We start from the raw sequence: 119171 nt of genomic DNA, 5'->3' as shown, positions 1-119171 counted from the left end.
ACAACTTCGGCTGGTCTGAGAATTGCCAACTTGTGCTACAGCTTTAGTGGGGCAACTTCTAAGGGCAAAAAACAGAGAGAAGGCAAACAATTAGTTTTGTTGTTAGTAGTGATATTGGCACTATTATTTTCAAACTCTATATTTCAAGACAAAGCAAATAACAAGGATGTCAGCAACCGAAGTTTTTTTTTTTTTTTTTTTTTAAGAGACACAGTCTCGTTCCATTGCCCTGGCTGGAGTGCCGTGGCGTCATCACAGCTCACTGCAGCCTCAAACTCCTGGGCTCCAGCGATCCTCCTGCCTCAGCCTCCCAAGCAGCTGCGGCTACAGGTGTGTACCACCATGTCTGGCACATTTTTAATGTAAGAAGAGAAAATACAAATATAAAAATCAAAGAAGTTAAGAAAAGTCACCATAGTGTTAATTATGAATTGGAAAATGCAATATGAACTAATTTAAAAAACAGATTGTTTCCTGGCCGTGTGGACGGGACGGTGCAGGAGCAAGGCAGTCGGGCTGCAGGGAGCACCCTGGTGCCCAGACGAAAAGCCACACCTGCCCTGGAGCAGAAGGAGGAGAGCCCAGGCCCTCCTGTGCCCAAAAAGGGAGGCTTCTGACGACGAAGGGAGTGATGTCAGAAGGACACAGGACGTGTAGCGACCTGCTGTGACGACGCAGCCGCTGGTGGGTGTCAAGGGCATTCTGCTGAGTGGAAACGCCACCCTCAAAAGGTCACTTTCTGTGTAATTCCTCGAAGACGACATTCTCAAATTCCAAATTTTAGGGACAGAGAACAGGTGGTCAGTGTCTGGGGTTGGGGGGGCTGGGGTGACTGCACAGGGGCGGCAGGGGGTCTTTGTGGTGGGGGACACTTCTGTGTCCTCACTGCAGTGGTGACCAGCGAGTCACCACACGCACTCCTGCTACACAGGTGCGCCCATTGGGAACCTGGGGGAAGGGCTCACAGAACCTCTCAGTACTGCTTTTGCAACTTCCTGGGAATCTAAATTATTAATATTTTGAAATAAAAAGCCGTTAGGAGCTCCTAGTGGCCAAGTCTGGGGCAATCTGAGCATTGAAAGGAACGATTAATCAAAACCTAGGCATCTATACTATCAGAAACAGAGAGCCAAAAATCATTCATCTGTCACCACTGAGGGCGGCTGTTCCGTCAGCTCCTGTCTCTGCAGGCTTGCTCCTTAGTGACAGACGTGAGCGTTTCTCCTCCTGCCTCAGATCTCTCCGCAGCTGCCCAGCCCCCTCCGGATGCCCCGGGAAGCCGCGGCTTCCTGCCCTGCACCCTCTTGCCCTCAAGCTGCAGCAGTGCAAGATGGGGTGGAAAGTGTTCTTAACTTGTATTTAATACTAATTTGCCAATAAAAAGTGTCTTGTGTGTGCACAAAAGCTCTGTTCAGCTTTAAGAGCCAAATTTAGGTCTTCCTACCAATCTGGTGTTTTACTGTAAAAACATCTCATTTAATATTTAAAGATCACGTAACACAGAAAATTACTAATATAAAAGAGAAGCTGAGAGTCCCCGTGCCCCACCCCGAAGGAGCACCCTGTAAAAGTTGGGGGCACAGTCTCCTCCCTTCTGAGGGTGGGGCTCGGAAATCCGCTCCTGGCCGTGCCCCCCTCTTCTGCAGGGAATGGCTGGACGTTTGCTGACATCCGGGTCCTGTGAGACCCGTCTCACCCCCATCTGAGCCACTGACTGCTGAGGAGGATTTGGGGCGTTTGTGAGGCCCAGTGCTCCGGCTGGGGGCATGTGGAGAGTAGCGACTTGCAGGCAAAGGGCACGGTCCCCTCCAGGGCCAGGAGCCACCTAGCCAGGGGGCTGCGTGGGGTCCTCTGTTTCCTCCCCTGTAGAATGGGGACAGTGATCCCTACCTGCCGCCGCCACCAGGACAAGGTGTTGACATTGTAAATGGCGCCCAGGCAATGGCACAGCTCAGCAAGTGCCAAGCGCATCCCAGGCACTGGCGACGCGCAGGAGAAAGACACAGTATCTATCTGCAGCTGGCTCAGGGAGAGGCAGCCTCCCGAGGGGACCCTGAGCTCCCAGTGGTGGGGGGCGGAGGAGACAGAGGGGCTGTTGACAGGTGCATACAGGTCAGAGGCCAGCAGGACCCTGGGGGATGAATCTCGGAGTGCCGAGCCCAGCAGCCCTCAGCCCAGGTAGCACTGTGGCATCATCTGGGGACTTTTAAACCGGTGCCCACCCGCCTGTCCCCTAGTCTGATTCCCTGGTGGGCAGTGGCGAGTTCCAGAAGGATGCCTGGTAGCAGGGCGGCTGCTCAGAGCTCACGGGCGCGCTGGTGGGCGGAGGGTGGGACCCTGTGGGCAGCAAGACTGCTGTGACGGACAGCTGCGCTCCTGGAGAGCCGGCCTTCCTGCCACAGAGGAGCCCGGCCCACGGCAGCCCCGTGTGCTGGTGCTTCTGCCCGGGCAGCGGGCAGTGGTTAATCAGAAAGGATTCTGGCCGGGCGCGGTGGCTCACGCCTGTAATCCTAGCACTCTGGGAGGCCGAGGCGGGTGGATTGCTCAAGGTCAGGAGTTCGAGACCAGCCTGAGCGAGACCCCGTCTCTACTAAAAATAGAAAGACATTATATGGACACCTAAAAATCTATATAGAAAAAATTAGCCGGGCATAGTGGCGCATGCCTGTAGTCCCAGCTACTCGGGAGGCTGAGGCAGTAGGATCGCTTAAGCCCAGGAGTTTGAGGTTGCTGTGAGCTAAGCTGACGCCACGGCACTCACTCTAGCCTGGGCAACAAAAGTGAGACTCTGTCTCAACAAAAAAAAAAAAAAAAAAAAAAAAAAAAAAAAAAAGAAAGGATTCTGCCCATAGCGTAACAAAGAGACCCGATACAAGGCTTTGGCATCACAAAAGCCTGGGCCCTTGTCCAAGGGGACAGGGACAGTGAGTAGGCCTCTCAGAATTCAAGTGTCTTTAGGGGGGAACTAAAACTTCAGGGAGAAGCTGGCAGCCTGTTCCCGCCTTCCTGCTGGGTTAGCAACGGAAGCCACCCTCGGGGCTTGGTCCAGGGCAGCTCCTTCAGATATGAGGGCCCAAGATGCCGGAACCACCTTTTAAAGCTGAGGTGAGATGGGAGCACACTGTCCCCGAGCGGCCAGAGGGGTGCCACCAGGGTGGGCATCTCGCTCCAGGTCCCTGGGGACTGCACCAGGGCCTGCCAGGGCCCTGAGTGGGAGGTGGGCAGTGGAAGACCTGCCCCAACTCTCGGCCCCAGCACAGCTCCGAGCACCGGTGTGGAGTGTCCAGGGACTCCAGGCCACCTCGAGCAGTTGCCCATTGGAAAGCAGAGGGAGCCCACCCCTCAGGACAGGTGGCTAGCACATTCCAGGGCAGAGGACGTACTGGATTGCATAGCGTCCCCCCAAAGCATGTCCACCTGGGACCTGTGCAGGTGACCTTATTTGGAAATGGGGTCTTTGCAGATGTAGTTAGGTGAACACAAGGTCACCCTGGAGTAAGGTGGTCCCTAAATCCAATATGACTGGCATCTTTACAGGAGGAAGAGAGACACAGAGATCCAGACACACAGGGAAGGCCAGGTGACCATGGAGGCAGAGACTGGGACGATGTGGCCACATGCCAGGGAATGCTGGGGCCCCAGAAGCTGCAGGAGTAAGAAAGAACTCTCCAGAGAGCCCTCGCAGGGAGCATGGCCCCATGCACCCCGCGACTTCTGACTTCTGGCCTCGAGAACTTGAGAGAATGGATTGCTGTAGCTTCCAGCCCCCAGGACACAGAGGCACTGGTTCTCTCGCCTTTGTTCTCTGCAACAGAAAGGCACATTTGGTACAACTTAGTGCTTTATTTAAATAAATTCAGTCAAGGTATAATGGAGAACAGGAAATACAGGCACAGTGCAGGCAAATGAGGAATGTTACTTAATTTCATAACAGACATTTAATTTCACAATCAGACATTTTGCAGGTCTCAAAGGGCCACTCCGCAGGAGGCCAACTACACAGGGTTCTTACTCCCATTTCTGCTGGAGAATTCCAGACCCAGCAAGCCCAGGATCCGAGGCAGGGCCAGGTCCGGATAGAGAATGCTTGGGACAGTGTGGGCCCCCCGACTGCCACTCCCACCTGCCAGTGAGGCCCTTGGGAGGGGGTGGCAGCCTCCCCCTGGGAATCGCCTGCTCCCAGCCCCAATCTCTGCCACACAAGCGACTGCCAGTGGCACCTGCTAGCACTATATTTGGGGACCCCAGCCACCCTGAGCTATTTGTAGGTCCTGGAACGTGCTGTGGTGCTGGCCGCCCAGTCTCTGCACGTGCCCGCCTGCCAGCCACTCCTGCTGGTCCTGAGTGTCAGCTAGCAGCAGTCCCTATCCTTTTTGGCACCAGGGACAGCAGGAGGCAGAGCTCGGGCGGCGGCGATGTGAACGATGGGGAGCAGCTGTAAATACAGATGAAGCTTCACCTGCTGCTCTCCTGCTATGCGCCCCCCCCACCTTTCCTAAGTTTCATGTAGGACAATTTTTCTGTAGATGGCATGGGGGGGGGGGGGTGCGGCCAAGCTCTGTGGCCCAGTCCACGGCCTGGAAATTGGGGACTGCAGAGCTAGAGCACCACTTCCTCCCGGAAGCTCATCTGGTGCTCTTCCTTCTGGTGGGGGGGCGGGGCAGGAGTTGGGGAGAGACACAAGAGCCATCAGTGAGCCGGTGCCGTGATGGAAGGAAAGAGAGGAAGGTGACCGACCACGGGGACCCAAATGACAGGAGGGAGCTGATGAGGGCAGAGAGGACATTCACAGCCCCCAAGAAGGGGCCTTTGTCCAAACACTTGAGAGCCCCAAAGGGGCAGGCTGGGGGTCTGGACAACTGCAGGTGGGGACAGGTGGACTCTGCCATCGCAGGCCTGGCTGGCTTTCTCCAGGCGGCATCCAGCTGCAAGCTGATGCCTCCTCAGCCTTGGGCTCAGTGTGCAGGCCCTGGGGTCGCTGCTCCCAGACGCAGGGGCCCACCTGGGAGGGGCAGTCGTCCCGAACACAGGGCCTGTGGGGGACCAGGTGTCACCTGGGGGGCACAATGCAGGCTGAGCCACTGAGCAGGGATTAAAAGGAAGCGCTGGACTCCAGCTCCGAACCCCAGGAAGTCCTTGGACAATTCGTATCCTTCCCTTCTGCCTACCCTCTGTACACACAGGTGGCAGGTGACAAGGTGTGCATTAGCTGAGCTTTTACCCACTGTTGTTCTGACCTTCCACAAAGCCCGGTGAAGTGGGTACTATTATGCAAATGCCATTTTACAAGTGAGGAAACAGAGGCACAGGTCCTTGCCTAAGGTTAACCAGCTAGAATTTGGCCTCTGGGGTCTCACCCAGGAATCTCTGCCCTACTTTATACATGGCCCGCTGGCTGTGGCCTCCAAAAGTTATGTTCAAGTTCTCCCTGGTGCCTGTGCATGTGACATTTGGAAATAAGATGGAAATAGGGTCTTTGTAGATACAATCATGTTAAGATGAAGTCATTAGGATGGGCCCTAATCCAGTGACCGGAGTCCTTCTATTACAGAAAGAGGAGACAACCCAGCCTGGGCAACAGTGAGACCCGTCTCTACAAAAAGGAAATTAGCTGGGCATGGTGGTGCGTGCTAGCCAGTCCCAGCTACTCAGGAGGCTGAGGAAGGAGGATCTCGTGAGCCCAGGAGTTAAGGAGACAGTGAGCTGTGATCATCGAGCCACTGTACTCCAGCCTGAGTAACAGAGAGCCTGCCTCTAAAAAATAAAAATAAAAAGAGGAGAAGACACTGAAACACACAAAAAGGAAAGCTATGTGAAGACAGAAGCAGAGATTGGAATGGTGTGGGCCCAAGCCAAGGGACGCCTGGAGCCACCAGAAGCTGGGAGGGACCCTCCCCTGGAGCTTTCGGAGGGAGCGTGGCCATGCCGACACCTTCTAGCCTCCAGAACCATAAAGAATGCATTTCTCATTTTTCAGCCACCCAGTTTGGGGTGCACTGGGGTACTCAGCCACTGGAAACTAATGTAGCATTTTCAGCACCATCACAGGTGGTAAGGCTTTGGGTAGATGTCACCCCCATTCCCAGGAATCACTGAAGCCACCCTAGGGAAAGATGCCACAACAGTCAATTCCACCTCCAGCAGGTGCCCCAAGGACCAGGCCCACCCAGCCCCACTCTGGGCTACACCCACGGAGATGCCGCCCACAACCAGCCCCAACATCCAGGCACAGCCAGACTCAATGACCGCAAATACATTTAGACTTTATTAAATAGGAGAGAGACCCTCAAACTTGAAAATGCTCGGATTCTTTTCTTTTGTAGTTTATGCCCCCCTCCCAAAAGCAAAGTGTGGTCATTATAGACAAGTCAGAAGACCTCAATAAGGAAACTAGGGAATTGAGAAGACACACGCTCTCCTAAAGCAGACAGCCGGGTGGGCTGCGTCCGGCCACATGCGAGTCACCCCGAGGTCTGTAGCCCCATGTCCTTAACCCCTCCACCAAGAGCCTTTCGATGGTTTCACACTTTTCCCCGTGCAAACTGCATAGACAGTAACAGAATACTCTGCCAAAAAATTACTTATATAAAATGTTTCCAGTAGTCTCACCCAAGGAAAAGGGGCCGTTTCTTAAAAAGAGCACAAAAATCATAAAGACCCACAGCAACACTGCTGAGGAAGGAAACGACCCGGCCTTGGGGGACCCGGTCATTTCCCACCACGCTGGGGGTGCCCCGGCCGGCGCCCGCTTGCCCACCCGGCCCCGAGGAGGCAGCCCCCGCGCCCCGGCCCCGTAAGGAGCGACCCAGCGGGTCAGTGAAGAGAGGGCGGCTGCGCACGCCAGCGGCACCACGGTCTCCGTCTGCGTACGCGGCCTCTGATTGGTCGCCGCTCTCGGCGGGGAGGCGCAGTTGACTTGCGCCGAGCTCGCCCAACCGCAGCCAGCCTTGCTCGCGGAGGGAGGAGCCAGGACGCTCGGCCAATAGGAGGCGGTATTGTTGGCGGCCACGGCGGCGCAGCCCCGAATCGAGCGAAGTTACGGTCGCAGCCACTACCGCAGGAGGAGTGAGGTACGGGGATGCGGGCGCTCGGCCGGTAACGGCGCGCTGGGGCGGGCGGCCGGGGCCGGGGCGGCGGGGCGGCCGCGGGGCTGCGGTCCCGGGAGGGGGCGCGGCGGCCGCCATCTCGGGTGGCTGCAGGCCCGCGGGCAGCCGGACAGGGGCGGGGCCGCGTCCTAGCGGGCCTGGGCTGCTGCGGCGGCGGGCCCGCGAGCCGGGGCGCGGGCCGGGCGGCCGGGCGTCCTCCCCGCTGGCCCTGAAGGTCAGGGGCGCTTCGTTCTGCGCCGCGGGCTGCCGCGGACCCAGCGCGGGGCGGGGCGGGCGGGCCTGCAGGGCGTCGGCCCGCGGAGAAGGTGAGGACGGCGGGCGGCCGAGGCGGGACGGGCCCTGCGTGCGCTCAAATCTCCCGCTGGCGGCCGCCGGCCCACGTGCTGTGACTCGGGGGCGAGGCCGGGAGCTTGAGCCCGGCGCTTGCCCGGCGAGACGGGCCGAGGCTCTTCGTTCGTAAAGTGGACACGGCCCGGGACCTTTTCGCGTTCGGAACTTGAAGTTTCTGTGGGGCGTCTGTCGTCCTGAGCCCTTCGGTTCGGGCAAACTTAACTGTGGGGTTTTATTTCTAAAATTCGTGTGGCCGTTGGCGTTTCTGACAGGGAAAAGGGATCTTTTTGGTGTTTCTTACCTGTTGTTGGGAGCAAGTGAGAGCAAGGTGCCGGCCGCACGGGCTTCCCTGGGAAGAGGACTGGGCTTAAGTGGCCTCAGACTAGGGTGCCTGGGGACTTGAGGGGACTTGGTTTACCCCCATTCAGGGTGCGCATCAGGTCTGCTTTACTATTTAAAACCATCTTTCAAAAGAGAAAAATAAACTCTTAAAAAGAATTTAATGATCTGTCCATACTACGGAGGGGGAAGTCCCATGCATTCCACGCAGTTCAGAGATGGTGAGCGAAGTTACATTTGTGTATCTTTTATATTTTTACTTACCGAGCCTGCTTTTCTTAATCCCTCCCTTTTCTGAATGCTTTATGTTCCTCCCAGCGAAGGATTGCCCTGTCATGATAAGAGTGTCCCCGTCCGCAGTAGCCTGTCTAAGCCCGATTGGGGTGGGAGTGGCAGCCCAGTACTGTGGGGTCTAACCCTGGAAACCTGAGGCTCCTGGTGTGTCACGTCGCCTGTCTGGGTGACAGCAAGAAGGTCCCCCATTTCTTCACATTCTCGGAAGGAATCCTTGGGACGCGTTAGTCCCTTCACATGCCCACTCTGCTTCCTCGGTGGTAACCCCAGCTCCACCTTCCTGCATTTAGGTTTGTGGCATAAAAATTGACTTGTGAAAAATCTCTTTAAAAATGTACAAGCATATAGATTAGGTTGCTGGACCTAAACCTGAAGTATTGTCATACTGCTTTCCTGTAATAGTGACTATATCTCTAAGTGACCGATATCTGTTTGCTGCACACCAGAGCTTCCTTTCAACCTCTTTGTGTGTATTAACTCACTTCATGATCTGATGACCCGCGGGACAGATCCTGTTGTTTTTCTGTTTCACTCCTCAGGAAACTGAGTCCCTGGGAAGTTAAGTAAAATGACTTATGCAAGGTGACAAAGCTTGGATTAAAACCCAAATCTGTGCCATTTTAATCTTGCTCAGATTTGCGGTTTCTGGAGAAGGAGTGAGAGAAGTTTTAGTGAAAAATTATGTTTTCATCATTGCACTAAGCTTAACTAAACTCAGTTTATGAGGATTTGAGCTGGTTGATTTTTTTCCATCTCAAAATTCTGTTATTCCACAGAATGCCAGATGCTTCCCCTAGTAGGATCTTCAGATTATTTTAGACTGGGATGAGCAGTTGCTGGTGGAATAAATAATACACAAATATCAGATGAACCGAAGGGTGGTGATAGACTTGGGATATATTCCAAAGGTTAAATGAGTGACTAAAGAAGAGGGAGAAGATTTAAAGATTAGTTGTTTAGTAGCAGTTCATTTGTTGAGGTGGAGTTGGCAGGAAAAAGAAGCCCCATAAAATGAATTTTCTCAGTTTATTAGCTGCTTCCTCACTTGTGGTCCAAGTAAAAATTTTTCTTTGATCTTGAGAAGGTAAATAACTATATTCAGAGATTTGGAAGGATCAATTGAATAAGACCTTTTTGGTCAGTAAATATACTGCTGTAAAACTTAATTTTTATAGAGTGATAGTCAACAAAAGGGACTTATTTTATTGATGAGATAGATACAGGAATTATAATCTTTTTAAGTTTACTTAGAGATTTTTTTTGATCTCCATGTTGCCTAGGTTGGTCTTGAACTCCTGGGCTCAAGCAATCCTCCCATCTCAGTCTCCCCAGTAGCTGGGATTACAGGCACCCACCACTGCTGTGCCCAGTTTAGATATTTTGACTAGAATTTGAAGACACCTTCTTGTGGTGTGATTTTGTGAACCATTTTAACACTTTATTGCTGTCTTAAATAGCTGTTGCTATACATACATTTGCAGTCTTTTTTTCCCCCGGTTGAGCAGTGTTATTGATTGAGAGTATCTGCAATTATTTGTGCCCTTGTGTAATAACATTTAAACACTTACTTTGTGAATTTTGTGGTATAAGCTTTGAATCATGTACTGTTTTTCAAAATGAATATGAGTGGTAATTGGTTGAATGCTTTGCAATAGCAAAGAAATGATTTTATCGTTTTCGTGTTTGATAACCTTGGTAAACTGAATTCTAAAAAGGCTACATATATTTTGGGATATTGTCCTCAAAATGTACTAGGCATTGTATTTTGTGAATTAGCCATTTTGATTATCAGACTCCTCTGTGGAATTCTGAGTTTAGAAATTTTTACCTATATGAAATGGTTATTTTTTTTATAGAGATTAAGTACTTAGTGATGGGATGTGTTCATTACCACTTCACAGTCTGAATTGGTACTTGAATCTTAAACTAATACATTTCCATTAACCTGTCAGGTTTTTAGTAGCCTCTCGTTACTGAGAGCATATTAATTCCTTGTGTTAGCCATTCCCACCTAAGTGTTGAGATTGAAATCTTGCTTCCATTTTTATTCTTTTGAGCAGTTGGTACTCTCTAGCATGAGGAAGAGGTGACTTCAGATGTATTTGTGTATGTATATATATATGTATATATGATGGCATAATGGAGTTCAAAATTACTTCAGAGGTGCATTTCTTCTTTTTGTCGTCTGCAGTTTAAAATCTGTTGTGATAAGTTTATGTTGTAATTCCAAAAATTTTGCCAGAGAACCTAAAGTTTTGGGTTTGTTTTGGAATAAAAATATCTTATGGACAAGAGGGTGATTTAAATTCCCAAAGGCTGAAGGGCCATCGACTGTATGTCATCGCTGCGTGGAACCAGTCCTCACAGTGATGGCCTCTTTTTGAATAGGAAGGCAGCTGCTGTGAGCTTGTTGGGAGTTTGGTCTGAGATTGCCAGCTAAGGAGTGCTTACTTTTTTATTTGTTTAAAGGGAAATGTGTGTTTTAGGTGTCCATAGTAAAAGGCTGACCTTGGTTTGATTCTTTATACCACTTCAGTGATAGGAAGTAGCTGACACGAAATGTCTGCAGGAAACCTTACTCACCTGGGACCTCTTAGGCTAGCAGATTCGTGCCTCTCTGAACTACTGTTGTGAGGTTTTCTGTGAGTGCATAGTAATGGAGAACCCATGTTGATAGGTAGGTAGTAAAGAATTTTGTGTTAGTTATGAAGTCTTTAAGAAACAGTTTGTGGCCTGGCACGGTGCCTCACACTTATAATCCCAGCACTCTGGGAGGCTGAGGCTGGAGGATCGCTTGAGGCCAGCCTGGGCAACATAACAAGACCCAGCCTCTACAAAAAAATAAAGAAGCTGGGCGTGGTGGCGCACACTTGTAGTCCTCGCTACTTGGGAGGCTGAGGTGGGAGTACGCAGGGAGTGTGACGCTGTAGTGAACTATGATCATGACACTGCACTTCAGCCTGGGAAACAGTGAGACCCTGTCTCTAAAATGAAAGAAAATTTTAAAAACGAAATAGTTCACAATGATGTATATTTGTTTTCATTTGACAGTCATTGTTTTTCTACCCTGCCCTCTTAAGAGAAAGCAGGGCTACTTTACTTTGCCACTGAATTTTAAATTTTCTTCTTAGGAGCAGGAGAGACATTGTATTTTTCCTATATGAAAACTACAAAAGATCACTTTGTGAACTTTACCTTTTGATCTTGACCACACTCTAGCCTTAGACTTCCTCTTATAAATATACTCTGTCAGCTGTTAAAACTAGGTGTGCTTCCATTCCATGTCCTTGAAAGTTTTTTTTTAACGTGCTGTGCATTTATCATTATCCAAAAAAGCCTGTTCAAAAACAAGATGAGGCTGGGTGTGGTGGTTCACGCCTGTAATCCCAGCACTTTGGGAGGCTGAGGCAGGAGGATGTCTTGAGGCCAGGAGTTTGAAACCAGCCTGAGCAACATAGTGAGACGCCCATCTCTATAAAAAATAATAATAATAATAATAATAAAAATCAGCCAGGTGTAGTGGCATGTGGCTGTAGTCCCAGCGACTCAGGAGGCCAAGACAGAAGGATCACTTTGAGCCCAGGAGTTCCAGGCTGCAATTGAGCTGTGTTCATGCCACTACATTCCCAGCCTGGACAACAGGTGGAGATCCTGTTAAATAAAAAAAAAAAAAAAAAAAAAAATTAAGAAAACCAAGATGAGGTGATTTCTGTTTAGTAGTTTTGTGGTGGAAAGAACAACTACATACTTTATGTACAAAGGCTACAAATTATTGTCATACTTTAAAATAGTATGTGTTTACTCAGTTATCATGAAGTAGCTTTCAGTGCTTTGCATCTATTTATTTATTTTTATTCCTTCCTGAGCACCTTCTTGTTGCTGGGGTCTCGCACTGAATAAAACAGATACAAGGCCTTGCCCTCACTTCTGCAGTGGGAGACAGACACACAAGTTAGATGGTGTAGCGGGTGCTTTTGAGGAAAAAAGTAGCAAGGGGTGGGGGGACTGCGGTGGTTGCAATTCAGAACAGACAGAGAGGGAAGTGCCTTGCTGACAAGGTGAGATCTTTAAACGTGTACTAGATGAAGCAAACGTCTAAATACACTGATCGGTCACACACTGATGAACTGCCTGCCAAGGGGAGTCGGGGATAGGAGGGGACAGAGGAGATGGAGTGCAGCCAGGAAGACCACTGCCTCAAGTAAAAGTGGGGTATCTCAGCAAAGGAAAGGAGATCATATTTTACTTTTTCCCTGAAATCTGGTGGCCTGGCCTCCAGCAAGTCTCTGAAGAGATGGTCCACTGTTGTCTGGTGGTAGTTATTTCTGTTGGTGTTGTAAGCAAACATGGGTAGGGAAATGTTTTTACCCTTTGTCTTCAGAATCTGCTTGGTACAGGCTAAGTTGCATGTGGGGTCCCTGGCGCCATGCTCTATGCAGGTCATGCAGGTAAACTGTCACTCAGCAGCAGTGCATTAGTTAATGAAGCAGGCATTTCCTGCAACCTGTTTCATGCCGAGCGCTGTGCCCTGGGCCTGCTGTATTGAGCAAATAGACAGGGTCTCTGCCCTCGTGGAACTTGTTCTTTAGTGCTGTGGTCCTCAACCACTGGGCCACCAACTGGGCTGACCGCCCCCCACTCCCCGCTACTCCCCAGTCTGTGAAAAATTGTCTTTCATGAAACCGGTCCCTGGTGCCAAAAAGGTTGGGGACCGCTGCTTTAGTGGGAAGATAAACGTGTATTGTTTATTCATTGTTTTTAAACATTGTAACATAAAATTAACACAATTAACTTCTGATACTAGGGAGTGGCAATGATAGACTGAAGAAGGAGTCTGCTGGCCAGGAGCAGTATCAGTGAAGTCTGGACGGTCTCAGGGCTTCATGTATTTGCCAGCTTTTATAGGTGGGGGCATTGGGAATATTTATTTGTTTTTTAGAGATAGGGTCTCTCTCTGTCACCCAAGTAGCTGGCACTGCAGGTGCATACCACCATGCCCTCCTAATTTAAATTTTTTTTGTAGAGATGAGGTCTCACTATGTTGCTCAGGCTGGTATTTCTAGTTTCTTTAATAAGATTGAGGAGTTGCGTGTGTGTGTGTGTGTGTGTGTGTGTATGTATGTGTATGTTTTTGTTGTTGGAGACATGGTCTCACTTTGTCTTCCAGGCTGGAGTACAGTGGCCTCATCATAGGTCACTGACACTGCAAACTCCTGGGCGCAAGTGATCCTCGCATCTCAGCCTCTTGAGTAGCTGGGCCTGCAGGAACATGCCACTACACCCTGCTAATTTAAAGAAAATTTTTTTGTAGAGATAATATCTTGCTATATTCCTCAAGCTGGTCTCAGACTTCTTGGCCTCAAGCTATCGTTTTGCCTCAGCCTCCCAAAGTTTTGGAATTACAGGTGTGAGCCACTGTGCCTAGCCTACAAAAAAATTTTTTTTTTTAAAAGTTAGCTGGATGTGGTGGTTTGTGCCTGTAGTCCCAGGTACTTAGGAGGCTGACGCAGGAGGCTTGTTTGAGCCCAGGAGTGTACTCCTGCCTGGGCGACAGAGTGAGACATTATCTCTTAAGAAAAATATAAAAATTTTAAAATTTTGATTTTGTGAAGGGTGATCATACTCTCCAGCTTACTCCTTTCTCTTTCAAAAGTGGCCCAATTCTGGCCGGGTGCAGTGGCTCACGCCTGTAGTTCTAGCACTCTGGGAGGCTGAGGTGGGCAGATTGCTTGAGCTCAGGAGTTCAAGACCAGCCTGAGCAAGAGTGAGACCCGTCTCCTGAACTGCTGCATTCTTTTGAAAATTTAGGATATTCTTTTGCCTGGTATCCCTTTCATAATTTAACTTGATTGCCTTTTAATTATTTTCTTAGTTGACAAAAATTATATATGTTTATCGTGTACAACTGATGTTTTGAAATAAGTATACATTGTAGAATGGCTAGAACAAACTAATTAACATATTTATCATTTTTTTGTGGTAAGAGCAGTTAAAATCTATTCTCAATGATTTTCAAGTCTATGATACATCGTTATTATTAGTAATTACAGTCACCATGTTGTGCTGTAGATCTCTTGATTGCCTTCTAAAAGTGAGAGAACCTTCCTGATGAGTTTTGGACTATGATTTTATAAAACTAACATTTAACTCGGCATACTAACATTTCAAACAAATGGATGTTTATTTTTCTCAAACCCATAAATTTGATAGTTCCTTATAACATTGTATTTTAACAGTGTTAGAGATTGCTAAATAAAAGTAAATAATTTGTGGTGATGAAACTGGACTGGTTGAACTCTAGCTTGTTTATAGTGTCAGCGCTCTGCCTCGTTTCCTTATACAGGTGAGCACTCCTAACCCAAAATCTGAAATCCAGAACTTTGTGAGCACTGACGTGACGCCACAAGTGGAAAATTCCACACCGAGCGTCATGTGAAGGGTCGCAGTCAAAACTTTGTTTCAGCACGAAACTATTAAGAATAGTGGGCCGGGCGCGGTGGCTCACGCCTATAATCCTAGCACTCTGGGAGGCCGAGGTGGGCGGATCGTTTGAGCTCAGGAGTTCGAGACCAGCCTGAGCAAGAGCGAGACCCCACCTCTACTAAAAATAGAAAGAAATTATATGGACAGCTAAAAATATATATAGAAAAAATTAGCCGGGCATGGTGGCGCATGCCTGTAGTCCCAGCTACTCGGGAGGCTGAGGCAGTAGGATCGCTTGAGCCCAGGAGTTTGAGGTTGCTGTGAGCTAGGCTGACGCCACGGCACTCACTCTAGCCTGGGCAACAGAGTGAGACTCTGTCTGAAAAAAAAAAAAAAAAAAAAAAAAAGAATAGTGTATAAAGTTATCTTCAGTTTGTGTGTGTAAGGTATATGTGAAACATAAATGAATTTCGTGTTTAGACTTGGATCCCGTCCCACGGCTTCTCTTTATGTGTATGTAAATATTCCAGAATCCATAATAACCTGCAATCCAAAACACTTCTGGTCCCAAGCATTTTGAATAAGGGATATTCAACCTGTATAAAGGGTGTAGTGTTTAAAGTAACTGGATTTGTTGGTTTCCTGTCAAGCAGTACATGCAGTAGTCTATGTGCATGTTAGAGTTACCCAAGTGGAAAGAGACCTGGTGTACTGGTCATTTAGTACCTGAGAGCTTCCTATTGTCTTCCAGTTTATGGGTGGTGAAACTGGGGTGCAGAGGAAGGCTGTACAGGTAGGAAATGATAGGAGTAGGGTTTTTTTTTTTTTTTTTTTAGAGACAGAGTCTCACTCTGTCGCCCGGGCTAGAGAGCTGTGGTGTCAGCCTAGCTCAGAGCAACCTCAAACTCCTGGGCTCAAGCAGTCCTCCCGGCCGGGCGCGGTGGCTCACGCCTGTAATCCTAGCACTCTGGGAGGCTGAGGCGGGTGGATCGTTTGAGCTCAGGAGTTCGAGACCAGCCTGAGCAAGAGCGAGACCCCCGTCTCTACTAAAATAGAAAGAAATTAAATGGACAACTAAAATATATATAGAAAAAATTAGCTGGGCATGGTGGCACATACCTATAGTCCCAGCTACTCAGGAGGCTGAGGCAGGAGGATCGCTTGAGCCCAGGAGTGTGAGGTTGCTGTGAACTAGGCTGACGCCACAGCTCTCTAGCCTGGGCAACAGAGTGAGATTCTGTCTCAAAAAAAAAAAAAAAAAAAAAAAGCAATTCTCCCACCTCAGTCTCCCGAGTAGCTGGGACTACAGGCATGTGCGCCACAACCAGCTAACTTTTTTTTAAAAAATTTTGTGGAGACATTTTTTTTTTCAGGCGTTGCCCAGGCTAGTCTCAAACTCTTGGCTTCCAGCAATCCTCCTGCCTTGGCCTCCTGAAGTGCTGGGATTACAGGTGCAAGCCGCTGCTCCTGGCCTCTTTTTTGTGTGTGTGTTTTTTTGGAGACTATTGTATTGAGTTTAACTTAACTACCTTGTCATTCATGTCACCAAAAATAGTATTAAACGGCACATGCCTTCACATGAATGAAGATTAAGTGAGTTATTGTATAAATGGAATGTCTTAAGTTAGAATGGTTGTCACTCTGTGGAGAGGTGAGCCTCTTTGGCCTGTGTCCTGAGTTAGGTTGTTTGTGGATTCAGCAGATGTTTAATGTGCCAGGAGCTGTGCCGGCCTCTGGGACTGGGTAGTGAACAGGTGGAAAGGGAGTGTTTTCACGCTCTGTTTCAAACACAGGAATTTCGTGTTTGACTGTGATCCTGCCTGAGTCGTTGCTTGTCATCTGTCCCAGCACTAGCAACAGAATCTGCAACTGGGCAGGTAGAGGCAGCAAGCAGCGCAGTGGCTGGTGGTGGGAGGGAAGGGTCGAGAGGCTCTGCGTCTGAGACCCAAATGCAGGTTTCACTAGCTGTGTGACCTGGGCTTGGGCACCTGACCTTTCTAAGCCTCAGTTTCCTCTCCTGTAAACTGAGGCTAGTCCCTCTCTGGGAGAGTGGGTGTGAGTATAAAATGTATACATAGGTCCCTTGCCAATATACGGGGTGTTGTGAATTAAAAGTGTGGCTTTGTTCGGTATTAATATTATTGATTGGGTAGTGAAAATGAGAGTTGTCCATTGAGCTGACAGCGATGGCTGCTTCCAGGATAGTGGGCTCCTCTGAGCAATTAGTCAGTCTGTGTGGGGTGTAGGGAAGGTGCTGTTAGACACGTTTGTTGGGCAATGGGGAGCTTTAATTAAGTAGGCAGATTATGCTTGATGTCAGTGTGTAACTGGTTTGGCAGTATGTATTTATTAATATCAGGATCCGTTCATGTTCTTTGACCCAGAAATGCTACTGTGGCAGTGCTGTTGCCATGTAAGTTAAGAATGACTGAAGGTGGGAAACCATATAGACTGAGAGGTTCATGGAGACATTATCAAAGATATATAGTAGAAAAAAACCCACCTTGCTGTTTAACTACTGTGAATGGTAAGCGTACTTGCTCTTGGAACGTCGCCATCAGACAATTCCTGTGGAGCCTGCCTGGCCCACACCTCGGTTTCCGGTGTGAGGAAAAGCAGGCTGTGAACTCGGGAGGGCTGTGGTTGCAGCAAACTTGGCAGAGAAGAGAGAGCTGGGAGTGGAGCTGGTGCGGCAGGCAGGGCTGGGCGGGTAGCAGTGGGGATTCTGCAGAACGTGATGGGGGCCCTTGGAGGGTTTTTAAAATGGTCACTGACGCGGGCTGGGCTTGGTAACTGGTGTGGTAGTGGTGGTGTGGCCAGCCATTGTGGGATTTGCTGCATTATTTTTTTCGTTCTGGTATTCATTTGTCTCATTAAAGCAAATGTTTAGTATTTTGAATTTTGAAAATAATTAGCATGTTTTATTTTGAAACAATAAAAACCTAATGAAAATGCAATTGAGTTAACTACAAAACAATTGTAGATCATAAATTCTAACGGGTTATTTTTCTTAAATACAAAGTTTATTTTGTTTTACCCTAAAAATTTCTGATTGAGTGGTTTGGACATTGCTCAAATAGCTAAGAATGGAACGTTAACCAGTTTCCAGCGGGAACAACCCTTCACAGAGGCTCTCAGATGTATATAAATACGTCTGGTAGTTGAGGGAACTTTATAACTGCACTGCAGTTTTATTTTACATTTAAGGACCATTTTAAGCTATGTGTTTAGATGTTACTATGAACACATTTGGATTGGGTTTTGAAGTTTTATTTACTTTATTAATATCAAGTTTTTTTATTTAGGAAGAAGACCCCATAGAACCCATCCTTAATATTCATAGGTACAAAGTCATCTAGTTCTGCCATCTAGGGATAATCATTTTTAATATGTGCCTTATAAAAGTAGAATCATATTATACTTAATACCATGTTTTCACACAAGCAGTACATGTTCATTGTAGAAGTAATAGAAGATACAGAATTTTAAAAATCATCTTGTGAATTAGTTTGAAAGACAGTGTAATCACTAGTAAATGCTTGGAATTACTCTAAAATAATTTGGCTAGCGTTAATATGTGTTCCTGTTGCTGATTTTATTATAGAGATGAGGCAAATTGGAATTGATCTTATTTTGAAGTCTGGTCATTTTAGTGCCAATGAGAGTGATTTTTATGAGTAAAATCTGAAAGTAATGAAATGCACAGATCTTGAGTGTATAATTTAATGAGTTTTGACAAATATATACACCCAGGTGACCTTGGTCAAGACCCAAAACATTTTTATCACTCCAGAAAGTTCCCTCCTGTCCCTTCTGATAGGTCTGTACCCATAGACAGTCATTGTTAAAGATTACGTTTGAACAAATGTTTTTGTTTGTGAACATAATTATTACAACTCTTTTTAATTTGTAGGGGATAAAAACTTGCAGATGGCAGATAACAGGTAAGCCAAAACGGACTTTTGTTTATTAAAGTTTAAAATACAGTGTCCCGGTAGCACCATCAGACCAGGATGCATTCAGGCTCTGGCTGATGGCGCGCAGGGGGCGTGTGTGTTTGAGCTTCAGACATGAACAGTGTCTCATGTTGATGCTTAGAAACCTTTTCTAGAAAGCAGGCTTTAACACCCTGGGATGAAGTGGTGTAATCGAGTTCACACCATCCTAACATTCTATAACCTCCAGGGTCAAGTGAAAGATTGTGTTTCGTGGATTGTTTGGGGGTCACTTTTGGTTGTGTGTATTTTTGAGGAGGGAGGTGTGTCCAGGCATCTTTGAAAACCGTTAGACCTATTTTCATGGAGCTCCATTGTTTTTAGAGATGTTGCATGGTTAGCTTTCCAGAGCCCCTTTGAGCACTGTCTGAACTTGGTAAGACTGCTGGGCTTTGATCACATGAGCAGCTGCGGTTGGTTTGTTTGGTTTGGTTGGAGGGCTAAAAGCAGATGTTTTGAGGAAATAAGCTGTAGAAATGAAAGCTATCTAAGGAGCTTTGACTAGACTTGGAAATCAGAACTGTGTAGGGTGGCATGTGAAACAAGGGGGTGTTAAGTGGTAGAGTGTTTTTTAATAACAGAGTAAAGCGTCTCTTAGCCCACGTGCATGGCAGTAGTTCTCTTCCGCCCAAATCCGAAGTCATTGGAGAGACACCTCTTGCTATGTAGAAATAAGACAATGCCCATTTGTCCTGTTTGTCTTTAGAACTTTCTTTACAGTGACACTTTTTAAACATACTGTTTCAGTTTTTCAGATGGGGTTCCTTCAGATGCCGTGGAAGCTGCTAAAAATACAAGTAATACAGGTCAGTTCACTGCACAAGAAAAATTAAGTAAAGGATTACTACACTGATTTTTTAGGAAAGCTAGAGTAATTAAAATGAGTATCAGTACCTCATTTAAAATTTTTTTATTATATTAAGTTCAGACTCTACATAAGTAAAGAGAATGGTACAGTGTACCTACTGTTACCTAGCTTTAGTCTTAATTAGTAAATGACCAGTCTTTTTTCTTGTTTTATTTTATATAGTGAGACAGGGTTTTACTGTGTTGCCCACGTTGGTCTCAAACTCCTGGGCTCAAGCGATCCTCCTGCCTGAGCCTCCCAAGTAGCTGGGACTACAGGCATGTGCCATTGTCTGTACCCTTAACTTTCCTTCACCTGGTGATTTTTTTTTTTTTTAAGCCAAATTTAGCAGTGAGAGGTTGTACACCAACTTTAGTGACACTAATGTTAATAAGTTCTGATAACCCACTACCATCAGACCAGCCCCCCTGGTGGTTTTGCAGCAAATCCCAGAAACATCATATTGTCTATAAATTCACAGATGTGATATCTTTCTTCCATTAAAAAAAATCTATATATACATACTCCTCCCCCTTCCAAACTGTTTGAAAGCAAGTTGTGGATATTTTCTTCTTTCTTAAAAGAATTTAGTGTAAGTTTCCTAAAAACTAGAATGAATTGTTAACCACAGTGCCATTACCACCACCAAGAAACTTAACATTGATATAATACTAATATCTAACATACAATCATGTTCATATTTCCCTGGTTTTCTCAGCAGTTTTTTTCTACCTGACACCTAAATCTGGGACCTAGGAGAGGTTCATGCATTAAAGTTAATAGTATTTCCACTGTTTGTCAGTCATTTACCCAGCTTTTATCTTTCATTACATTGGCACATCAGAGCACTCTGGGCCACAGTTGTCTCGCAGAGTGCCCACAATCTGGATTTGCCTGCTTGTCTCCTCCTCATGAGATTCAGGGTGACATTCTGGCAAGAATGGCACACAGGTGACCCGGTTCAGTGGGCGTTGTGTCAGAAGAAACACTGGGTCAGGTGGGTCCCTGCCTGGGGCGCCGAGACGGAGGATTTGGTTGAGATGGTATCTGCCAGACTTCTCGCCTCGGGAGCAGTCTGTGGGGCACGTGTGGCTGTCCTCCCCTTCAGCGTTTCCCACGGTACCCTCAGCACCCGTGGATGGTCCTTGCCGCCTCAGCTAACCACGTTGGTGGCTGCAAACGGTGTTTTTCTAATTCTGCCAATCCTGGTGTACACCACGTATTAAAGAAGAACTTTTGTTCCCCTTACTTCAGTGTCACTACAGACTTGTGGATTATTGCTTTGGTCACTGTGTTATCAGTTGCCATCATTTTTCATTTTGGTGTGCAGATTGTCCCATTTGGCCATTGGGAGTCCCTTCAGGCAGGCTTCTAAGTCCTTTTGGCAGGTCCTTGTTGGTTTCTGAGTACTTGTAGCTTTGTAGCGCAACGTGGTGTTCCATTTTACCTTGAGCTTTCCTTACCCAAGCCCTGGCATCCACCATTTTTCCAAAGGACCTTGTTCCTTTTAGTGGGGAAATATTCCTAGAAACCAAAATATAGATGCTAGGTATGATTGTACGCCTCTGTATCAGTGGACAGAGTGAGAGGAGATGTAAATTTATACACACATGCGCTCACCTGTACTGTGTGTTTACATACTACACGCATATACATTAAATACACATACACAGTGTTTTGTGTTGGTGGGTGTGTTTACAGTTCTAAATGTTAAAATTGAACACCTACTTGGTGTGTTTGGCTTGCCCACATCGTGGGAGAACGCTCAAGTATGTGCTGCCTTTGAATAAGGGAAGGATGCGAAGGCATTGTGTCATTAAGAGGGAAATGATGAAGGGTTGAGCCACTCTATAGTCACAGCTAAGTGAAAGGACAGTCACTTGTCTCATTTGTTTATTGGGAAATGGGCTTCTAAATCCAGACAGCTCCGGATTGCAAATTCAGTGCGACTGTGGGTCAGTGGGAAAGGGAGCAGCACGGTCAGCAGGCTCAGCAGGGCCAGCAGTGCTCCCCGGAGGGTGGGTTTGGGCGGAAGGGAGCCGGAGGCAAGCAGGACACGCGAGGCGGACTGGAAAGCCCGGTGCCCTCTGGGAGCGAGGGAGAGGCGGCTCTCCTGGACCCTGTGGTCCGTGGTGCCGTGGTGAGTGAGGGCACCAGTGGACGCTGTCTTACTTCGAGGAGCTGATCTCATCCCTGTCCTTGACTCTGGATACCACTGTGGGACTTGGGGGGAGAGGTGAGGTAACTAGAGACAGACCACCTCAGCGTAGCAGTTAGAAGTCACTTGGTATGTGTATTTAGAAGTAAAGGTAGTTAAGCAAAGCTATGGAGATGTATCTTGATAATTTTTGACTCTTGGCTGTTGTGTGCTGGGCATATTTTGATATTTGGTCTTGTTTTTAACTCTTCATAGAAAAGCTTACAGATCAGGTGATGCAGAATCCTCAAGTTTTGGCAGCTTTACAGGAGCGACTTGACAATGTCTCTCACACGCCTTCGAGCTACATTGAAACGTAAGTGTGCTGCGAATAAGTCCTGGTGCAACTAGAAGAAACAAAAGGAGAACAAAGGAAAACCCATTTTGCAGTTCCTCAGAGTAGGAATAAGTATGTTTTTCATTCCACAGACGTTGCCTCCTGAGAGCCAGGCACTGGGGTCAGAGACGAGCCACCCTGCCCTGTGCCCGGGTTCGGAGTCTGTCTGGTGGAGGGAATGACGCAGCACGTGGAGTTGTCTGATGGGGTGCGCAGTGCCATCCTGTGGAGGTTTAGAGGACCTCATAGATCATCTGAGCTGGCCAGGGCAAGGAGGAGTTGGCCAGGGCAACTGGGGCCTCCTAAGCCAGCTGAGAAAACCCTCCTCCTTGGCTCAAGACCAAGCCTGCAACACCAACACCTTTGCTTTTTCGCAAGAGGCCTGTGTCTTAGATGTGTGTATTGCGAGGTGAAGATAATAAGGGTGCCTATCCTGGGATCCTGGCACGGCTCTTCTCAGGGCCTGCCTGCCTGCCTCCCGGAAGGGATGGGCCGACACTGCGCTCCTGTCTGCAGTCACGTCAGGCCGTGGTCTCATGGGAGGTCCTATGCTCTGCACGCCTTCCCCACACTGGGCTTGTTGGTGTCCCCCAGGGCTGCTGTGATGGGGTTTGCTGTGCCTATTTAGAGGGTTCTCTGGAAATTACTTAGGGGTTAAGGTTTTTTGATACATTTCTTTGCAGATTAAACCCATGGAATGGAGTGGTGCTGAGTGGGAGTGGCAGGAGTTGAGAATGAGTAACGGCTTCTAGTTTTCTGGCTTTAGAAACTGGGCGAGTGGGGTGGCATTCACAGAGAGGAACTGCGGGAATGGGAACGGGTCTTTGTGGGACTAGAATTGGTTCCACATTGGCCATATTACAGAAGTGCTGGGGGTGAATGGGGGGGTGCTTGGCATGAATGACAGAGGACAGCTAGAGGGACACAAGGGTCCAGTTTGTTTGGCATCCTTTGTCATTGAAAAACTAAAATTGTATAATTAATGCAGAAAAGAGGTACAAATGTCAACCTGTGTCTATCATGAAATTCTTTCTCTGCTTTTCCCTTGCTCTCTTCTACTAGCAGGAGTTCTAGAATGTTAGACTGCAGTTGAGAGTCCTTGCTTAGGGACCCTTAGGTTGAGGTAGCTGTGAAGCTGATTAACCCAAGACGGTGGTCCTTTGTGATTTAAGGCGGTTGTTCCAGTACTTTCCAAACAGTGGTATGTGTGTGAGCTGCCTGAACTCTGTGCTGCGTATTGTTGGAGGATAAGTGAAAGTGCTTAGCACAGTGCTGGCCTCGCACTTTGGGACTCAGTTCATTCAGTCTGCCCAGGGGGCTCATTGCGTCCGTGAGGAGACCAGGAATCTGCTCTTTGTTCTGCATGATTGGGACTGAGGGCTTTATTTTAAACAAATAGTTTTGATAGCTTAAAAACAGCTTTTTTTCTGATTTATAAAAGCAATGCATAGGTAGGTCTGAGCTCAGTGGTGTTTACAACTAATTAATCACAACCAGTTACAGATTCCTTTGTTCCTTCTCCACTCCCACTGCTCCACTTGACCAGCCAAAAAAATAAATAAAAAAAAAAGTAATGCATAAAAACTAAACTTTGTTTAAAATATAGAATAATTAAAAGGCAAAGAAGCTCATAGTTGATCTGACTCTAGCATGATTACGAATAGGCCATGTTTGAATACTGTTCAACTTGCCATTGTTTCCAGTTTTTTGCTTTTATAAATGATCCGTCAGTGGACATTCCAGTATAAATAGTTGGTTATTTCCTTAGGATAAATTTTCTTTTTCTTTTTGGACACAACAGTCTTGCTGTGTTGCTCTGGGTAGAGTGCAGTGGTGTCATCCTCGCTCATTGCAACCTCAAACTCCTGGGCTCAAGCGATCCTCTCACCTCGGCCTCCCAGGGTGCTAGGATCACAGGAGTGAGCTACCACACCTGGCCAGGATAAATTCCTAGAAGGAGAATTACTGGATCCAGAGACCATTTCCAGTGTTTCCATCTGCCCTTAGGAAAGATGAGTCAATCAGAGGCTTTACCCTCAGGCTCATAAAACCCAAGTGTTTTGTTTTAGTTTTTAATCGCCAGCTTTGTAAAGAAAAGAGTTATTCTAAATTTGCATTCTTTTGGATACTTTATGAGAGTGGACCTTTCTTCATGTTTGACAATTTGTGTGTTTTCTTATGTGAATTATCTTTAATGATTTTTAGGAGCTCTTTTTCGTACTAAGGGTGTTAATTCTGTGTTGATCTAAATTTATGCTAATAAAATTAAAAAGCATGCTGCCTTATTTTGCAGACATAAAGGTGTTTTATTTCCTATCTTTCTTTTAGTTTACCTAAAGCAGTAAAAAGAAGAATTAATGCATTGAAACAGCTTCAGGTGAGGTGTGCACACATAGAAGCCAAGTTCTATGAAGAAGTGCATGACTTGGAGAGAAAGTATGCGGCGTTGTACCAGCCTCTCTTTGACAAGGTGGGCGCCCTGGGAATACATTGGATGCGCAGATGCTCACTGACTTACCAGGGTGTTACGTACGTTCCAGTGAACTTGCTGTAAGGTGCAGATGTCCCGAGTCAAAACGCACTTAGGACAGCTGGCCTACCGAACATGAGATCTCAGCCTACCCCGTCTTAGACGTGTTCAGAACACTTCAGTAGCCTACAGTTGGGCAAAATCACCTAACACAATGCCTGTTTTATAATAAAGCGTTGAGTATCTCCTGTAATTTATTGACTACTGTACTGAAAGTGAAAAACAGAACTGGTGTGTGGTGGTTTCTGTTGAATGCCTGTGGCTTTTGCACCATCATAAAGTTGAAACTCTTGGCCGGGCGCGGTGGCTCACGCCTGTAATCCTAGCACTCTGGGAGGCCGAGGTGGGCGGATCGTTTGAGCTCAGGAGTTCGAGACCAGCCTGAGCAAGAGCGAGACCCCACCTCTACTAAAAATAGAAAGAAATTATATGGACAGCTAAAAATATATATAGAAAAAATTAGCCGGGCATGGTGGCGCATGCTTGTAGTCCCAGCTACTCGGGAGGCTGAGACAGGAGGATCCCTTGAGCTCAGGAGTTTGAGGTTGCTGTGAGCTAGGCTGACGCCACGGCACTCACTCTAGCCTGGGCAACAGAGTGAGACTCTGTCTCAAAAAAAAAAAAAAAAAAAAAAAAAAATAAAGTTGAAACTCTTAAGTTGAACCATCGAGAATCAACTATATTTTAAATATTTCTTTAGGCGAAACATTCACATTTACCCAGTGAATCATTTAATGTTTTTCTTTAAGCCCTAATACTGAGGATCTTAATTCAGTTATAAAATTGTCCAGTTTTCAAAGTTTTTTCATAGACGTTTTTATAAGCTCATCTTAGCTCTTGAGTTTCCAGATACTCTGACGATTCTAATGAGTCTCGTTACTGTGTAGAGAAGAGAATTCATCACTGGCGATGTGGAGCCAACAGATGCAGAATCCGAATGGCACAGTGAAAACGAAGAGGAGGATAAATTGGCTGTAAGTTTTTTTTATTTTTATTTTTTATTTTATTTTTTTCCCACCATGGCCCCACCCCCGTAAGTTTTTTTAAATGAGCATAACTTATGTTCTATTTTAATACTGTTAGAAATAAGAAACATTTTTTGATGATTTTTAATCATTGATAGTGAGTGCTTCTGACAGTAGGCGGTCCTTCATCATTGAGTTTTGGGGTGTTTCGATTCCTTTATGGTACACATCTGGCGTCTGACAGTACTGTCAGTTGGTGGTGACACAGCCCTCCTTGATGACCTGTGTACAGTAGCGCATTGACATAAGGGAGCAGACCAGCAAAGATTAAAGTGTCAGTAAAAGTCTTAAGAGAAAACAGGCCAACAGGGGGAGATACACACCTTGTTCTCAGTCCCTGGGAGGTTGGGAGAGTCGTGGTGAGGAGGGTGTCTTGGAAACGTTGATGTCATCTTGCTCAGTGGTCTTCTTGAGAGATACTGAGTCAAAGTGTGGCCCTGGGTTGACCAGTTACAGGTCGTTGTACTATGGCACTTTCTGTCACCTGCTCACAGCCTTTTTCTGGTGACAGGTCTCATTCTGCCATGGAAAATCCAGCACACCTCAGGTTGACTTTGTCGCCTGATTTTATGTTTGGGAGATAAGCAGCTTTTAGCCCATAGCATTAACTTTTAGGGATTTTTTTGAAGTATATGTTAATTTTTGTAATCATATATGGTTTTGATTTTTTAACAATACGTGGAGCCTGGCCTCGTTGAAGCCGTGGCTGTGGATTAATGTAGTTGTGAATCAGTTTCTTACAGCTCAAAAGAATTTGCCTTTGGTAATTTAAAAAGCCCACAAGATCATTTCATCATAGCAGCCCCATCTGACAAAGCATTCGGAATTTCATGTGGTTCCATCCAGTGTTGTGTTTAACCTCCCTTGGTCTCCATTTTTCCTGGGGCCAGCGTGGCCTCCATGTTGCCATGTGGCCTTTCTGGTCACCACCCTGGTGTGTGTGTGGTGCCAACAAGCTGACAGTTACAGCCGCCTCTGTATAGCTAGATGTACCAGTTACTGAGCAGTTTCCTACTGCCGAAGATACTGCTGCAGCAAACATCTTTTATTTCAGCTTACTCTCCCCCACACATACATTTTAACCAGAGGTCAGGGTTCTTAGTTTAAGTGAGCTGTTTACCCTTGAACTGGATTTTCTTCACGCTAACAGTAATGGATGCTGTACGCATTGGTGTTGCATCTCCTCCAGGTTGATGCCCACAGTCTTCCGAGCTGCATTTCGTGGTGGGTGATTGTCCCACGGCGAGCGAGCGCCCCACAGAGCCAGCACGGATGTTCCTTCCCAAAGCTGGTGGCACTTTGGCGTCTCTTCTGCTTTTTACCCCCTTGATAAGAAATTACATCATGGAATTACATATGGATATAATGCCTTGGTTAGAAACATTTGGAAAGTGTCCCATGCACAGTAGTTTTAGAGATGCCGACGCTGAAAGAAGGATTTTTGGTAGAAATTTGTACGGAATTCTGAAATTCTGTATTAACCCATTGAGTTATTTGTAAATTTTTTTTGTGAGAAGTGTTCTATTTTACATCTTTTTTTTTTTTCTTTTTTTCTTTTTTAGGGAGATGTGAAAAATAAAGTTGTCATAGCAGAAAAAGAAATGGCAACTGCTGAAGAGCCAAACCCCAAAGGAATCCCAGAGTTCTGGTTCACCATCTTTAGAAATGTAGATATGCTGAGTGAGTTAGTCCAGGTGAGCAGGTTTGTGCTGGTAGAGAGATTTTATGGCGATCTTCTAAAATTGCTCACCTGTGGTCTTGCCTAAGCACTGCTTATTTGGGTACCGGAGGTTGTTCACAGTGGGTGGGAGGGCACTTTCTGTGACCAGGAACTCAGGCGAGCCGTCCTGATCCGCACAGGGAGGTTTATTCACTGCGAGGCTTCCCGCTGTCTTTTGCAGGCCTGGGGCCGGGGCGGGGAAGGCGGGCAGCCCCCACCCTGAGCCAAAACTTGTGCATCAGGTCATTTTGTCTCCTGTAAAGGTGACAAATAGAGTCAGGACCCCAGCTCCATCCCACTGTGGTGGGCATGAACAAGAAAGGATAAGGACAATAGACAAAAGTAGAAGAATTCGTTTTGAAAAGGGATGTGCTCTGTGTGTGTGTGTGTGTGTGTGTGGACACACATGTACACACTTAATACTTCTCAGCATATTTTTGAAATGGGCCTGCTAGTTGTGCAACCTCGCTAGTTGTGCAGATGTATATAACAATATTTTCTAATCGTTTCCCTTAAAAAAAGTCTCTATTAAAAACAAAGGTTCATCTGCAAAATGGAGAGTTTTAAAAAAAGAAGAAATAGCCAACCTTTCTGAGTTTTCTGTCTTGCCCTGTCATCCTTCCTGTAATGAAATGATGAACCAATTAAAAGGTAACATATTTGATTTTCCCTGAAATGAGTTATAGTAGAAGTTTCTAGAATATAGAAACAAGTCCTGCCTTAAAGCGTATTGACTGACTTGCTGTCTGGGTTTTCGTTACTCCAGAATCCCCGCAGTCGGCCACGTTTGCATTCAGACTTGGTAGGGACAGCTGTGCCTGTGTCTGCACAGGGCTGCCTGTGTCACAGAGCATCAGAGCCGTTGTCCCTTGCAGACAGCTGCACTGGAATTAGCACAGGGTTTTACAAGTACGTTTTTAATGGTTTTCAGAAATTTCCCATTGCTGCCTCTGCGGCCTCGCTTGTTTAGTGCTTATCTTCTTTCCTAAGCTGAAACTTACGAGGGAAAGAACGATGCATTTCTTATTCTTCTAAAATATCATCGAGAATAGAATAGGCAGGCTCGGTTTTCCTGATCTGAGCTTCCTTTTCATATGGAGTGGTGGAATTTAAGAAGACTGGACCACACTTTTAAAAGAATGCCATGAGCCAGAACTTCATTGGAAAAATTGAATAATATCTACCGGAGTCTCATTTGCATCCTTTCTATATTAGAATCACCTGGGCAACTTACTGTAAATAGCCACATCAGTGCCCTCTTCCGCCAGGGAGAGTGCTGAGGACTTTAGAAGGCCCTCAGGTGACTCTTTCGTGCCCTGAGGGTTGAGAAGCCACCATAGCAGGGAGCAGGTGGGGAGACTGGCCCTGACTTGGGGAGGGGCTGCAGAAAGGCACATTTCTGAGTGCGGGGGGGCCTGGGCTGGGGCTGAGGGTCTGCATTTCTAACATGCCCCCAGGTGGTGCTCACGCTGCTGGTAGGGCACCCTTGGAGGGTCAGCAAGGTTGTGGTGTGGGGTTTTTGGTGTCACAGTGAGGTGACTTGATTGGGTGGCTGGCTCTTGGTGTTGCTCTTTATCTGCAACTGGCCGGCTATTGAGCAATGGAGGCATCGGCGTGGCTGTTCGTGTGCAGCATTGCTCTGGGTTTGAGAGCAGTGGCGCAGCTAGCTGCGTTTTAACAGGATGCCTCTCACCTCCCCAGCACCTCTGTGTTGCTGCCAGTGCTTCAGTGTTTAAGTCAGGAGGTGTCTTGCTGCTTTTTGTTTTAAAAGCTGTAAAAAATTATGTTGGGATTCATAGAGTACTTGTTGAATTTGCAGACATCAAATGTTATTTGTATAGTTTATAACTTGATAGTAGGTAATGGTAGCAGGTTTCATTTTGGTAAAAAAAATTTTAAATGCCTACTTTTGACGTCTACTGTTACTTGGTTTTGTTTTCTTTGGTTTTGTTTTGTTTGTTTTTTTGAGAAAGTGTCTTCCTCTGTCAACCAGGCTACATAGTACAGTGGTGTGATCATAGCTCACAGCAACCTCAAACTGCTAGGCTCAAATGATCCTCCTGCCTCAGCCTCCAGAGTAGCTGGGCCTACAAGTGCGTGCTACCACGCCTGGCTAATTTTTGTAATTTTAGTCGAGACGAGGTCTGTCTTTTGCTTGGGCTGATCTAGCACTCATAAGCTCAAGCGATCCTCGTGCCTCAGCCTCCGAAAGTGATGGGAGCCACCATGCCTGCCAGTCTACTCTTACTCTTAGGAACCCCCTAGCCTTCCCCCCCTTTTTTTTTTCAAGAACTGTGGTCTCCCTATTTTGCCCAGGCTGGAGTGCAGTGCAGTGGCTGGCTGTTCATAGGTACGATCATAGCTCACTGCAGCCTCGAACTCCTGGCCTCCTAGGATCTTCCTGCCTCAGCCTTCCAGGTGGCTGGAACTACAGGGGTACACCACCTAGCTCATTTTGATCAAATATTAAATCCCAAAGACAGAATTGACTCTAGATCCTTTTGTTCTATAATCAAGGATAGTCAAAATATATTCCTGCAGGCCGGGCGTGGTGGCTCACGCCTGTAATCCTAGCACTCTGGGAGGCCGAGGTGGGCGGATCGTTTGAGCTCAGGAGTTCGAGACCAGCCTGAGCAAGAGCGAGACCCCATCTCTACTAAAAATAGAAAGAAATTATATGGACAGCTAAAAATATATATAGAAAAAATTAGCCGGGCATGGTGATGCATGCCTGTAGTCCCAGCTACTCGGGAGGCTGAGACAGGAGGATCGCTTGAGCTCAGGAGTCTGAGGTTGCTGTGAGCTAGGCTGATGCCACGGCACTCACTCTAGCCTGGGCAACAGAGTGAGACTCTGTCTCAAAAAAAAAAAAAAAAAAAAAATATATTCCTGCAAAGTAGAGTTTTGGAAATTTGAGAAAGCAGCTTTATGTTCTAAGTCCCTGAGATGATGCTTCTGGTGTTGTGCCTTTAGGTCCTTAGTTTTAGTTCTGTGTGTCTGCTAATGTGGGGTGTTACCTTATGCTCTGGGCCATAGAAAGTTCCCAGCCCACCAAGGTATGTGGCCAGCTTAGGAAATTAAGAACATAATGGTTATATCATGAAGTTTAGGAAAGTATCGGTGGGTGCTGCTACTTGAGTGGGATGAGTTTGAAGTTCCCAGTGCCAGCTCTGGAAGACAGGCTCGTGAAAATACTCATCTTGGCAATCCAGAACTGGGCACATGTGCCAAGCCAGTTCTGGTGCAGTGTTAGAGCCCTGTGCTTTCTGGTCTGGCACTGAAGACTTGCTGGTTTGGCTTTCTTTCAAAATGGTCTTTCGGGTTTTTTGTTTTATTTAGGAGGAGGGGTTCAGTTTTTCTTTTTTTTGTGGAACATAGTCTCACTCTGTCACCCTGGCTTGAGTGCAGCGGTGTCATCACTGCTCACAGCAACCTCAAAACTCCTGGGCTCAAGCAATCGTCTTGCCTCAGCCTCCCAAGTAGCTGAGACTATAGGTACGTGCCACCATTCCTGGCTAATTTTTCTATTTTTTGTAGAGATGGGGTCTTGCTCTTGCTCAGGCTGGTCTCAAACTCCTGGCCTCAAGTAATCCTCCTGCTTTGGCCTCCCAAAGTGACAGGATTACAGGAGTAAGCCACTGTGCCCGGCCTGTTTTTCATTTTCTTTCTTTCTTTTTCTTTTCTTTTTTTTTTTTACAGAGCCTTGCTCTGTTGCCCAGGCTGGAGTGCTGTGATCTGATCATAGCTCACTGCAACCTCAAATTGGTGGCCTCTACTGATCCTTCTGCCTCAGCCTCCTAGCTGGGACTGCAGGTGTGTACCACCGCACCTGGCTTGGATTATTTTTTGTCTAGAGATTTGCTAGGTGCATCTTTTTGTTGTTGCTGTTTTTGTTTTGTTCTATAATGTCAAAAGAATTAAAAATTGGGAATTTAAAATTGGAACTTACTTCTTTAAAACTTAATGGAGGCCGGGCGCGGTGGCTCACGCCTGTAATCCTAGCACTCTGGGAGGCCGAGGTGGGCGGATCGTTTGAGCTCAGGAGTTCGAGACCAGCCTGAGCAAGAGCGAGACCCCACCTCTACTAAAAATAGAAAGAAATTATATGGACAGCTAAAAATATATATAGAAAAAAAAATTAGCCGGGCATGGTGGCACATGCCTGTAGTCCCAGCTACTCGGGAGGCTGAGACAGGAGGATCGCTTGAGCTCAGGAGTTTGAGGTTGCTGTGAGCTAGGCTGACGCCACGGCACTCACTCTAGCCCGGGCAACAGAGTGAGACTCTGTCTCAAAAAAAAAAAAAAAACTTAATGGAAAGCCAAGCACAGAAAAATAAATACTATATGTTCTCACTCAAAATGTGGGAGCTGGAAAAAAAAAAGATCTGAGCTCACAGAAGCAGGGAGAATCTTGGTTGTTTATCGGATACAAAGCTAAAGCTAGATGGGAGGGATAAGCGCTAGTGTTCTGTAGCACTGTTGGGTGAATACGGCTAACAGTAATTTAGTGTATATTTTCCAAAAACTAGAGAGGATTTTGAATGTTCACGACACAAATGATAAGTTCCAGGACATTGTATACATGTACCAAAATATCACTCTGTCCTATAAAAATGAATAATTATTATATGTCAACTAAAAATAAAAGGGAAGGCCGGGCGTGGTGGCTCACGCCTGTAACCCTAGCACTCTGGGAGGCCGAGGTGGGCGGATCGTTTGAGCTCAGGAGTTCGAGACCAGCCTGAGCAAGAGCGAGACCCCATCTCTACTAAAAATAGAAAGAAATTATATGGACAGCTAAAAATATATATAGAAAAAATTAGCCGGGCATGGTGGTGCATGCCTGTAGTCCCAGCTACTCGGGAGGCTGAGACAGGAGGATCCCTTGAGCTCAGGAGTTTGAGGTTGCTGTGAGCTAGGCTGACACCACGGCACTCACTCTAGCCGGGGCAACAGAGTGAGACTCTGTCTCAAAAAAAAAAAAAATAAAATAAAAGGGAAAAGAATGGTTTTAAAAAACAAAACAAAACTTGATGGAACCTCAAGAAATCCCTAGATTTTGTCTCCAGACTTTAGGGATAAAGAAGTGGCTCCCGTGTTACAGACGAAGACCTGTTGCTAGTGTCTGATCCAGTTCTTAGAATTATTCTTCTAACTTTTCTCACTCGGACTTTCTAAAATGACAGCTATTGATAACCTCTTGAGTTTAAAGAATGATCACTTGTAAAGTCATTCAGCCACATACAAGAATTTTAAACTCCTCTGTGGTGCCTGCAAGTCATCTCAGACATGCTTTGCAAACGTTCTTGGAGAAGTGACTGTTACTTGGATTTTGGGTACAGTCACGTGCCGCGCAGTGTTTGGTCGGTGACAGACTGCACATACAGTGGTGGTTCCATAAGATTATAATACTGTATTTTTACTTTACCTTCTCTGTGTTTAGATATTCTTTTTAATTAAATTTTTTTGTGTGTTTTGTTTGTTTGTTTTTAAGAGACAGAATCTTACTCTGTTGCCCAGGCTGGAGTGCCCATCATAGCTCACTGCAACCTCAAACTCTTGGGCTCAAGGGATCCTCCTGCCTCAGCCTCCCAAGTACCTGGGGCTACAGGTGTGCACCACCACACCTGGCTAAATTTTCTAATTTTTTTTTAGAGATAGGGTCTCACTGTATTGCCCAAGCTGGTCTTAAGCGATCCTCCCACCTCAGCCACCTAAAGTGCTGGGATTACAGGCGTGAGCCACCATGCCTGTGCCTGGCCTAGTTATGTTTAGACGCCTGAATATTCACCGTTGCGTTACAGCTGCCTGCAGCATTCAGTGTAGTCACACGCTGTCCAGGTTTACAGTTGCAGGAGCAGGAGACTACACCACACAGCCACATGTGTAGTGGGCTGTGCTGTTTGGGTTGTGTAAGTGCACTCTGATGTTCGCATGCTGACAGAATTGCCTAACAATAAGGTTCTGGGGAAGTATCTCTGTTGTTAATCGACACATGACTGTTTATTGCTGTGGGCAGGGAAATTGGCCACCAAGGCCTTGCTGCCTTAGCCGTCTCTTCTGATTTCCGGGCTCCTGTTTCTGCCTCCTCAGAGATGCTCGGGACCAACAGTCCCGGTTGGTAGCATTTCTGATCTCTGTGTGCAGTGGCACCCGGTAGCAGGAAAGCAGTGAGGGCCCTTGCCCTGGCATTCCAGGCAGGTGGGTGTTAGAGGCGCTGCTCTTTGCTGGCAGTGACAGCCACCATTGCTCCAAGCCAGGGAAAGTGGCACCTGTGTGCTGCCACTCTACGACTGGCGTCAGTGAACAAGTCTGGGTTGCTTCCTGGAAGCTATTACTTGAACAGGACAATTCCAATAAGGGCTCATTAGCCAGCATCTGGGAGCGTATGAAACCGAATCTGAGGAGAGAGATGTGTTGTTTTTTAAAAGCCCACTGGAGGGCCGGGCGTGGTGGCTCACGCCTGTAATCCTAGCACTCTGGGAGGCCGAGGTGGGCGGATCGTTTGAGCTCAGGAGTTCGAGACCAGCCTGAGCAAGAGCGAGACCCCACCTCTACTAAAAATAGAAAGAAATTATATGGACAGCTAAAAATATATATAGAAAAAATTAGCCGGGCATGGTGGCTCATGCCTGTAGTCCCAGCTACTCGGGAGGCTGAGACAGGAGGATCGCTTGAGCTCAGGAGTTTGAGGTTGCTGTGAGCTAGGCTGACGCCACGGCACTCACTCTAGCCTGGGCAACAGAGTGAGACTCTGTCTCAAAAAAAAAAAATAAAATAAAAAAAAAAATAAATGCCCACTGGAAATTTTTTTCCCTTGTTGATTAGGAATATGATGAACCAATCTTGAAACACCTGCAGGATATTAAAGTGAAGTTTTCTGACCCTGGACAGCCTATGGTGAGTACTGACTTTGCGCTCTGGGTGGTGTCAGACGGGGCCAGCCTAAGCAGGCTGAGGGACTTGGAGCCGGGCAGGAAACCCACCCCCAGTTGCTTACGTGCTGGGCAGTCCTGAGCAAGACTGCTCCCCAGGAATTAGACTTGGGGTTACTTTGCCTTCCCGTGCCTGGCCCAGCACTGCAGCTGTGAGTCTGAGCTGGGTGATTTGACAAGTAACGCAGACCACGTGGTGCCCCAAGGCCGTGGAGCTGAGTGGTGGCCAGTGCCAGGTCAGACAAGTTGTGACTCCTAGGCTGTGGTGGTGCCCGCCGTGCCAGGCCTCAGCCTGCTAGTTTGCTTCCTGTGTCGGGTGAGGATGATACCGTACTTTCCCGAGTGTCTCTCAAGGTTATGTGGATCTAATGTATTTTAAAAAGTTTAAAAGATTGGGCTGTATGTGTACAAATATGAGCAGCACTTACATAGAAATCCAAGATGCTGATGAAAGAGACCTTCTGGGTTTTACTCTAAAAAATAATTCCAGATATGACTGAAAATATTTTCCTGTTTGACTTCTCCTGAAACGTACCTTTGCGAAATGCTTGCTGTAGTGCATCATTACACTCTCGGTGTTCGTGTGTGAATCAGCCTGCCAGTGTGTAAGACAAGCTTGGGCTAGGCCAGCCCTCGCTTCCGTCTGAAGCAGTGTCGTACTGATCTTGAGACGACACCTTAACCGTGGTCCTCCTGGAGAGCACTGTTCGTAACCTGTTAACCTGGCTGTAGCTGACAGGTTCCATTCCAGTGCAACAGCATGTCCAGGGACACATGACTGACTGACTGGTGGCTTTCAGTTTCAGGTCTTGGAGACAAAGGCTGTGTGAGGGGCTGTGGGTTATGGGTCTTGGGGGCAGGGCTAGGGATCTGGGATCTGGGACCAGTCACCAACCTCTTCCTCCCTCTTCATCTCGGCTGGGTCCCAGGTTAGTGGCTGAGGGCCAGTGGGACACACCTCTATCTGTCTCTTCCACTTCTTCCTGTCTGTGCTCCACTATGGGAGGTCACATTGAGCTGTCCCTCCGTAGGTGAGGGTGTGGGCCCTGGGGGCCAGGAGGGATGCCTGCCGGCAGGCTGGGGGCTGTGCTCGGGATGGGCACCCCTCTCGGGGTTACGGCCGGCCCTTCGTCTGGGCGCCTTCTTCCCGGTGTCCTTGCTTCGTTGTGTTTAGGCGGTGCCCCCAGAGGCCTTCGGGTGGTTCTGCCTGGTTGGCTAGGATTGGTGTGAATTCTCTTCCCTGTTGTGTGTGTATGGGCTATTTTTTAAGATTCTGTGTTTTTCCCCCTCACATTTCTTTCTTACCTGTGGTTCGTCCAGACTCAGTTTACTTTTTTCCCCTTTGGGTCATTTCCCCTTTTTCCTTCCTTTGGTCCTATTAGACACCTTTTTGATGGTTTCCTGGGTCCACTTTCTTTCTTTCTCAGCCTGTCTTCTGGTTTTCCTCGTCTTGCATGTCTCCTAGATTGGAGCCCTGATTGTGGTGGGCTGTGTCCAGCCACCTGCTTCTCTCCCTGCTTCTCCCATTAGAAAAGTCACATGTGCTTATTAGTGAACTCTTCAGAAAATAGAGGCAAGTGTAAAGAACACTATCCAAATCTCCGCCTTCTAGAAATAACTCTCACCAGCTTAATGAATTTCCCAGTAGTCTTTTTCCTTTTTAAAATGATTATGAAATGTCTAAGGGATTAGAGTTACAAAGAAAAATGAAGTCACCGAGCTTCAGAACGAAGCCTGGCCGCTGTGTTTGCCGTCTCCCGCCCCCCATGCCTCAGCTTCCCCCCAGCACTCGCCACCAGGACACATGGTGCATGTGCTTGGCTGGGGCGATAGCTGTCCTTGCAGCCATTGGCTCTAACGTGTTTTGTTTATGCCACTGCCTCCCCATTCTAAAATGTTGCAGTGGCATCGTCACAGCTCACTGCAACCTCAAACTCCCGGCCTCAAGCGATCCTCCTACCTTGGCCTTCTGAGTAGCTGGGACTACAGGCTCACGATACCGCACCCAGCTAATTGTTGTAGAGACAAGGTCTTGCCATGTTGCTCAGGCTTAAATTATTGCATTACGATCAGCATACTTGAACCCAAATCTGTGTTTCAATCTTTGATGATTTCCTTGGTTTAGATTCTTTTGGTGTAATTAGCGGGTCAAAGAAGATGAAGCTTTAGAAGGCCCGAAGGGCATTCAGTTTATATTCCCATCCGTCAGTATTTTTTTACACTTCCTTAATTGAAATAATCTTTTTTTCTGCTTAGTATTTTAAAATAATTTCAAACTTAGAGCAGAGTTGCAACAGCTGCACGGGGACTCTCCATCTGCCCTTTACCCAGACTCCCACTTGGCAGCTTTGGGCACATGGGAGTGTGGGAGGGGGCTCACACCCTTCTCTGCATGAGTATTGACAAAAGTAACGACCATGTTTATTCTGCTGGGCAGAAGGAAGATCTAATTTTGCATGTCTTTATTTCTTTAATTGGGTGGTTTGGTGTATTCGTGGCTTACTTGGCTGTGGTGTGTGCGTGTGTGAGTGAGGCAGTCTTACTTTTAAGCCACTTTTCTGCTGGGTGGTTATTAAACAGTTTCTTTAATTCATACCTAGTTATGTTTGGTTTACTCTTGACTGAACAAAGAGGGGAGAAAAAAATATGAAGAAATACGGTTTGGAGAAAACGGTAGTAGAAGGGAATAGTAAGAGAAAAGAAGAAATAAATAATTCTGTCTATGCCAAAGTAGGGTGTGATGAGGGACCAGAGTGTGATGGTGCCGTTTGTTAGGCCCCCCGTTTCCATCCGTTTGGCTGTCTGCGCTGCGGTCCTGAAGTACAGCCCTCTCCCACCGGCTTCCTCTTCAGCTGGGTGTCTGCACACTTGCAGGCCGCGAGAGGTGTCGGCGCCCGGCTGCCTGCCTGCCTTGCTCACATCCCTCTCCCTGCCCGTCGTTCTGTGCTGTGCTGCCGCCGCCGCCCTCCTTTCTCCTGCAGAGGTCAGGGGCGCCTGCCGCCCTCCCATCGTCCCATCGTCCCATCTGGACACCAGCCGGACCGTCCCCCTGGTTCTGACTTCCCAGCCCTCGCGGCCTCTCCGCCTCCACCCCTTCTTTGGAAAGTTCTTTTTTCACTTCCTCCTTTGTGGAAGTGGTTTGTTTGAATGGGTACACACATGGTTTTTTTCTGTTTGTTTGTTTTTTGTTTTTGCTATTTACATTTTTTTAGTTTCTTTAATCTTCCCCTCAGTTAGTGGTTTTACCATTAAATACATATGGGAATAGCTGACCTTTAGTAGGCCTTTCCTGTAAACCTGGCTCTGCTCTACGTGCTTCTGTAGATTAACCCTCAGAGTAAAGCTTGGAGAGGCGGAGTGCTGTTATTTCCAACCTACAGGTGAGAAACTAGAGCACAGAGATACTGAGTAACCCCCTGAAATCACACAGCACTATGGGCAGAGATGGGATATACTTTTTTATTTTATTAATGGGATGTGCTTTTTTAAATTAATTTTTTGATGTTGCCAAATCATTCTTCATAAATCTATTTACAGTATATGAGTATGGCCAGTATCCTAAAACACTGGCCGGACTATTTTTTTGTACATTTTGCCCCAGAGAAGGGCATCTCATTTTATTTTTCCATTTATTGTGTTACTGGTGTTACTCATGAGTATGGATATCTTTTTTGTTGTTCTTGGCAGTTTGATTTTGTTTGTGCCTACCTCCTTGCACACATCCTTTCTTCCTGCTGTGTTCATCCTCTTTCAGATCTGCCGAGCGCTTTGTAAGTGAGCTTTTTGTCCTTGTGGAGGTTTGTCCTTTTCTCACCGCACGGCCCAGAATGCAGTCCCTGGTTCTGCCAGCAAGGCGTGGGTGAGGCTGAGGAAAAGGCGAGGGAGGCCTGGGCTGCTGGTGCCCCTGCCCAACCGTCACCTCTCCCTCCCTCTGGGCAGCAAAGGGTGGGAGCAGCAGAGAGACGCTGGGATTTCTCAGGAGAGCTTCGCCTCCATGAGGAAGGCGGCATCGCAGGGGGGCGTGGACAGAACGCACAGTCCCCCCCACCACCCAGTCTGTCGTTTGTTTTTTAACTTCATGCTGGTCTTTTTGGCAGTAGAGTAGTTTTTCTTGGTACGTAGTCGTGCCTGTTGGGCTCTTTAGTAATGGTTTCTGCCTGTGGTGTCAGGCTGAGAGAGGAGCTGGTTTCTGGTGAGTGTGTGTGGTGGTCCCTAAGATCTGTCGCTAGTTATTTTCAGATTTTAAATGGTGCTTACTCTGAGTTTCTGTTTTAGTCTTTTGTATTAGAGTTCCACTTCGAACCCAACGACTACTTTACCAACTCAGTCCTGACAAAAACGTACAAGATGAAGTCAGAGCCAGATAAGACTGACCCCTTTTCCTTTGAAGGTCCTGAAATCGTGGACTGCGATGGGTAAGAAAATGTCATTCTGACTTCTTTTTTCTGAAGCAAAAGCCGATGATTTTAGAATTTGATGGGTAAGACAGAAATTAGGAATAAAGCAAAATGCCCTGACTTTTGCTTAAAAACCTGGTAGATAAAGATTGAAATTAAGTAGTCTTTCAATTTAAGGACACTTGGTAGTGCAGAACTCGGCTATGACGGCCAAAGCTAGAAATCATGTCTCGTAGTTACAGATGCACAGGTTTGGGATGGGGCCCAATTCCTCATTTTAATGAGAGGATTAGGTTCTCTAGATGCCATAAATTGAAGTTCTTAAAAGTAGAGTGATAACTTTAACCTCAGCAAATAAATATTTGCTGAATTGAATGAGTTGATCAATTGATTGCTTTGGAAATTGGTGGGGAACAGCATGGTGCTGCTGTTGGACTCATACCGATTTCAGTCTCTGTCGGTCACAGAGAGAATTTGGTTTATAATTAATTCCTCATGGTTGGTTTGACTGTTTGGGAACTTGTTTTATTCTTGAACTGAAACAATTACCCTTCTAAGTACTTACTGTTACGAATCTCCCATATAGGTAATTCAGGACTTTATTAAAATCCTGCTGGACAGGAACAGCTGGAGTAATTTAGAAGTATCGTTTTCCCGGGACAGGCCGTGGTGTGAGAAAAAGGCCTGGCTTTTCCAGGCATGTTCTCAAGCAGATGTCATCCAGGTGCTGTCAGGTGTTACTTGTGTCCCAGGTGACTGAGAAAGCATGCTGTGCTCAGCCCTGGGGCCGGTGTGGTCTGCTCTGGTCACCAGTATTCACGGTGAATATCTATTTGTTTCCCTGCTCCAGCTTGTCCCGCTTACTTAGTTGCCTTGAGAATTCAGGCACGTGACTGGGTGACGCCCAAGTGTGCTCTGGGCACGGGGCGGCAGGCGGTGAGTTCTTGTGCATTGTGCAGACTTGACCAGACTGGGCCACAGAAAACACATTTCAGAGTCCTTAGGAGAAGTCTTGGGAAAATAATGACATTGTTTCAGAAGTCTGAAGCTTGAGGCAGTGGTCACACCCAGCTGAAAGAGGACCAGCCATTTCTCTTTTGTCAGCCTTCAGATGAACTTCATAGGCCTTTGTAGTACCTGGTTTGCAGATTGGTTTTATTAAACTTTCCAGGTTGAGCATAGAGCTGTGGTTTGCTTCCTGTCTGCGTGTGTGATTGATTTTTCTTGTGGAGTGGACGTTCATGACAGCTGTCTTGTCCCTGCAGGTGTACGATTGACTGGAAGAAAGGAAAGAATGTTACAGTCAAAACCATCAAAAAAAAGCAAAAGCATAAGGGTCGAGGCACTGTGAGGACAATTACTAAGCAAGTACCCAATGAGTCATTTTTCAACTTCTTCAGTCCACTGAAAGGCAAGTCAGTTGGGTTGTTAGAATTTGTTACATACTTGCATAAAATAATTTTGTTAACCTGATGTATTCCGAACGATCTCTCAGACAACTGGGTCCTGCTCTTCTCAAATGAGTGTGATCACTAGGGGAACAGTTACCGTGTCCGGGGCCATTGTGTTGCTGTGCAGGTACGTTTTTCTAGGTAGGAGCTGGGACAGGAGTAGGGTTGTCACCTTCCACAGGAAAGGGAAGAGCCTTACTTAGTTGGCTTGGTTGTTGCCCAGGCAAAAACTTGCAGTTCCATTTTAAGAAAACTGAAGGGAGTGCCTGCACGTGGTGTTGAGGTGAGGAAGCAGTCCTCTGCCCAGCCAGCGTTTCGCTCCTCTGTTGTGTGTGTGTCCTGCACCCCAGGACCGCTCCCTGCCCACCTGGAGCCGGCGCGTGTTCTCCAGGCGTCCAGCACTGGTTTTACGCTGGTTATAGTTATACAGCTTTCGAATCATCTGCTCAGTCCCACTTTTCTCATAAGTGCAGTTTTGTTTTTATGCACAATTTGATAGCTCACAAGGTTTTTTGGAACTAATAGTGATAAACACAAGTAGTTGAATTTCCATTTTTGAAACACATGGGCAGAATCACGGCTCGGAAGCTGCTGCTACTTTTTTCTTTTTTTTCAACTTTCCCAAGTCATCAAATAAAGGGTGGGACCTTTGAGCTAATAAAGGTTGAGCAATTGATTTTAGGAGTAAATTTCTTGGAAGTCTTAATATAATTTCCTAATCATGAGAGAATATGAAGGTCAGACTACTTGGCAGTGTTAAAATGTTGATAGGAGGAAAAAACATTCTCTATTTTTCATGAGCAAAAACATAACTTTGAAAGTCTGTCGCTACAGCTCACCCGTGAGCGGCTCTGCCGTTTGTGTGTGTGGCCACAGGGCGGCGCTGTTCTCGAGTCTTTGTGTTTCTCTGTCTGGCTTTATCTCTGCTCAGCACCCTTATCTACAGGCCGCCCTTCGTGGTTCTGCCCATCGCGTTTTCTTGTAGTGGCTGTTTCGTTTCGTTTCTTTTCTTTTCTTTTCTTTTTCTTTTTCTTTCTTTCTTTCTCTCTCTTTTTTCTTTCTCTCTTTCTTTTTTTTTCTTTTTTTTTTTTTGAGACAGTGTCTCGCTTTGTTGCCCAGGCTAGAGTGCCATGGCGCCAGCCTAGCTCACAACAACTTCAGACTCCTGGGCTTAAGCGATCCTTCTGCCTCAGCCTCCCGAGTAGCTGGGACTACAGGCATGCGCCACCACGCCCAGCTAATTTTTCTATTTTTAGTAGAGATGGGGTCTCGCTCTTGCTCAGGCTGGTCTCGAACTCCTGACCTCCAGCGATCCTCCTGCCTCGGCCTCCCAGAGTGCTAGGATTACAGGTGTGAGCCACTGTGCCCGGCCAACTGGCTGTTTCTGTAGTTTTGTTTTTTTGGAGATAGGGTCCTGCTCTGTCACTCAGGCTAGAGTGCAGTGACATCATCAGCTCACTGCAACCTCAAACTCCTGGGCTCTAGCGATCCTCCTGCCTCAGCCTCCCAAGTAGCTGGGACTACAGGCGTGAGCCACTATACCTGGCTAATTGTTTTCTGTGATTTGACTTTAAACCTAGAAGATAAAAATGTTTATTGGTTTAGGGGATGAGAACAGCAGTAAATTTGGTTCTTAAGTTTCCTTTTTTGGGAAGATCCCTTTTAGAGACTTGCATCGGGCATGTTGAAGGATATCTATGTGAGTTCATAACGCAGAGAGGCTTGGATTCCTGGAGTCAGTGGCTTTGTGGGAAGTTTTCTTGAAACTGATTTTAAAATAATTTTTAGAATAAAAAAAGAATTGATAGCAGACTCAAGGGAATTTTTGAGTGATTTTTGGTTTTCTAAAACCATTCTATGATGTAATGGTTGCGCAACTCTAAAACTAGTATAGTATACTAAGTCGTGAAATTGTACGTTTAAAGTGGGTGCATTTTATGTTATGTAAATTATACCTCAGTAAAACTGTTTTTAAAAGTAATTAAATGTAATGTGATATCAAGTGATAAGTGCTATGCAGAAGAATAGAGGATGGTGGGAGAAGGGGTGATGGGTAGTCAAGGACAAAGCAGAATTGATGACTTTTTTTTTTTGCAGTGAAGGAAACATTGGAGAGCTAGTCCAGCTCCTTCTGTCCTTAAACCTACAAAATAGTCCAGAAGGCAGGTGCTGAGAGTCCTTGTGCTGATTCATGACCCACTGGGCCAGAGTCCCCTAGGAAGAAGGCTGGTCTGGCTTTGCCCCAAACCAGTGCCCTAAGCCCCCTGGGTGATGCTGGCATGCTGAGGCTCGGGAACTGTGCCTTGTGGGTGGTGTGTGGCTCACCCAGCACCCGTGTCTCAGCAGTAAACAGTGAGTGCTGTCAGACTGACAGCTTTGTGGGGAAGGAGACATTCAATCAGAGAGCGACCCCAGTGAAAATTGGGGAGGCAGGTTTGGGACCAAGCAGAGTGAACTCTCAACTCCTAATGCAAGTCGGGACCTGGTAACAAACATTTCTAAAATCAGGAATTTGAATTACTGACCCGTTTGAATGTCACTCAGCTTCGTTGAGTGTGGTTAGCAGCCCCTGCGTTCCCTGCCATGCTTAGCTTGGTGTCAGCACTAGTGTCCACATGGTCTTGCACGCGTTGAGCCTGTGTCTCAGCATCGGCTTTCAGTGAGGAGCTGCGTCACTCCGCAGCGGCCCTGGTGGCCATTTCAGCACTTCCTCCGCGCCGTTCTTATTGCAAACAAACAGAAATGCAGTTTCTACCCAGCCGAGACACAGCAGTGCTTCCTGACACTCAGGGCTATAGGGCTTGAAGACTTTCCTCTGCCTCCTGTGTCATCACGTGCAGTTCTGCAGGGCATGAGTTACATCAGCACAGATGCACTGAATGGCCATAGGCTGGGGCCATTGATATGCTTTTCCTCCTGTTCGTACTTTAGACTTCTCTAAATGTTTTTCTCAACCTTGGCCCTCTCTGGCCGGGTCTGTAACCAAGCAAGTGAGGGCGCCAGTGGTACCTGGTCGAGGTGTAGAAGGAAGGGACGTGGAGGCGCTCGGGCCTGCTTCAGTATGAAGTGGTGGAAGCATTTCGTGAACATGTCTGTAAAGAGCTGCAAAACTTGGGTGATTTTTAGTGAAAAAACTTGAGTAGTTGCAAAATATTCCATTTTGTCTGCCAGTGGAGCTTCCTCTGTGTGGGCTGTAGGTGTTTTGGTTGTCAATGTAATGTAAATGTGTTTTGTCTTTTCTTTTTCTAGCATCTGGTGATGGCGAATCACTGGTAAGATTGTGTTGCTGTTAAAAGTCGTGGTTGCCTACTTTCTTTTTAATCCTTTCCTATTCCCTAAAACCCTGGGATTAATTTGAGATCATTACATTTTGGGGTTGGGGACAAGTATGTGTTGGCTGTGTTGACTTTAGTAGCAGACATTTAGTCCTTCAGTCCTGCTTGTCTCACGCACCTGGGACTCTGGCAGCCCATTCGTTCTGTGTGACACCGGGGCGAGTGTGGAGCCGTGGGCCCACACCTCATGCCTTCTCTGCCATTTTGCTCTGGTTGCTCTTTAAAGCTACTTCGTGTCATTTTTAAGCATCTTTGAGTAGGTAGTGACTGTCACCAAGAGTGTAGGACTGTGGTCTTTCAAGTCAGGTAAATGAAAAGCGAGGGTGAGGTTTGGGAGAGGATGGTTAAGCGATGTGTTTATCCCATTAAAATGAGTTCACACGTAGCTTTTTCCTTCTCAGGATGAAGATTCTGAATTCACACTGGCCTCTGATTTTGAAATTGGACACTTCTTCCGTGAGAGGATTGTCCCACGGGCAGTGCTCTACTTCACCGGGGAGGCCATTGAGGATGATGACAACGTACGAGGCTGCCGTTGGGGGGGGGGGTGCCACTGCTCCTGGGGGCTTATACCTGTAGGTGCAGAGCAGCCCTGAACTGTGGCTTGGGAAACCCCGAAGCCTAAGGTTTTTATTACATCATCAACCAGATATGTAGTCTAAGCTGCTCTTCTGTGTTTTGGGGGGAATATAGACTAGGGAGAAAGGAAACCGTAGAATTAGAAGCAGAAAGAATAGCTGTCTGTGAGGCGGTCTCAGAGTCGGCTACCAGCTACCTGTGTGGGCCCCATCTGGTGACAGATCTGACAATGCTCTCCAGAGACCCCAGGGCCTCACCCTGTCCCGTGTGAAGTCTGTAAGCTTTGGGCATCTTCTCACCATGAGGAAGATCTCATTTGTGGAGGTCTGGCCATGCCAGATGAGTATCGACAGGGGACTCATGCTAGCCCATGGCTTACCAACCCAAAAGCTATGGGAGCCCCTTTCCGCAAGAAAACAGCCAGACTGGGTGTGTCACTTCTCTCTGGGCTTGAGGGAAACCGGCACTTCCACAGTCAGAACTCGGGGAAGCATGTCCCCGAGACTGCTTAGCAAACTCCATCATGACCAAGGCTTGGTTGCCATGAGTCCTGTTCTATGGAAGATAAAGTTTCCGTGTTACCAGAAATATGTTTTATGTTTTAGATAGTATCTTCTTGCCTGTAAAGCTCTCAGGTCTCATGGCTACATTAGGCTTCCTTTTTTTTTTTTCTTCTTTCTTTGGAGACAGTCTCACTGTGTTGCCTGGGCTAGAGTGGCATGGCGTCAGCCTAGCTCACAGCAACCTGAGACTCCTGGGCTCAAGTGATCCTTCTGCCTCAGCCTCCCGAGTAGCTGGGAATACAGGCATGCGCCACCATGCCCAGCTAATTTTTTTATTTATATATATATATATATATATATATATATATATTTTTAGTTATCTAGCTGATTTCTTTCTATTTTTAGTAGAGGGTCTTGCTCTTACTCAGGCTGGTCTCGAACTCCTGACCTCCAGCGATCCTCCCGCCTCGGCCACCCAGAGTGCTGGGATTCAGGCGTGAGCCACTGCGCCCGGCCAAGGGTTTCTTCTTAAGTCTGTTGGGGCTTCAGACAGGGGCTGCAGGAGCTTGGGCAGGTGTGAGGGGTCACCTCTGAGGCACTGAGACCTGCTTTTCCTCGTGCCTCTCGCATCGTGCAGAGTCCCCCCCCCCCCCACCCCCGTGGCCGGAGAATGGGCCTGTTGCTGTGTGTCAGCTTTCGGATCTTAGACTGGTCGTCTCACGTCTCAAGTGCCTGGCCTGGGAGGTGGTGGTGGGAACGTGGGCACAGCGTGGAGTGGTGTTGGGTCCTGTGAGCACCCGAGCAGTTACTGAGACTTAAGGTTTACAGATTCGAGTCCAGCACTTTCCAGTAGAACTTTCTCTGATGATGCAGCTGTCCTCTGTCTGCCTTGTTCAGTGCAGCAGGACCCACCACATGTGCCACTTGAGGACTTGAAATGTGACTGTTGTGACTAAGGAACTGAATGTTTAAGTTAGTTCACGTTTAAACCGTGAGTTGAGGGCTAGTGGCTAACACATCGGAAAGCTCGTCTCTAGACCGCTGGTCGTCAGGCTTTCTTGATCAGACACCCGTCAACTTAGACGACTTGAACGTGCAGCACGTGCATGTTTACTTACAACATGTGTGACGTCAGTCCTACTGGCGACCGCTGTGGTACGTTTGCTTGTAGCGAACGTGTCCTTGTTCACCCAGAACGCATTCAGCGCAGATGCTGCTGATGGGCAGTGTGGTTTGGAGGTCAGAAGTGTGAACTCCGGTGAGACTGCTTAGACTTGAGTCCTGGTTTGCCCCTCAGTAGCTGTGTGACCTCTTTGTGCTTCATTTTCCTCCTCTGTAAAATGGAGCTAATGGTCAAGACTCTAGTCACTTGCCAAGCACTTAGAATAGTGTGCAGCACAGAGTAATTACTCAGTAAGTGTTGGTATAAGAAGCATTTTTACGAATGGTAGGTGCATTGTAAACCGGACACCGATACTGGAAAGTTGCTGGAGGAGGAACGGAATCCGGGAGCCCCGGCCTTGCCTCCTGTGATCTCATGAGCTCGGTGGCCCCCGCTCTGCGCCAGTGGGAAGGCCAGAAGCAGGCCCTGCACGGAGCACCTCGGGGGAAGTGCTGTGCCTGGAACGTTAGAGAATAGACACTTGCTCCAGTTGGAGGCCAGTTCTCATCTGACCTAAAATGTGAGACTGTGGAAAAGTCTTTCCCTGTCTGAGGCCAGTTAGCGTCCTTAGAATGGGTCAGGCCCATCCTGCCACTGCACAGAGCGTGCGCAGGGCCTGAGCTGGGTTTGAGCTGGGCCACACCGACACGGTCGGATCCTTCAGAGTCCGCGTGAGTTGTCTCTGAGGAATGTATGTGTGGGCTCAAAAACAAAAAAAGGAAAATGTTGTAAATGAAACGACATTTTCAGGTACCCTGGTTATGCAACCCGTAGTGATAAGATTTATTTTGCTTTTGGTTTAAGTCTCATGTTGAAAACTTGATTCTGAGTCTGACCAGTGATGTCTTTGGTACAGGGAGAAATTGATTCCAGACCAACTGACTATAATGTTGCAAGTTCTTTGAGCACATAAGTTTGGACTTACTTTGAAGATTAAGCACCAAGGTTTTATATATTTTTGCTAAAGTTTCTTTTCCTCTTGTATGAGATGTAAAATGATTCCCACATTCCTGTATGCAATAAACTTATGCTACTGGTTAGGTCAGCCTTGTAGAAATTCAAAGAAAACGAATTGATTAGTTTGCAGAAATCTCCCTGTGCCTGTCTTCAGTCTGAAAACAGGCAGGCAGAGCCGAGCTGCGATTCCGCGTTCCCAGCTGGACCCAGGGCATGCCCAGGCTGACCAGCTGCTTTGTCCTCTTATCCCAGTCCTTACTCCTTATTTTGAGTGATTTTTGCCTTCTGGCATCCTGTTAAAATGTAGCGCTCAGAAGCAAGTGACTCCTCAGCCAAGCCCGCGGTGTCTGTGCCCAGAGGCCCTAGCAGCACTGTGCCTCTGGGGACCTTGGCCTGGGGTCCCTCTGCCCAGCAGGCAGCCGCCGAGCTTGCTGTTCTTCTTAGCCCAATTGAGGGCCGGTGATGGGGCTGCTGTCTGAGGGCGGGCTGCTGTCAGGTTTTATGAACCTAAAAATGTTTTTCTGTTTTCTTTCAGTTTGAAGAGGGTGAAGAAGGAGAAGAGGAGGTAAGAAACGGGTTATATGAAACATCATCATTTCCCTGAAGTTGCATTTTCTTTGGTTTTCTATGCTCGAAGGTTGTGAAATCACAGGACCATGTTATATCCGTGTCATGTGAAGTTGCCTTTGGCCTTTCACCCCTGTGAACACACTGCACAGAAACGGCGCAAATGCCGCGGCAGTGCCGTAGCTTTTGACCCTGCAGTTGGCTCATGAAAATGTATCTCGGAACATAATCATTTAACAAACAAAATCTACCTTTTCAGAAATATGTTTATTTTAGGGTTATCTGTCAGAACAAACCCAGAAATAATTTTAAGTGTCCAAAGAAAGTGATCTAATTATTTGTGGATAACAATAATTGATTTCCTTCAAAATCAAAGTATTGCTTTAATTTGTTTGGGTAGTAAACGCCACAAGAATTTAAATCTTGTCTTTCCAGCTAATTCTCACTCCTTTTAATATAGGAATTAGAAGGTGATGAGGAGGGAGAAGATGAAGATGATGCTGAAATCAACCCCAAGGTTAGTTATTTTGGGGCTACCCAAGCCCATATATACTACACTGTTAGACTTTTTTTAAATGTTCCCCACTTTGAGGCAGTGGTGTTAACAACATGTTTTCATTTTTCTCTAATTAGAATGTTTAAAATTTATCAGAAAAATACTGGAATGAGGAACTATTCAGACACCTTAAGATTTGAGTTGTAAATATTGAGTTAAATACTTTTCTAATTATTTCATAAGCTATATCTTATATACATAGACTCATTCAATAGAGCAACTCTAAAGATTTTCCAGATGTTTAATTCTTTTAAGGTAAGGCAAGGATTTAGCTGACAACATAAACAAACTTGTCTGTGTGTGTTTGGAAAAGGTGTGAGGAAGAGACTTGGGGGGTGTATGGTTTTGTTAATGAGTAGAGCAATAGAATTGTAGGCATCATTTTACAATTGTACTTGGGCTGAGAATACTCAGAAGATGTGTCTAGATAGCTCATATATCTTGCATAATTTAAAATAGAGATTTGCTAAAGAAAACTGATATTTAAAAGAAAAATGAGTGGGCAACCTCATTAATTTTAGCCTTATTTTTTTTTTTTTTGAGACGGGTTCTCACTGTGTTGCCCAGGCTGGTGTCAAACTCATAGGCTCAAACGACCCCCTGCCTCAGCCTCCTGAGTAGCTGGGACTACAGCACGTGCCATTGTGCCTACCTCATTTTATCTGTTAATTTGGATTTTTATTGTCTCAGTTTAGCCTAAATCAAGGTACTTTGACATTTGACACATACTTTAAAATCCAGAACTGCTTTAGTGTAGTCCAAAGCTGCAGTAAGAATTTACTTTTTCTAAAGCATGAAGTTGATAGCTTCCCTGCCTCTTAGAATTAAATATGGGCTGTCAGAATACTACCATTACCTGGCGTTTTTGTACTATGTACCTCTGTCTGAGTAGGTGTGTTTTTGTTTGTTTTTAACCCTTGTTTTTGCCCAAAGTGGAATGTGCACTAAAAGCTGTCAGTGTAATCACCTGGCTCTGTAATCAGTGGGTGAGCACCAGATATTTCCATAAATGCATGCTCACAGTTGTCGTGCCTTCAGGGGAGGGATGGGAAGAGAGCTTAAGACTTTAAAGTGTGCCTTCTGACTCCTGCTCCTCTGGGTTGGGCTGGGGAGTTGTCCACCTGTTAGCTGCTGGCCTGTCAGTCGTGGGGCGACTGGACCAAAAGTGCCTGTGCTCAGCACCGAGGTGGTGGCTGGTGAGGTGCTGTGGGAGGTGGGGGCCTGGGTCCCTGCCTTGCATGGATCACGGGGAGGGTGGCGTCATCAGCCAGCGAGCAGTGTGGGGTGAACAGCTGACACCCATCACTGCTCTCAGCGTAGCTGGTGGCCAGGCATCCCGGGCTGTGTCTGCCCTGTGGGCGCTGACCGCGTCTGCGGTGGTGGTGGAGGTGGTGAAGTGGGGCCCGGGACGTTTGCAGTGTCCACTCCCTGGGGGCCAGCGCAGCACTGGCCACTGTGTGCCTTGCTCGTCTCACTGGCTTCTCCCTGTGCTTTGTGCCTCAGTTTCTTCTTTTCCCCCCCGTTGTCTGTCCTGCTCCTTTCTGTTGCCTTGCGGACCCTTGTCTCCTTCCGTGTCCTGGTTTTCTAAACGAACATTCTCACCAAGTGATCACAGGTAGCTTAGAGTAGGGAATTACACATACCAACAGCTCAGGAAGCCTTTGAGTTGTTGCATTTTGTTGGTTGGGGGCGGGGGAGTAATGACTAAAAACGTTTGGGGCCAGGCCTGCTGTCCCTGGGGCTGGGGTGGAAGTCGCTGTCCTTTCACGTTCGCCTCTGCAAAGTTACTGCGGCGTTAGCGCCTACGCAAGCAAAAGAAAAGGAAGGGAAGAACATTTTGATATCGAGAATAGACTTATAAATGAAAATAAAGTTTTCTGACCTCTCTGAAGCTATAGATCTGCTGTGTTGAAGTTGCTTGTCCCAAGTTCAGTATTTTGCAGCCCTTTTGTATCATGAGAAATTGTGGCTGCTTCTTCCTGTATAATTTTGTGCATTTCATTTTCTTTCATGCTGACAGTTCCTTTCAATTTTTTTCCCCATTTAGGTGTAATTTTTGTCTGTTAATCATTCATACGTTTCTAGGTAAGGTGGAATTCCATTCATACCTAACTTCCAAACCTCTGATCTATACTTTGTACAATGCATTGTTTTGATTTTGAATGAAGAGGAGGCTGCCATCCAGGCACCCTCAGCGTGTAATAGGTTTGACACGGGGCTTTCTGAAGAGCAATGTTTTGTATGAGTGTGTCTGTGTACTTTTAAAACCAACAAGCAAAACCCAGATCTGACTCTTGCTTTCTGAGCCCAGTGTTCCTTGCTAGCCAGGTAGCGAAGTGTGAGTTGGGTGGTGGTCTCACTGACGCTGCTCTCCAGGAGGGGGTCAGTGGCTTGCAGGTGGCACACGTCAGTCACCACAGACAGGCAGTCATTTAGGAACCGTAGAGCACTTAGCTGTCCCAAGCCTGCTGGGCTGCATGATGGCAGGATCAGACACACTCTGGCAGAGAATCGGCCCAGAGTAATTTCTCAGAATGTGTCTCTTGAATGTTTAGACTGTTTGGATTCAGGTGTTGTGCAGACCAATAGGTATACAAAGAGGTAATTGAACTTTCGATTGCTAGAAGTTTTTATCTAAAACATTTTGGTGTCAGCAGTAAAAAGTGCTGTGGTGAGGTTGGTGGAGAGTGTTCTGATTGAAAAAGGACCAGTTGTAGGTTAAAGTGAGTGGCAGTGGGCCTGAGGGGCCGTCCGCCCTGCTGGGTTCAGTCCTCGGGGCTCTGTCCCGGGCTGGGCGGACAGCAGGCCATGCGGGTCTTGCCAGGACCCCTTCACTCACGGGACCCTCACCCACGTGCAGGGTGCAGGAGCGCAGTGGGAGGAGGGAGAGAGGTCCATGACCGTCAGCTGCCATCATCCTGCCGCCCCGCGTCTGGGGAGCTCAGCCACGCTCATCCCCCCTGTACCCTCTCCCACCCCGCCCCCCAGTTTCTCTGACGTGAATCCTCAGTGCCTATCACCATAAACACCTCAGCACTTACCTCCAGCAGAAGGGGACTCTCTCTAAAGCCGCAGTCGCAGCCTCGCACCTGAGGGGCGGCCGCCGTTGTCAGCGCTCAGGTTTCTCCAGCGAGAGACGCTGCCACCTCGGCCGGGCGCTCCGGCTAGTACAGCTGTCAGCTGAGTGTGTGCAGTGGCCTCTTTGTGCACCTTTCAAGTGGTCCCATGAGAGGCAAGGTTTTGCTATTACTTGTTGTCTTTTAAAATACCAACTCCCCTTCCTGGATAGGCTAGTGTTGACTAATGACCAAGCTTCGTGCACATTTGTGACGTGACAGGATGCTCTGGCTCAGTTTGATTTTGGCCCGTACCGCAGGCTGGTCGGCCTCAGAGCCTGGCCAGGGTGGGACCGCCTGCTGCCCTCCTGCCCAGCGCCCCTCTCGGGCCAGCGCCACCTGTCAGTCTGTTTTTGCAGTGAGGACTCCGCCCTCTTGCACACTTGTCACCCTGGTTATTGGTTTTAATTTTAAAAAGTAAATAACTACATTCTCTTAGTTGAAAATATGTGTTACATCATTTATGCGATACAGGATAATTTGTATTTGTACAGGTTCTGTATCCCTTACCAAAATGCTTGGGATCAAAAGTGAGGATTGGTTTTTTTTTTTATTTTGGAATACTTGTACTATATTTACTGGTTGAACATTCCAAATCCAAAATCTTTCAGCGAGCATTTCCTTTGAGTATCATGTTGGCACTCAAACAGTTTTGGACTTTGGAGCATTTGGGATTTGGGATGCTCACTGTGTAGTAGGATACGTTATAAAATACTGTGTATTACATGACATTGTATGTGTATACCTTAAGGAGACATAAAGATGGAGTCTCTCATGGCCCCAGTTCCCCCCTTCACCCTACAAAACCCTTTACTGGCTCCCCGTTTTCTAGCCCGGTCCCTCTGGCTCCTGTGCATGTTGCTCGGCTGCTTCCTGTCTCACTGCGCCCGCCTGGGGCACCCCACCCTCTCCATGCCCTCAGCCACTTCACTGGGCCACCCTCAGATGGCAGGTGGACAGAACTAGGGTTTGGTCATCTTCCCTGTGTCGGGGCCGGGCTCCTTGGGCAGCCTGTGGGGCGGTGGAGGCGCAGGCGGGGTCTCCCAGAGCGGTTGCCGCTCTGCTGGGCGGAGACCCAGGCCCGGCCCCGAGGATTCAGGCTTATTCCCGGGGTCTTTTCATTACATTTAGAAACAAAGAGCTTACACCAGGGTCCAAGGGTACTTGGTGTGCTTTATGTATCTTTTATACATATTTTTTCATCCCTTAAATGTGATTTTCCAAAGAATGAACTGTAGCCCCAGCTTACACCTCAGGAGTCAGTGTTGTTACCCCAGGTGTTCTCATGAAGCGCATAGTGCAGGTTTTTCTTAGACTCCGTGGGTGTGCCAGGTTGGACTCAGGGTCATCTGTAGCCTTCGCAGCCAGAAATCACAGGTCACAGGATAGTGAACTTAGTAGGTCAGAAGTGTTAGTGAGACCATTATCTGTTTCCCAGGCTATTGTTGGCCTCCACACAAAACTCATGGGGTTGCTGAAAGTGGTTTAAAAGGGACGAGAACTATACCTTAGATTACGTTGAAGTTAATCTGGTCCTCTGAGAAGGGAATGTTTCCCGGGTATGTTTAGTGGAAGGATGGAATTTCTCATTTGGTGAGACCATTACGAGGAAGATGGGTGACCTGTTTGTGGAGCTCTTAGTAGTGGCCTCTGATCATTTGTTGATATAGTGTAGGCCACCAGGTTGTGGATCTACTGGGGTACTTCTTCCCCATTAGTAAAAAGAGCAAGTCCCCACCCGAAGAGATGCTACCCAGGGACAGCTGTGCGCCTCAGAGACAGGACTGTGGCAGGGGCAGGGGCCTGGCTGCGCACCGGCCTGTGTGGGCGGAGCCTGCAGGCGCTTTGCCCAGGAGCCCCTCCCTTGTCCCTGAGACCCTCCTGCTGAACACACCATGAATCCGAATGCTTCAGAAGTGTATCTTTAAAAACAGAAACTCCAGCCCTGCTGTGACTTTTCTTCTGGGAAATTAGCTTTGTGTTTGTCACTGTTTTTAAAAGTACATTTGTGGTTACTGTTTTTTCAATAAGAATGAATGAAGTCATTGAGTCTTGGTTTTCATTGTTGGTTGGAGGTAGGTGGTGACCTTGGTTTTGTTCTCTATGAGTCTTGTTTTCTTTCATTGACAGAAAGAGCCCAGCCAGCCCGCGGAATGCAAACAGCAGTGAGGCGCCATGGCCCTGCTGCAGGCGGTCACCTCGCAAGCTGTCAGGACTCGGGACTCCGGGCCCACAGGCAGGGGCCTCGGTCCTGTCTGCACCATCCTGTCCACAGTGCTTATTACATCTAACTCGTTTTCAAGTGCATGATTTTCACTTTCACTTTTCCTTTTTCTTTATTATTTTGCTTAACTTGTAGAGTGGCAACTGAAATGCATTTCAGAAATAGGAGGTTTAGTTCCAGCACCCTCTACGGCCTTGGCGCCTGTAGCTCTGGACTTTCCCAGGCCCCGCCCTTGGGGAGGGCCCCATAGACCACATGGGGTGGAGCTGGGAGGTCACTCGGCGAAAGGGCTGAGGTCTGGTGGCCATCCAGGGCATCCAGAGCCTCTTGTACCACTCCTGCAGTCAGACGGAGCGCTTCCCTTTCGTTTGAGGAAACCCACACGCTATTTCCAGCCACCTAATCTGCCGAGTGTGAAAGCTGCTTCAACTGTCGTATTCTAATCATCTCGGAAGAGCTATGTAGAGTGAGGTCGTGTTCTCCTTAGGATGTTACTTCCTTGCGTTTTATTTTTCTAGGGGGGGGGTGGGGCTGTGGCGCACACCGACTGGGGCGAGCGCTGCAGGGCCATCCTCCTGTTAATTTATTCATCCACCCGCGAGGACTCGCGCTCACACTGTCACCCATCCTTACAACTTTGGACCACGCTGGCGACTGGAGCAGGGCGGTGTGCCGTCTCCCGGTGGGAGCAAGGCCTGTGTAGAAGAAACGATCTGCTTCCTGCTGCCCCAGGCAGGAGCCTGTTCTCACGGCACGCAGCCCACGCGCTGCGGGTGAAGAGCGCGGTGGAGGCAGAGCGCCGGCGTCCTCAGTCTTCCCGAGGAGCTTCCGGTTCAGTGTGAGCGCGTGTGGCTTCTCGGTGACTCCATTTCTGGGCCCCATTATTCATCCTGTCTTCAGAGCCTTGAGTTTGGCGTGACTGGTTGGCAGCTGGCGTTGTGGGGTTTCCACGTGTGTGACAGCGGTCCCTGGCAGCCGGGACCGCTGTGGCCACGTGGTGGCCAGGTGTGTTAGGACAGTGCTCAGCCTTACCGTATAACACATTTGTAACTGAACACGTTGTTTTCAATTTGTACAGAACAGTTAGAATATTCTATTAAAGTTGTGAAACATGACGCCAGCGCTGTGCTGTGTGGGAGAGTCCGCGGGGAGTCGAGGGTGGCCGGGCGCCGGGGTCTGCTCCTCCCCGATGGCTCGAGACGGGCTACAGAGCCAGTCGGACTCTTGTCCAGCCCTGGGTATTGGTAGATCCAGGACTGCCGGTCTCGTGGTTTCACGTTTTGTTTCTGAGGCTTTGAAAGCACGTTTTTAGAAAGAGGCTGCGTGTGGGTGCCTGTCAGACCTGCGGTCTTCTCTGCGCAGGGCCCCTTCGCGGTGGAGTTGGGGGGCCCTCGGGCGGCCCTTTGCTACCATGGCAAAGACTGTGTTCTTGCCCCCGGAGGGCGGGGCGTCATTTCTCCGGAGTCTGTGGGGTTGTGCCTGGTAGATCCAGAAGACCTCCAGAGGGAAACGTCCTGCATGAAGCCCACGCTTGAGCTTTCTTCTCGGTGCTCCTCTGATGCCGCTGCCGTCCGTAATGAGGAGGGTGGAGCTCCGTGCAGAAACGCACCAGCTCTTGGTGACTGCCCCACCGTGGGAATCTCAGCCGTAGCCGCGCTGCCTGCCTGAGACCCGGCGGCAGCCCAGAGAAGGCAGCCGTGGCCACGTGGCTTGCTGTTCACAAGGCCAGCCGGGCCCTGCCACCTCCAGCTCGCCCGTGGCCCGTGGCCCGTGGCCCGTGGCCGGCCTGCGTGGATGCCTTCTACTTGGGAGCGGCAGGAAAGGAGAGTGCCCTGGTGGCCACGAGAAGGCGCAGAAATGGCCAGGCACAGGCTAGAGGGAACCTGCGTCTGGCGTGTCCCCACGGTCTGTAGAGCTGGTGTCCATGCTGTGCCCCTTCTTCCCCGCCCTTGGAGTGCCCAGGGGAACTGTCTCAGATTCCCAGCCCCAGGGGTGGCCCTGTGGGTGTTACCCAGCCTGATGGAGCAGGTGCCATTTCACAGTGACCTGTCCTCAGCTCCAGAGATGGCAGCCCTGCCTGGTGGCCCTGGAAGAACCCTGCTCCCCAAGAGCTGCCCTCACCGCCTCGCTGAGGCGGGCTGTTGGCTGAACTAGAGTCAGTTTTGGGGAAGGCTCCACGAGCTCTCCAAATGCCAGGTTCCCCTCGGGCATTTTAAATGAGCCTGTGTGTAAAAATGTAGTTCACGAGCTATTGAAAGATCAGAAATGATTGCACAAAATGATGCGCACGGGTAACTTGCAGGAAGTTAACAGGAACAGTTTCAGCACTGGGGGGCCTGGTGGGCCGTGGGCGCGGGCCCCAGCCGTGCTGGAGGGCTGCTCTGAGTCTGGCCTGGCAGGGGTGCTCCCTCCAGCCCTGGCCTGGCTCCTGACCACTGTCACCCCTGTGCGACGGGCCCATGTCCACTGTTCCCACCTCACTGGGGAAGTGAGAGTCTGGGGGAGGCTGTCCCCCTCTCAGGTCTGTGAGAGGAGCCTGGCGGGGCGGCCAGTGTGCCTCTCCCCAGTCCCGAGGTCCGGCTGCCACCACCACAGGAACCCCAGTCCTGCCTGCCTGGCCACTGCTTTGTCCCAGCTGACACCGCGGGCAGCCTCGTGCTGAGGTACGGGAGGGGGTTCAGCGCCCAGGCCTCCCCTGCTGTTCTGTCCTCCCTGTGGCCATTCATCTCGTGCCGCCCCCTCATGCCTCTCAGGGGAGTGCAAGGCTCGCTCAGAGCCCGGACTGAGCTGGCGCTGGTGCGCCCCTGGAGTCTGGCTGGTTGGGAGGCCGAGGCGGAAGGACTGCTTGAGCCCAGGAATTCGAGACCAGTCTGGGCAACACAGCCAGACTCGGTCTCAAAAAGTAAACCACCCCCAGGACTGACTAAGGGCCCAGTTGGCCTTCGAGCTTCCTCCTGGGCCCGGGGAGGAAAGAATGGGGGTGCAGCCTGGCAGGTGGGTGGGGGGCCGGGCTTGGGGCCTGGCTGCCCTCGTGACCCCCACGCCCCTGCGCAGTGGCTCAGTGCTTCCCTCAGCTGCCAGCAGTGAACTGGGTGGTGGCGGTGGCTGTACCTCAGCACGCAGAGGGTGGGAGTGACCAGTGGGCCGCCAGATGCTGGGCGGTCCCTTTGCCGGGTTGGCTCCAGAACCTGCCGAGGGAGCCCCAGGGAGGGGCTGGCCCAGGAGCTGTGGGGGTGCTGGAGGGGGATGGTGGGTGGCCATGGGGTGGGCGGAGGTGTCCACAAGTCACTTCAAATGGGCGAATTTCATTGTGTGTGAATTAGACCTCAGTGAAGCTCATCTTTCAGAAGCTCTCCACAGTGGGGTGACTCCACTGGAAATTGTGGTTTCCTCTTCAGTCAGGAGCTGTATCCCCGCCCGGCGCCCGGCGCCCCCGACAGCTGCTTCCTCATCAGGGCTGGCCCCGTCCGTGCCGCCTGGGGTTCGGCCCAGCAGCGGTGCCTCCCGGACTTGGCCAGTCTGCTCTGTTGGCTTGAGGCCCCCTTTATGTGGGACAAAAGCCTGACTCCCCGCGAGGGCCCCAGGTACCAGGCCAGGGCTCCCATCCCTCCCATCCCTCCCATCCCTCAGAAGGCTCCGGGCCTGCTACTGCCAGGATCAGAGCTTGGCGCCGAGGTGGCAGGGCAGAGCCAAGGGGCAGCAGCCCGGCGGGGTAGGTGGAGCCCTCGGCCTCACTGGCTCCTGCAGGCACACTCTGGGTGGCGGTGCTGACCTCCGACCTCCCTGGGTCACCCTGGCCCTGTTAAGGGTGCTGGGGACCCAGTGAGCAACAGGAGGCTTGGGAGGTGGGCTGCAAAGGGGTGGCCAGGGGCAGGGAGTGGGAGAAGTGACCATCCCTGATGCGGCCACCTCCAGCCACAGTGCCCTGAGGGAGCCCCTGGCTCCCTGCCAACTGTCTGGACTTTGGGCCCTGCCCAGAAGCCCTTCAGAGCCTGTGACCTTCCAGCCTTCTCTGGAGGTAGGCGCCACCTCCCCACCACAATCTCAGGGAGCCATCTAGGGGGGGACCCCAAGGGACCCCAGACCCAGCCATTTGGGGTCCACCCACCAGGCAACACTGGCAGGCAGGGGCTCCAGGACCCCACTTCGGGCTGGCCCCGCTGAATGGATGAAGGTTTCCAGGCACCTTGTGCACCTGGGACCTTCCCCCCACTGGAGGGTCGCAGGCCTGGAGGCTCAGAACAGAAGCCTGCCCCAGGTCACATGGGGCCGCGCTCAGCCGGGTTCCCACCAGGCCACCAACCCTTGAGCCTCCCTGGGCCAGCAGGAGGGTGAGGCTGGACACACCCTGCCGAGGCCAAGTCACCTTGGTGTGCCTGGGCGGAGGCCCCGCCTGCAGGCTGTCCCCACTGCCAGTCACTGGCCCAGCCTGGCTGGGCTGACTCAGCTCTCCAGGGGCGGCGGCCGGATGTTACTTTCCATGACAACCCGACAGGCCTGGCTGCTTGCAGGACACCACTCGGCAGACCCACACAGGTGCACCCTCCGCCGGCTCTTCCTGGGCGTCCTCGAGCAGCCTGTGGTGATGACCGAGTTTCCCAGCCTCTCTGGGTCTCAGTTTCTGCACCTGCAGCCTGGGGAGAGGCCTCACCTCCTCCTCTCCAGGCCCCCGGCCCCCGCGCTGCCCACATCCGGGTCTCTGCCGCTGGTGCCTCAGCAAACAGGAGGGGCAGTGCTGGCGGGACAGGAGGGGGTGGGTCCCGGGGACAGCCTCAGGCACAGGTGCTGGGCCACGAGGGAGCCCCCAGGAGGGCTTTGGGCCTCCACCTGCCCTATTTCCAGCAGGGGCTGTCCTCCCCAAGGACTGGGACCCCAAACCTCTGCTAGGGGGACCATGCTCATCGCTTCCAGCTTCTGGGGGGTCCAAGGATTCCTTGGCAGTGGCCCCGATCTCTGCCTGTCTTCCCTCAGCCTCCGCCTTTGTGTGCCTTCTCTGTCTCTCCTGTGAGGGCACACGAGAGGCACTCGGGCACGTGAGTGGTCCAGGAAAAGCTCCGCTCGAGGTCCTCACCTCAGTCACATCTGCCAGTAAGGTGGCATTCAGTCTTGGGCCCCAGGAGGTCCCACGCACAGGTTTCAGGGATTAGGACATGGACGTGTCTTTCTGTCAGCCCACAAAAGAAGATTTTCGGGCAGACGGAGCACGTGAAGAGGAGACAGCCACGCCACGGCCCACGAGTCGCCAGAGGGATGGGCAGCCCCTGGCGGGCAGAGAGATGCGTGTGGAGATAAGACCCCGGTTTCTGGCCACCAGGTTGGTTAAAACAAAAAACCAAAACTGCAGAGCCTCCATCATCGGCCCTGCCGCGGGGCAGTGGGCGCCCGCAGCCTCAGGGGGCGCGTGGGTGGGCAGCACCCACACCCCCGAGCGCCCTGCTAATCCAGCCGTGTCTTGCGCTCGGTCCTGGTGAGGGGCTCACACACGTGCAGGAAGGCAAAGGCGTGTGGGCACGAGAGCCATCACCGGGGACGGGGAAGCTGTGGCGTGTCCCTCGGCAGTGAGGGGAGGTGGCCCAGACTCAGGAGGAGACAGGCTCCTGTCCCTGCACACGCGGAGGGTCACACGGAAACGCACCTTTTAAACTGTGGTAAAGTACACAGAACAGAAAAGTTGCTGCTTTAGCCATTTTTAAGTGAAAGTTCATCGACCTTAAGCACATTCAATGTTGCTCCGCAGCCACCGCCACCGTGCGACTCCAGAACTTTCTCGTCATCCCAGACTGAAGCTGTGTCCCCAGTGGGCACTGACTCCCCAGCCCCCGGGACCTGGTGTCATCCACTTCCAGGAATCACAGCATGCACTTCCGTTCCTGCCTGCCTCACTCCGCTGCGCAGTGGCCGCGCCAGACTGTCCTCGTGGCCAGGTGCCACTGTGCTGCATGGGCGGCTGCTCTGCCCACCCCCCCAACGCCTGCCGGGCCCCCCTTTGTGAACGCTCCTGGGAACATCACGCACAAGGGTCCGTTCCAGCCCTGCTTTCAGTTCTGACATGTGGACGAGAAGTGGAATTGCTGGTCACGTGATAATCCTCTCCTTAATGTTTTCAGGAAACGTAAATGCATTTTCTAAAAGGGTGAAAGGGCCGCCTTATCCTGAGTGGCCCTGGGTGGGGGCATGAGGGATGAGCACGCAGAGCTTTGAAATCATTCCAGCCGAGTTTTTACTTTTTATGTCAACAATACACTACTATTTTTGGTAACTTTTTTAAAGTAGGAAAGAACTAATAAAAATACGCTGAGAGGGCCCCTCTCCATCCCCGCCACCCCATCCCTGTCCTGCTGAGTAAGCAGCTCCGGCCACAGAGGGCGGGAGGTACCTGTGACTCCCACGGCACCGTCTCCTCTGCCCGGGCTCCCTCGCTCCCCTCCTGCACTTCGTTCATTCCTTTTGTTCTCCAAGCCCCGGAGCGATCCCGGTGAGCCAGACTGCCGCGTGGCCGAGGGCAGAGCCGGTTCCTCTGAGACCCCCGGGTCTGGCTTCACTCAGCACCATGTCCTCAGAGTCCATCCATGTGGTAGATGCAGCCCCACCTCCACAACCCCTGCAGGCTCCAAACACCCTGCAGAAACCAGGAACACCCTTCCCTCCTTGGCCCCTGGTGAGCTCCTATTCATCCCTCAGCACCCTGCTCAGAGGGGCATGGTGGGCCTGGCCCCATCTCCCAACCCCTGCAGCCTTCAGGACCCCCCCCCCCAATTCAGCCCACAATGGCCTGCCAGAGCCTGCCAGAGCCCCCCACGCCACAGTGCCCCCTTGGCTCTGTGCTCCTGCCCTCCACCCCAGGCTCACCCGGAGGCAGCAGGGCTCGTGTTCTGGTGAGCAGACGCAGTGTCCACGAACTCCCGTTGTTCCGTACAGAGCTGGGTCTCTGGGACGATAAGGTAGAGGCTTTTTTAGCTGTCTGTTCCCAAAGGATTTCCTGAGTGCCTAGTCGGGGCCCTGCAGGCCCTAAAGAATGAAACACTGTCACTGTATTCTAGGAGCAGATAGTAATTTCTGAGCAGGGTACAGAGGGATGAATAGGAGTTCACCAGGGGCCAAGGAGGGAAGAGTGTTCTGGGTTTCTCATTCAATCGCCAATGCCTTGTGAGGTCAGGCTCCAGTGGAGGGGCTCAAGGAACCAGAGGCACAGAGGATACAACCCTGATAGGCCACAGCCAGGCTGACAGCAAGTTCTGTTCCTAAAACCAGGTGCCTCCCACCCTGGGCCTCTCACTTTCCTCGGGCTCTGGCTGGGAGGAGACAGATCCAGGGCGGGCCTGAGTCATAGGCCCTGGCTCATGAGCCACACCAGGCTCAGGTCAGGTGGCACCAGGGTGCCTCTCAGGTGCTGTGACTTGGCAGCCTGGGCCTCCCCCATCCTCCCCAGGTTCTCGCGGGAGCAGGGTCAGGGACCCAAGGCCCAGAAGTCATGTGGTTGGTGGGAGGCAGGCTTTAGAATGTGCCTGGCAATCCGAGAGGGCTTCCTGGGGGAGGCAGGGGAGCAGGGGCCCCTCCTGAGGAAGGGCTGTCCCTGAGCACAGGAAGAGGGCGGTATCGAGCCCCAGGCACCCAGGCCAGGCCCCATGACACATGGCAATCTCACAGGCTGGCCGGATGGCTGGGCTGGTCGGGCAAGTGCCTGGAGGGCTCAGCCTCGTCACCGCATGGAAGTGACCTCACTCGGGGAGTTTCGGAGAGGTGCCCACATTCTGCCCCAGCTGCCAACAGCCTCCCAGCTGGGCTCCAGGGCAGAGGAGCCAGAAAACTGGACAGGACCGCGGGTGGGTGGCTGGGTGGGTGTCCCAGGCCGGATGTTTGGGACCCAGACTGTCCCACCACTGCCTGCCTGGGGGTGGGGGCCTCTTGGTCAGGCTCCGTGCACATCCCAACGTGGCCCCTCGGACAAATATTAGTAAACTTGGCTTGGACTGACGCTGCCTGACGCCACCAACGTGAGGCAGAGCCTTCCGGTTTTGGGAAGCAGCTGCCAGACGTCTCCACCCAGAGAGGCCTCCGGGTGCCAGAGTGCAGTAGGAGGGGGAGAGTGATGGATTCAAGTCCCACTGGCCACTGTGACTTTGGACAAGTCACTTCACCTCTCTGAAACCACCACCCTGTGTTCCCTGCAAAGCCAAGAAAGCAACCCCAGCAGCCCCGCCTCCCGGGGACCCCGCGAGGGAAATGAGGCCACATGGGCCTCCCGGTGGTTGTCAGGCCTGGACGCTTCTCAGGCCAGGGGCTGCCGCTCTCCAGCACCGTGTGGGCGCAGCTCCCGTGGGGTCCAGCCGGGGTCCATGCCAGGGTCCCCAGTACCCAGCAGTATGCTGGGAAGGGGGCTGTCCAATCTCCATCCTGGAGGCTCCTCTGGGCTCTTGACTATCAAATGGCCCTGGGATCAGCGTCACCCCAAAAGCTCCTTGCCCAGTGTTCCTATGTCAACACTTTGCTTCCTCATTATTCTCCCCCACCCCAGTCCCATCCTCCAGAGGGGACCTTCAGACAGGCCTGCTTGGGCTCTGGGGGCAGGGTCCCTTCCCGACAGTCACCTCTCCGAGCCACTGTTTCTGCAATCAGGGCAGAAACGGCCTAAGGTGGGAGGTTACTCAGCCCCAGGTGGGGTCAGAGGCGGCCCTGCCCGGTCCCAGCTGAGGGAGGCCAAGGGAGGGCCCATGGGGGACTCAGCCTGGCGTCTCCAGCTGGGGGTGGGTGGCAGGCATCCAGCTGGCCGCTGTGGCCGCAGGGCAGCACCTGTCTGTGAGCGACCTGCCAGGTGGTGCTTGGTCTCCTAACCCTGCAGCCCCTGACACCGCGGATCATCATTGCCCGCGTCTGTACAGAAGCCCTGAAGAAGTCCCACCTGGGGCACCTGGTCCCCGGCTGCCGGGATGGGGAGCCAGCCCCCCTCAGCTCTCAGCCAGGTTCTTAACCAGGTTCATGCTGGCTTGGCCACGCAGAGCCTGGGATGTCTGGCAGCCGCCGAGGACCCGGCCCCTGGGGCAGGGGCTGTAGGTGGTAAAGCTGCCAGGGTCCCCTCCAGGGCCCTGACCTATCCCCAGTAGCCCTGCCTTGACCTTGACCTTGTCTATGAAGGCAGCAGCAGTGAGGGGGCTGGGCCTGGCACCAGGGCTCCCAGCCCCCGTGTCCTGGCCTCCCCCTCCTGCCCCGACCAGAGCACCCCCCTGGGCTGCAGGCTTCCCAGCCTCCCCTGGGAAGCCCGCCCAAGAGAGGGGGGCTCAGGGAAGCACCTCACCTGGCCTCACCTGTTCCTCCCGCTCAGCTTCCTCTCTTCCTCCCCAGCTCTCTCCTCCCTGGACCTGTTTCCTCATCTGTGAAGTGGGGGTTAGAATACCCACCTTGGGGTGCTCTCAGGGTTAGTAGGTGGAGACTGGGCACAGTGCCTGGCACACGGACGCCAGCTGCCCCTTCGAGGTCTCCCTGGGACCCGTTCTTGGCACTCCGACCCGACAGAGTTCTCCATGCTGTCCTCTCCGCCCCGTGCCCTCCCAGGTGGGTACCCACTGTGCTCCCGCGGGCAAGTGGGGCTCCCGTCCTCTGGGGTTCCAGCACCAGCCAGGCCTGCAGGCACACAGTAGGTGCTTAAGCCATGCCCAGTGTCTGGGGTTTCCGCTGACTGGCCCTTGGGCGAGGGAGGCAAGCTGGTGGGCCTCAGACCGTTTGCAGGCAGGCCGCTGGTCACCTGCAGCTCACAGGGGCTCCCTCTAGCAGTGACAGAGCGCCCCACCCTGGCTGGGTTTTCCTGGTCTCCCACTGCCCAGAGGAGCCTTTTCTCCGGGGTGCACTGCCCAGCAGCCCAGGGCCCAGGCAGGACAGCGCAGCCCTGTGGTGGTGGCACGGTGGCTGGGGAAGGGACACCAGGGAGGGTTAGCATCTCTCCTGCCATCTCACCCAGCCTGACGACGCTGCAATCCCCTCCACCCAGCAGTTGGCCTGCTGGGCTGGATGCCAGCTTTGACGGGGAGCTCATCACCTCTCCCCAGGGCCCGCCCAGCACTGTCCTGAGGGGAGATCTTTCTACCCACCCTCTGGCCTGCTCCCTCCCTCCAGCCTCCCTGCAAGGACGGGCAGGCAGGGTGGCCAGGGTGACCTGCAGTCCCATGCTGGGGACAGTGTCCTGGCACAGCCCTTCTCTGCCCTTCCCACACCAGGTGCCCTGGCGCCACAGTGGGACCGCTGCAGCTGCCATCGGGAGGGCATCCACAGCCTGGTCCTGGGCCCCGATGGAACCCTAAGTGCCTCTTTCCTCCTCACAGTGGCCCTGAAGGGCCGGGGTTCTGGGCTGGTCAGAGGGTAGGGGACTTGGGGGGCTTGTGGCAAGGGTGGGGCGTCCCCGTGTTGACATTTTTAATACTTTTTGAACCAACGGACTCTCCTTTTCATTTTTTTTTTTTTTTTTTTTTTTTTTGAGACAGAGTCTCACCCTGTTGCCCAGGCTAGAGTGAGTGCCGTGGCGTCAGCCTAGCTCACAGCAACCTCAAACTCCTGAGCTCAAGCGATCCTCCTGTCTCAGCCTCCCGAGTAGCTGGGACTACAGGCATGCACCACCATGCCCGGCTAATTTTTTCTATATATATTTTAGCTGTCCATATAATTCTTTCTATTTTTAGTAGAGATGGGGTCTCGCTCTTGCTCAGGCTGGTCTCGAACTCCTGAGCTCAAACGATCCGCCCACCTCGGCCTCCCAGAGTGCTAGGATTACAGGCGTGAGCCACCGCGCCCGGCCTCTCCTTTTCATTTTGCGCGGGACTTGCAACGTGAGGCCGTCCTGGTTGGGTCCCACCCCAGCGGCGGGACCTCCTTGCAGCTGGGGCGCAGCTGGCTGGGGGCGCGGGACCCCCCGGGGCCCGCTCAGCCGGCTCCACCCCCACCCCCACCCCTGGGAACCCGGGAGGAGCTGGCTTTCGCTTCCGCCGCTATTAAACCCTTTAAAGGAAGAGGGTAAATAAAACTGCCCGTCAGCCCGGCTGGAAGGCGATGACTCAGCCGCCCCCGCCGCCCCCGGGCCCCCAGGGCCTCCCTCCGCCCGGTTGCGCCGTGGTGGCCCGAGGACTCCGACCCCGTTTGGGACACCTGGAGGGCCAGGGAGCTGGGCGGGCTTCGCCTGCCTCACGCCGCCTGCGCATCCCGCGCTGTCGTAGCCCTTCGCGTGCTCCCTGACCTAGCAGGTCACTGTGCCGGTTCGCAGAGGGGGAAACCGAGGCTCAGAGCAGGCGAGGTCCTTCCAGGCGCTGCCCGTGGGTGGCACGATGGGCGATAAGGCGACGGGGGCAGGGCCCCTTCCGGAGAGAGTCCCTGGGTGCCCGGGGAGGGGCCCGAGGGCGACGGGACGCCCAGGGCTGAGAAGCTACGAGAGGCCTGGAGCGGCAGGGCCGGACCTCGGGGCGCCCGCAGCGTGGGGGTCTGGACGCTGCGGTCTCCGCGCCCACGGGCGCTTCCCGGGGCTCCCGGCGTGAGTCACCGCGGGCAGGGCCGGCGGAGCGCATTCCTGCGCGGGCGCCTGCGAGCCGAGGGGCGGGCGCCCGGGCGGTGGGGCCACGAGCCGCCCCCGGGCACGGCAGCGGGGGCAGCCGGGACAGCCGGGACAGCCGGGCTGGGGGGCCCGGGCCTCGGACATGGAGGAGGGGCGGCCTGGGGCGCCCGGGGGCGCGGCGGGCCGGGGCGGGGCCGGGGCGGAAGGGCCGGGGGCGGGGCGGAAGGGCCGGGGGCGGGGCGGGGCGGGGCGGGGCGGGGCGGGGCCGCTATAAGGGCTGCGCCGGGGCCACGAGGCGCAGAGCCGGTGCCGCCGCCGCCCGAGCGCCCTCGCCGAGCCCCGCGCCCGCCGCCCCGCGCCCGGCCGACATGAAGACCCCCGGCGAGGTGCTGCGCGAGGGCGAGCTGGAGAAGCGCAGCGACAGCCTGTTCCAGCTGTGGAAGAAGAAGCGCGGCGTGCTCACCCCGGACCGCCTGAGCCTGTTCCCCGCCGGCGCCGGCGCGCGCCCCAAGGAGCTGCGCTTCCACTCCATCCTCAAGGTGGACTGCGTGGAGCGCACGGGCAAGTACGTGTACTTCACCATCGTCACCACCGACCGCAAGGAGATCGACTTCCGCTGCGCGGGCGAGAGCTGCTGGAGCGCGGCCATCACGCTGGCGCTCATCGACTTCCAGAACCGCCGCGCGCTGCAGGACTTCCGCGGCCGCCAGGAGCGCGCCGCGCCCGCGCCCGCGCCGCCGGGGCCCCGCTCGTCCTAGCCCCGCGCCGCCCGGGCCCCGCTCGTCCTGGCCCCGCGCCGCCCGGGCCCCGCTCGTCCTAGCCCCGCGCCGCCCGGGCCACGCGCCGCCCGCGCGTCCTGGCCCGCACTCGGCCCGGCCCAGGGAGGACGACTGGACTGCGGCCGTCGGGGGAGGCCCTGCCTCGCCGGGAGACGCTGCCTCGCTGGGAGACGCTTCCAGAAGGGACATGGGGACCTGGCGCCACGCAGTCTCGGCGCCCCTGAGGCGCGTGGCCGGAGCCGACGCTTGCCCCGTCGCGCCGGGGTCCCGGGGCACTCAGGCCCGTTCCCCGCAGAGCCACACGCTGGACGAGTCCGGCCCGACGCTCGGGCCGCCGCGCACCTGCCGGCAGAGGAGGACCTTCCCGGGCGTGCGGAGCCTGGCCCCGCTGCGCGGACGCATTAAGTTATTGGACTATCTATGTATTTATTTTGATGGGTCTTTGTCATGACATCGTTTTGTCTTAATATTTTGTTTTTGCATCAGTGTGTCCATTCCAAATAAATGACTCCATCTTTTTTCTACCATCGCTGTGGTGCAGTGAGCTTCCTGCTGGGAGGGTGGAGGCTGGGATGGGGCCACCGGGTGCCCTGGTCTGAAAGGCACAGGGTGGGACCTGGCGTTTAGTGAATGGTGTCATCTGGGCCAGGTCCACCCCCTCCTTTCGCAGCCGCCTCCCCAGAGGCCAGGAAGTGCCCGGCTTGGCCCTGGCTGCCTTCCCCTCCTGGGTGTGTCCTGGGAAGGACTGGGCGGCCGGCAGTGTTAGCTCTGGAGTTCACTCACTAACGCCCCATCTGAGCTGCTGCTGCGTGTGCGTGGGGTGACCTTCCTGACCACCCTCCTACCCACGTACCACCTGCCCAGCCCCCAGCTGGCTGTCCCCGCTGGAGCATGGCAGCTCGAGTCCGCTGCCAGCCCTCCTGGCCAGGGCCCGCAGCGTGGGGCCAGCAGGGTGGGCTTGTTCCCTGGGGACTGGAACAAAGGTCTGGGCTGTCTAGTGGCAGGAGGCTGAGGTCCCTGAGTGACCAGGGGCTGGCCCAGTGACAGGCGGGGTGGAGAGGCAGCCCCCCACTTCCTGAGCTACCTGGCCAGCTGGCTGCTTCTGCCTTCCCTGCCTGGCTGCGTCTGCTGTACACAGGGACAGACCGAGATAGTTTGTGTCACAGCTACCTGGGAGGCAGGACTCTGGACGTTTGTCCCCCACCCAGAGGGTCTGTTGGTGGAGAACAAGCCCAGGTTAGAAGAGGGTTCGGACGCTGATTCTGCCCTGTGAGGGGCCTTCGTTTCTGGACTGTTCTGGCTGGTGGGCAGGGAGGCAGCAGTGAGGGGAGTGAAGCCCCACATTGGGCCCTAGTCTCTGTCACTTACCGTTGGCCCAGTAGGGAGCCAACACAGGCTGGGGAGGTGCTGTCCCCTCGCTGGGTGGCGTGCGGGAGTCCTGGGTGCCAAGTCCAGAGAGGAAAGCTTCCCTGCAAGGCGTTTTCTCCCAAACACTCTGTGGACCCCCTGCGCAAAGGGGACGGTGCCCCCAAAGACAGTGGAGAAGACTCGCCAGGGACCCTGCACTGGCCCAGCCGAGGGCCTCTCCCGGCACAGCCTCGCGGGCAGCGGGGCCGAGGTTAGGAGGTGAGACCCTGTCGCCGGCGCGGCTCCCGCAGCGGCCTGGCCTGCCTGCACTCTCAGCTCTCTGGGGCCACTTCCAGTCTGGGCCATGGGATGCTGAGGTTCGGGGATTCCGTCCTAATGGCTTTTTAAAGGAAGCCTGAGGGAGGAAGGGTGGCCTTCCTGGTCTCAGGGACATCTGCAGGCCCTGTTGAAGTTGTTCTCTCCAGATCAGTCACTCATTGGTCACGAGGTCCCAGCAGCGGGGCTGGGTCCCCACCCACGGCCCCCTCCCCGGGGAGCCCGGAGCTGGGGTGGCAGGAGGGAGGCGGCTGCAGGGGTCCTGCCCTACAGTCGGCTCCAGGATGAAGAGGCTGCGAGGGGGAGACCCTGGAGGAAGCCCCTTTGGGAGGCCGGGCCGGCGTCACCGGTGCAGTCTGGGACTGGGGGCGTCGGGGCTTGTGTGCTCCGAGGCAACAGTGAGGGCCTGTTCCCTAGATCTCTCTGGCCTCGCTCCCCTGACGTTTTTTGCGTCATTCATTTTCCTGGGAGCACAGATTCAGTGGCCCTGAATATCCAGTGCCCTGATCTCAAACCAGCACGCGCCCACCGCGGGCTGGGCGTGAGTGAGCCGCAGGGGGACTCCTCCCTGTCCGAGTTGGTGGACTAGAGATCGGACTAATGGCTGGGAACAAACGGGTGATTCTGTCTTGCCGGGAGCCCCAAGGCCCAGCTGCAGCCCTCTCCTCCAGGAAGCCCTCCAGCCCCTGAGCTGCACCTCCCCGGCAACAGACGCAGACAGGCCCTGTGGGAGCTGCAGAAATCAGACTGGAAGAGTCCTGAGGGAGTTTATTGCCAGTCTGTGCTGGGTGCGGTGGTCACCGGACTTTGTCCCTCTTCCGGGGCGTAGGCTCCCTCCAGATGATCAGGAGGAGGAGGAAGTTGACAGCGGCCTGCACGTGGCCGAAGACAGGGACGCCGAAGCTGCGGTACAGCAGGCCGCCCAGGGTGGGGCCCAGGGTGCGGGTCAGTGGCTGCACAGAGGCGCAGAGGCCCAGCATGGTCCCTGGGGGAAGGGATGGGGACAGGAGTCAGGGCCTGGGCAGGCCCCTGGCAGGATGCCCACTTCCTGGACGTAGCCCGGTCCCCATCTTTCCTGACCCGCCCCCACCGCCCAATCCGGCCTGCACAGCTCTCGGTCTGCGTGAAATCCTCCCGGAAACGCCCCCGAGTGGCTCCACCTGCCGGCTCCGAAACTTTGGTCCCCCCTGCCCTGGCCTTGGGGGCACAAGGCGGCTCCGGCTACCCCCAGTCCGCCCCATGGGCAACCCAGCCGCGCAGGGAGCTGCCGCGGAGCTTCTCTGATGTGGGGCTGAGCCTCCTCCCTGTTCCAGAAAGTTCCCCAGGGAAGGAGGGGCCTGGGAATGGGGCCACAGGTCGTGGGCAGCAGGCCCCGCCCTCCCAGCCCTGCCAAGGGAGGTGGCATCTGGCCTGGGGCTGCCGAGGAGCCGGCGCTCAGGGCACTTTCCCAGGGCCCATACTGGCCTCTGAGGGCCGGTGAGGGGGTGGGGTCTGCCGAGACACGGTGGGGTTCTGGGGCCAGGGTTTCAGGGTGGGCACGACCCCCCAGTGCCGCCTCCACAGCCTCCTGGCCACCAGCCCCTCCTCCAGCCACGGGCCCTGCAGCTCCCAGACACCCCCCACAGGGTGGGGAGAGCCCCCACCTGGCTGTCCCCACCTGAGCATGAGGGGCTCTCCATGCCCCTCGGGAGCTGTCCCCAGGGTGAACACATACGTGGACACTACATGAGGCTGGGGGCAGCAGGCTCTAAGCGAGGGGACCACCCCCAGAACTCAAGGTGGAGGGACGCCCTCTGCCCAATCCCTAGCCCCCCAAAGCGCTGAGCTGTGGCCCCAAGCCCAGAGGGGATCGCCCAGGCCCCTCAGAGTTGGGGATTCCCAGCAGGTCACGGGGCCTGGCGAGGCTCCACCTGGCTCAGGGCCTGGGGGGTGGGGAGGGCTGGGGGTGTAATTTAAGAGCAGCCTCGCCCCCTCCCCGCCCCTGCAGAACTACCGGCCCCTCTGCCCGCGTTCCCAGGCTGGGGCTGGGAGCCGGACCTGCTGCTCCTCCCAAGCTGAGGGTGGGGCCCTGGGCACGCCAGGCCTGCCCCACCTGGCCCGGCGCACCTGTCCCGGCCTTGCTTCCTCCTCTCGGCCTCTCCAAAGTGCCCCCAGCCCGGCCCAGCCCATTTGGAGAGAGACCCCCGTCCTCAGTCCCGGAAGGCCTTGGAGGGCCCAGGGCAGTCCCTTCCCCCGCTTCCCCCCACTTCCCCTCTGCGCCTCTCACCCTCTGACCCCCGCTGGGTGGGCGGGTGGATGGGGGTCAGCCCTGCAGGCACGGCCCTCAGGGACCCCGCGTCCTTGCTGGCCCTCCCCCAGCTGTCTGGGCCACTGGGCTGTGTTCCCAAGGGCCCCTGCAGGCGCTGTCCAAATCCACACCTCCGCACCCCTGTTCAGCTGGCCCCCGCCTGGAACACCAGCTTCCCACCTTCCCTGTTGGTGAAACCCTGCCTGTGGGTCACAGCCAAGCCAAACGCCGCCTCCAGGCAGCCCTCCTCCCACGGCCCTGGCCTGGGCCTGCCCCGGCCCACCACCCAGCACGCCCAGCGCACCCACACCCACTGGGCAGCTGGGCAGGCTGCCCGGAGGGAGGGCCCCGCCCCAGATGGGGTGCTCACCCGTGTCCGCAGCCGGGACAGCCTTGGTCAGCATGCTGTCGGTGACCACGTTGAGGGTGCAGAGGCTGAAGACCAGGCCGGGCACCAGCAGACAGAAGTGGAAGACGCTGGACATCATGGCCTGGCACGGGCAGGGGGCGGGGGCGCACTGAGCGGGGGCTGCGCAGGGCCGGCGGGCTCCTCCCTGCAGCAACCCCTGCTCCTCTCACCCCGACTGCCGCCCGCTCGGGGCTGGCCCTGACTGGGGTGGAGGGCGGGACGGTGGGATGTGGCCCGAGGCGCCATGCCCGCGGCACAGGTCAGGGCAGTGGGACTGGGACCCCTCCTTCGTGGGGGCAGTCCGAGGGGGCAGTGCTCACCATGGCCAGCCCCACCAGGACAAAGACCAGCACGCTGGCCCGGAGCAGTGCTTCCTCCGAGAAGTGGCTGCTCAGCCGCCCGATGACCAGGCCCTGGGTCACCTAGGCCAGGGAGAGAGGGTGGAGGTGGGTGTGAGGGAGGCCTGGACCGCAGCCAGCCGTGCCGCAGCAGCCCCTCCTCAGAGAAGGCCCCAGAAGGCCCGGCACCATCTGCAGCCCTTGCCCGGAGGGCTCTGAGCTCCCTGGGGCGGCGGGGCTGCAAGGCCAGGCCCAAGCCAGGGCGCCAGGGGCTCGGGCACGACTCAGACCTACAGGCCCGGCCCGCAGGCTGCTCCCTACGTGGTCACCTGGCCTCCTGCACCCCGCAGGACAGGCAGGCCGGGACCACACAGGGGGCCGTGTCCTGGGGGCAGGCCCAGTCCTGCAGAACCACCGCATTGGACCAATCCCTGTCCCGCTTCCTGCCAGGCACAATGAGACTGTCCCCGACCGAAACACAAGTGTCCTTTAAAACAATCCAACTTTCACACGTGTTTCCTCTTTGGGTTTTCTGGAGTTTTTAAACGTTTTTTAGTGGAAGATCTATTTGATGAGCCACACTCCGTGCACTACATCTAAGAGGAGATCGCGCAGCAGGAGAGGCTTGAGTCGGGCTCAGCGTGTAACGCAACACACAGACCCACACCCACACGCACGGCACGCACGGCACGCACAAGGTGGCTCCACTTTTCCGTGAACTCAGAACCGCTTCTCCTTAAGCGCCACGCGGGGACCGCAGGAGCTGGCAGGGCAGACAGCCCATTTCCTCCTCACCTCCCCCTGACCTCCTGTCCCCCACTGCCCCGCCCCTCCAAAGGGTCCCTGGGCCCCTAAAGCACCCAGGCTTCTGCAGGGCCCTGCTCAGACCCCCCTGCAGCCCCTCTTCCCCCACCTGTCCCGCCTGTCCCCTCGCTGGCTCCCTGCAGCAGGGGGCCCCGGCCCCCCAGTCGCCCCAGCTAGACCAGCACCCTTCCTTGTCCTCCCCTGACTTGTGGCCCCGGCCCACCACAGGTGTGCCGGGTGGGGGCGCACCTGCCCCAGTGCAGGGAGCGCGGTCTCCGCAGGGCCCTCGGCACGGCCAGCTCGGGGCTCCCGCAGGAGGCCTTCAGGGAGCAGGGTCTGCAGGCCCCCCAGGACCCTCCCCTCAGGTCGGGACCCGGGTGCCCTGCAAGGTGTCCCCCAGGGTGTCAGTCACCACCCCACGCCCGTCTCAGGTAGAGTCGCCACTGCAGCCGTGGCAGGCCCAGCCCCCTCCCCCATCCTGGGTCAGAGGCTGCCAGTGTCCGTCCCAGGGGTCTCGAGGGTCTGCAGACGTCGGCCGTGTTCAGAGCCGGCCCGTGTCTGCCCACTGAAGATTACTGTTTTTCTGTTTATCTCCTTTTTCCCACCAGGGCGGCCGCTCGGGCCCATGGCGGGGCGGGGGGTGGGGGCGCCTCCCAGGAGGGGCTATGTTAGCACCAGGGCCTGAGGCTGGGGAGCAGATGGCTCGGAGGCGCCAGGAATGCCACACGCTTCCGGAGAGGCCGTGAGCGGCACCCCACACCCATCCCAAAATAGCCCCTCCTGCACTCCGGCTGTCAGGGTCCTGGGCGGCAGCACGTTGCCACCTGTCCCTGCCACCACAGGGCCTGGCCCAGCTGCCCTGGAGGAGGCCGGGCCTGGGCAGGGCTGGGCCTGGGCTGGAGCTGGGCCCTGGGGCCGGCAGACAGGACGCCTGCCCCAGCCGAGCCGCCACAGCCAAGCCCGCGGGGGTGCCTGGCCCTGCTCTCAGGACGTCGCCACCTGAGGTCGCGTAATCTACCTGACAGCCCCGAGAGGCGGGCAGGGTGGCCAGCCGCGCCGGACAGGTGAGAAAGGAGACGGGGAGGGTTTGGGAAGCTTGCTCCGGTCACACGGCGGGCGGGCGGGCAGGCGGGCGGACGCAGACCCCAGCCGGCTGCCCACTGGAGGCCAGAGGCACCATCTTCACGTGCCCCCTGCTGGGGGCTGCCCCCCGCCGTCCTGTCCCTACCGGCACACATGATATGTGTCCCGTGGGCCCCGACCTGCTGGCCCAGGAGGCCGAGGGCTCACCAGCCCTCCCTGGGGACAGGACCTCCAGGGACGAGTGGGCCCTGGTGCTCGGGCTTGGGGCTGGGCGGGGGCCTGAGAGCAGCCCCGGGCGTGGGGGCCGAGGCCGCGGGCCGCGGAGCTGCAGCGAGGGACAGCAGCGTTTCCAGCTGCAAGGAGGGACGGGGGTTGAGGCTCGCAGGGGGGCAGAGGAGGGGCAGGAGGGCCCGGAAGCCCTCGAGCGGGTGACGCAGGCAGGTCGGAGAACAGCGTGGACACCGCTGGGAACCCGAGTCCGCCAGGCCCCGGGCGCCGGCGCCCACTCACCATCTGGAGGACCCCGAAGAAGGACATGAGGTAGCTGGCCTGGGCGGCCTCCAGCTGGAAGAAGTCCATGGAGATGATGGAAAACATGACCATGAAGAGCCCTGGGCAGAGGCGGGCCGTCAGGGGCGCGAGTCACCCACCCCTGCCCAGCGCCCGCCCTCTCCCTCCTCGCTGGGTGGGTACCCCCGGCCCGGCCAGTGCCTGGTTCAGGGAGGGGCACGTGGCCAAGGAGACCTTTCCCTGGGGTTCTGTGGACCCCTGCAGGAAGCCCCTCCCCCGGGGGCTGCTAAGTTGTAGACCGAGCAGGAAGGTGCCACAGGGGGGACCAAGGCCGACCACGGGGGCAGATTTGGCCCCAAGACCCACTGGTGGCCTCTGGGCTGTGAGCACTCAGAGCCCCCATTACTGCAGCTGGTGACTTCAGTGGGCTGGGGGACAGGGGGCGGGGGCAGCACCCTGGCCCCGTGGCCTTGGCTGAGCGCTGCCCGAGGCAGAGGGGGTTCACCCTTCGGCACCTGAGGAGCTTTGCAAGGGGGTTCCCCAGCTTCTTCTCTGTCCTGCTTCCTGGCAGGTGGGAGCGCGGGACGCAGGCCGCAGGCCAGGCCCTGACCACAGACCGTCCCTGCGGCAGGCCCTGCGTGCCTGGGAGACCAGCGTTGGGACTCACCTGAAGGGAAGCCGGAGACCACCTTGACCAGGAAGACCCGCAGGACACCCGGCAGCAGCAGCAGGCGGGCGATGGCCTTCAGGTCAAACACGCTGGCCTGGGGGCCGCCTGGCACCCGAGAGGCCAGTCAGACCCCTCGGAGGCCTTTAACCCGGCGTCCGGGGGCGCGGCTGCCGGCCCCCCGCCCCGGCCCCTCATGCCCTGCCCGCGCCCGGCCCAGCAGCCCTCCTGCCTCTGGCTTTGGTGCCGCCCGAGGGGGTGGGAGATGACGACACTCCCAGCGCCCCTCCACTGCCCCCGGGTGGGCACAGAGCAGCTGCTCACACTCCCCAGGGCCCTGGGGACCCTGGTGCTGGAGGCGCTCAGGGGGGCCTGGGTGCAGAGTGGTGGGGGCCCTCGACCCCCCAACCCACGCAGCCTGGCGGCTGCTCCCAAGTGGCCTCAAGTCACTGCCATGCCCTGACCACCGGACACTTTGCAGCACTGTGTCGTGGGCCTCCCGGTGGGCTTGGTGGGTTCTCCTGCCCCTCCCTCCCCTCCCGGGGCCTCCTGCCTCCCTGGCTGCCCCCTGTCCCTGCGCAGGTCTGGCCTGCGCCCCAGCCCCGCCTCTGGTCTGGGTCACCCCATCACAGCTTCATCCCAGGATGTCCCTTGGGGGGGTCTTTCCATCCCAGACTGGCTCTCAGTCCCTGGGCAAAGAGGTAGCGGGTCCAGCCGTGTGCCAGGCCCGTGGGGCTGGGGCTCAGTGGCGCCGCCCCAGAAGGGACACCTCTGAGGAGCCCCGACCTCTCCTGGTGGGGCTGGCCTGGCCTGCCCTCTGCCCTCTGCCCGCCACTCCCCCAGGCTGGGCTGTGCACCCGCATGTCACCCTGGACATGTCACCCTGGACATGTCACCCTGGACACACCGAGTCTCCGGGGCCCACCCGCCCTGCGGTCCCTCCTGGTCCTCCCCGGCCGCAGGCCTCGGGCTGTCCGACGCCGCACCGCTCGGCCGTGTGAGCGCCCCCCACCAAATCTCCCTCCACACCCCAGGTGCCCTCCGCTGGAGCGCGACCCCGACCGCCTCGGCAGGCCTGGCGGGTGGGCGGGAGGAGCCCGTGCCGGTGGCTTACCTGGCGGTGCAGTCTTGGCGGCATCGGCCCCGGCGTGCTTGGTGCTGGCGGGGATGCAGGTGGCGCTGAGGCCAGCTCCCAGGAGGTTGGCCACGAGAGCCACAACAGTGGGGCACTCAATCCTGGGGAAACAGCCTCGCTGTACTGGTGCCGGTCCCACCCCGACCTGTGCTCTGGTCACACTAGAGCATCAGTGGCTGCAAACAGCTCCAACCCGACCGCCCAGGTCCCCGCAGCCTGCGACACTCGGTGACAGGAAGGAAGGAGGGAGCCCCGCCCCCTTCCCTGACTCTCACCCTTGTGTGGGCCTTGGCAGCCTCGGGGGTCGGGGGGAGCCAGGGTGGGGGGCCCGGGAGGGCTGGGGCAGAGCCCGGGGCTGGGGACCCTCCCAGGGGCCGGCAGCTGCCAGGCTCCCGAAGGTCAGGAAAGACCCCAAGGGCAGGCCCGCGTGTGTGTCCCTGGGGAGGGGGTGTCGGGGACCTGCACTGTGTGGTGGCGATGGTCACGCCACCCCTCACGGTGAGGACAGGCCTGGCACTCGTGGGCCCTCAGAAACCGCCTCCCATCCCATCAGGACCCCCTCCCGCTTCCTCAGGGGCAGGGCATGCTGGCCTGGGGTCCGAGGCTGCCAGGCCACCAGCGAGCCAACCCCTCAGCCTTCACCTCCGAGGAAGCGTTTCTCGCCGAGTCAGCACACGGAACCGTGGCCTGTGACCCCTCCGGAAGGAGCAGGCAGGCCCTATCACCCGGGGAGCACAGGCACTTGGACGCTGGCCGTTCTGACTGTCACCATTTCCTTCTGAGGACTGGCCTACCCCCTGCCCTGACGGGGAGGCAGGAGGAGATGGGGAACTTCTCACCGAGCACAGCTGCAAGGCCTCCAGGCCCAGGCATGGCCTGAAATCCCTTCCTCTCAGCAGGTGAGCAAACTCCTATACATCCTGCAACAGCCCTTCTTGGTGCAGCCCTAGCTCTTCTCCCCACATGGGACACCATCTTTGGGCCCCGGGTCTCAGAAGGACTTACTTTACCAGGTGCCCAGAATCTGGCCCCCGAGGGCAGGGGGGCCTGCGCTGGCCTGGCGGTGAAACTCTGGCGACCATTAGATGGTAGAACAAACGTGTGGGTTCTCATGCAAAGCCCAGACCCTGCCCCGGGCCTCGCTGGAGTCCCCAGATCCGCCCTGGTCAGGGCCTCCGGGCATAGACAAGGGCGGGTCAAAGTCCTGGCCAGCCACAGCTGCCTGTGCCCCCTCCAAAGAGTTCAAAGACAGGACTTCCGCCACCCCTCCCCTGCACAGCCACACGCGTGCACGCACACAGGCTCTGCCAGAGCCCCGGCAGAAGGCACAGGCAGGCAGGGCCTCGGTTCCAGCTGACTCGGGGGCGCTGGCTGGCTGCGGAGAGGCCAGGCCTCAGCCACCCTTCGTCTCTCGGGCTGGGACCGCAGGCTCACGCGGGGCAGCGGGGTGGCTGCGTGGGGCAGACCTGCCCGTGCTGGTGGCCACACCCAGGATGCTGGCTATTCGGGCTGCTGGGCGCCGTGGGAAAGGCCCTTCCTTTGGCCAGCAGACAGGGAGGGGCAGAGGTCACTGGGTCCCAGAGTGAGGTTCTGCTGTGGCCCTGGGGAGGGGTGAGGCTGGGCGCAGCCCCTCCTCCAGCCCACACAGGCGGACGTTCCATGTGAGCAGGGACAATCCCCCGGCCCGAGTGGCCAGCCCCAGAGAGAAGGGCCCTTTCTCCAGGACTCTGGCCTCGAGGCCCACGCGTCACTGCTCGGGCCTGGCGGGGCAGGGACAAAGCCTACCTTCTTTACCAGATGCCCCAGAAACGCACAGGACAGAGGCGGCCACTCAGGTGGCTACCGTGCCTTGTGTGGTGGCCAGCGAACCAAAGGCCAGGGCTGCCCTGGGGAACAGTGGGGCCCTGGGAGGTCGGGGGAGGCCCCGGGGGAGGCCGGGCCATCCTCCTCTTCCCTGCTGGGAGCTCTAGGTCTTCCCGGGACAAGACCGGGGAGGAGCTGGCCTGGGAGGATCCGCGAGGGGCCTCTGCACGCCCCACTGGACCCCTGGGGCCCCAGGGCCCGGGTCAAGGCACCCCCCCCCTGTGCAGGGAGCACCCCGGCTCGGCACCTCACCCCAGGACCCGCGGACGCGGCCCCGTCGGCTCATTCAACACGTTTGATGGACGGAGCCGCGGCCAGGAAGGCGCAGGGAGCTTAGTCTGTCTTGTCCTCGCCCCCATCTTCTGGCCGAGTGGACAGACAGGATGCTGGACGCACGGACGGACGCACGGATGCTGCTGGAAGGACCCTGGGCACCTCGCGGGGTGACCTCGTTCCCTCACGGCCTTTGGAGCCAGGCGGCCCGATCCCCAGGCTGGCGGAACAGCAGCAACCACGACGCTGCCTCCCACCCCGTCCCCAGCCAGGTGCCCGAGTCATCACCACCCCGCCTGCCTCCGTCTGGGCTCCTGCCCAACTCACAGTGACAATTCCCCACCAAGCTGGTCACCCTCCCCCCTTGCTCTGAGACTCTGAGAGGGGACAGCAGGCACCAAGGTCACCTGCTACTGGGAGCTAACCCTCAGTGGGCGTGGCCTTTTGGGCTGTGTCCCCTTCTTGTCCACCTTGGAAGACAGTCTAGGTCAGCTGCGACCTGGCTTTACGTGACACCTGGCTCACGAGGGGTGAGCAGGGGCCCAGAGAGTCACTGGACGTCCAGCCTAAGGCTGGGGGGAAGCTGTCTGCCCACCCCCTCCAGGCCCCACGACACTGTGGCCAGAGCCACATCTGGAAATGAAGACCTTGGAGACCACTCCTGACTCAGCTTCCCCTGGCTTCCAGGCCCCCAAGAAGGTCCTAAAGCCCTCTCTGGCCTAACCCCCGACCCCGGTCCACCACCACTGGCTAACCACACAGGCCTCCAACCAGACTGCAAGCTCCTTCCTGCCCCAGGGCCTTTGCACAGGCTTGTCCCTCGGCCTTAACACGGTCTGGCGCTGCCACTCCTTCCACAGTGACGTCTTCTCCCCTCCCAGGTCGCCCTGCGCTGGCCGCTACTCTCAGCCACTGTGCCGGCCGCGCTTCCCAGCCCCAGCACGCGGGTCCTCTGTCTGGGGAGGCGGAGGCCCGCTGGGCTGATTACATCCGGCGTCCCACTCACAGGCCTTCTGGCTGGCCTTTGTGAGTCACTCCGCCCCGAGGCTGTCCAGGGCAGCCCAGAATGTCTACTCAGTAGCTTCCAGGGAGCCGTCACCAGTCACCACCGGGGATGGGGGCAGGGTGAGGGCTGCCGCTGGCTCAGCAGGCTGAGTCCAGGGTGTCCTCTGCCAGCCGAGCCCAGGGGTGGCTGGGGGGCACATGGAGGGGGGGGCCTGCATTCCCGGCCCCAGGGTCCGGATAAAGTTCACAGAAATATGTGCCGACTCACTGAGGGCTCCATGGGGGCAGTGCCGAGCCAGAGCTGGTCCACCCACGGCCAGCCAGTGCCCAAGAGGGCCAGCACGGGACACTCGCGTCTCAGGAGGCGCCCTGGCCTCCGCCCCTGTGACTAGATGGCCCCAGCCCAGCAACCAGACTCTCAGCAGGCCTGGCGGGCGCCCGCTGGAATCCAGGTCACTTTGGTGGTGGGGGAGAGACCTCCAGGGGGCCAAGAGCCAGGAGTCCTGGCTGTGGGCCCAGCTGTGCCTGTGACTTGCTGTGTGGCCACAGCTGGGCTGGCCTAACCCTAACCCTGAAGGTGAGGGTGGCCCAATATGAGGGCCTGGGGACCACCCGCGTGGGCCACCTGCTTGGAGGCGAGCTTGCCTCTCTCCAGCAGGGTCACCGTTGGGGCTCAGTGGTCCTCACCCCATGCCACCTGCTGCCACAGCACGGAGGCACCATGGACCATATGTGTCAGTGAACGGGTCTGGCTGCGTACCAATAAAACTTTATTGACAAACACAGGCAGTAGCCTGCACTGGCCTGTGGGCCACAGTCTACCAGTCCCCGTTGACAAGGCCACCTCCCAGGCTGACAGCTGGACACACTGACATCCAGCCTGGGCCCTCCCTGACCTCAGAGCCCTCATCACTGACCGTGGACGTCGATGGCCCTCACACCCCACGTGCCCAGCACTGGACTCCTGGCCATCCCCCACTCAACCCACAGAGTCCTCGTCTTGGTGGCCGCGTGGCCGTCCCCCCAGCTGCTCAGGCCGGAAACCTGGGGGTCCTCCCGACTCCCCTCCGCCCTGATCCTCAGCAAGTCCTGTGGGCTTCCCCTCCAGCACGGACCCTCCCTAGGCCTGGGCTCCTTGTCCACACGGCCCCCGACCGGCACCTGCCCGGGACCCCACTCCACACCACAGGCCGCTCGTCACAAATGTCCCTGCGGCCCCATCAGCTCTGCTCGGCGACAGCCTTGGCACACTCGGGCAGAGGCCGGCACCGCCTCGCTGGGCTCGGGTCACCCCAGCCCTTGCTTTCTCCCCAGTAAGCCGGGACGTCCTGTCTGCAGGGCCCGCGCACCCCGGTCTCACACGCTGGCTGGGACTGTGTCATCCAGAGAAGGTGACCCCCGGGGGCCGCGTGCTGTGGTGCGCGACCTGGGTGAGGGGCTCTGTAGCCGTGGCTTCTGCCCAGTCCCTCCCCAGGCTGTGGGATCCTGGGCTCAGGGACACAGTCACAGAGGGCCCAGCCCTCCCCCGGCAGCCAGGTCTCCCGCCCGGGCTCCAGAGGCTGGGCCCAAACCAGTTAGTCCACCGCCTGCCCCAGGCCCCGGCAAGTCCCCCTCCTCCTCCCACCGCACCGGGTGTGGGTGGGGCACAACTTGGGCCTTTCAGGGGAGGGGGTGTGGGTGGGCAGGGGGTGGCAGCCAGGGGGCACCCTTGCCATGTGCCATGCGGTTTCTATCAAGGAAGGGGAAGGCGGGGTGTGCGAGCAGCTGCCCCAGGCTCCTGCCCCAGGCTCAGCCAGCAGCCTGCGCAGCTGCAGGAGTTGGGGGACAGATGCAAATGCCCTCGGGCCATCCGGGTTCCGAGCCTGCCTCCCTGACCTCCCTGGCCTCCAGGTGAGGACAGGGCCGGGACCACAGGCCGGGCCAACACTGGGCCCACTGCCCCGACAAGGTGCACCAGCAGCTGTGTGGACCCTGCGGACCCTGCCCCATCTGGGCGGGATGAAGGCAGTGGGTGGGCCACAAGGTCACTCACACGCCCTCCCCTGCCCCGCCAGTCCATTCTCGGCAGCCAGCTACAGTGGCTGGGGGGGTCAGCCTGAGCCCCGGCTCCTCCAGCTCCCTGCTGTCCCCAGCCCTGGGCGCCGGGAGGGACTGGGAGCCGTGGGGAGAGACGCAGACTCTCGGGGGCCTCGGCTCCCACCCATCGAAGGAGATGTCAGGCTCCCCCTTGGTGCATGTATACGTCGGGCTGAAAGCCCCTCAGAACCTGGGAGGAAAGCGGGCAGATGGAATGTTCTGGAAGCTGTGGGCAGGGGTAGAGGCCATCTGGAGGGCTGCTGGGAGGGGAGGGAAGTGAGTGGTGGGTTCCGCCACACCCCTGTGGGCGAGCGAGGAACCAGAGTTTCTGTGGTGGGGCGGCATGGGGGGTCCTGCTGGTGCCCATCCCCCATTCCCCCTCTTCACTCTAGCCACCTGCTCCCCTCAAATTGCCCTAGGCCGAGCTGTCCCTGTGGCCCCAGCCACCCTCCAGAGACTTCCCCCTCCTGTCCTTGTCCCCGTCCTTCCCATGGGCTCCTCCCATCCTGAACCCACCTGGACCGTCGGCATCCCCCCCACCCCAGCTCCATCTAGCGCACCTGGCGGCACCCGGCTCCCTCCAGCCCGGCCACAGAGGCAGCAGAGCCGAGGTCACTGGGGGGCCCTGGCCTACCAGACACGGCAGTTCAGGTGCGGCGGGTCCCTGCCCTCCAGGAGCCACATGGCCCTTCCCTTCTCCCCACCCTACGTAGGGCCTGTCCCCAGTCCCCAAACACGAAGCGCCCAGGGCTGAGGGGCTCAGGCGGCCCCGTGCCGCCCCACCTGCAGACTCCCTCACCGCTGCCTACTCCACAGCGCCCTCAAGCGCCCAACAAGCACCAAGACCGGCCCTGAACGGGACCCCAGGCTGGCTGCTTGGGCCTCAGCGCGAGGCCTCCTGGGTCAGGGCACGGCCTTGACACCACTGTCTTGAGTTCACACCCACAGCCCACCCATCGGCAAAACCAAGCCAGAATCTGCCCTCTGCCTGCTCCCGCCACGGCCACCCGGGTCAGGCTGTCGTCCTCGCAGCCCCGCTGGCCTCCCTTCGGGGGCGCTCACCCCGTGTTCTCAACCCCTGCGGGTGCCCACCCAGGGCCTGTCCTGCCCCTGCCCCTCCCCAGCCCTCCAGCCACAAGGGCCCCTCCCTTCCTGCACCAGGACCTTTGCACGTGCTGCTTCTGGGCCTCCCCTCCCCTGCTGCAGGTCTCTACTCCACCGCCACCGCCTCGGAGAGCCCCTGGCGACCCCCGTCTCCGACTCCCACCCTGCTTGTTACTTTTGCACCATGTAATTCAGCCGGACGCCGTAGGAACACGCGTGGCATTCACTCATCCCAGGGACCCGTGCTGCTCGCTGCTGTGCCCCAGAACCAGAACCGCAGGGGCCCTTCCTGGCTGTTCCGTAAACAGCCCTGCGCACAGCGTGACCAGACACAGGCGTCCTCCCGGGTTCTGAGGGGAATGCTGGGAGGCCCCGGAGCCTGAACAAGCCTCCAGCGCGGAGGAGCTGTACCCAGGCCACTGTACCCTCCTTGCCAGAACCCCCCGTTCTCAGCCACCTCCCAGCTGCCCCGACACGGCTGGGGTTGGTTTGGGGGCACTCGGGGAGCCCGGGCTGTAGTCCCTGGGCAGTGCCTGGCCTGGGAAACTGAAGCCCCAGAGGTCCAGGGACCGGCATCGGGTCATCCAAGATTGGAGAGCCAGGTGTCGAGAGAGGCTCCTGCTCCACACACAGTGGCACCCCCAGGCACACCAGGAAGGTGCCACCCCAGAACGGAGTGTCGGGGAAGCTCACATGGCCTGCAGAGGGTGGGGCCACCAGCTGGCACACGGCCTCTGGCCAGGGAGCAGGGAGGGCCTCCACCCCAGCACGAGCCCCGGACCAAACCCAGGGCTGGGTCTGAGGGACAGGGCTGGTGCCGGGGAAGCTGACTCTGAGGGACAGTGGGAGCTTCAGGGGAGGGAGGAATGGGGGCGAGGCCTCGTGGGGAGCTGGTTTCCCCGCCGTAGAAGGGCGGTCCCTCCGGGCCCAGGTGTGCTGGGTTCAAGGTCAAGCTCTTCTCCCCAGAGGTACCTGAGAGCTCCGGCCGGACCACTGCAGGGGGTTGGGGCAAGAAGCCTGGCACAGGGTTCACCCTAGGGACCACGTGTGGGAGCTGCTGGCCGCGGGACGCTGAATCCCGCAGGACAGGCCTGGGCAGCCCTGGGTGCACAGCCTGGGGGGCAAAGGTCTTCCTTTACAGGATGGGTTCCTTTCGCCGCCCGGGGGTGTGGGCTACTATCTGGATCCACACTGCAGAGGTGAGGAAACTGAGGCAGGGAGGCTGACAGGAAGCAGCAGACCCAGGGATCCTCCCCATCCTCCTCCCTTTGGAGCCCCCAGTCAGAGGGGTCCCTGCCGCAGCCCCCTTTCCCTGGGACTCAGGCCCCCTCTCAGCCTCCAGGGCAAGCTGGAAAGGCACTGTCCCCAAGCAAAAGTTCCAAAAACAGAGGCTGCACCTGCAGGCAGGACCCCTCAGTTCCCGCCCCCAGGCTGGGGACGCTGCCCGTGCCCTGCCGCCCGGCATCCGGGACCCCCGCCCCAGAGCCCCGCCGCCCGGCTTCCTTTAGGCCAAGCCCGGCCAGGCTCCTCTAGCTGGCACAGCGCGGGCACCCCGCGGGCGTCCCTGCGCTCCGGGCCAGAGCCTGGGCTCGGATGATGGTGCCCCTGCCGGCCAGGCCAGGTGGGCCGCGGCCCCGCCCACCGGCCCGCCCTGCTCTGCTCCAGATGGGGAAACCGAGGCCATGGGAGGGCGCGGGGCTGGGCGGAACCCACCCAGACGCGCCGTCCCGCCAAGCAGCCCCACCACCCCGTGAGGGTCCCCGGCCCAGCCACTCACCCGCACGCGGTGCTCAGGGTCCCGCCGAGCAGGGAGCCGAGGATGAGGCCGACGCCAAAGCAGAGGCCGAGCCGGCCCAGGGCCGCAGGCCGCTCCTCGGGCTCAGACAGGTCGGTGATGACCATCTGGGCGGCTGGGGGTGCACGGGGACTGAGGGCGCGGTACCGCAGCTGACCCCTCGCGGACCGGGATGCTGCCCAGCCCGGCCATCCATCACCCCCCTCCACCCTGGACATACCACCCCGGCCCCGCCCCCATGGCCCTCGAGCCAGGCCCCGCCCTCCCAGGCCCACCTGGCCCACCTGGCCCTACCTGGGAGCCCGTGCATGAACGCGCTGGGCAGGCGCGAGGCGAAGAGCAGGTAGGTGCCCGGCAGGGCCGGGCTGCAGGAGGCCGCCAGGAGCAGGTAGAACGCGGAGGCCGCCAGGAAGGAGAGCGTGAGCGCCGCCCGCGCACCGCGCTGGTCTGCGAACCTGGGGGCAGCGGCAGTCAGGTCCCCCCAAGCAAAGGAGGCTGGGGTGCGAGGGGGTGGGGGCTGGGCCTGTTTACCCATCGGCACAGTGTGGCAGTGAGCTGGGGCGGTCCGACCTGGGGACAGTCCCACTCGGCTCGGAGAAACCCTCCCAGACCCCGCTGGCCCTGCCTGCAGAACCCCTTCTTTTCTGCTTAAAGTTTCTCTGAAGGTGTGGCTGACACGTCGCCCTCACTGCTCCATCTGCTGTGGTCTGTGGGAGGACATCCACTGTCCTGTCCCCAGCCCAGTGTCCCCGCAGCATGGAGACCAGGTGTCCCTGGAGGTCCTGCCTGGGTCCTAGTGGGCACTGGGCCCCAGAATCACCTTTTCAATCAAAGTTGGTGGTGGGACTCCCAGCTTGGTGGGCTGGGCATTACTGCCACCAGCTGGTCACCAGTTAACCCCACTCTGGCCACAGCCAGTTGGCAGAAGGCACAGGCTGGGGCCCTGGAGCCAGCCGGGGACAAAGCTCCTCTGCAGCTTGCCCTAGTGGGGGCCAGCGTGAGGTCAGGACCCAGTCTGTCACCTCTGAGGGGTGGGCCTGCGTCATCGTGGGGCGAGGGCCCCCCACGCCCTCTACCTACTGTACCTGCCAAACACAGGCCCGCCGAGCAGCTGCAGCACGCCAAAGGTCGTCTGCAGGTAGCCAAAGGCGACAGAATCCAGGCCCAGCCTCCGCGACAGATACTGAAACACAGGAGGGAGCCCATGGAGAGGGTCTGGGGGGGACCCCAGGCCTGGGATCTGGGGTCCCGGGATGGGCAGGGGGTGGAGGGAACAGAAGGCCTGGGCTCCAACGACTCCGCAGAGCCACCTGAGCGCTCAGGTGGGAGCTGTGGTGGCGTCGGTGAGGGCAGCCGCTGGCCCCCCTGCCCCTCTGCAGGGCCTCCCCTGCCACTACCATGTGTCTGCATCCACTCAGAGCTTTGCAGGGATGACGGCAGCTCCTGAATAGCGAGAGATTGTCCCAAAGCAACTTAGTGACTGTGGCCCGTTGCTCAGACGGACACAGTCCACTCTGCAAGACCCCCAGCCCCTCAGCGAGGAACAGGTCCCTGACAGTGTCCCTCCAGGGCACCTGACGAGCACCTGGGACTCCAGGGCCCCCATCCTCTCCTGCCCTAATTCTCTGTGACTTCAATGCCCCTGTCGCTGCTCCTGCCCCACCCTGGCCTCTGAGCTCCCGACCCTCCCTCCAATGATCCCACTTATTATGGGATGGATTGTGTCTCCCCACAATTCATATGTTGGGGTCCTCACCTCTACTTCCTCCTACCTTCTTAAGAATAGGGTCTTTTCAGAGACAGTCCAGCTAAAGTAAGGACACGAGGGTGGCCCCTAATCTGATATGACCGGTGTCCTTATTAGGAGGGGAGTTTTGGACACAGATGCACACAGAGGGGCGACAGTGTGAAACACACGTGAAGCTGGGCGCAGAGACCGGAACGACATGGCCATACGCCAAGGGCCGCCTGGGCTGCAGGGAGCTGGGGCGAGAGGGCTGGTCCCCTGCAGGTTTCGAGGTGGCGAGGCCCTGCTGACACCTCCAGAGCGCTGAGACGCCAAACTGCTGCTGCTCGAAGCCCCCCAGTCGTTGGCAGTTTGTTACGGCAGCACCGACTCTGGCCCTGGGCTCTCCCTAAGCGCAGACTTGGGACCCCTCTCCCCTTCTTTCCTACTGTCCCCCTTGGACCCTCTTTTGCTGTGGACTGTCCTGGGTCCCCCGGCCCTTCTTGGCCGCCACTGCGGGTTCCTCCTGCCGACCCGGCCCCCAAGCCTCCCTTCACTCTGGGGGAGCTCACCCCGTGACCATCCCCGCGCTGTGGAGTCGCAGAGCGACCTGGACCCGGGACCTTGCCCCTGCACCGCCGTGCACTCGGTGTCTAAGGTCGTCTCCAGCTCGGCGTGTCCTGAACTGGGCTCCCGTCTTCCGCCAAACACTGGCTCTACCTGCCACTGCCCCCTGTCCACTGCTGATGCCATCCTTCCGAAGGCTCAGGCCTGAACCCTTGGTGTCACCCCGACCCCCTTTCTCTCACAGCCACCCTCAAAGAGCCCCGATTCCAGCCACCACCGTCCTGGAGTCCTCCTAGCGCCGTGGGTGCGGCCCCTCCCCGCCTCCGCTCATTCTCCGCTGGGGGTCTCTGCGGCTTCCCTGGAGCCTCTGTGCCAATGCTGCCTTCTCAGTGCGGTGCTCCTGGTGTCCCCGCACTTGGTCCCCTGCCCTCCGCTTTCCCGCCGCACGGTCTATGCATTGCGCTTACTGTTGATGGCGCTCACCGCTCACAGCAGCACGCAGGTGACCGCCAGCTCTGAGGGGTGGGCTGTTCAGTGCCATGTTCAGGTTCTGAGGCCAGGCCAGCTCCCAGGTGCGGGGCACGGGTGCGGGCACGGCAGCCTGCAGCTGCTGCTCCGCCCTGGCCCGGTGCCGGCTGTTCTAACTTCTCACTCCCTCCGCCCCACTAACCCTACGAGGGAGGGACAGTCACGACCCATTTTATGATGAGGAAGCCAAGGCTCCTGCCCAGGCTGCCCCAGTGCTAAGGAGGACATTCAGGGCCTGAGCCCGGGCCCCGTAGTGGGAGTGAGCTGGGCTTGGAGCATGGTGGGCCGGGGTCCGTGGGCTCGCCATTTGGCTGGGAGCCCCTGCCATGCCTGGAATGGTGGCAAAGGCCACTGCTCACTGCCACCCAGATTCCCAGGCCCAGGTGGTGAGGGCCACGAGGAGGAGGGGAGCCGGAGTGTGGAAGGCCCCAGGCTGGCCCGAACTCTGCCTGCGCTTCTTGGTGATGGGTGACTTTGGTCCCCAGTGTCTCTGAGCCTGAGACTCCTGGGGTAACGTGAGTGGAGAACCGGCCTCGGTCAGGGCTGCCTCAGGCCTCGGCATCGCGGACCTGCCCGGCCTGGCCTGCTGGCCACAGTGGGGCCCGGGGGCCAGCGCCAGCAGAGCACCTCGTCGAGCCTGACCCTGGCTGCTCTCACGAAAATCTCCAGGGCAACAGCCCCGACAGAAAAGAACCTCTGGGGGTCTAGATTCTTCCAAGCTCCCCTGAGTGCTGTTGCCCTGGGAGGGTGAGACCCCGTGGGCCTGCTCCATGGAGCTTTGCTGAGTGAATACACCAGAGTGAAAAGGGAACATGAATGGGGGTGGGTGGCCAGCCACAGCCCGCTGTCAGCCAGGCGAGCTCCGAGGGCAAGCTCTGGAGGGCAGAGTGAGGGGATCAGGTCCTGCCCTCCCGTCGGGGGTGGGGGGCAGAGAGATGGCCGAACACACCTGGAACAGGCTGTCAGGTGTGGGCGGGCTGGGGGGACCCGGGGAAACTGGGCAGGACGAGGGGGTGGAGAGGCCAGGCGGGTGCAGGAAGGCCTCTCCGAGGGAGCAAGCTGCACAGAGGCCTGGGGCAGCCAGGACCAGGCTTGGGGCGGGGGATGGATACGGCAAAGGCCCCCAGGTAGGAGGAACAGTAAGGACAGCCTCTCGGAGGTGCTGCCACCAGCAGGGCCTCAGCCTGGGGTGGCTCCCTATGGCTCCTCTCCAGGGCTGGCGGTGCAGCCAGAGCACGGGCCGTGCTATGCGGGGCTCCTGACTCGGCTCGTGTGTGGCTTGGGGCCCCAACCCCAAGGGCCCCTGGCAGCATCAGGCCTGACCCTACTCTCTGCCGCTGCCCAGATGGGAGGCAGGAAGGACAGGAGGGCAGCGGCTGGCCGGCCTCAGGGGGAGGGAGAGGCACTCACCGGCAAGATGGAGAACTGCATGAAGAGGCAGGTAAGCTCCAGGGTGGTCAGCAGGTAGGTGAGTCGGATGAGCCAGGGCTGGCCCAGAGCGCCCATCCTGCCTAGGGACTGGCCCCGGCCCCGGGGACCCCCGGCTCCCTGCATCCCAGGCAGCACCGCAGGGAGACCTGGGAGAGATCCAAGCAGGCTGGAGAGGCAGGGGCAAAAGTCCTGTTGATCTGGGCACAGGTGCTGAGTCACCCAGGCGCAGAGGGGCGGCACCCAGCCTGGCCTCGCCTTGGGGAGAGAACAGCATTTTAGGATCCCCCAGTCAGGCTCCCCAGACACCTTGACCTTGGAGGACGCAGCAGGTGGCCCTCCCCTCCACATCTGACAACTCCTGGTCTCCAGGCACATAGCCCCAGCGGGAGAGGGACAGGGACCCCGCCCTGCAGTGTGGGCCCCAGGTTTACAGGGAACCAGGAAGACGTGGTGCCCCGTGTGCCGCGGGAAACAGGCTCAGGGCGGCTGCTGGCTGCGGCTCAGCTCAGCGCCTTCCGTGGGCCCCTGAGGCCCAGGGTGCACCTGCCCCCCGCGCCCCCCACACGCGGGGCAGCGCAAGGCCTGCCTTCCCCCACACCCCCGCCAGACCTCGCGCTTCTGGGGCGGCGCTGGGGGTGGCCGAGGTGAGCTCCTCCCCCAAACCGTAAGAAACCGGATTTTGCCCCTGTACGCGGGCCTGCCCTACCTTTTGCCAAATTAACACCTGAGAGTTGGGACCCGAGGTTCAGAGCCTGGGGCAGGGCGAGGTGACAGCGCAGAGGCCTGGGAGCTGGGTCCCGCCGCCCTCCCATGCCCGGGGTGCGGGGTGCCTGGGGGGAGCGGGGCAGCCCCAGCAGGCACGTCAGGGGCACCTCGCGGGGCGCAGGCTCGACGCTGCACCGGGTCCGGGGATCCGGGCCCTTCTCGGGGGTGCGCTTGAGCACTGGTCAGGTGGGGTGAGCTCCGCCCCGCCTTTTGGGGCGACCGGGGACAAGGACCCCTCCTCTGGGGCTGGGTCCCCGCACCCCTTCCGCAACCTAGTGTTCCGCGAGCGCCCGCGGCGACCTTTGCGCTCTCATTGGCCGAGCGCGACAAGCCCAGAGCGGGAACCGCCCCTGCCAGCTTCCGTCCCGCCCTGGGCCCGGGGACCCGCCCCCGGCCAGATTTGGTCCCGCCCTGGGCCCGGGCGCGGAGGCCGGAGCTCCGACCCTCGAGCCGCACAGCGCGTCCGCTCGGGGCAGCGCGGGGCAGCGCGGGGCAGCGCGGGGCGGGAAGTGCGACCGGGAGGTGGCGGGGAGGGAAAAGGGAAGGGGGGAGGGAAAAGGGAAGGGGGGAGGGAAAAGGGAAGGGGGAGGGGGGAGGGAAGGGGGAGGGGGGAGGAGGGGAGCAAAGCGGAAGGGTAGGGGTGGGAGGTGGGGGGGGTGGGAGAAGTGAGTGGGGGACGGGCGGGCTAGTCCGGCCTGGCCTGTCAGGGTCTGCACAGAGACCCAGGGGCGGAGCGGGGAGACGGGGGCGTTTCAGGGAACAGCTCCCAGCCCCGCCGACCTCCCTCCTCAGACCGGGCGGCAGCTTTTCCCCATTTGGTCCCGTCTACGCTGTCCCCACACCCTTGGCAGGGGCCGCCAGAGGTGCTGGTGCACAGGTGCGCACGGCCTCCCCAGCACACTTCGCGGGGCCTGCCCTTGGGGCCACTGTGCTCAGCTGGCTGACTGCGGCTACGTAACCAGGCGCTCATGCGGGACTCCTGCCCCCGCACCTGCCCCGCCGCCCGGGCAGCAGCCGGGCCGCAGCCGATGTCAAAACCAGAGTGCCCTTCGCCATGTTTGCGCCCAGCTCCACGGAGCAGAGAACTGCAGGGTGGGACGCTGGACAGGGCGGGCGGGCATCGCAGAGCCCCTCCTGTGTGCCTGGGCAAGAGTGGCCAAAGTCCTGGCAGTGAAGGGTCAGAGCCGGTGGCCCCGAGGCCTGCTCGTGGGCATGTTCGAAGTCACCACGGGAGTGGGCCGGGCCACCCCCAGCCAGCAGCGCAGGTCACCCACTGTTTGAGGAAGGTTCCAGTCCAAACAGTGCAGACGGGGGAATGTGTTTGTATCTGAGTCGCGTGTCCCCAGGTCCTCTGCCAAACTGAGTTTCAAGAAGTCACCACTGGCCTCCCTGGGGGACTTGGGGAGCCCAGAGCTGGGCAGGCCCCGCCAGGGGTGCTGGCCTGGTGGGAGGCTGGGTGACAGGAGTCTGGGGGGTGTCGTAGGTTCAGGAGTCCTGGGGGAGGACTGATGTCCAGGTGGTCCTGTGCTCTGTGGGGTGGGGGTGAGGGACTGTCCCCAAGAGGTTCCAGACTCCCCAGGACCTGGTGGGCTCCGGGGCTGCTTCTCAGTGACCTGGCCAGGAGGTTGGGCCTGTGCTCCTTGGGCAGGGGTTGGAGGGTGATAGGCAGGAAGGGAGGAAGGCCAGTGTCCCCAAACTGCCCAGGGCAGGTGGGGGGTTGGGGGAGGGGCAGAGGGGCCGGTCACTTGCTGCCTTCTTCCTCCAGCTCAGGCAGGGCCAGTGTGGCGGAGAACTGGTTGAGTGAGCAGAAGTGATTGGATCTGGAGCTAGTTTTCCTGTTTGTCTGGATAAGCTGGGGGGCGGGGAGTGGGATGGGGGCAGCTTCCTGGTTCTGAGGGCAGGTGGGAAAATTGCCCTTCTCGCTGGATGAGGAGAGAGAAGGACCTCCTCCTCCGGAGGAAGCAGCCTTGCTGTGGGCCAGGGGGCCAAGCTCTCACTTAGCCACTCAACAAACGCTCTGTACTTCCCCAACCCCAGGGCGCTCACAGCCTCTGCGTGCCTCCCAGAAGCATGGCTGGCTGGCCTGGGCTTCCCCCATCTGGGGTCTGGTTTGGGAGGGAGGGCTTCTCAGAGGAGGTGGTGCCTGGCTGATCTTTATGGCAGGTGTGGGGTGGGCCTTCCAGGCAGAGGGAACAGCGTGGACAAAGGCTGAGAGGTGAGCCCAGGCTTGCGGTGTTTAGGAAGCAGAGAAGGCTTAGTGGGCTGGGGCAAAGGGTGTGAAGTGGAGTGAGGGGGCAAAAATGAGCCTGGAGAGAGGGTGGCCCGGGAAGTGCTGGAAGAGGGCAGGACCTGGCCAGCCGCCCTGGGAAGGGCCACTCGGACTCCGACTGCTGTGTCCCGGAGGCAGGGACCCTGGAGTCTCCCGGACGAGAGGAGGCCAGCCCCTGAGCTGACCCCAGCCCACACTGCCACCTGGGTGTCTGAAATGGCAGTGGACCTCGAAACAGGCAGCCTAGCTCAACCCAACGAGCATTTATGGAGCGCCTCCTGCATGCAGGCAGTGCCAGGCGTTCGAGATGCTTGGCCCACAAGGCTGGCCGCACCTTTAGCTGTGCCACTGTGGGACATGTGAGTGCTGGGGGCAGAGGACACTCGATCCCCGTGACGAGTAAGTAAGTGACATGCCGCTTGTGAGCACTCTGGCTCTTCCTTCGTGTGCAGTGGGAGCTCTTGCAGGTTTCTGACTTTATGTTCTAGAAGGATCCTCTGGCTGATGTGCCCGTGAGGGATGGGAGGGGTGAGCCAGCGCAGGGAGGCTTCTGCTGTGATCCAGATGAGAGGCGACAGGGGCTTGGATGGTGGGTGGCAGTGGAGGGAGGGGTGGGACTCTGCACATCTCCGGAAGGGCCGACAGGCTTTCCTGACCCACTGGGCCCGGCTGAGTCCGTGGCGTTTGGCTGCTGGGGAGGGAGGAAGTTTAGGAGAGGAGACGGGGGAGCTCAGTGTCGCCCATGGAGGGGAGGGGCCGTGAGTGAGTCGGCAGGGGCAGAAGTCCGAGCTGGGTGTGTGGATTCGGGTGTCGGAGCACGAGATGGCATTAGCAGATGGCATTAGCGCTCTGCACCTGGAGGAGATTCCGCAGGAGAGGGTGGGGAGAGAGGGGGGAGGGGCCAAGGGCCGAGGCCGGACCCCAGCTCTGGGAGGAGCCCCCTGAGACTGCCCGGGAGAGGGAGGGGCCGAGTGGAGAGGGTGAGTCCCCGTGGAGTGAGGAACAGGCGCCGGGACGGCTCCTCTGAGGGGTGTTGCTGGAAAGGGAGCCGAGAGGGGAAGTGGGATAAAGAGAGAAAACAGTTGTTTACAGTTTTAAAAACAATCCATGACACTGCCGAGGAGAGAGAAGGGTGGGGATGGCCCTGGCGCAGCACCAGACAGTCCTGGAGGGGCGGGTGGGGGGAGCAGGGCCCCTGGGTGGGTTGAGGGGCCTCCTACGGCACATGCAGGGAACCTGTGCAAGCCCCGTTGTCTCCCCGCCCTCAAATGGCCCTTCTTCAGGGACACCAGCAAGGTTTTGGCTAGGGTGGGACCAGGGCCGAGGCAGGGTTTGATTTGGGTCCCCGATCTACCAGCCCCTGCCTGGGTGCCCCGGGCACCTGCCCAGCCCAGGGGAGGCACAGTTTCAGACCTTGGCTGGCAGGAGGTGCCTGGACCCCACAGCACTGCGGTCCCCAGCCCCTGGGCCATGGAGCGGACCGGTACCAGTCCGTGGCCTGTTAGGAGCCAGGCCGCACGGCAGGAGGTGAGCGGCAGGAGGTGAGCGAAGCTTCCTCTGTGTTTGCAGCCGCTCCCGTCGCTGGCATCAACGCCTGGGCTCCGCCTCCTGCCACATCAGCGGCGGCATTCGATTGTCCCAGCAGCGCGAGCCCTCCTGTAAACGGTGCCTGGAGGGGTCCAGGTTGTGGCTCCTTGTGAGACGCTCGTGCCCGATCTCGGGTGGAGCCGAGGCCGTGATGCTGGCGCTGGGGAGCAGCTGCGCTCACACACTGCCATTAGCAGAGAGACTCGGCTGCGCAATACATGTACTGTGCGTGAATCATCGTGAAACCGCCACCCGCCACCCACGGAAACACTGTCTTCCATGACACCCGTCCCTGGTGCCAAAAAGCCTGGGGACCGCTGCCACAGCAGGCTCTGTTGGCAGGCAGGCACCTCACTGGGGTCGGTCCCAGCATCCCCAGGCCTGGCTGACTCCGGCTTGGGGGCTTGTCCTTGGAGTCACAGCCTTATGAGGGCCCCCAAGCCTGCTGTGGGCACTGGGGCCTGGCCCGGGTGTCAGCTGCGTCCCAGAGGTGTCAGGTTGAGAGTCTGGGAGGCAGCTCCAGAGGCTCCTCACCCCTGACCGGTGTCCTTGGCCCCAGGGGAGCAGCCCTGGTCATGCCCACCGGGCCTCTGACCTACTGGGCACTGGTCCTTCGCAGGTGCCGCATGAGGGGCTGGGCTGGCATGTGCTCAGGAACCTTCTGGAACTGGAGTCTGTGAATATGCTCCTTGGAGTCCGGGCAGAGGCTTTTTAGGAGGAGGAGCAGGGGCGGGGCCTTGTCCAGGGCTGGTTCTCCAGGGCGCAGGTGGGTGGAACTGAGGTCTTTGGGCCACGGCAGGGCCACGCCCCAGAGGATGCTCTGCCGGCCAACAGGGGCTTCTCCAGTGGCTTCTGGTGACCCAGGGACCTGGCCAGCCCCGGATGCCAGCATCCCAGTGTAGGGACAGCAGCTGCTGTGGGCCTGGGGCAGAGGTCTGGGGTCCTGGGACGGGCGTGTTCCCACCCCTCACCCACGGGCTCCACTGTGGGCCTGGACGCGGGGGCTTGGCTTGGGGGCACGTGGTTCACCGACTCCAGGGGCTCCTGCTGGTCGATGGCCACAACCAAGAGGGGTACAGGCCTGGTGGGGAGGCCTGGCCGAAAGCTGCCTGGAGGAGGTGTCCACTGTGTGAGGCCTGAAAGCTGGAGACCTCTGGGGCTTTGGAGAGAGAGCTGGGCAGTGGTCTGAGCTAGCCCGGGCCCCCTTTCTCTTGCCATGGGTCCGGGACGGAGGGGTTTCAGGACGAGGGTTTCCCATGCTAAAATGGGGACATTGCCAGGCAAACCTGCTCCCCTCCCCTCACGGGTCCCTGCGGGCCAGACAGACAGTCCCTGGGCCTTGACATGGAGTGAGGAAGGGAAGACGCTGGAGGAGGGGGAGGGGCACGGCCTGGATCTTCCCTGCTTGTGCTCCGGAAGGAGGGGTGTCCACCCGCGAGGCCGGAGTGGGGAGTGGCCAGTGGCTGGCGGTGCTGGCCCGGCAAGGGCCTCGGGTGTGTGTGCGCGTGAGGGGCAGCCTGCGTTGGGAAGAGGCGGCCTGTGGACGTCACAGGAAAGCGACCTCACAGCCATTCACCAGGCCAGGGCGGGAGATGAGCGAGGGTCGGTGGCACGTGCTCCCGGGGCCCTGGTCCCCAGACAGGCACGTGCCTGAGGGCCCACGTTTGCCGCTGCCTGTCTCGTGGGCCCTGAGTCTCCCCCGAGCGCTGCCTCGTTCGGCCCTGGCACCTGTTCCCCCAGGTACGAGGGACAGCCCCAGGCGCTGACGTCCGGCCCACAGGCAGCATCTTTAGAACCTCCGATGTCTCAAAATTCAGTCCAGGGACCAGAAAGAAGCAAGAAGTCACGAAAGCCACACACCCTTCTTGCCCTGGGGGTCCCTCAGCCTCACCTGGTCTCCTCCCCAGACTGGGCAGCGTGCCAGGGAGCCTGGGCGGCCACGCCGGCATCTCAGTGGGTCGGAGCAGCCTCTTCGCTCTGCTCTGGGCACCGCAGACCTGTCTGAGTGAGTCCCTCAGCCCCTGGTGGCCCCGGCCAGCCTCCACCCCGGGCAGCAAGGCTCCCCCACCCCACTCGGCCCACTGGGTCTCGCACACATTTCGTGAACCAAGGAAGCCCGAGAGCGAGTCCTGGCTGTGGGGGGCCGCTGCGCCCTGTCTTGGGAGGGGTCTGTGCCATTGTCTGCCCACTGCCTGCCGATCGCTTCCGCCCACGGACATTTTCACCCTGCAAATCCTGCCCGGCCCCCTGTCTCATCAGGCAGTTGGCACCCTGCCCTCCTGCAGCCCGGGCACTGCCCTGCTTCCTGCTCCCTCTCGCCTGCCCGGAAGCCCCTGAGGGCACAGCCTCCTGTGAGGGCGCAGGGCGGTGGCTGCTGAAGGGAGGGATGGGCAGAGATGAGGACGCCGATCAGACACCACCAGTCCAGGCCCTGACTGGTGCAGAGGACGGACCAGGCCCCTGTGCCCCAGCGCTCTTGGCAACGCCTCCCTCGGATGTCTGCCACGGCTGGGGTTCGAATACAGACAACGTCCAGCATTAGCTCCGGTCACTATTTGCTGCAAGTTAAAACCTGGCGCCACCTGGGGAGGGGGCAGCTGAAGTTGGGGCTTAGCAGTCAGCCCCGCCAGGCCGGCATCTCATGATTTACCAGGCCTTGACCTCTCCAGCCTCAGTTTCCCCATCTGTGAAATGGGGACACTAACGCCTGCCTCGTAGGATGCTTGTGAGGGTTGAGTGAGATACTTCGCACATAAAGTGCATGCATGGGGCACAGGGCGGGTACTGCCCAGAATCCGGGGGATGGGGACGCTGCCGAGTGCCAGGCACGTGTGCAGCACCTGCTGGCATGGGCCTGAGTGCTCCCTCAGGGCCTGAAGGAAGACGGACACATCAGAGTCCCCGTGGTCTGGATCCCAGGGCCCCTGAACCCTGGTAGGGGTGGGGGGTGCTTGCACTGTCCAAGCTGCTCATGATGTAAATAGCATTTCATCCCGCCCAGCAGTGCGTTAGGGAACTACAGGATCAAGGGTCTGAGTCGTCCCTGCCGGCCCGAGTCCCTGGGTTCAGAGCGAATGTCCAGTTTCATTGCGAAACAGCTGGAGGGGTTGTCGGTGTTGGGGCCTGTCCCCTGCCCACCCCTGGGTTGGAGGAGAGACTGGTGAGGGGTGTGCAGCGTCCTCAAGAGGGCCCCTGTGCCAGGCACACGCTGACTTGGCCTCCACACTTCATCAGGAGCCTTACAGATGAGACAGCAGAGGCACAGAGTGGTTAAGCAACCCACCCAAGGACACACAGCTAGTAAGAGGCAGTCACTCTGCCTGACCCTGATGCCTATAGTTTGCCCCTCGGCGGGGCAGTGCCTGGCCCTGCTCCCCATCCCATTCCCCTTGCAGGGTGAAGGCTGCGCTGTATTTGGACGCCTTCGAGGTGAAGACAGCTCCTGGGCGGCAGCCCCAGGCCCTGCATGCCGGGCCCCTCCCGCAGCCCATCCTCTGCACGGCCTGTGTCTATCGTGATCACAGCGCCCAGCCCAGAAACGGGAGTCATGATGACTGCTCCGGTCACCGTCGGGAGCAGCCGGAGCGCGGTTGAGCTTTATGACCGGAGCTGTGTGAGTGCGTGTCCGCACATGGTCACCCAGCCCCGTGGGCAGGCGGCGCGGCCCGGCGGAGAAGCTGGGGCGCAAAGGCAGAGGGCCCTGGGATGCCGCGGTCCGTGGGAAGGCAGGCAGGAAGAGGAAGAGGAGGGGCTGGGGGCTGGGAGGAAGGGAGGGAGGAAGGAGAGGAGGAGGGGCTGCAAGGCGCAGGCGGGAGCCCACCCCGGGTCTTTAGGGCAGGCTCTGTCTCTCCCTCCGCCCCTGCAGGTGGGAGAGGCCAACGTGCTAGTTCCCACTAAGGTGTGAGTGACTGCCCCCAAAGCACCTAGGGGTTTGGGTTTTTTTTGAAAATGAACTTTGGCCTTTCAGGGGCCTGACTGGCCACAGTGGGCAGAACCCCCAGCTTAGGCTTGAGGGGTCTGCAGGTCACAGAGATTAAGGCCCTCACCCACGTCACCTGCAGCTGCGAGGCATGGGTGAGGTGGGCGGGGAGGCAGCAGGGCTGGGGGCTGCTCAGGGTCCCCACGGGGCGGGGTGTGCGGCGCTCCTGGCAGCCGTGCCGTTTCGGCACACTAGGGGGCAGCAGCCACCCGGCTTTGGTCCTCAGGCCGCCAGCTCGCGGGTGGGTGGGAGCCGCTGTCCCGCTGCCCCTGCTGGGGAAGAGGGGCCCGGGCACCCCGTCTGCTGAGCACCTACTTCAAGCGGCCCTGGGCCTGCAGGGTGACCGTGAGGAGTGGCCGGGTTGAAGCCTGTCCTGGGGTCCCGGGAGCTGGCCAGGGCGCGGCCACTGTTAGCTCCTGGCCTCACCTTGGAAACCCAGCGGGGGGGGGTTTCCAAGCTGGGTAGAGTAAGGAAGGACCCCCTTCCTCCCCAACCCTGGGGGACGGTGGAGGCAGGACCCCAGCCCAGGGCAGGGCTCAGCCTGGTCGTCTCCGGCTTGCTGTGGGACCGAAGGCAGGTCACCCAGCCTCTCTGGGCCTCAGTTTCCCGCACGGGAATGTGGCATGGTTAAGTGAGGTCACACGGCGCATGGTAAGTGCTCAGCCGATGTCTAAAATAAAGCCTGTCCCGATGCCGAGGAAGCCCCTTCACCTCTGAGGTCCCAGTGGGCGCAGGCCGGGGGCTGGGGCTTCTGCCTGGAGCCTCCCTAACTGCAGGAGGGACGGCAGGGGTGCAGACGGGGACCCTTGAGCCGCCTCTCTGCAGGCACCGCCCCTCTCCCGTGGCATTTCAGGAGGCCCTGGGCTTCTCCGAACGCCGAGGTGCGGGCAGTTTGGAAAGGCCTGGGGTCCCCGGTGCGGCCGTGGGCAGGAGACTCCCAGTGATCCCAGCTGGCTCCGACAGGAAGCTGGGGAGGCTCGGTGGGGAGGGGGGTCTGCTCACACCAGATTTGTTTTTCTCGCTGTTTCCCTGGTAAAGTGAGCCGCTGGGCCGGGCCCTGCGGTCTGTGTCCTGCTGGTGGGGAGGAGGGCAGGCCCGGTGGGCTCAGAGCTGGCCAGAGGGCGTCTGACACCGGTCCCCACGTGCCCTCCAGGTTCTCCTCTGTGTCCTGCTGGTGGGGAGGAGGGCAGGCCCGGTGGGCTCAGAGCTGGCCAGAGGGCGTCTGACACCGGTCCCCACGTGCCCTCCAGGTTCTCCTCTGTGTCCTGCTGGTGGGGAGGAGGGCAGGCCTGGTGGGCTCAGAGCTGGCCAGAGGGCGTCTGACACCAGTCCCCACGTGCCCTCCAGGTTCTCCTCCGTACCTGCCCCCTAGCCGGGGAGGGGCCCCGAGAGGGGCTGTCTGTAGCCTAGGATGGCCAGTGGTCCTAGGTTTCCTGGGACATTCTGTGTTCAAACCAGTCCCCTCCTGCAGACCCCCGAGGGAAGCAGCCCCTGGCCCGTTTGTGAGACGGGTGGGGGGGGGCTGGCCTGCGGGCGGCGGCTCCCGTCCATGCTGTTCTCTCTTCCCAGCAGCCCTCCCTGCAGGGCCTGCCCAGTCCCTCCCACCGATTCCTGGGGAGTGTGGACCCCCGGCCTGGGACCCCAAGCACAAGGCAGTCCCTGTAATCGGAGCTTGTGCCGCATGTGGCCGCGTCACAGGAGGGAGGCCGGCACCTGCGGAGGACGTGTCTGGCAGCCTCCCCAAGAACAGCCCGTCCTGGGGGGCGGGGCGAGCCCTCGGGAACTGGTGCAGCAGGAGCAGCCCCTGCACCAGCCCTGGGCCCCCGTGCGCTGCGCTGCCTGCTGCTGGGGGTTGGCTGGTTAATCTGTAACTCCCCGCCCCCCGCCCTCGGTCAGACTCCGCACCCCATTTCATGGAGGAGAAGGAGGAGGCTTGGGGACAGAGCTGGGCAAGTCCTGCCCGGGGCTGGTCCCAGTGCTTGCTGCTGGGCGAGCGGTGGCCCTTCTGGGGTCCCCCATCCCTGGTCAGGTCCGGAGCCTGCACAGATGCCCACCCCGGCTCCAGGGCTTGGGGGGATGTCAGGGGAGGCGCACTGGGGCCCCGACTTCTTCCCTCCTGCTTTCACGTCCCTGCCCTGGCAGAGTCTGTGGACAGGCTGAGCCTCAAGCCTTGGGGGTCTCAGGCTCAGTAACATGGGCATAAAATCACCTCCCTGTCGGGGGCTTGGAAGGATCAGATGAGGCTGCACGCCCAGCCCTGGTGCAGGGCAGGGCATAAGATGGGGACAGCTAGTGTCACCATTGTCTGTAACATCCCTCGGGCCTCCTCAGAGTGGGTGCCACCTGGATACCTGTTGGGGAGGCACCTGGGAGGGCACAGACACAGACACCCCTAGCAGGGACCGAGGAGCACTGTGGAGGTCACGTGGTCGGCCTCAGTCCACGATGCCAGGGTGGCCGGGGGCACTCAGGTGCCCCAGTGGGCTCCAGAAGCAGCTACATGTGGCACGCAGCCCCCCTCCCCTCCCCCCTGACCTGGAGCCTGCATTCTCAGCCTTCTGTGATTGATGGGTGACATGTGGCCCATGGCTCAGTGGAAAATTCTTCCAGGCCTTAATGTATGTGAAAAGACAGCTCAGGGCCTCCGAACCCAGGGAACTGGCCTGAGGCAGGTTTGACCAAGGGCCAGAGGGGAGAAAGGAGCCCCAGGCCCATCTGGGGTCACCCCCTGGGAAGGGCCATTGGCTCAGCCTTGTCCCTGCCCCAGGCCAGGTGCCCCATGTCCCAGACTCTGTGTTCCCAGGGGCTCTGGGTCAGGGGGTGGGCCTGACCCAGGACAGCCATCCCTGTCTCCAGGAAGCTGCCCATGGTACATGTTCCCAATGGGGTCCATGGCTGTGCCAGAGAAGCAGCTGTGCAGACCCCACACCCAGGAGGGGCTTGGTGGGGCGGGCGAGGCACCAGAAAGGAGGTCGGCCACTGGGGCAGCACGTGGCCAAGGGCAGGGCTTCCTGGACCTACCCTAGCTCTGCTGCTCACTGGCCAGTGTGTGCACCCGAAAGCCTCAGTCTCCTCAGCTGTAAAATGGGCCCACAACGCCAACTACCCAACCATGGGGGGCACTGTGAAGACTGTCTGCTGGGGAACTGAGCTGCTTTAACTACCCAGTCTCCCCCGGGAGCTAAGCCCCAAGATGGCTGTGGCTGATTTGCTCTTGCTTCTGGGTGTGTTCCCAGCCTTAGAGCATGGTCTAAGAGCTTAGGCCCCGGGCGTGTCCCCAGCAGAGGACTATAGCGGTCGGGCCCCCGGCGTGTCCCCAGTAGGGGACTATAGCGGTCGGGCCCCGGGCGTGTCCCCAGCAGGGGACTATAGCGGTCGGGCCCCGGGCGTGTCCCCAGCAGGGGAGTATAGCGGTCGGGCCCCGGGCGTGTCCCCAGCAGGGGACTATAGCGGTCGGCCCCGGGCGTGTCCCCAGCAGGGGAGTATAGCGGTCGGGCCCCGGGCGTGTCCCCAGCAGGGGAGTATAGCGGTCGGGCCCCGGGCGTGTCCCCAGCAGGGGAGTATAGCGGTCGGCCCCGGGCGTGTCCCCAGCAGGGGAGTATAGCGGTCGGCCCCGGGCGTGTCCCCAGCAGGGGACTATAGCGGTCGGGCCCCGGGCGTGTCCCCAGCAGGGGACTATAGCGGTCGGGCCCCGGGCGTGTCCCCAGCAGGGGACTATAGCGGTCGGGCCCCGGGCGTGTCCCCAGCAGGGGACTATAGCGGTCGGGCCCCGGGCGTGTCCCCAGCAGGGGACTATAGCGGTCGGGCCCCGGGCGTGTCCCCAGCAGGGGACTATAGCGGTCGGGCCCCGGGCGTGTCCCCAGCAGGGGAGTATAGCGGTCGGCCCCGGGCGTGTCCCCAGCAGGGGACTATAGCGGTCGGGCCCCGGGCGTGTCCCCAGCAGGGGACTATAGCGGTCGGGCCCCGGGCGTGTCCCCAGCAGGGGACTATAGCGGTCGGGCCCCGGGCGTGTCCCCAGCAGGGGACTATAGCGGTCGGGCCCCGGGCGTGTCCCCAGCAGGGGACTATAGCGGTCGGGCCCCGGGCGTGTCCCCAGCAGGGGAGTATAGCGGTCGGGCCCCGGGCGTGTCCCCAGCAGGGGAGTATAGCGGTCGGGCCCCGGGCGTGTCCCCAGCAGGGGAGTATAGCGGTCGGCCCCGGGCGTGTCCCCAGCAGGGGAGTATAGCGGTCGGCCCCGGGCGTGTCCCCAGCAGGGGAGTATAGCGGTCGGGCCCCGGGCGTGTCCCCAGCAGGGGACTATAGCGGTCGGGCCCCGGGCGTGTCCCCAGCAGGGGACTATAGCGGTCGGGCCCCGGGCGTGTCCCCAGCAGGGGACTATAGCGGTCGGGCCCCGGGCGTGTCCCCAGCAGGGGACTATAGCGGTCGGGCCCCGGGCGTGTCCCCAGCAGGGGAGTATAGCGGTCGGGCCCCAAATGTGTCCCTAGCAGGGGAGTATAGCAGTCGGGCCCTGGGTGTGTCCCCAGCAGGGGAGCATAGCGGTCAGGCCTGGGGACTGGGCAGAGGAGTCAGACTATTCAGGTGAATCCTGCCTTCAGCACTTGTGAGCAGGAGCAAGTTTTTAATCTTCCTAATCCTCTGTTTCCTCATTTATAAAATGCCCACTGAAATCAACCCACGCCAGCCATGTATGTCAGAGTATGTAATGCTGGCCACTGTAACAGACACTCACATGTTTTCAGTGGGTTAAGATGAAATAACGTTTATTCCTTGCTCCCAGCACAGGCTGCGTGGCTGTGCAGAGGGTGCTAGTGGGGCGGGCTGGCCCTCTGCGTGCGTGGTCACTGGGGGTCTCGAGGCCCTGTGCGACCCTCCATCTGGCCAGCAGAGGGCGAGGAAGGACTGCTGCGCCGTCTGCCTGTGCCCGCTGGAAGTTGTGCACGGCAGGGCTGACCCTTCCCTGGCCAAAACTAGTCCTCAGGCCACCTGAATGCAAAGGAGCTGGAACATGTGGTCTTTCTGGGTGCTCGAGGGAGCAGAGGCTGGGTGGACACGCTGGTGTCCTCTGTGGCTTCCCTCTGTGGCTTCACTGGAGGGGGCAGGGCTGACGGGAGCTAGACGGGACACAAACACGCACACTGCTGAGCAGGGCCCGGGCAGGAGAGCCCCCGCTCCCTGCTCGCAGGATTCAGGCACTAGAGCAGCCCAGGAAGCCTGTCTCGGGGAGCGGAACCCACCCTGTGTGGCGGGACCGGCACCCCCTCCCCAGTTCTGCTCTGCACAACACGGAGTACAAATATTGTTCCCTTTGTTTCCTTTGGATGTATTTCTAATTACAAATTGGAGCTCGGCTGTTGTACCCGAGACAGATGTTTGCTTGCTCCCGGGCCCCTTGGGACGGAGGATTGGGCCTCCTCCCAGTGCCTGGGCCTGGGGCTCCCAGGCCCCAGCTCGGGGTGCCTTCCTCCAGGTGTGTCCCTGGCTCAGGGTGGGGGCCTCGGCCCCACTCCTGGGAGCAGCAGTTTTAATAAGCTACTTGGTTCCATCGTGGATTGAATTCAGAGCCACAGACTTCCAGAAAGTCACCTCCCAGGCTCTAACGAGGCCAAAAGAGGGGGAGTCCCCAGGGCACCAGCTCTGACTCCGTAATTACGCTGGTGAAGTGGAAAGATAAAAGTAGGAAGCCTGAGTGGAAACCTGACCAGAAAGGAACTCAGGAGTGTCCCGGCCGCTTCCTCTGGCTGGGCGGCTGACCTAGAAGTCTCGTTGTTTCCCTTATAAAACAGGGTGAGAGTCGCTCCACCTACTCGGCCAAACGAGGGGGTGCACAAAAACCACCCTCCTGCTCCTGGCACCGGCTGAGTGCTGCAGTGAGCACCTTGGCTGGTTGGCCTTCCTGGGCAGCTAGAACCTGGGCATCCTGCCCTTTTGGGAGATCCCGGCTATGCAGTCACTACCCCCTGTGGCCCGGTGCTCAGGGTCCCCTGGGGAGGCCGTGAGTGGCACTGGGCCAGACAAGACCCGAAGACCCTGCCCTCTTCTGCCCCCCTGGCCCCCGCCAGTTGATCCCAGCCCCGCTAGAGGGGTTCATGGTGCCTGGGGAGTCTCCTTCAGCTTCTCTTTATTTTCCTGAAGATAAAAATTGTGACACTGGTGCCTGTGGGAAATTTGGAATATAGCATACAGAGAAAAATAAAGAAATCCACAAAAATCATTGCCTCTGGTCCCACCAAAAGAGCAGCCCTCAGCCCTCCCCTCACCTGGGTCGACACCTAGTCCCGAGCCGGTTGCCCCCCTAACTTCAGCCCTCCTTCCCGGGGACTCAGAAGACCCCTCCACACCCACATCCTCATGTTATGGCATCCCATCACTGGGGTGTCCTGGAACCCACCAGACCTGGAGGGGGAGGCAGCCTGGTGGGGGTGGGTGGGCCTCTTTTTCCTCCCCTCCCAGAGGCTGCTCTCGCTGGCTTGAGGCTCAGGCTTACCTGAGACAGGGGCCGAGAGCTCAGCGCTGTGCTGGACTCTCCCAGCAGGTGCCTGGCAGCCCCCTCCCCCTGGGCTGCTCCTGGCTCGTTGGAGGGGGCTCCAGGCATTTCCTGGGCCCCTGCCTCATGAAAGGCTGGGCCAAAGGAAGGCAGCAGAAAATAAAGGCCTCTCTTGGTCTGGCCCCGCTGGGATAAGAGCTAAGGGGTGTTTTTGTGTGTGTGTGTGTGTGTGCGCGCGCGCGCGCGCACGCCGGCCAGCGCTGGGAGTGAGTGTGTGAAAGAGACAGACCAGGGTCTGCAGCAAGAGGGGCTGCAGGTGGGGGAGGGGCATGGTCCTTCCCTGTGACCTCAGGCAGGTCCCTGCCTTTATCCAGCAAACAGCCTCGGGCCAGCCGGGCAGGCAGTTCCCGGGCCTGGAGTGGCCTAGCACAAGCCTGAGGCGGGTGGGCACCCCGTCAGTGAGGTGACAGGCACAGCCCAGGGTGGGCTTGGCATGTTTCCCATCTACTGGGCAGGGTGGGCCCCTGAAGATCGCGGCTCCAGACTCCGACTCCGGGGGCCTGACGGCAGGCTCCCCAAGGTGTCCCCACGTCGCCCCTCGGGGAAAGAGTGGCGCTGAGCCCTGTGCCCCCTCGCGACGCCAGGGCCGCAGGGCTGGCAGGTGTGTTAGGGCTCCAGGTGCGCGGACCCCTCGCAGAGACACGATCCCGGAGCAGCAGGCCGCGCGGGGGCAGCCGAAGACCCCGTCCCGCTCCCACCAGGCGGGCTGGCAGCGGCGGGTTAAAGCCCCGTCAGCTGGCGCAGGCGGCCCAATGGCGAGCGCGGGCCGCGGGGCTGCGCCGGGGTCCGGCCCGGGCCGGGGGCGCGCTGAGCTGGCGGGATGCCGGCCCCGCCGCGCCGGGCCGAGGGGGCGCCCGCCCGCCGCCGCCGCGCAGCCCCCGCCTGCAGACAAAGGAGCCGGCGGGGGGCGGGAGCGGGGGGGATGGGGCGAGGGGGCGGGGCGTCGCGGTGTCACGTTACCGCCCGCAGCGCCCTTTAACTCGAGCCCCGCCCCGCTCCCCGCCCCCTTCCCCGGCTACAGCGCGCCGGCCGCGCGGCCGCCAATCAGCCCGCCGCCCCGGCCCGCCCCGTGGGTGTGCGCGCGGCCAATGGGCGGCGCGCGGGGGCCGGGCGGCCGGCGGGGCGGGGGCAGCGCGGCGCCGGCCAATCGCCGCCGTGTTGTTGAAACTGAAAATACTACATTATGCTAATCGCGGCGGGGCTCGCGCGCGCGGGGGAGGTGGGTCCGGAGTATAAAGGGGGCGCGGGCGGGCTGGGCGTTCCACAGGCCAAGTGCGCTGTGCTCGAGGGGTGCCGGCGGGGCCAGAGGGAGCGAGCAGGCAGGCACCGAGGGGGCGCGGCTGCCGGCCGGACGAGACGGGCGAACCGGACGCGGGAGCAGTCCAGGACCAGACAGCCAGGTAGCCGCCGTGCCCGCCCTCCCGCCGCGTCCCTTTGCAAACGCAGAGTCTGGTTGCGCGGGGTCTCCCCTGCTCCCGGCCTCCGCCCTCCTCCTCTCCTCTCTCTCTCTGGCTCTCCTCTCCTCTCTTGCCGCCCGGCTTCGCGCAGCCCCCAGCCACGTCCGACGCGTACCTCCGCAGCACATCCACGATGGAGCGCCTCGTCGCCCGTGGGACCTTCCCTATCCTTGCGCGCACTAGCGCCTGCCGCAGCCTCTTCGGGCCCGTGGACCACGAGGAGTTGAGCCGGGAGCTGCAGACCCGCCTGGCCGAGCTGAACGCCGAGGACCAGAACCGCTGGGACTACGACTTCCAGCAGGACGTGCCGCTGCGGGGCCCTGGACGCCTGCAGTGGACCGAGGTGGACAGCGACTCCGTGCCTGCCTTCTACCGCGAGACGGTGCAGGTGGGGCGCTGCCGCCTGCTGCTGGCGCCCCGGCCAGTCCCGGTCGCCGTGGCTGTCAGCCCGCCCCCTGAGTCGCCGGCCGCTGAGTCCCTCGACGGCCTCGAGGAGGCGCCGGAGGAGTCGCCCAGCGACCCGGCCCCGGCGCCCACCCCGCCCCCGGCCCCGACCCCGGCCCCGGCCCCGGCCCCGGCCCCGGCCCCGGTCCCGGCCGCGGCCCCAGATGCGGCGCCTCAAGACAGCGCCGAGCCGGGCGCGAACCAGGCGCAGCGCAGCCAGGAGCCTCTTGCCGACCAGCTGCTCTCGGGGATTTCGGGACGTCCCGCGGCCGGCACCGCTGCCGCCAGCGCCAACGGCGCCGCCGCGATCAAGAAGCTGTCCGGGCCTCTCATCTCCGGTGAGCCCCGCGCGGCCCCGCCCCGGCCCGGCCCCGCTTTGTCCGGCCGGCCGGTCTCCCCAGCCCTCGGGGGCCTCGCTCCGTTCCCGCCTCCTCCCGTGGCATTAAAGGGCCCGCAGCGCTCAGGGCGCGGCTGCGCCCGCGCCCGCCTCCTGGCCCCGCTGTTGTGCTCTCGGGCGGCTCGCGCGGGAGGGAGAGGAGGAGGAGTCCTGGCCGCGACCCCCTCGGAGCGCGGTCTTCGCCCCAAGACGCGGGAGACCCTCCCTGGGCGCGGCCGGGTGCGGTGAGCGCGGCGAGGAGGGGGTTAAGCACGGCAGCGGCCCCGGGGGGCTTGGCCGCGGGACAAGGGGAAATGCTTACACAGCACATTGCGCGGCGACGTAAACAAAGCTGACCCGCCGCGGACCTCGGCGCGGGCGGGGACGGCGCCCCCACCCCGGCCGGCCCGTGCCCCGCGCCCTGTCCCAGCCCCTCTCGGGTCTCCCGGCCGGCCCCGCCCTGACCGGCCACGCGCGCTGTCGCCCGCAGATTTCTTCGCCAAGCGCAAGAGATCTGCGCCCGAGACCAAGTCTTCAGGCGATGTCCCCGCGGGGTGTCCCTCTCCTAGCGCCGCTACTGGGGTGGGTGCGGCGGAGCAGACTCCGCGCAAGAGGCTGCGATGAGCTAGGTGAGTACGTCGCACCTGGGGCGGAGGGGCCAGCCCGCAGGGTCCCTGCTGTCCTTGCTCACCACGCCTTCTCCCCGCAGTTTAGAGCCCAAAGAGCCCCGAGGGAACCCTGCTGGGGCAGCGGACGTTGGAAGAGCGCTGGGCCTCGGCTGGGACCGTTCATGTAGCAGCAACCGGCGGCAGCTGCCGCAGAGCAGCGTTCGGTTTTGTGTTTAAAGTTTGAAAACTGTGCAATGTATTAATAACGTCTTTTTATATCTAAATGTATTCTGCACGAGGAGTACACTGGTCCCAAGGTGTAAAGCTTTAAGAGTCATTTATATAAAATGTTTAATCTCTGCTGAAACTCAGTGCAAAAAAAAAAAAAGAAAAAAGAAAAAAAAAAGGAAAAAATAAAAAAACCATGTATATTTGTACAAAAAGTTTTTAAAGTTATACTAACTTATATTTTCTATTTATGTCCAGGCGTGGACCGCTCTGCCACGCAATAGCTCGGTTATTGGTTATGCCAAAGGCACTATCTATCACCCGCATCCCGTTATTGACAAATGTAAATTTATTTTTATAGCGGACTCTGGGGGAAAGGGTCACTCACAAGCTGTAGCTGCCGTACATGCCCATCTAGCTTGCAGGCTCTTCGCGCTTTCGCTGTCTCTTTTATTATTATTGTGTTTATTTTAAACTTGAAGACAAATCTGTTGAAATGGTTCCTGAGCCGTCTGTACCACTGCCCCGGCCCCTCGTCCGCCGGGTTCTAAATAAAGAGGCCGAAAAATGCTGCACTCCCCCTCCCCCTCCGTCTGTTTGTGCTTATACACGCCTTGGGCTCCCTTCTGCTGTACCCCAAAAGCTGGGTTGCTAGAACACAGGGCAGAGTGGGCAAAAGCAGCAGCTCGGCAGGGGCAGCCCCAGTCTGCTTTCTATCATGTCTGTCCAGGACGGAGGGGGCTTCTCGTGGCCGGCCTGGCCAAGCCCACCTGCCCCAGGCCCCTCAGCTAGTGAGGGGCTCCCCCCCACCTGCATGTGTCACCCCCATGTGCCAGGCTTCGTGCAGCCCCTGACCTGCCCTTGTCAGAGAAACCACCTACATCCTGGCCACCTCTGGCATCTTAGGGTTGAGGATGCGCTTGGGGGCATATCGGGGGAGGGTGGGGAGCAGGGCTCTGGGGGTGCCTGCAGGGGCTTGGCCAAGGCAGACCCCCTCCCCAGCTGACTCCTTCAGGCCCTGCACAAGGTGCAGCCCCCACTGCTCGGGGTGCCCAGCTTCATGGGCCACCAGACTGCAGTGTTCAAGGCCTAGTTGCACCCGCAGTGGGGGAGGGGCAACCTCAAGGCCCATGGGGGGGAGGGGGAGGTGCCCGGGACCAGGAGCGGGTGGGGAGCAGTGGGCTCTGGCGCGAGGCTTGGTGGAGGCATTGGAGGCTGCATGCACCCTGCACACTTGCCCTGTCGCCACACCGGTCTCCTGGTTTCAAAGTGCCCCTTTTAGTCAAAAAGGAGGGGTTTATTTTTTTTACAGCTGACCTATAAACCTATGAAAATTATGGCTTACAATGGAAAGGGTGACGTAAAACAGCAAAAACAGAGCGGCTAGCAGTATTTTTGCTGGTGCCTTGGGCCAGGAGAAGAACTAGGGGACCCTCACGGGGCCGCACGTAACCAGCACGTACCTTCTCCACCCGTCAGGGGCAAAGCGGGGCTCAAGGCGAGATTTTTGAGATGTGTTTAGACATATAATTAACTAACCTTCTCCCAACTGCCTGGGATGGGGGGAGGAGAGAGCCAGGCCTGGCCCCAAGGCCCTGCTGCCACCAGCGGCCCTCCCTGGTGGTAACGGAGGAATTAGACCTTCACGGGCCTGACGTCAGACTTCAAACCTCTCCTCTCGGGAGAAACTCCACTGCATCCGCCTCTGTGGCCAGGACAAAGTCCTTTCCGCTCTGAGATGGAGGAGGGTGGGTACCTTCCGCCACGGGCAGGGGAGGCATGAGCCAGGTGCCTGGCGGGCAGTCGGAGGGCCGCGAGGTGACCGAGTCTGACTGGGGAGGGGCCTTGCCCCCCACAGACACACCTGCTGCAAAGGCCTCCCCTGCAGGCGTGGGCGGCCAAGCGTCGGCACTTGGCTTTGTTTCTCCCAGCCCTGGTCTCTGGGCACAGCGACCTGGGGGTGCACCCCTCTGGGGAGCCCTGATAATAACCACCACAGCGACAGCCACAGCAACCAAGCGTGGGCGTGTGGGCTGTGTGGCTTTTCTTCCTGCCAGGCGTGTGCTGAGCAGGATTCGTCTTCGGTGAGATCCTACCAGCAAGGTGCCGCCATGTCCCCCAGGTGTCTGAGGAGGACACAGTGCAACCCACCTGAGGTCACGCCACTGACCTTGGCCGGGCCAGGGGTTTGGACTGGTGAGCTCTGGGGCCTGGCCTGGAAACCACCGTGCAATCCGGTCCCATGGACCAGGCTGGGAAGACAAATGGTCACTCTGTTGAGCTCCAGATCAATAAAGCAGTGATAGGCAGGGTCCTGCTGGGGAGGGGTTGCCCTGGCAGTGGCGGGGGTGGGGTGGGGGGGGGCTTGGGGAAGCCACAGAGCAGCCAGGCAGGGTCTGGGGGAGGAAGGGTGAGTTGCTGGAGCCAGCAGTCGGGGTGAGGCAGGGGAGATGAGGTCAGGGGGCAGGGAGCTGCCGGGGGCCTCGGCCGGCCTGGCCCGCATGTCAGGCCAGCACATGCGCTTACCCGTTATTCCATGGCAAAGCGCTGTTTGGGGTGTGCCTGCCTGGCCTCCCCCTTCCCTGTTCTGTCCTACTGGGCCTGATGGGCTGGGGTCAAAGGCTGACTTTTGTCTGCAGGCAGTGGGGCGCCCTGGAGGGACTGAAGCGGGGGATGACAGGAGCCTCTGGAGGAGGCTGGATGGAGGGAGGAAGGGCCGAGGGGCCAGGAGGATGCGACGGTCCTGGCAGAGGTGCTGGGTTGGGCACATATTCCCAGAGCCTCTAGCATGCCAGACCGTGCTCGGGCACCAGAGACTCTGCAATGGATAGACACCTGACTCCCTGTTCCAGGGGCTGTCTCTGTCTGGGAGGTGACATAATTATACCTAGTAAGTGAGCTATAGCACACACACAGGTGGTGTCAGGGGTAAACAGAGCTGAACAGTGGGCTTCTGTTGAAAGCGGGGCAGGCCAGGAAGCCCCTCCTCCAGCTCGCAGTGGTGACACGGGGACAGACTGGGTCTGGCAGCGAGAACAGCCAGTGCAAAGGCCCTGAGGCTGGGGCATCCATGGGATAGGAAGCCAGAGGGGCTGGAGGTGGGGTTGGGGGAGCTGTGAGATCTATTCAGTGGGAGGGCTGGGGCCTGAGGATGGATTGAGGGAACCCTAAGAAGCAAGTACCAGGAGGCCTCTGAGGGCCGGCGTGAAGGCGGCCATTCTCAGAGCCCAGGAAGTCTGCCCAGAAGAGGAAAGGAGAGCAAAGGGCGGAAGCCCTTCTTCTGGACAGACACTGCAACTCAGGCCAGCCCTGCCCTCCAGACGTGTGTTGGTTCTGTCCACAGCCCTGCCAACGGGGCGTCAGCGCCCATGTTGCAGGGGCCAGAGAGGCAAAGCCACGTGCCCAGGGTCACTCCCTGGTAAAGCGCCAGCCCAGGCCTAGCCCAGCTGGTGTCCCATGGTGTCTTACGAGCACTGTTTTGTTTCTTATCTTTTGATTCCACGTTATTAACTGAAGTGCACAGTTTATGTTAGGGTTCACTCTTGGTCTTGACCATTCTGTGGGTTCGGACAAACTGACCCGTGTGCACCGTCCCAGAATCGTACAGAAGCGTTTCGCTGCCCTAAATCTCTCCGTGCTCTACTCCCCCCTCTCTCTGCCCCCAGCCCCTGGCGAGCCCTGATCCCTTCAGCGTCACCGTAGTTCTGTCTTCTCTAGGATGCCACAGGGTTGCACTCAGGCCGCATGTAGCCCTTTCAGACTGGCTTCTTTCGCACAGCAGTGTGTATTTAATGTTCCTCCATGTCTTGCCACGGCTTGATAGCTCATTTCTGTTCAGCGCTGAATAATATTCCACCGTCTGATGCACTACAGTTTATTCATTCACCTGCTGAAGGCTGTCTTGGTTGGTTCCACATTTGGACAATTACAAATGAAACTGCTATGAACATCCAGGTGCAGGTTTTTGTGTGGATGCAAGTTCTTAACTCGTTTGGGCAAAGGAATGCAATTGCTGGATCATATGTTAAGAATACTTTTAGTTTTGTGAGAAACCACCAAACTGTCTTCCAAAGTGGCCGCACCATTTCGTATTCTCAGCAGCAGTGGTGAGAGTTCTGGCTGAAGAAGACTGGTTTTCAAATGCTTCTTATCTGTAGATCACAGCAGCCACCCGGTTCAGGTGAATTAAAAACCAAAAACCTCTTCACAATTTGGACATGACAAGGACAAAGCATAATTAAAAATGAACAGTACGACCACGGTGCGGGAGGAAGAGCCGTGTGGCATGTCTAGCCGGCCTGTGGCACGTTGCTTCAGTGTCCAGATATTTGCTGCACGGCCTTGCAGGAGGACTCTGTGTCTCGGTGGGTCGATATCAGACTGGGCCACATGGCTGGCTCTGGCCAGTGAAATGTGACTGAGGGGACACGTGCCATTGCTGAGAAGAGCCTGTCAAAGCCAGCGGTCCTCCATGTTGTCCCTCTGGGAGACCAGTGAGAGCTCAGAGAGGGGCTGAGAGGTGGAGCACAGCCACAGCCCACCAGCAGTGGGGTTGTCACGGCGAGTGAGAAACACTCCACGCTTGGTGTAAGGCCCCGGAGAGTTTGGGGCTTGTTTTTTGCACAGGATAATATAAACCGAGCTGACAGATGCAGTTTCTTTGAAAATCTCAACTCACTGTGAGCAGTTTTTAGGAATGACAACAGGACCTTGTGGCATTTTAAGTTGTTCTGGGTACTTGGACATGTGTCCAGAAATTATGCAGAGCCTCCTCCCTGAGGGCTGCTAAGTTGAGCCGATCACATTTGAAGGCTGGAGGCCAGGGGGTTCCCCTGGGCGGTGTGTGGGCGCCGGGCCCTCCCTGTGGTCACCGTCTGCTCTGCCGTAGTGTGGTGTGGTACGTGCGTTAACAACTGTCCAGTGATGCGTCTCAGTTTTTCCTTTGATGTGGGAAGAGAATTATCCTGATTTGGGAAAGGGTCAAAGTCTGAGATTCGCCCTACAGTGTGGCATACTTACGAAATCCCAATTGCTTACTCTGAAAGTTAAAACTTGTGGTATTTGGGCCCTGCAGTGGGCGTTTTAAGGGCAGTTGAAATACTGATTGCACCACGGGGATGTGCTCCGTGGGCAAGCCTCTCGGAGCAAAAAGTGGAAATGGCCTCGGGGGGCCTTATGGCATCAGGAAGAAATGCTCTGGTCGTAGCTGTTGCTCGGAAGCCCCCAGGTCTTTGTCCTCGGGGCTGGCCTGCTTCAGCGCCATAGCTGTGTGCCACCACCCCTCTCAGCCCCAAGTCACGGCCACTACGTACTGTTCAAGACTGGGGCATAAAGTCAGGTGTGGGCTGGCAGCAGTACCTTCTCTCCCGTTAGCATGATAACACCTGTTCTACTTATCTCTTGCCAAGTAAAAAACTATCCCAATACTTTGTGGCTTAAAACAATGGTTTCATTTATACCTATGATTATATGCGTCAGGAATTTGGGAAGAGTTGGCAGGGTAGCTCGGTTCTGTGTTATGGGGTGTCAGCCAGGGTAGTTGGATCCGGGTTGGAGGATGGACTTCCATGACGGTTTACACCCATGCCTGGCAGGGCCCTGCAGGCCGCCACCTGGGGGCCTCACTTCCTTTTCACATGGCTTCCTCCACAGGCCTGCTTGGGCTTCCTGACAGCATGGCAGCTGGGTTCCAAGAGAAAGTGTTCCCAGAGACCCTGGAGGAAGCAGCAGAGCTTCCAGAAACCTGGTCTTAGAAGCCGTGCAGCGTCTTGTCTGCCTCATCTGATTAACTGAGCGAGCTGCTGAGACCAGCTCACGTTCCGCGCAGGAGACTTAGACTTTGCTTCTCAGCGGGGCACGTGGCAAAGAGCTTGCAGCCATCGTGTCCCCATGCCCTTGCCAGCAGTGCCCGGCCCTGGGATCACTGAAATCCAGCATTTCGGGATTCCCAGAACAACTGTTACCTAAATTCAAGAGAAAAACAACACTTTCTCCTTCTAGCATGGATTTTCAGTAATAAACAGAATAAAAAATCATTGAACACTTTTGCTTGTGTCTGAACTGACCAAGGGCCAGGAGTGGCTTTCTGCTTGGCACATTAGGAAGATGTGGGTGCAGGTGAGGGCAGAGAGCTCTGGGGACATGGCAGAAAGGACCCCTCACCCCCAAGGCCACTGAGATGCTGCCCCGAAAAGACCTGATAAGGATATTTGCCAACAGCCTTTCTGCCTTCTTTTATTGCATGCTTGTACACAATGTTTGTGTGCACTGAATACACATAAGTAATGTGTACCCGTATCATACACACAACACGTATGTATACATGTGTGCATAGATGTGTATTCCTCTCTTCTGGTTAACTTTGTATTTGGTATTAATTTTTTTCAGCAATATGTGCCAGTATCACTTATGTTTCCTTAAAAGCTTTCTTACAGAAATTGGCAAACACACAAAACTCAGCAGGACAGCACAGCGAGCTCCTCGTGCTCCCCAGGCAGCCTCCACCACCATCACCATCTTCCCAGTCTTGTCCTACTTCGCACCCCAACTTTTACTTTTTATTTTTTTCTGGAATGTTTTGAAGCCACTCCCAGCCCTCCCACCTGCAGATTCTCACTCAGTGTGACTCAGGCAGGTGTCACTCCCGTCAGGCTGTCCTGGAAAGCGCGCCTTCTCACGCCTTCTCACTCAACAATACTGCTGGGCTCCAGGGAAGGCCCTGGCTGTGTCTGAAAATGCCACAGAACCACTGCTGGCCTCATGCCACCGTCTGGCCAAGGCTCCTAAGAGACCACGCACCTGGGACGAGTCCAGTGACATCCTGTGTGCAGTGTCACGCTCGGTGCATGGTCCCTGCATGTAGGCAACATCCCACATTCACCCTGGAATCCTGACTGCTTTGCTGAGCCTCTTTGGAGCCATTGGTCCATTTGGGGACTGGAACAGGGAAATGCCACACATGCAATCGATGACACACCGGCGGCCCCTCAGCCACGCTGGCTCGCCCTTTGGGAGACAGGTTACAGACTCGTGGTCTGTGTGTGAACAAAACTCACCTTTCCTCCTTCCCTTGAAACTGCCACCTGCCTGTGGCTACCTGCCCTGTGGTCTGATGGTCTGGGGGTGTCCCCATGCAACCAGTGGGTGGTCTTGGGGGCCTGTGGGCAAGAGCTTGGGTCAGAGGGTGGCTGGCTTGTGGCTGACAGGTAGGAAACACACAGGGATTTTGGACCAGCCCAGCTCAGCCCGGGAAGGGTGGAGCCCAGTCTGGAGCAGGGCAGGCAGGGTGTCTCCCGTTCTAGACCTCTCCCTTCTCTCTGGGGTCTGACTCTCCCTCCACTGGTCCCTCCACAGTGGGGAGACATCCAGGGTAAAGAAGCCTCTCTCTGGGCCTCGGTTTCCCCCTCTGAAGGGGGACAGCAGAGTCTCTGAGGGCCTGCCTGAGGGGCTCTGGGGCCAACGTCCTTTGGGTTTACGAGGTTTGTCTGTGGGTTGAAACCTGCCCCCGGCCTCTGCCATTTGTCCAGACCCTGCTGCTCTTGCTCGGTGCTGACCTTGTCCCTGTGCCTGCCTGGACTGAGGCCGGGAAGACAGGGCAGGAGGGAGCCGCGTCCCCACCCCCTGGTGTGCTGGGGCTTTCGTTTTGACAGCCATGTGGGGTTTTATCAGCCAACCCCAGCACTTCACTCTCAGTCCCGGGAAGGAGCACGTGGTCAGAGGACAGGGCCTTACAGAAGGACGTGGCGGAGCCGGAACCCTGGAGGCTGGAAGGAAGGACACCCGTAACCTGGGGCGCTGGTCTGAATGTGTCCCCTCCAAAATTCATGTGCCGAAACTTAGTGGCCAGCGTGACAGCATGAAGAGGTGGGGACTTTAGGAGGTGAGCAGGTCATGGGGGTTACTCACCGCTGAGTGGAATTAAGGCCCTTGGGGAAGAGGCTTCACGAAGCACCCGCTTGCTCACGACCAGGCGCACGATGGGCGCAAAGGGAGTCCCCGCCGGCAGCTTGACTTTGGGCTTCCCAGCCTCTGGAATTGTGAGACCTGAATCTCTGCTCTTTACAAATTACCTGGTTTCAGGTGCTTTGTTGTAGCAGCAGAAACAGACTAAGACACCTGGTGTGTCCTCCGCCCCAGGCTGCCAGCCTGGTGCCTCTGTGCAGGGAGCCCGGCTTCTCCCAGGGACGGCTGCGCTGCGGCGGGCAAGCTGACCCACCCTGCGGCTAGGACGGACGTTGCCAGGGGCTGGTCCCCAAGGAGGAGTCTTTGTTCCGACAAAGCCAGCGCCTGTCTCCTGTTTTCCTGTGTGAATGTCTCTCAGAGCTGGTGCCTTCTGTGCCTCGCTGCCGCCCGGTCTCCAGTTCGGAGTTGCTCTGAGTCGCTGCGGTTGGCTCCTGCAGAGCCATGTGCCCAAACCAGAAGGAGAGCGGGAGAGAGGGGGACAGGGAGGCAGGAAAAGAGGAGGGAGGAAGGGAGGGAGAAAGGACAGAGAGAGGGAGGAAGGAGGAAAGACACACCAACTGAATTCTGTCAAACGACCGGACTCTCCCTTCTGAGAACTTGTTTTCCTTTCAGCGGCTCCCTTAGGGGTTTTCTTCCTCAGTTTCCCATCTGCTGCTTTGGGGTCTCGAGGGGCCAGGCTTGGGGAGAAGACGCCAGCCCTGTGCTCTGCCGGGCTCCTCCCGGCTTCTGGGTGCCGGGGTGCTGGGGGCTCTCCCGGGGCCTCTCACACCTCGCTCAGCGCCCCACCTGAGGCCACTGGAAAGGGGACAGTGACAGAAAAACAAAGAGTGCAGGTCTCCAGGAGACCCACGGGAGGGCTGGGCCTCCCAGAGAGGGAGCCCTCCTCGTGGGAACAGGGTTGAAGCCCTGACGGAGGCCTCGCCCGGGAGCCCCGGGAAAGAAGGTGGGGAAGGTGGGAGGAAATTGAGTCCGCGGTGGCTGCCCAGGGAGGACGGAATCCCGTCAAACTGGCGTCCGGGCGGGGCACGGAGGAGCAGACCAGCCACGCAGCCACCTCGGGCCGGGGCCGGAGTCACCCGAGGTCAGAAATGCCCAAGCAGGAAATGAGATGCAACTTGTAAAAGACATCAAAGGAAATGGAAAAACATTCTTCTACCATGTCAGGGAGGCTGGAGGAAGGGGGGGAATGCTCCCTTTATTAGGGGACCGGGGAGGGGGCGATAAGAGATGGCACTAGCCAGCCAGAAGTAATTAAAATCCAAAGTGCCAGACACCTGGGGGCGGGAACAAGGAACTCCCTGCAGCCCAGAGGCCCAAGGAGCAGGCTGAGTCCCCAGGGGAGCACGGGGCCGGGGGCCGAGAGGCTCAGCCCCCAGCAGGCCCAGGGCGTGCAGTCTTGCAGGGTGCACACTGCAGGCAGCCAGCGCCCGCTGGTCTTGGCAGAGGCCTGGGGGCTGAATGAATGCCTTTCCTGGAGGACGATCCCAGTGGGGTCAGTGTGCCAACACGTGACAATCCGCAGGGCATTGAGTTGCCAACCGGCTCCTTCCAGAGAGGAGCAGTGTGTCCACGCCGAGGGACGCTGCTGCATGGGGAAGGGGTGGCCTGGAGGTCCTCCTCGTCGGTAGCCGGGGCTCAGCCGTCCTCTCTACACAGGTCTGGCCCATCCCCGGTGCCTGCCTGGGGTTGGCTGTTGAAAGTGAGGCCCTTCTCCCTGCCTCCTGCTCCTCAGGAAACCTCTGGATGGGCTGCACCCCAAGGTGAGCCTACTCCAGGTCTGTGTGCATCCCAGGTGGCCTCCTAGCAGCTCTGGAGCACTTCCTGCCCGGCCCAGCCATGACTTCCACCCTCCAAGGAGCAGATTCCTCTATTCCAACAGGAAGTTGGTGCTGGGCACACGTGGGAGCCTCCAGACAGCCGTGAGCTCAGGCCCTGAGTGTGTCCCTCCTGGCTCAGCCCAGGCTCTGAACCGGAAGTGGGTGGACGTGGAGGGGTCCTGGGCCTGGCACCCAGGACCGCCAGGGCTGCGTGTGGTTTCTACTAGCAACAGCCGCCTCAGGGCAAGTCCCAAACTGCGCTGGGCCTCAGTTTGGCAAATGGGGCTATGAGGAACCCTGCGGCAGCCCTGGGGGCGGGCTTGTTTTTCCCAGGCCCTGGGGGAGCCAGGGCGAGCCTGTTCCTTGCAGAGCGCAGCTTTCCCGGCTCCCAGGACTGTAAACAGCAGCAACAGTAACGACTGGGGTTCAAAAGTTCAAGACTCTGGTTCAAAGGCAGCCGGAGTGAACGCCCTGAGCCAGGCGACGGGTGGGTGGGTGCGCACCCCGCAGGGGGTCGGTGGCGGTGGGCGCTGGCCATCCGAGGGAGGCCAGGCGACGGGTGGGTGGGTGCGCACCCCGCAGGAGGCCGGTGGCGGTGGGCGCTGGCCACCCGAGGGAGGCCAGGCGCGGCTCCCGGCACTGTGGTCGTCGTGGTCGCCGTCGGGGAGCGCGGGCAGCTGCGCGCAGGCGGGAGGGAGCGCGGCCGGGCCCTGCCTGCGACGGCCGGAGCCTCCCCCTCCCGGCCGCAGCGCTCCGCTCTCCGGTCCGTGGGGAGGGGCGGGAAGGCAGCTGGACCCGGCGGCGATTTATGGGCCTTTCAGGCGAGCAGGTGCCTCCTCGGGCCGCCCATTGTCTCGCCGGCCTCACAATGGGGCTGCTGCAGCCGCAGTGCCGGCCCCCGCCGCGGCCCGCACGGGCGCCACGGCCCGGGCGACGCGAGAGCCGGGCGCGTCCGCCCGCGCCGGTCCTCGGCAGCGGCCCCGGGCCCCCTGCGTGCGTCCTGCGCGCGTCGGCCCGGCGGGCCCGCGGGGACCCCGCGTCCGCCCGAGCGCCCGCGTCCTGCGCCGTCGGGCACCGGCTCTGCCCGGCTGCCAGGGCCCGCGCCGCCGCGTCGCGGTCGCACACAGGGCCCATTCTTCCCGGCTCCGCGCAACCATATGGCAAATCCGCGTCGACACAGCAGCCTCCGCTCATTCAGGCGCAGAATGTCCCGCAACAGGGAACAATCACAACTCTGTTCGCGTCTATTATGGATGCGAACGGGGCGAGAAAAAAAAATCATTTAACTCCAAGAGATAGCCAGCTAATTAGCAACCATATGTGAGCCCGGATTCAAAGCGATGCCGAGGAGTTCATTCTGAGTCAGGCGACTTTATTAGGTATAGAAGACAGATGTCCCGACGGCCCACGCATCACAGAAAATCGTGTCGGGGAGTTCTTGAAATGTCCGGGAGAGCTCTTTAAATATTAAAGGCCCAGCCCGCTGATGGACTGGGCCGGGGTCCTCTGGGATCGCCAGGCCCCAGGAGCAGGACTTAGCAACAGTGATGCTGGCAGACGCTGGCCCGGCTGGCCTGGGGAGGGTCCCTCCTCCTGCCTTCTCCCCTCGGACTCGGACCCTTTGCACTCAGGTGCTCTGGGGGCCCAAGGAGGAGCAAAGGGAACTAACTCCCCTACGCATTGACTGCCCATTAGGCTTTACGGCCTCCGTCGGCCAGCGAATGGCTCTGTTGGGGCATCCAGTCCCTCGTTTGCCCCCAGGGAAGGAACTTAGAACCCAGCTGCCTGTGGAAGTGTCCGGCTACACCGGCCCAGCCGGAGCCCAGCGGGCGGAGCGTGCAGTAGGTCTTCCTTTGGAGGGGACGGGATGAGTGAATGAACGAAGGTATGAATGATCCGGTGTGGCAGCCAACCCAACCGCGAAAACCCCTCGGGGCTGGGTGGGCCTGGGGGCAGTCGTGGAAGGGACACTCTCCTGATGTCTGTCCCGAGAAGGGAGCCTGTGGCCATGAGCCTCTGCTTCTTTGAGGAAGGAAAACGGAAAGCTCGTTAGAGACAGAAAAAAACTTTCTCTGTTTTCCATGCAATGCAATTATGTTCCAGCTTTTTCTCCGTGTTATTCTTTTAAGCCAAATGTCTGAATAAAAGGATTATTCCCCCGCCCTCCCCCCCAGGACGGCCTGTGCGGCTGGGCTCGCAGGCGGGGCGCTGCTGGGGAGATTAACTGCAGCCCGTGGCTTCCGCATTTCTTCTGTGAAAATAAGTGAGGTCAGCCGCCATTCAATTGTCCAAGCATATATATTTGAAAATTTAAATATTTGAATCAAAGGGAAAAGGGGGATTTGCATTTGTGCCCAATGCGACGAATGCGTCCCCGAACGCCACACAATGGGGACGTTTCAGTCGGAATGAATTGTCTCCTCGCGGGAGGATTCTGTATAAAGGCAGCCAGTGCTTTCTCTTTTGTTTTCTTTTGCTTTTGTTTTGTGTTGTGTGTTTTTCTTTCCTCTTGCCCCGCTCCAATCCAGGAGGGTGTTTTCTGAAACTTGGTGACTGACTTTGGTTTTGAGGACATAAAGAAACATGGAAAAACTCCCAAGAAACATTCACATCAGAGGCTTCTCTGGCACAAAAGCGGAATTTAATTGAACATGTGCGGGTGAAAAAATAGATGGGGGGGTGGTCCCAATGCCACTTAGAATGGGCTAATCAGCTGACTCCAGCTGGTCTGGATGAGGCCGTTAATGAAGCCCCCGGTGAGCGGGAGGGAGGCCCGGCCTGGTCCTTCAGGCAGGCCCTGGCTGTCCAGGGCCCCCGGCCTGCCCAGCCGCCCAAGCCAGCCGACCCGAGTGCCCCTTGTCCGCAGTTAGCGTTAGGGGTGCACGGACATTGACTCTGCACGTGGCTTTTCTGTCTTGGCCTTGGAAAACGGTATTTTTGGGCGCTCCCCACTTTTGTGATGTGTCCCTAGGTGTAAAGGAAAGTAGCCGGGAGCCAGCTTATAGCATGAAGTCAGAAAGGGTCTCTAAGCCAGGGCTGGGTGGGGTCTGCTGGTCTGGAGCCCTGGGGCGTGGTCCCTGTCCACCCCGGCTGTGTGCGCCTGGACAGATATCTTCCCCATCGTGGAGTTCCAGTAGGGCAGATGCTGGTGTGTCTGTGTCTCGGGGCTGCCGTGACAAAGTGCCCCAGGCTGGGTGCCTTCATCAACAGACACCCATTCTCTCTCGGGTCTGGAGTCCGAGATGGACGTGTCACAGGGCTGGTTCCTCCTGAGGTTTCTCTGCGTGGCTCGCAGATGGCCACCTTCTCCCTGTGTCCTCACATGGTCGTCCCTCTGTGGTGTCGTGTCCTGACCTACTCTTCTCGTGGGGACACCGTCCCGTGGACGAGGGCTACACATACAACCTCATTTTAGCTCCCCTCTTTAAAGGCTCTATCTCCAAATACAGTCACAATCCGAGGCACTGGGCGTCAGGGCTTCCACACGTGACTTTTACGGTGGACACAATTCAGCCCATAACGTGGGGCTTCCAGCCTGGGCCTCCTGCCCTGTGGCCTGGGATGCCCAAGGCAAACTTCACTGTCCGGGCCTCTGGGGACCTGGCTCGGCAGGAGAGTGGGTGACTGTGGTTCATGACTAATGCAGCTGCCAGGGCCTTCTGCATTTCAGAGAGGCCTTTAGTGGCATTTGGGAACCCTGGTCCTTCCAAGCCCCGCCCCCGGCTTGATATTATCCCCAGAGGATAAGAGTCCGGCAGCAGATACTGTCCCCTAGAACTGGGCCTCCTTTAGAGCCTCCAGGCCTAAGAGATATGTGCCTGTTGATGATGGCACCCAGCCTGTGGCACTTTGTCACGGCAGCCCCGAGACACGGACACACCAGCATCCACCCTGCCGGTCCGGGGCTGTGGGAGGAAGGGTGGTGGGCGAGTTTCCTGCTGGGTGCTCTAAGTGGCCACCCCGCCAGGCCCCTGCCCAAGGGACCCGCTGTGCCTGCCTCTGCCTCTCTTTTCCTTTTTCCTCTCTTCCCTCATTCCTCCTTTATTTTCTCTTTCCCAAATCTGGCCCCCCCCACAAATCCCTGAATCCAAATAAAACCCATCAGAGGCTGAAAAGCGAGATAAACCTCAGAGCTCTGCAAGATGACCTGGGGCTGAGCCCTGACATCTGTTCTTGCATCAGCGACTCTGCTGCTGTGCGGCCCAGGCAGGTCGGTTGACCTCTCTGGGCCTTGGCTGGCCTGCATCACGGCAAACACAATGCTGACCTGTCTCTCGGGCAGAGTGAGAAGGAGCTAATGAAAATGGCTATAAAAACACTCCAGGCATTTAAAAAATGTCACGTAATTGCAAAATAATAACGATAACAACAATATACTTTGGAATTTTGCTGGAACTGAGAGCAGGCCCGCGTGGAATTTGGCACTAAGTGGGTCTGCCCTGGCCTCTGTCCAAGGGGGTTTAGTTACTGAGGCGCCCCCAGGACGCCACTGTGAGGCGGGCCTTCTCGTAAGGTGGTCCTTTCCGCGGATTCCCGTGCGGGGCCGCGGCCGGGGCCGGGGCTCTCCCCAGGCCAGGAGCCAGCTCCGAGCACTGTTGCTACAACCCCAGGTCACAG

General features: G+C 56.9%; 4 protein-coding genes and 1 non-coding gene across 12 annotated transcripts; 4 read left to right on the top strand and 1 right to left on the bottom strand.

Annotated features, from left to right (window-relative positions):
- The first annotated feature begins 6995 nt into the window (after positions 1-6995).
- NAP1L4 (nucleosome assembly protein 1 like 4) lies at positions 6996-54107 on the top strand. Of its 6 annotated transcripts, XM_069471831.1 has the most exons (16): positions 6996-7070; positions 18406-18436; positions 19235-19293; positions 21748-21847; positions 24197-24338; positions 25286-25372; positions 26986-27117; positions 33972-34043; positions 38354-38493; positions 39741-39886; positions 43176-43198; positions 43663-43782; positions 46998-47027; positions 47490-47546; positions 49633-49670; positions 52832-54107. In XM_069471831.1, the coding sequence occupies exons 2-15, from the start codon at positions 18423-18425 to the stop codon at positions 49636-49638; spliced, it is 1128 nt and encodes a 375-aa protein (XP_069327932.1). In that variant the 5' UTR covers positions 6996-7070; positions 18406-18422; the 3' UTR covers positions 49639-49670; positions 52832-54107. The 6 variants fall into 6 exon arrangements, with proteins under 6 accessions (XP_069327932.1, XP_069327927.1, XP_069327930.1 ...); XM_069471826.1 differs by lacking the exon at positions 49633-49670 and having other exon boundaries at positions 52832-54106; XM_069471829.1 differs by lacking the exons at positions 6996-7070; positions 49633-49670 and adding an exon at positions 7089-7095 and having other exon boundaries at positions 52832-54106.
- On the top strand, positions 34777-34899 carry LOC138385615 (small nucleolar RNA SNORA54). The gene has a single exon (XR_011233835.1). It is a non-coding gene; the product is annotated as a small nucleolar RNA SNORA54 (small nucleolar RNA).
- Positions 54108-64774: 10667 nt separating the features above from the next.
- On the top strand, positions 64775-65735 carry PHLDA2 (pleckstrin homology like domain family A member 2). Its single transcript, XM_069470410.1, has one exon. It carries the CDS (start codon positions 64824-64826, stop codon positions 65211-65213), a length of 390 nt encoding a protein of 129 aa, XP_069326511.1. The 5' UTR covers positions 64775-64823; the 3' UTR covers positions 65214-65735.
- A 1935-nt stretch (positions 65736-67670) lies between these two features.
- SLC22A18 (solute carrier family 22 member 18) lies at positions 67671-87545 on the bottom strand. The gene is made up of 11 exons (XM_069471840.1): positions 87225-87545; positions 86498-86664; positions 83352-83449; positions 82561-82721; positions 82249-82381; positions 74130-74251; positions 73016-73123; positions 72349-72449; positions 69934-70035; positions 69575-69695; positions 67671-67902 (listed from the first exon to the last, which is right to left on the bottom strand). The coding sequence occupies exons 1-11, from the start codon at positions 87328-87330 to the stop codon at positions 67715-67717; spliced, it is 1407 nt and encodes a 468-aa protein (XP_069327941.1). The 5' UTR covers positions 87331-87545; the 3' UTR covers positions 67671-67714.
- Positions 87546-103252: 15707 nt separating this feature from the next.
- On the top strand, positions 103253-104905 carry CDKN1C (cyclin dependent kinase inhibitor 1C). Of its 3 annotated transcripts, none has more exons than XM_069470409.1 (3): positions 103253-103507; positions 104430-104576; positions 104654-104905. In XM_069470409.1, exons 1-3 carry the CDS (start codon positions 103253-103255, stop codon positions 104789-104791), a joined length of 540 nt encoding a protein of 179 aa, XP_069326510.1. In that variant the 3' UTR covers positions 104792-104905. The 3 variants fall into 3 exon arrangements, with proteins under 3 accessions (XP_069326510.1, XP_069326507.1, XP_069326509.1); XM_069470406.1 differs by having other exon boundaries at positions 103253-103901; positions 104430-104568; positions 104649-104712; XM_069470408.1 differs by having other exon boundaries at positions 103253-103901; positions 104430-104568; positions 104654-104703.
- The last annotated feature ends 14266 nt before the right edge of the window (positions 104906-119171 follow it).

The sequence above is a fragment of the Eulemur rufifrons genome, chromosome 6 (assembly GCF_041146395.1).
Source record: "Eulemur rufifrons isolate Redbay chromosome 6, OSU_ERuf_1, whole genome shotgun sequence".
In the NCBI taxonomy this organism is placed as follows: domain Eukaryota; kingdom Metazoa; phylum Chordata; class Mammalia; order Primates; family Lemuridae; genus Eulemur; species Eulemur rufifrons.
The sequence above is the reverse complement of the archived record's forward strand: the minus strand, read 5'-3'. Positions and strand labels throughout refer to the sequence as shown.

Bases quoted from the DNA above. Each gene is read 5' to 3' on its own strand.
- NAP1L4 (XM_069471826.1), top strand. The intron at 24,339-25,285 runs GTGGGCGCCCTG...GTTACTGTGTAG, and splicing joins ACCAGCCTCTCTTTGACAAG to AGAAGAGAATTCATCACTGG. The intron at 38,494-39,740 runs GTAAGAAAATGT...TTGTCCCTGCAG, and splicing joins GAAATCGTGGACTGCGATGG to GTGTACGATTGACTGGAAGA.
- PHLDA2 (XM_069470410.1), top strand. From the start codon at position 64,824: ATGAAGACCCCCGGCGAGGTGCTGCGCGAGGGCGAGCTGGAGAAGCGC.
- CDKN1C (XM_069470406.1), top strand. From the start codon at position 103,253: ATGGAGCGCCTCGTCGCCCGTGGGACCTTCCCTATCCTTGCGCGCACT. The intron at 103,902-104,429 runs GTGAGCCCCGCG...TGTCGCCCGCAG, and splicing joins GTCCGGGCCTCTCATCTCCG to ATTTCTTCGCCAAGCGCAAG.
- SLC22A18 (XM_069471840.1), bottom strand. From the start codon at position 87,330: ATGGGAGGGCGGCGGGACCCAGCTCCCAGGCCTCTGCGCTGTCACCTC. The intron at 74,252-82,248 runs GTGAGTGGCTGG...CTGTTTCCCCAG, and splicing joins ACCCTGAGCACCGCGTGCGG to GATTGAGTGCCCCACTGTTG. The intron at 70,036-72,348 runs GTGAGTGGGCGC...TCCCTGGCCTAG, and splicing joins TCTTCGGGGTCCTCCAGATG to GTGACCCAGGGCCTGGTCAT.